This window comes from Dryobates pubescens, chromosome 23 (assembly GCF_014839835.1).
Source record: "Dryobates pubescens isolate bDryPub1 chromosome 23, bDryPub1.pri, whole genome shotgun sequence".
NCBI lineage: Eukaryota > Metazoa > Chordata > Aves > Piciformes > Picidae > Dryobates > Dryobates pubescens.
In genome coordinates, this window is record NC_071634.1 from 11,584,505 (window position 1) to 11,728,683 (window position 144,179).

At 41.3% G+C, this 144,179-nt stretch overlaps 2 protein-coding genes across 3 annotated transcripts; both read right to left on the bottom strand.

Annotated features, from left to right (window-relative positions):
• Positions 1-18,451: 18,451 nt before the first annotated feature.
• On the bottom strand, positions 18,452-74,513 carry SLC2A9 (solute carrier family 2 member 9). The gene is made up of 12 exons (XM_009904186.2): positions 74,451-74,513; positions 68,891-68,989; positions 64,809-64,969; positions 62,122-62,246; positions 61,209-61,354; positions 55,874-56,006; positions 47,455-47,642; positions 44,242-44,352; positions 38,545-38,646; positions 38,156-38,231; positions 29,080-29,207; positions 18,452-19,122 (listed from the first exon to the last, which is right to left on the bottom strand). The coding sequence occupies exons 1-12, from the start codon at positions 74,511-74,513 to the stop codon at positions 18,865-18,867; spliced, it is 1,590 nt and encodes a 529-aa protein (XP_009902488.1). The 3' UTR covers positions 18,452-18,864.
• Positions 74,514-114,377: 39,864 nt separating this feature from the next.
• Positions 114,378-134,270, bottom strand: WDR1 (WD repeat domain 1). Of its 2 annotated transcripts, none has more exons than XM_054172224.1 (15): positions 134,141-134,270; positions 133,745-133,866; positions 129,837-129,927; positions 126,751-126,898; positions 124,804-124,984; positions 122,919-122,996; positions 122,178-122,258; positions 121,826-122,059; positions 120,872-120,961; positions 119,097-119,251; positions 118,371-118,455; positions 117,302-117,412; positions 116,796-116,969; positions 115,549-115,693; positions 114,378-115,277 (listed from the first exon to the last, which is right to left on the bottom strand). In XM_054172224.1, the coding sequence occupies exons 1-15, from the start codon at positions 134,154-134,156 to the stop codon at positions 115,168-115,170; spliced, it is 1,821 nt and encodes a 606-aa protein (XP_054028199.1). In that variant the 5' UTR covers positions 134,157-134,270; the 3' UTR covers positions 114,378-115,167. The 2 variants fall into 2 exon arrangements, with proteins under 2 accessions (XP_054028199.1, XP_054028198.1); XM_054172223.1 differs by having other exon boundaries at positions 118,371-118,458.
• Between the last annotated feature and the right edge of the window lie 9,909 nt (positions 134,271-144,179).

The window sequence follows — 144,179 nt, forward strand, 5'->3', positions numbered from 1 at the left end:
TGGTCGCTCCCTTGGTCCCACCAGCTGTGATGCCGTGGAACTGTATGAAGGAGCTGCCAGTTCGTTGTGATGTACGGCAGGAGGTTTCCTCTAGAGATAGACAGCTGGTACAAATACCACCTATTAGGATTTCAACTGCAACACAAGTTCTGGCTCTTCAGTAAGGCTGCAAATTAGACAGTTATTCAGGAGAGATCCACAGGCATGTAGACCTTCATGAATGTCAGGCTTTGGAAGAGAGCCTAATAAATACTGACTTGCTTCAGAATAAATGTAGTGGCTAAAATCTTTACCAATGACAGGGGCAATGTGATGGTGTCCTCTAGGGTTTAAATATAACCTTCTACTTTGCTGGAGTGAGCAGAGGGATATACAATAAGGGAGATATTTATCTCTTCTGCTGGCACAACAGACTTGTATCCCCTCTGGAGTGATCTGAAAGCTAGTTTCCAACACACAATAATTTTTGCTTTTAGTTTTTTTGTTTTAGTAGTGGTCTTGGGCTAAACTGCAACATTAGCCATCATTTATACAGTTTCTTTTGAAGCATGTGGGGAATGAGCTAACATTGAATTTAATCCTAAAGGACAGGAAAGTGATTCCAGAAATTACTTGTGCCACATTATGTAGTACGAGGATGTGCTTTGGGATTTGAATTCAAGCCTTTGTAGGTAATAAATGGTGGAGCTTTATGCACATTGGTTACAAGCTATAAAGTGTGTTATGATCTGGTAGAAAAATATGTGGGGTTTTGTTGTTGTTGTTTTGGTGTTTGGTTTTTTTTCCCTGACAGCTGTAACATTAGGATTAAATCAGTTCTAGATGTATGTCTGTTACATTTGAAGTTGCTTGGAAGTGGAGGGATGTCAGTTTAGTGCAGGTGGTTCAGATCCTGGGTGTACATTAAGCCAATGCACACCTTAATGCTGAAAAAGGCCTTAGCTCTGACACAGAATCATAGAATGGTATGGATTGGCAGCAATGTCCAAAGGTCCAACCCCTCTGCAGTAAGCAGAGAATCCTCAACTAGATCAAGTTGCCCAGAGCCCTGTCGAGCCTCACTTTGAATATCTCCAGGAATGGGGACATGAATGTTGGCTTTCCAGGAACATGGGACCAGCATCCAGAATCAGGGCCCCAGAGTTTGTGCTGGTGCTATATGGATGTGAGGATTTAGGTTGATTTACTCCCAGAAATACCAGTAGAACACAGAGTTTCTGCTGCTCCTGTCCTCCCAGCCTGCAGCCTGAAAGTCCTCTGCAGCTGGAGCCTGAGACATGATCAATGGCTGAAAGCAATTCAGATAAGAAACTTTTGTAATAACTGTATTAATAGTCTGCAAAAAAAAAAATGCTGTGTTTTGTTCTGGATTTAAAACCTTTAAAGAATCAAAGATATTTATTTATTTGAGATATTTATTTAATCTTTGAATAGATTATTAGGAAAAAAAAAAACAACAACAAAAACTTATGAGTCATTTTGTGTGGAGATAGAAGAAGGAATAAAAAGAGATAAAGCAAACCCAGGTTTATAGGGCCTGATCCCACATATATTTCCTCTCTGTTAGCTAGAAATGCCCATGTTTTCTAACCTACTACTCTCAAATATTTTGCTTATTCATTCTTGCTTATTTATTAATGCTCACTGAAAAATCACAGTGCTAACAGAAAACAGATTTTTCTGGCTGTGGAAACAATACCAATTATGCCAGTGCCAAGCTGTTTTAAAAGCACATTTAGACAAATGTCATCAGTAGAATGAGTGATTTGTCTTTTCTCAAAAGCACAAAACCTGTGCACTGAGGAGTCTGATGATTTGTGCTCATAAATGGCAATAATTAGCATTACACTTTAGTGTCTGCCTTTGGCAGAATGAACAGAGATTGATTAATATTGAGACTCAACAGAAAGATCCAGGAAGAAAAAAACTGGAGTCTAGAGAAAGTCTAAACTTATTTGAAGAAACCAGCAGAACAATTTCTATTTTTACCATCTTTTCTGACTGGAAGGATCTACAAACATGGTACAAATTAAGTCAAGTGATTTTTTCAGGGCATAAGATATGCTATTTGTACATTACCATCAGAAGAAACCATATGTGTAGATTGATTGTGTGCTGTGAATAGCAGTAATAACATTTACACAGCATCTCTAGCCTTGAAACAAGTACTAATTAAAGTAGATTGCAAAGGGGGGAAAAATGGAATAATGGCCTTGTTTTCTTCATCATAGCCTTTCACACTATGAGCTGTGCTTGAAAATAAACCTTTGGTTAGCAGCTCCTAAGAGTAGCTTTAGGCAGAGCACTGAAAGTACAGTACCTCAACTCTGCTTGTATGTGATATGAAATAATACAGTAACAACACAGGCATTGCTGATAGTCTACATTGCTGACACTTTGTGACAGCTAAAATCTTGTGCTGTGCTCTGTGCAGTTCTTGTGCCTCCATCTCCACCCCTGGCTTCAGCCTGCCTGGGAACTACCTAGCACTGCCCAGGGGCTGCAGAGCATGGGAGAAGAGGCTGGAGTTCATTGCTTCTCCCAACTCATCTCACCATGGCTGGGCTGGAGCTGTCAGGCCACTAGGAAAGCTCCTGCTTAGACTGAGATACAGGAGCTCCTATAGGGTCTATTCAAGCATGGCAGTGGCTGTAGCTCATGCAGATCTACTGAGCAATCATCAGTTGCTCTGTGCAGGTTTGATCCTTCGACACCAATATGCATTTCAATGCAAATCCCTGAAAGGGGGGTGTAGACCTTCAGTTGCTTGGATGCCTACACTTACTACAAAACGAGTATCCCACTGAGGCATTTTAGACATAAAAGGCTCACTTTCCCCTACTGGGGCTCGTCTTCCTGCCTGCCCTATAGTCAGGTGAGGGGAGGAGTCTTCAGGACACTGTTAAGGTATCAGGCAGTAAGCGGGCAGCCCTAGGACTGCCCCTGTACCTTTGTGGATGACTCTGAGCACCCTGGCAAGCTTGCAAGCATTTTCCTCCTATAAGCATCCTTTATCATCAGGAGAGTTTCAATATTTTGTAACTCATCTCAGCATTAAATTTACATTTCTTCTTGGGAGCATGAAGGACCAGAGTTTTATCACCATGAAATGATGTAAACCTAGGGCTAATGTCTGCACTACAGAGCCACAATAGCAGTCAGAGTCTTGCCAGAGTGTAGGGTATTAGTTTTACTTTAGGGAAATACAATTTTTTTTTTCAATTTGTTGATCTAAAATTTAATTATGTGACTGTGGAAACAAAGCCCTGGTTACAGCTGGGGCAGTACTTGTGGTGGGAAGCAATGTAATGCTATCATTCACTTATCACCATGGTATCCAGGTGCTACTTATTTATCTCAGTCTTCCTGCAAACCGCATACATTTCTCAGCTATGCAACCTGATACTCCTGGCATAAAGTCATTAAAAGTGTGACTCCAGCAGCCCTGGAGTCTCTGACAAAACAGGCAATATCAGGATAGACAGGAAAGTAATAATGTAGATAGTTCACAGGTTCATTTCTCCCCCTGTCATAGCTTTCCATTTAAAATTCATTTCTGTAACCCATAAAACAGAAAGGTGATCATCAGATTACTGAGTAGTTGGACAGATGATCTTCAGAGGTCCTTTCCAACCCCTGCCATCCTGTGATTCTGTGACAGGCGTTTGACGGAAGCAGATTTGATCTCTGCACCTATTTTGTTGCAAAAAGCTGGCACTGGAGTTTAGTTCCTTAAAGGCCAGCTCAAACCATAGCATTAAAAAAGCATTTAAAAAGCGTTTTTGATAATTTGAAAAGGACAGATTCTGAAATCTCTCTCAAATGCTGACAGAGGAGCCCTTTTTTCAATGATGCTCATGGCCCAACTCTCCATACTCATTTCATGTCAAAATCCAGCCACTTCTCTTGCTGCTCAAATGCATTTCAAGATCTCCTGAAATAGCTCAAGGATGGGAACTATGTTTTAACTGTCCAGGAGTGTGACACAGGCCATGAAGTGTGGATTTGCTACAGCTGCACTGCACAATGCCTTTTTTATAGCAGTAATAATGGAAATTGGTGGCAGTATGGAAAGAGAAGATACCTTCCATCCTCAGGGTCACTGTGACTGATGTGGTTCTGGCTCTGAGAGAGTTCATGGGCCATAGCCCACCCTTGATATAGACATTGTAGCTAAGCTGATGTAAGCATGCTGTTGAAAGGTGATCTTAAAACATACTTTAGGGGATGCCTCTCTTCCAAAAGATAGCTATTTAAGGTAAAGCAATATGCACCTACTGGAAGTAGATAGCCAGCTATTCAAAGGGACTAATCATTTCATGACAGCTGGCTGTTAGAATAATCTGTCCAGGGAGGTGGTAGATTCCCCAACTTCCAATGCTTCAAGTTTCAGCTGGACAGAGTGCTGGGCCACCTTGTCTAGACCATGCTTTTGCCAAGAAAGGTTAGATCAGATGGTCTTTGTGGTCCCTTCCAACCTGGCATTCTATGATTCTAGTATTCTGTAACTGTATAGGTTTATTGTGGAGCAGATGTTGGGATTTGGAATATGGATTGAAGAAATACTCCATTTTCAGTTTATTTTCAGCCTGGTATTTGTTTCTTCAGTGTGTATCATCATGACTCATTTTGAAAGATTAAACTTGTGCCTACCAAGTTCCTAGTGCACAGCAAGGTGCCTTGAACATTCTCGATGGTTGATGGTAGACTTTGCTCCTTCATTTAACCACACTACCTTAATGAGGAGCACATTTACAGCACCCACTGGTCCCATCCAGATGACACAGACTGGAGTCTGCCACTCCCGAATATTAAGACAAATTGCTGCTGTCACTGAAGTTGAGCCAAGAGAATAAAATTATTCAGTGGCAGTTGTCTTTTCTTTGCCACATGGCTTTAAAACACAGTGAAGTGTTTTATTTCTATGTTGTAAGGCTCAGATGTAATTACTAGAGATTTCCAGATCAATATGCTCAGCATTATAAATTTTAGATGCTGATTAAAAGGTTTTTTCTATTCCCATTGATTTCCTTTTATTTTATTCTATTTTGGACTTTTTCCATCCCAGTCCAGAGGAACACTGTTAAGTGCTGTCTCTGTGGACGATGAGAGCAGCTAGCCATGGTTGAAGCAATGTTAGCTAGAAGTGATACAACCAGTATGGCCCTGGTTAGCTTCTCCTTTGATGCTCAGAACTTACTTTATACCAAAATTGTTTCACAGTGCAAGTAAGAAAATTGTCATCACTGCAGCCTGTTCCTGCTGGAGACAGGAATACATGGAATAACAGGAGAAAGGCTTTTCTGGGTGAAGCCATTCAAAAGTTCAACAATTATCTCTTGTATCCTGTCAGTTAAGAAAAGTGTGCTGAAAGGCTTTGATTGTAGGAGAAAAGGAGGAAAAGAAGGAAAGATTAAAGGAGCTGAAACACAGGTGATTCCATGTGGTGGCTCGAGGTGCATGGTTGCAGCTCTCTTTCAGTCAAGGCCTGGGGATGCAGGGTCACTTCAGAGAGAGAGAAACTGACATGACATTTCTGCTCATTCAGTGGTTTCTGGCTGTTCATAGTCTCGTGATACTGTTGGCTTTATCCTGCTTTGTACCATGTTGCCAACAATTTACCTCAGAAGTTTGAACCCGCAAACCCCAGAAGAGTGTTGGACAAGGCTGGGGGAAATCTATGGCAGCCTCTTAGTGCCTCATCATAGAGTGATTAATTGCCTCCAAATACCATTGTACCACTTATTCCTGAGAGAGAAACCTTCCCCACCTCCCACAGCCATATACTGTACTATCATTCTATCTTTACTGCTATAAACAAATCCAATTGCAATTGCACTCCATTAGATCGTGTTACATACAGCAAGAGCATAGCTAATGCCCTCCCTTTCTGCAGCAGCCTCTTGCATATAGAGTTTTTCCTCAGCGTGGTGGCTTTCTTACTGCTGAGACCTGGTTTTTTCAATCTTTCTTCAGAGGCTGATGTCCACCAGCACCACAAAACCTTGTTTCTCAAAAACTACTTATTGATTTTGCTTTGCATCAGTGTGGCTTTGTTTTGTGACATGCCAGACTGAACCGTACCTTGCTGAGCCCTGAGTGGTGGTCCAAACATACATGGTGGGCTTGAAGTCTGTGTAAATCACAATTCTCATCAAAACCCTGCAGGGCCACAGTTCTGGAAAACACTGCCTGTGCCAACTATGCATAAGCTGACAGCAGAAAACAATAGAAGTGGTGGTAGGAGGTGAGGGCTGGCACCGTGTGAGGAGTGAAGGTGCTGTGGAAACCATGCTCAAGGGAAGAAGTTGAGACTGTGGAAAAGGCTGTTCTTAATGGTTTGGTGTCATTTTGAAATGGAGCCAACAGGTAGGCAGAATAGTGTGATTTCCCCCTCCTTATCCATAGCTGTTACCCTGAAAACTTCCGTCAGGAGCAGGGATTTTCACTGCAAAGCTATTTGGCCGTTTCAAACATGGAGATCTGTTCCAATTTGTGTAAAATGAGGGAAAAAGAGAGAAAATAAGGGGGGGAAAAAAGGCTATTGCTCTGCAGGACTAAATTACAAATTGTATTACTGTACCCAAGCCACCTAGTCACGTGTAAACCCAGGCTGTAGCTGTCAAACCCCAAAGACTCTGAACTGATGTTATCACTTCCCTCCCCCCCCCATACTTTGTGCTAGAGTATATAAAAAGATGCAGGCATCAATAGATTAATATAACTCCCCATCCTACTGCCAATATAAACTAAGCAATACAGAAAGAACTTCACTATTTCAGTATTAACAAGATCATAAAAATTCATGAGGCATTCAAAGCTGCTAGTTAAGTTGTGTGAGAATTTCTGAATATGCTTTACAGAGGACTAGAGTGGAAATAACTCACAAAAAACTTACTTTCAGTGTCTTGCAAAGCTGCTCCAGGTTCTGCAAGAGCTATGATCTGCAGCCTGTTATTCTTTGGCCCTAGATTTTCATGGACTGCTCACATGGATAGTTATTCCAGACTTTGCTGAAATAACTGGGAATGAATGCAGAAAAATCCCAGCCAACAGGGAGCTGCAATCCCACTTCACTAATTGTACACAGTTACATTTGTATTTCAAGGGCTAGAACTATTCCAGTGACGATTTACAGAACTTCTCCTTTCTACCTAAAGAGAGCAAGTCACTGAGCTCTTGCTAGAGACATAAATAATTATATTTAAAACCTGTGAACTGGTCTGGAGAAGTGCTTCACTTTGTGCAATTTAATGAAGTCATACTTGATCCAATGTGTACACCAAGATACAACTGATTAGGTTTTGTGGATTATTGTTTATTAGAATATCAATTATTTTTTTTAAACATTGTAGGACACAAAGTTGTTGGTCTTTTTTTATAGATGTAAAGATATATATATTATATATAAGAACTACACATGAAACTACATATAACATTATTCCCCCAGTGTCCTTACAGTTTCCATCATACTGGGAACGGGTCTGGTAAGTGTATGCAGTTGTTGCACTGACAGGCCATTTTTATACACATTCTCTGTGGGGGTTGGTCTCTTCTCCCAGGCAACCAGCACCAGAACAAGAGGACACAGTCTCAAGCTGCACCAGGGGAAGTTTAGGCTGGAGGCAAGGAGAAAGTTCTTCCCAGTCATTAGCCATTGGAATGTGCTGCCCAGAGAGGTGGTGGAAGTGTTCAAGAGGGGATTGAACGTAGCTCTTGGTGCCATGGTTTAGTCATGAGGTCTTGGGTGACAGGTTGAACTTGATGATCTTTGAGGTCTCTTCCAACCTTGGTGATTCTGTGAATTGGAATTGTGGAGATGAGTCCCATGGCCACACTCTGAACTCAAGGGCAAGTCTTTCCCTGAGTCTAAGGTGCACATTTCTCTGCGCTTAACCATTATTTGAATATATTGTGGAAGAAACATCTGGAAACTCTAATTATCTGAAAATAACCATTAAAAAAAAATAAAAAAATCAGCTGTCATCATAACAACAGAAGGCATTTCAAATTCATGAGCACACTTCATACTCTGCTGAAAGTGTACAAGGAATAACTGACTAATATCTACCTTCTGTTTTCTGTTGGGATACATCTGACGCTGAGCCATTAGTCACTGGAGTGACAGAGTGGTATTTACTCCAGCAAATGAAAGCGAGGTCTAACCAAACTGGTATGTGACTCCAGTGTCATTGTCAGTGGGCTACCACACCTGAAGGAAAACAAACTTTTGACCATTACACTTTTTGGCCTTTTTTCTCTTTTTTTTCCCCCCCTCCAAGCAGTGATTTTTTTCCCTTGAGCTAGAAATGTAGATGCTTATCCCATGTGTTAAATTTAATGTGCTAAGAATGCACCTTAGGTCAGAGGGTCCAGTTGACAGAGCCTGGTTGGTCAGAGCTTGGCATTTAGCTGCTCTTTCTGCTTCTCACATCCCATTCACAGTTTGTTTTTGTGGGGTTTGGGTTTTTTTCCCTTTTTTTTTTTTGTTTTTGTTTTTGTTTTTATCTGAGAAGCTGTTGGAAAGAGAAGCAAAAATACAGTGAGGTGGAGTGGTGCTACTCCTTCTCCTGATGTGTGGCAGGAGTTTTGCAGCCCTCAAAGCAGTGCTGCAGGAGAGGTCATCTAGATCCTTCCAGTGTAGAGGCAGAAAGGAGGAAAAGAGACCCTTCCAGCCTCAACACTTTTGTGGACCTTTATGGCATTCGTTCTTTTGGTGCTTTTACCTTGTTCTCTTACAGCCCCCAGGTAAATCAGGCTGACAAAAGTACAGCCTTTGAAAGGGATTGTGAAGATAGTGCTTGAGGAGGTACTAAGTAAATACACTGCAAGGTTATTTTTTGGGTTTATAATGCAAGAGAATCTGATGTCCCTGGTGTCTGCAGTTTAGAAAGAGACAAGGGCTGGAGTTCTTTTGCTGTGAAAGATAAACATACACAGGAAAAGACTACCACAAACTACAGAATAAAGCAACTCTTGAGTTTCGTGAATGTGAAGCACTAAAGGTCACAGAGCAGACACATTTATCATGTGTTGTCTCAGTAAGTTGTAAGGTTTTGCCCTTTAAGTAACTGTTGAAGGACTAAACCAAGCACCTTTGCTGGGCTGAGGGAGAGGGACTGAATCTTGGCTCTGCTGCCAGCTGTGACAGCATGTAGGAACTCAGTCCAACCCAATCAGTTGTAAGGAGGGCAGATTGTGTGCTGGTCAAGTTGTGTATGTAGGTCAGATGAAATATTACAGATAAATGCCCAGGGCAAATCTCTTTTGGACTTGTTCCTGTAGAGCAGTTTCTCAAAGCAGAAAGCAAATTGCAGAGGTAGTTTTAGTCTCACTCTTCTTAGGTGGTAGCATTAATGTTCTGGTTAGCTCCATAACAGGTCCTTAGGACTACAGGATGGGGAGACTGTTAATGTCTGTTGTATTTGTTGTTTACCTAACATCCTGCTGGTTTTTAACCTTCTGACTAGCCCTCATTTATGCTGCTAATCAATTACTTTCACACTGCCACAAGCATTTATGTGAATAATCAATGCTGTGTAATAAGTTTTGAGTGAAAACCTGACCTGCAATGGAACAGAAGGGTACAATGCCACTTAGTTGCCTTCAGGATAATGCCCACTGTTACCTACCTCAGATCCCATCTACAAAATTTCATGGTAAAACCTCTCCAGGAACTTTGATCTGGAAGCCCAGAGCTGTGTGGGTTTTACATATGACTGTTTTGTCATTTTTTTATAGTAGCCTAAATAACATCTTATGAGCATGTGGGTCAGGAAAGAATAGAATAGAATAAACCAGGTTGGAAGAGACCTTCAAGATCATTGCGTCCAACCTATCATCCAACACCACCTAGTCAACTAAACCATGCAACCAAGCACCCTACCAAGTCTCCTCCTGAACACCTCCAATGATGGTGACTCCACCACCTCTCCAGGCAGCCCATTCCAATGGGTAATCACTCTCTCTATGAAGAATTTCCTCCTAACATCCAGTCTAAACCTCCCCTGGTGTGTCCTCTTGTTCTGGTGCTGGTTGCCTGGGAGAAGAGACCAGCCCCTGCCTGTCTATAACCTCCCTTGAGGTAGTTGTAGAGAGCAATACGGTCTCCCCCTGAGCCTCCTCTTCTCTAGGCTAAGCAACCCCAGCTCCCTCAGCCTCTTCTCATAGGGCTTGTGCTCCAAACCCCTCACCAACTTTGTTGCCCTTCTCTGGACACGTTCCAGCAAGTCAACAGAACTTTCTGCTGCTGGTCTGGTGGAGCTGTTCATGGTATATCTGATAAGAAGCATCCATCAAATAGACATCCACGATCTGATATTGCATACAGAAGAAAGCATTGTCAACATCTTTCATTTGAAAGAAAAAAGAAATGCCTTTGCCTTCCAGATCTGATTTTTTAAAGAGTCTTGAGCAGCTTAATGACAGTGAAAGCAGGTACGATGTGTTACAATTTTCTGTCACTTCTAAATTTAAGGGGGGAAAAAAATGAAATCAAGAAAGTCTTAGAGCTGTGAACAATTTTGCATTCCAAAGCGATCATCTCTTCAGCACCACCTACATCCCACATCCCACTTCACTTGGACTCCATTTCATCAAGTTGTTAGTTTGGACTGCAAAGATCACCCCGTTCAGCAATTAGCTAGAGACTATCTAAGACACTTATTAGGCTTTTTAAAGTGACTGAAGGCAGCTGTCCTAGTTCATAGCAAATACACAAGCTTGCCAGATATGCTGATTCTCCTCCTACTGCTGCTGAATTGTTACCATTTTTTCTCTCTCACTAACACTCATTTCTAATGCTTATTAGCTGAGGATGTGAGCAATCAGAAGAGGCTGAAACTTGTCGCATCTAACAGCTTCACAGAATTGAATTAGCAACACATAGCAAGGCTCATAAAAGACCAAAGAAAGTTCAGTACCTAACTTCCCAATGATTATCACTAGGCATAGTTTTCCAGTTATCATCTGAAAAGCTCCCTTGTAAGGAAAAACAAAAAAAATAAGTTTGGGGCTGGGTTTATTTTTTGTGTGTGTTTTTGTTTTGTTTTTAAACAACCATGAGAGTTGGAGTGTGGCTGTGCTGGGATTTTCCTAGTGCTGCTGTGCCTGCTTATAGTGCTTGCTGCAACTTGTGTGACAGCCTGGCTAAGCAATCATCTATCTAGAACATCATCTTGTCTCCATAAATTACCTGTACACCTCAAAGATGATCCAATGGTCAATTAAAGGTTACTCAGTTCCTCAGAGAAATGTCTTGGCTATTAGCTGTGGCTCTTCCCTTTTCATTTCAGTTGCATAACGTAAATGTTGAAGTTATCACAGATTTAAATAACTAATCCTATTCATTAATGCTAATTTGTGCCAATGAATTCTACAGCTTTAGTTATGCAATTTTTGAGGTTTTTTCCCCATTACTTTTGGATTTATTTTTAATTGCTCATTGAATAGGTCCTGTGTCACGCACTGTAAAAACAAGCCATTCAGCTGTCTTTTATCCTGTTTTCCTCAGGCATGTTTCTTAACTTTTTTTAACTCTCATTTTCTGTTAGAAAGCTTCAAGTAATAAGCTTCCTTCTATGCCCTTTTTTAGAGAGGAGAATTGGCCTTGTAATACTCTGTTTTTCTTGTGCTATCCCTTTAGCCCTTTGTTTTCTTTGACTGCTGTTGGACAGTGAGCAGTGCTTAGATTTTGCTTTTTATCTTTTGGGAATTATCTCATGATTGGTGGTCTGCTGGGGTGTGTGAACCAGGCTACTAGTGCTCCCACACAAAATCAGAATTGTTTTGGTTGGAAAAGACCTTTAAGATCAAGTCCAACCGTTCTCTAACTCTACCAAGTCTGGTAGTAAACTATGTCCCTCAGTACCATATCTCTCTGTCTTTTAAACACCTCCTGGGATGGGATTTCAACTGCATCCCTGGGGTACCTGTTCCTTAAATAAGAAAACCCCAAAATCACCAACTCAGCCCCAAACTCAGAGAGAAAACACCAAATCAGTGCTTTTGCAGCATCTGAATAATTATACCATTTTCCCAGACTGAGGAAGCAAGTCATCACTTTACTATCTAAAGATTAAAATGCAGGATTCCCCAAGCTTGGACTCCTTTATGTATATTATGTTTCCTGGGTATATTTGTGTGGTTGAAACCACTAGAGGAGTTTTTTTGATTGCTTCTTTTATCACAGGAAAGAAAGTCTCCTAAAAGCTTTTCTTCTGTGCTTTTTAAAAACCAAAGTCCTATGTTTGAAAGAATTTGACTGTAGTGCAGCCTTAGTGGGAACATCTCAACAAAGACATTGGCCATGCAATGCCTGCCCATCAGGTCATGGAAAAAGCAAAGTTAATGCAGCTTAGCTTGCAAGGAAGAGGGTTGCTATGAGTCAAGTTCTGCATGATTGCTTATTGAGCTGTGATGACTTGATTAGGAGTCCAAGTACCAAGCTTTTGCCATGAAATTCACTTTTTTTCACATGGCTCACTCCCAAATGAAGTCACTTGCAGGGAGAATTTTTAACACCTTGAATATTTGCATTAACAAACCTGCTTCACAGTTTGGATCTATGCAGTTCAGGTTTTCAGACAGTATCTGAAATTCATTTTCTGGAGTGAGGCTGGAAGGAAAAGCTGGCAGGTGTTCCCCAAGAATGCTTTACTCAGCTTTGTTCTTCCTGCTGTGTGAGGTGATGAGAGCGCTAACAGTTTATATGGTGATTTCTGTATGGGAAGTCACATAAAGATTGTTATAGGGAAGAAAGCAAGTTTCAAAGAGAAGAGTTTGGTTTGGTAAACATGTAATTTTTTTAATAAAAAAAAAAAAAAAGAAAAAAGAGAACAAGAACTCCTAAGTTTTACTGTGAAGATGAAAATTGTCCCATATGGCTGAACTACTGCTCACATCTTCCCTCACTAGAAAGCAGATCCTTGTGGTGTGAAAATTGACTCCAGAACCTGAAGTATGCAATTCAATTTTTTAGACATATTTCAGTTTTCAGGTTTTGCATTTTTTCCCTCCCAGCAGAAAGAGTTATTTGACTGAATTTCTCAGCAGAAGGCAGAGCTTTAGCAACTCAAAGTCATCCATTGCAAATGACAACTTGCTGCAAAAAAGCCTCACCAACCTCAATGATTCTTACAAACAGTTATTACTACTACCAGCCAGTTTTAAAAGTACATTGGAGAGGTAAATGCTTATTTTTAAAACCCAGCATAAACAAATGAATGAATGAAGTGCAAGACTGGGAAGAAAAATGTAAATAAGGTTGAAAAAAATTAGACAATATCAGGGATGATTTTCTTCCTCAGAACTCCCAACCACAGTGACTCAGGTTGGTCATCCATACGTAAGACTGCACAGTCTTGTAATGGACCATAAAAAGACCCAGGAAAACTGTACAAAGAAACTTTTACAGCTTGCAGATAATCAGATTTACCCAGAACAAAATCTACATCATTTCAGTTTCGTTCCAAAGGTTTATTTTTCAGTCACTGTGTAGAGACAGAGTTGATCGCACACACATAGCCCATGTCCGGTACTTGCACAAACATCATCTTGCACTACCTCACCTCATGTGGCACCACACAACACTCACTGACAAACACGGGGGCTGGACACAGTTTGTTACATTCAACAAGAAAAAAAGGCAAATGCTAAATTGCTGACATTTTCCATTTTGTTCTCTCATTGCTGGAGAAGCTACAGCAACATAACAACAGGGGGAAAAAAAACACCATCATGGAACACAAATTCAAACCCAAGAAAGTTAATGCAGTACTGGCACATCTGAAGTTTCCTCAGAAGCTTTCCCATCCCAAAGCAGCCACGTTCCCTGACCAGTGAGCAAAACACCTACACACATGCACATTTGCATATTATGGGAGGCTCAACATGAGCCAGCAGTGTGCACTTGCAGCCCAGAAAGCCAATCACATCCTGGGCTGCATCAAGAGAGGCATAGCCAGCAGGTCAAGGGAGGTGATTCTCCCCCTCTACTCTGGTAAGACCCCACCTGGAATACTGTGTCCAGTTCTGGAGCCTCCATTACAGGAAGGATCTGGAGGTGCTGGAACATGTCCAGAGAAGGGCCACGAGGATGATTAGAGGGCTGGAGCACCTCTCCTATGAGGACAGACTGAGGGAGTTGGGGCTCTTCAGTCTGGAGAAGAGAAGACTCTGAGACCACCTTCTTGTGGCCTTCCAGTATCTGAAAGAGGCTACAAGAAAGCTGGGGAGGGACTTTTTAGGGTGTCAGGCAGTAATAGGACTAAGGGGAATGGAAAAAAAATTAGAAATGGGTAGATTCAGATTGGATATTAAGAAGTAGTTCTTCACCATGAGGTTGGAGAGACACTGGAACAGGTTGCCCAGGGAGGTGGTGGATCTAGTGTGAGGAGTCCCTGCCCATGGCAGAGGTTTTGGAACTAGGTAATCCTTGAGGTCCCTTCCAACCCTAACAATTCTATCATTCTATGATTAAAACCAGGAGTATGAGATCTGTAAAAAAAATAATTAAGCTGCAGGAAAAGATACACTTGGAGCTACACATGGTCCAGGAGCATGCTAGGAGCCAGCTTGTGTCTTCTTGGCCCCAAGAGCCCCAGCCAGGAGCCTGGAGAAGTACTGTGCTGCCCTCAACCAAGGGGAAGAGGACTTCCAGGGTCACAAATCAGCCAAAGCCACCCTAACATGCTGGTGATATGTCCATATTACCTGTACTCTGTAAGGGATGTTATACCACCCACCTCATTCCTTGCCTAGACCCACAACAACACATTAGCTTCTCCTGCACCTTCAACCCCGACACCACATCAACCTGAACTGTGTGTAGGATGGATTTTTGCTGAGCTACCAGCAGGACAGTTTGAACTAGATGATCCTTGAGGTCCCTTCCAACCATAACAATTCTGTGATTCTATATTGGAGAAGGCATCAACACTCTTCCTACCTAACCGGGGGGCCACCAGGCCCCCCGGCCTTTGTTGTCACCACCACCATCACCCAGTGTGCACCAGGGGCACTCACCAGAGATGAGAGGAGGATCCTCCAGCCCAGATGGGCTCAGCTTGGGGCTTCTGCCCTGCCTGGTGGGGATTAAAAAGGGGAGTGGGTGGGGAGGACCAAGTGGCCACACCTGGGGTGGGAGGAGACTTCCCCCTCTACTCCACTCTGGTGAGATCCCACCTGGAGTACTGCATCCAGTTCTGGGGGCCCTACTAAAAGAAAGATCTGGATGTGGTGGAGCGTGTCCAGAGAAGTGCCACAGCTATGATCGGAGGGCTGGAACACCTCTCCTATGTGGACAGACTGAGGGATTTAGGGCTATGCAGTCCAGTGAATCATAGAATCATAGAATCAACAAGGTTGGAAGAGACCTCAGAGATCAAGTCCAACCTATTACCTAACACCTCATGACTACTAAACCATGGTTTCAAGTGCTACGTCTAATCCCCTCTTGAACACCTCCAGAGATGGTGACTCCACCACCTCCCTGGGCAGCACATTCCTATGGCACATCACTCTTTCTGTGAAGAACTTTCTCCTTGCCTCCAGCCTAAACTTCCCCTGGCACAGCTTGAGACTGTGTCCTCTTGTTCTGGTGCTGGTTGCCTGGGAGAAGAGACCATCCCCTACCTGTCTACAACCTCCCTTGAGGTTCTCCCCTGAGCTTCCTCTTCTCCAGGCTAAACAACCCCAGCTCCCTCAGCTGCTCCTCATAGGGCTTGTGCTCGAGACCTCTCACCAGCCTCATTAGAGAAGGCTCCGAGGAGACTTTGTTGTGGCTTTTCAGTATCTGAATGGGGCCCACAAGAAAGCTGGTGAGGGACTTTTTAGGGTATCAGGTAATAGGACCAGGGAGGATGGCAAAACAAAATAAATGGGTAGATTCAGATTGGATGTTAGGAAGAAATTCTTCACCATGAGGGTGGTGAGACTCTGGAACAGGTTGCCCAGGGAAGTGGTAGAAGCCACATTCCTGGAGGTTTTTAAGGCCACGCTGGATGTGGCTCTGAGCAACCTGATCTAGTGTGAGGGTCCCTGCCCATGGCAGGAGGGTTGGAACTGGATGATCCTTGAGGTGCCTTCCAACCCTAACAATTCTATGGTTTGGAATTACTTTTAACCTGTACCACAGGATGCACTAAACCCCTGGTAAGTTGTGCATCTGTCCCCTGGTGTCCCTGGTCAGTAGCAGCTCCTTTTGGAGCCACCCAGAAAGTGTTTATCTGGAGCATGCCTACCTCATTCAGGGCAAGAGATGGGAAAATGAGGTGGTAGAAGTGGAAAACACAACCCCTTGCCATTAATGCTGTACAAACCCATGAGCTGTGCTAGGAAATTCTGTGGAGCCATCTCTTTACCTACACATTCAGAGCTGGGCTCCAAATGCAAGTGTAAGCAGAAGTCCAACACAACTACTGTGCCAGGTCAACACCATGTGTTATTGAAGTCATCCAATGGCAATGTTATCAACAAGTACGGCCTCTAATGTACATTAATGGCCAGCACTAAGTGCTGAGTTCCCCTGATTCTAATAATACTAACCATGATGGTTTCCAGTCTTGCCACCTTGACTTAAATCAGCTGACATCCTACCACGTTAATAGCCTCAAAAGCATAGATGACTCTAAGTCTGAATGAAAAGGTTTGAATTTGCCAGGCTCAACCTGCAGGTAGAAGAGGAAGAACTTCCTCCTGAAATATTCTGGAGAGGTGGCATTTTTTTTTAACATAGTCATTCCCTTAGCAAGCCTCTGAAACACATGGAATAGGCAACTGAATCTCCTGAAAGATGACATTTTTATTTGTTAGACATATAACTTTACAAGTGCTTATCAGAAAACATTTTTGTTCACTTTTCTTTCAGCTTTTTGATTAGTTTCAATGATTATCCCTTGGTATAATCCTGATTCACTCTGTTCCTTAACAGTAGCACCAATATCACAAATACTGTTGTTCCTTCTGAAGTCTCTGGCTCATATGTATTTTAATGTTCTTACTTGCTGCTGCACCTCTGTCCCAGTAAAAGAACATAAATTGTGGTATAAAGGCTCAGATCAATTTTTTTTGCTCCTCTTAACTACTATTAGTAGTGAAATTGCCCTATTAGGTCAGCTTACAATGTCTGCAGTAAGTATGGCACATACAAACAAATCACAGTAGTAACAGCTGAACATTAGGATCTCTGATTTTAATTTACACTGTCACTTATAGTGTAGGAAAAAAATCAAACAGGTTACCACTTGGGGAAATCTGAGAAGCACCCAACTACTGGAAAACAATTCTCCATTGTGCATACATAGGAATATATAAATATTAATGTATTCCTATATTTGGAATATATATTAATATATGTGTGTATATATACATTTATATATATACAACTCCCCCCCCCCAAATGCTCCAAATGTAGGAACTTCAGGATTAGTAAATATAACCTGTGGAAGCAGCTGGCTCTACCTACATGCTGCACTTGCTGCTTGTGCCTTGCTCCTAACTGAGAGCAGCTCTAAGACTTTCTGACTTTTCATATAAAAGAGCTAACTACTCCTTGTAAAAGTGCTTATTACCCCCCTCAGCATCCAGGTACCTAGAAGGATCAAGAAAAACACATTATCAAAATTACAGAGTAGAAAGATGCTCATAAAACCCACCCCACGTGGAAGGGAGTGGATCACCTAAGCTCTGCCAGCCTGCTGAATCTGTTGTGAAATTAAGCAGACTCTGCAGACAGCCTTACAAAGCATTAAATAGCTTAGAAACTTACAGTGTGATCTAGGCCTGGAGCTTCAGAATCTAATGCCCAAACTAGAAGTAGTGCTTGAATAGAAAAAACAAACAACCAGGCACCCAAATCCCTTTGGGGAGAGCTGAGTGTTAAGGAATTGTGGTTACTGGATCTCAGGGAAATTTGGGCTCCCAGGATTTGTTTGAAAAGAAAAGCTAAAAAAAAAGGCAATCAAACCCCCTAACCCTTTGAACACTTGGTGTTTGATTAATTTATAGACTTTTTTTTTTTAGTGCTACACCCTACACACACCATCAGAGTTTTTTTTCTCACTTCACCATGAAGTTTAGTTTTCATTCCATACAGAAGCTTCTACAGCTGATATTAAAAAACAAAATTACACCCCCACCCCCCCACCCCCAAATATATATATGCACACACATACACAGAAATGCAGTGCTGGCAAACCCAGAAATGACAGGCACCTCTGTAATAGTCAATCAGGATTTGCAAGAGGGACAGAGCAAGCCATCAGGACCCAGAGCTTCCCATTGCTGGGAAGGTGGGAGCTGTTCAGACAAGGCAACTGAAAGTCAAAATAGCTGCAAAAGCAATGGGAGGTCAGGAGAGTGGCAGCAGTCTTCTTTCAAGTCCTCAATTCTCACGTGTAACTCGAGTGGTGGATTGGAAACATGGAGAGATGTGAGCTGGTACCATTTCTTGGCAGACCTCTATTGAATCTCTTCCATTTTCCTTCTTTCTCCTCCTCTCTGGTGACTGCACACCCACCTCCTCCTGAGCACACAGGGCTACTCAGCCAGCTGCTGCTATCAAGCCTGGCTCCCCACCACCACTTTACTTCCCTGAATCTATATTCCTAACCCACTCATCACAGCACCTATTTCCCAGGTGCCAAGAAAACTGGCTCTTATTTATTTAATCAGCTGCTCCCTCTTCTGCCTCTCATTTCCTCAACCATCACTCTAGCTTCTAACAAGTTCAACAGTTCTCACTTAAAACATTCAAGGGGGAAGCATTTCATGCTATCACATAAAAAACACAAGTCATGCTCTGCTACAAACATACTGAATGGAAAGAGCAGGTTTCCCCCCATCCCCTGAAAGAGCATCCTGGGCTTACACAATCCCTTTCTTGGTTTCCCCATTGTCCACTGAAGATGTGAAGTTTGATTCTTGTTCTTCACTGGATTTCCTCTCCCCTGGGTAGTGGTTCATTTCTTGCATTTCTAAAGACACTTTATTCCTCTTGGCAAATGCCTGGCTGATCTCATGGAATGTCTTATTTTTTGTTTCAGGCAGGACAAAAAACAGGTAGGTAGCTCCAGCAAAGCAAATGGCGGCGAACACGAGGAAGCAATAGGTCTGTAAACCACTCTGTGAACAGAAAACAAGGCAGATATCTCAGAAAAGGGACAAAATTCTGAAGAAAAGCAACATCAAGAACAGTTTGAAAGGAAAAAAAAGGGTGTTGTGGAGCAATTTTTAACCAAGTACAGCAAGTGCTGGCATTCATTGCAAGTCAGTGTTTAGAGGTTCATAAAAATGCATGAATCTTTAGTTTCTCCAACACTGCTTGTGACCCATGGATGGAGAAGCAGGATCCTGGCAGGGGTGTGCAGGCCTGCCATCTGAGTGCTGCTGGGAGGCACCAGCCTGGGCTCAGGCACCACGGGTGAGAGGAGAGCAGGTGGCAGCGGCACCCCTGCTGTGTGCACACAGCTCTGCTGAGCCCTGTGCTGCGCAGTGCTGCTGGAGAGCAGGCAGATGTGGCACTGGGTTGCTCTGCAGCACTGCCTCCCAGTTCCTATGTAAGGCAGCACGCAAGGCACGCTTTTGCAGCACACAGCACGTGGGACACCTATGAGAGCCAGGGGCATCTGCATCACAGTGCTTAGAAGCTTTGAGATTTGCAACATAAACAAGGGAAAAAAGCCCAATTGGCAGACATCTACATAACTTCTATGGGAACTTATGGCAGGAAAAAAACAATCTATAAAATGCACCCTTTTTTTCATGATAGAAACTAGGGTAAAAATTAACTGGAAATGAAGTTTTTACTTCACTATATAAAAAAAGAGTACAGTCACACAGAAGTGAATCTAACATTATAAAACCTTCAACCAGCTAGTAGGAGCTGCACGATGTTTTCCATGGACAGTTCATTACCCAGTTCAGCCCTTCAGCTCCTGTCTGTAATAGGAAAAGCAGGAAAGTGCATCTTCTGATGTTGATTATGGACTCTTGGGATCATCAATGATTTTTTTAGTTATACCCTAGAAGCATGAATTCCTGAGCAACCTGACCATCACAAGCCAATGAGCACGGGGTGATAAGGCAGGGGAAATATTCCAGCATGGAGCAGATATGACTTTCAAGCTTATACAGAGGCAGAAGCAAATGGATTTAGTAGATAGGGGGGGGGGGGGAAACCACTTCATAAATCATCCTGTCATGCTACAAATTCAAATTGTGCATCTGGATCTTCTGCATTTGAAATTGTTGTTCTGTCTGGAATTGTGGTTTGTGGTTTGGTTTCTTCCTTTAAAAAATGTTCATTGAACTAAATCTTCTCTGTGCTGAAAACAAACCATTAATGCCTAGCACCAATAAGCCTGGAAATCAGCTGCCACGAGTTACTTGCATCTCCTGGTTGGCCAGCCACAACTTTGTCCCCCCTTTCTTATCTCTGTTTATTTCTTTGCTGTCTGTGATCTGAATTAGTGTTTATCATCTTCTTTGATTCCTGTCTCCTTGGACCTTTTCCAGTTGAACTGAACACTCTTGTGAGTGCATATTTTACCTGTAATTATTTTACATAATATTTATGTCTCTTGGTAATAAGCACACTCTCCTTAATTTCTGCAGATCCCTTTAGAAGTAGTTCCCAAGATCTCCAACTGAAGTTATACAGGGAATAAGCTAAAACTTTTGCTATAAATCCTACAAATAGGATTGAGGGAAGAGGCCAAGACATTGTACTCAGCAGGAATAGCACAATGGAGTCCTAATTCCTGGAGAGAAACACAGCACAGTGATCACAAAATGCCCTTTTCTCACCAGCTAATCTTCAGTCATAATATTTCTTTAAAGCTGGGTATTATTTCACACACAGAGGAAAGACAAACACTCATAAGCCTTTTGCAACTCAGAGTTCAGCTTGTATGCACAAACCTGCATTTGGCAAAGAAAAACATCACATGTGAATCAAATTGCTCATTATAAACACAAACCCTTCCATCTGCACCACACATTGACAGAGGATCTAGGACAGAAGTACAGGATAAAGCAGAAGGAAAATCCCTAATCCTTAGTGAGACATAGGTGGGATGCAGCTCAGACTAGATGGTTCATTTTTATTTGTTCTGATGTACTCTGAACTGCCTGGTGCTAGAGAAAAGATCTGAGGAGTGGAAAAATGGAGGAATTTGCCACAGCATGTCTGATGTGCCCAGCAGGGGATCCAGAAGATAGGATGATGTCCTGGGAAAAGGATAAATGCTGAGTTATTGAATGATCCCTCCTAGAGAAAAAGTACTGATAGACAGATCTGACAGGAAAGTGGATGCATCTTTGTTCCATGAAATTACTATGCTTTTTCTTGTTTATACTATATAATATTTGTATTATGCCTGTGAAGCCTTTTTCACTCATTTACTCTGACATCTGTAATCTCCATAATGCCAGCACCATCCACACACCCTACCACCTCCACCCTGGCACGTCTTCAGATTCAGAACCTTCAGGTTAGGAACAAGCTGCCAATTCACCAAGGTTCTTCTCCTCCTTCAACACCAAGCAGGCTTTCCAGAGCTAGGAACACATCATTTTAGCAATACTTGAAGCCAGGATTTTATGCACAAGGTTAGAAACCAAAAAGGTTAGAAGGAAGATGGAAAAAGGCACTACAGTTTTCTGTGCTTAATAGTTTGCCCCTATAATTTCTTTAGCACTCCTTCCTGCTTAAACATCCAAGGTTCAAAGGTGCCTGAAGTTCCAGGTGGTTTCCTAAATTATAATAACTCTGTCTCTTGATAGGCTTAGAGATATTTGCTCAGAGTCAAGATCAGATACACTGGTGAAGGTCCTTTCTGTGGATTACTGAAGACGCCCTGCCCTCCTTGGTGCACAAGGGAGGGCAAGAAAACACCAGACATACTTATGCAATCTCCCAAGGAAAGCACCTTGGATACCTGCAGCCTGTTCCTAGTTAATCAGCAGGCTAAAGCAGGATGTACATTGGGTTTTTCAAGGCTACTGAAGGCTATTGCTCTACAGGATATTTAAAAGTCAAGCATAAACTTTTAAACCTCTTATTTTCATACCAGCTTTCTAAGGAGCCTATTTAAAACACAGCATTTCTGGAAAAGTCTTGACAGTTGAATTTTGAATTACTCATCTCTCTCTTTTCTGCAGCTACCAAGGCTCTGCATGTGTAAAAATAAAAAAGAAAAGAAAAGGCAAAAAAGACAACCAGGAAATTATTCACCTAGGTCATGCATGAAATTACCACCAAAAAGAATCAAAGTTGAAGGGCTCCAGCAATTCCCCCAAATCAGGTCCCAGGCATGGCAGGCAATCTAGATGTGAGGAGGAAGTTCTTCACCGTGAGAGTGGTGAAGCCCTGGAATGGGTTGTCCAGGGAGGTGGTTGAGGCCCCATCCCTGGAGGTGTTTAAGACCAGGCTGGATGAGGCTCTGGCCAGCCTGATCTAGTGTGGGGTGCCCATGGCAGGGGGGTTGGAACTAGATGATCCTTGTAGTCCCTTCCAACCCTGAGTGATGCTATGATGTTATGAATTAAACCTGCCTTTGAGGATGAGATGCAGCTGTGTGAGTGAATGAGTGAGGTGTGTGAATAACTAGGTGCAGTCCCAGCCACCTTTTCTTACACAAAGGGATTAATAAACATATTCCCATCTTGTGCCACACAGGCTAGGCAGAATGTACAGGCATTTCCTCCACCTCTCTTTAAACAACATTGTGAAGAATACTGAATTTTTACCATTATGAACAGACTGGAAATGCCCAGAGTGAATGAACCAAAGGGCTCAGGTTTTTTTAAGGCCAAAAAGCAAATGGAAACAAATAAAAACCTTGACATTGAAATGCTTTGATTAAAAAAGAAAACCAAAACCCCAAATCCAAAACAAAACAATTTGCCACTTCTATAGTCTGCCAGCTGAGAACACTCTTCCCACTCATGGCTTCCATGCTGTGAAGGCTGGAGTGTGGGAAAAATACAAATGTAATTGAGTAGAACATCATCAGTGCTATTTAACAATGGCTGCTTACTGACTTAACCCATTGAGTAGCAGACAAGGTGAAGTTCCAAGCAGGACTGTGATACTGAAAACAGGAGAGTAGATATTCTAGGGCAGATGTAGCAAAACAAACGAGGAAATGAACAAATTCTGAATCAGATTTAGCAAGCTTCACAAATTATTATTTAAACAGAACTTTTGGCTCTTCCCAGCAGATGCCAACAAGTGATTCTAAATTCAGAACTTGCAGTGTCACAGCCCAGTGGCACTGGCAATGGGTTCTTCCATTTGGAAATTGCCACAAAGATTAGAGCCATGAGATGGGGTCAAACTGGATTTTGAAGTGCTGAGGTCAAATGATAATGCTTAGATGTCTCGCTAAAACGTTCATCAGTGTAACAGCTATTCATGTAGACATTTGATCTTACTTTGCTTCAAATTAATATTACCCACAGAAACAAATGGATGGGAGACTTTGTGTCCTTTACCCTTTCTCCTCTGCTTTCAAACATAATTTAAGGTTCTGTTGAAGGTGCAGGACAATGAAGGACAGAGCATTAAAATATAATGTAAGAAACACATTTCCTGAGTAAAAAAATAGAGAAAAATAGAGACATTTTGAGACATGAACTATGATTTCACCCCAAGTCTCACACATTCTCTATTTCCTCATTAAAAAGTTAGCAGATCCTTGTATTTTGTACTTTAAGCTGGTGGCTTTTATTTAAGAGCATTTTTCCTCATATCTAATCTTCTGGTAGCCTGCATTTCATTTTCTCACCTTGAGGGAACTGTAACCCTTTCCCTTCATACAAGTGCACTGTAGTTGCTTTAAACCTCAGATGTATTTTCAAAAGCTTGAAATAGTTAGGATGAGAGAATCTGTGTATAGGTTTCTGTGCACACCTTTGGTGTTGAACTGCATAACAGAAAAAGTCAAAGTGTATTACTGTATAGTAAGGAAATAAGGAAAACCAAAACCCATCTTGCTGGGTAAGTGAATATTGATGCATGAGAAGGAAAATCTCAAGTGTGAAAATAAGGAAGAAACAAGAGCAGAAGTGCAGGAGAGCCTCCAGCAACAAGTATTACAATTCAGGAGTATTACTTCACAGGCAGAAATCATCAGTTTCTGAAATGGGGAAGCTAACACATGCATAGGCCTTTGCATCAGATTAGTAAGCAAACTGAGCTGAGGCTACAAGTCTTGTAACACCTACATCCCACATGATACTGAGCTCTATCTGGATCACAGATCCAAGCAGATTATTTTTCCAGACACTCCAACTAGTCTCAAAACAAAAGAAAATCAGAATTTACCTAATTCCTAGCTAGTGACAATTTGTACTTCACCTCTACCCCAGTATAAGGAAAGAACTTACATGGAAAAGATACATGGAAAAGATACATGAAAATTCACAGTATTATCTTTAGAGTACTTCTCTTCCTCACTTGAAATTCCAGCTGCTAGAAGCACTTGCTACTCAGGGGGACATGATGTCCACCTATTTGTTCTCCTTTCCTGTCAACTCAGCATCTGCATCTGCCTCTGCCTCTCAGCATGGAGTAATCAAAGACCCCCTATGCCAGGGCGTAAAGAACTCCACCTCCACTCATGATTCTTCTGTTCAAGAAGCTCTTCATTAAATCAAGGACTGGAATAAATACCCTGTGGGACGCTGAACTCCTTATGCAGGTTTGAGCAGCTAAGAGAAACTCCACTGCCTGAAATGAACTCTTCAGCCAACAGTTAAAAATGTGTCAGTCTGCTCTGTTCAACAGAAGATAAACAAACACAAATAAACTGAAAAATTGCAAGAAATAAAGCATCTGATGGCTGCTGGGTAAAGTCAGTTAACTTTTACACAGAGCAGATGTGATTTGAGTCCACCACTGAATTTGTACCCTGAGAAGTAGAAAATTCACAGGAAACCTTCAGTGGTAACTGAGTCCTGTACATCTGAGACACACTGCAGTGCAACTAGAAAATACTGACATAGAAGTAACACAGGATACTTGACAGTCTGTGACTTAAACCAGAGAAGAACAGATAGGTTCCTCCTGTCACATTTGGGGTGGTGTTTTGTAATGAGTCACTACTTGCCAAAGGGAAAATGATCTGTTTCCTCTCATTATCCATGAAAGAAGGAATAGATGAAATAATAATAAGCTTACAGAAGGATGACTAATACAACCTTCAGGTTAGAGATTCCTCAAAATTCTGTGGATGCTTGATTCCTGCCCAAGTTGTTCTGAAATTCACAAGGCTTTCTCTGACGTGTCAGAGAAGTTTAACACTCTCTGATCTTTTTGAACTGAGGAACATGAGTGACCTTTTCTCCCTCCTCAGTGCAGTTAGCCTTTTCTTTCTCAGATGGAGTACTTTTAGGTTTGCTTTCTTTCACTTCAATCTCACTGCAATTTTTGTCATTTCTTACTCTTAATTTTCCTGCATTTCTCAAGCCCAAAGTATCACAGCTTTCCTATGCCATCACCCTTTCCAAGGAGAAGAGTAATTGCAGTTGTCTTCTACTTTCTTTCAGCATTTTGATTCTCCTGCCACCGCAACCTGCATCAGCCCTTCTTGCAGTGACACTGATGTCTCATGGTAACAAAAAAAAAAAACAACACCAAAAACCAAACCAAAAAGCTTCAATGAGCCTTAGGGGAGCCTCACACTGTGTGTGCACTTAGTGAGAGACACTTTCTGCTCTGAAGGCTTGAAAATACCTACAAATCTGTAGAAATCCAGAAGCACAGGTGCTGGACAGTCCATTCATTGATAAGGCAGTCTCAGTTCTTGACAAACATCTGTCTGCCTGTCTTTTATAGACCTCCAGTAAGGGACAAACTGCAATTTTCCCACACATCATTAAACAGTTCCACTATTCTCATGATTAAAGGGTTTCCCAATACCCTTCTTGATGCAGTTATCAGAAAATACAACAGGCATTCTCTCTGCTGCACCACCTTTCTTGCTGGTGAAATCAGTGAACAGAGACAGGCCTGGACCTGGAGAAAGAACTACAAGTGGGTCTGGCATACCTGGAAACTTTCTAAACTAAGCTGGGTATCAAAGCATATCCCTGCTAGAGCTCTTCTCTGACCTAACTCTTTTCAATGCTCAGTTACTGCCTAGGACCTGGTGATGGACCTCATTAAATGTAAATTTCCTATTCACTGTGGCAATCAATGAAAGAATCTATTAATTCCAACAGAATCTGATAAAAAGGTTTCATTATACATCATGAGGGTGGCAGGAACCTGAAAAGCAATGCTCTGTCCATATTTGACAGGCAGCAAAAGCCAGGGCCTGGGGCACCTCCAGATGGAGCCTCTGCCTGCTATCACTATTGAGCTCTGACCAAACAGGCAGGCTGCTGCACACAGTGAAGGCAGCAATAAAACAGCATCCTGTTTTAACAAGTAAATACCACAGTATTTAAAGTGCTTTGTTCTCTCTGTGTAACCACAACTAAAAGGAGTATCCCACCACCACTGACATCACCTGACTCTTTGAATATGTGGTCTCAGGTACCAGTGAGCATTTTGTGCTCACTAGTGCAGATTAAGGCACAATATCAGCATCTGGCAGCTCTGCCCTCGATCACATTAATAAGGCTCCTAAGGACATTCTGCTGGACCAGTAAACACTCCTGCCTGTGAAGCTGTGTGAGTGCAAGTGCTCCAGTGAAAGTGAAACATGCTGTTTCCAGATGAGCAGGGTTGCAAATCTAAGTTTCTCACTTTTCAAGACCCTCTTCTGAGAAGAGGTGCACATGAAACTCTAGACTGGTTTAGGATGTGGATAAGCAGGACAGATAAAGCATTGTGCTGGAGATTGTGTAGTGTCAAAATTAAAAGGGAACTACAGGCACAAATATTATTCCCAGTGCAGCCATACTTAATAATCAAGTAGCTCTCTACAGGAAAAAAACCCCTTTGCATATTTTCCAGACTAACACCCTTCCCTCTGACAGTGATGAAGATGCTCTCAACTGGCTCTGACCTTAAAGATTAGTTATTCTCATGTCTACTATGCAAACATTCACACTTCCATAGCATCGAGTCACTTTCCAGGAAAGAAAGTTAAGATCTGCTATTTGACAGGCTCATATAGCAGGTTGGAATAACAATCAGCAAAATTAAGCCACATGCTCTATTATCTTGGGCAAAACAGAAGCCACAGAACCACTGCTAGAATTTGTCTCATTTTAAAAGCCCTGCAAGTGACAGCCTAGATTAAAAATGCTCATTGCTAGGAAAGAAGAATCATAGAATCAATAAGGTTGGAAAAGACTTCAAAGATCATCAAGGCCAACCTGAAGCACACAGAGCACAAAGGAGAGACCTCCAAAATTCTCCTGCCACACTCAGGTTTGTTACGGTGAGCTTCTTTACTATTACAGAGTTAATTCAGCAAACACTGTGACACCCTCTGGCTCTGTTCTGAAGACAAGCTCCTTGACACTTCTCACAGGGTGTAAAGTGGGAGGTTGCTTATGGACTTCTGTGATCTTCTGACACGCAAGTGCCATGCAAAACATGCAAGGTAGAGGAAAGGGCAGAGGGCTGAAGGGCTTACTCAGTTATTCCAAATGGATATTTTGCTGGAATGAAAATTTAGAGATCTGGCCCCCAAATAACAGAGCATAACAACCCAGTTCTAGCAGCTGTAGGGGCACAGAAATGCTTTGAAAGGAGGGGTCACCATGTCTTTATGAACTGTTTCATGCATCTCTGGTCTACTGGCTTGTCAGAACTGTCTTTTAACATCTCCTTGTTCAGGAAAACCACAAAACTTCGTTCTCAAGTGATGGCAGTGGGAAAGAGACAGGGTTGAGGTCACTTCACTTAACATCTTTGACATTTCACAGGGCCAAGCTCGCTTTTAAACACAAGTTTGAAATGCCTTCAGAAATGCCTGCATCCAGGTCTTGTATAATTTCTCTGTATGTACCAAGATCCCATGCAATAACACTTCTGCAATTACTCTATTTTGCACTAAAAAAGGATTCCCAAAAAGGCACTTTTTTTTTTGACACCTACTATCAGACACCCCCTGGTAATTACATAAAATCACATGTACTTGGGAATTCAGTGCAGTATTGGTTGTCATTTTAACTTCCATTCTGACCCTTCACACAAATGGATTTCTCAAATAGGCAGTGAAGAAGGCTGGAAGAGTAGCCACATTTAAATAGATCAGCTTTTATTTTCTTTGTCAAAAGTTGATCTGCATGTTAGCTTTGCAATCTCATCCATACATTTGAATGCATGACTCAAGCCAACGTTTTATTCTGTTGTATGTGTCTGCAGATGGTTGAGGGGAGAAAAATCTAGGCATTCAAAGTAGTTAGTTGGTGGCATTTGGAAAATTAACTACCTGCTGATTTTTATTTCTATTTTTTTTTTAGTAAGTCTAAAGTTAATGTATTTGTCTCCCAAATGTTTGGGATAATTTTGTAGGAGCACACCAATGATCAAAAAAAGGATCTGATGTTTCTCAAGCTAGCAGGCTAGTACTTAAATACATATGCATTCATTCTGTGAAGGCATTTTAAAGGTGTTTTTTTTTTCCCTGTTTTAGACTTAAAATGAGCTAAGAAGAGGCTGTGTCCTTTCTGTAAAGGAACAGGTGACTCACAAGCTGAATTTTGAGAATAAGGTTGACTGCACTAGAAAATAAGTGAAAGTTAGGGGATGAGGAGACGTTACAGTTTGATGGGTAGCTTAAAGTCTGAATAAAAAGGCAATGGCAACAACCATCAGTCACCACGAGCTCCAGACACAGCCATCAGACTACATTACTAAAGTACTCCTGTGGAGAGTTTGCCACATAGGGTTGCTCACAGTTGCAGCATTTTTTCCATTGCAGGAAGATTTTCTCAGAGACATTCAAACATGCAGACATGCAGACAGCACAACTGAAGTGGATCACAAACATGGTAGCAATTTAATCCACTTCAATAGAATGACATTTATTGTTTCCTGACAATTCATTCAAACATCCTCTGTCACACTCTACCAACTGTATCATATCATATCAAGTCACCAGGGATATTGAGTACCTGAATGAAGGGGAAGAGCAGTCCGACAGCGAAGTTGGAGAGCCAGTTGACTGTCCCAGCTATCATGAATGCAGCTGGCCTCTGTGACTGCTGGAAAAACTCCCCAGTGAGGACAAATGGAATCCCACCTGAAACAGGGGCCAACAAATCAGTTATTTTAGGAAGCTTCCTCTGCCAAGAGCTGTTTCTCTTACAGAGAAGAACATGCCCTACGTTGCACACCTCTGTGACTAGCACTGCTCTGCAGACCTCTGCTCAGGTGCACACAGGGGCTTCTGAGCCAGTGAGATCTGATTTGGCAAAGTGACACTTCTCTCTTTCACACCACCACATCTCCTGGTTTACATCCTTGCAGCATCCTTACATCCACACAGCAGCTTCCAGAGCACCATGTGATGAGCCACTTATTAAAAAGAAGAGTGATTGTTTCTACTAAAATGCTTGACATTCCGAAAATTCAGAAATACTCCAAGACAATTGTAGACCTTGCCAATTAGAAAGATGGCTCCAAGGAGATGAAACTTTATTTTAAAATAATTATTACCTACTTTATTTCAGCAATAAAAAAACCTGCAAGTGATCTGCTTCTCTATGAGCATATCTCCTTTGAAAAACCTCTGTAACAACCCTGAGGTCCAAAATATATATATATATATAAATTAAGATAAAGACACCACTAAAGACTGAGCTATCCACCAGATGTTCTCCTGGCATGTCTTTTTGTGATTTATGTGCTTCTCTTCTTCACTACCCTTACACCTGAGCTGTGAACACATCTCTAAGTGCTTTACAGCCATGCGTTGTCATGTAGGCCCTTGTGCTTGGTGGCACTACGCTTATACATCAGAAGCTGTTCTATGAGCAGTAGGAAACTCACAAACATGTAACAGGACATGCAGATGACACATGGAATCAGATATTCCTCATTCCAGATCTTTCAGAGGCAGAGGCCATGAATATGTGAATAAAAGAAAGACAATGTGATGCAGCAAATAGCTATGTATGTTAGTAGGCATCACTCTCCATCATCAGCTAACGTGAGAACGTGTCTAGAATAGCAGCAGCAGTTTCAACTGAGCTCTCTGTCCCAAAGACTGCCACTGCACATTTCATCAAAAAAGTACAGAGTAAATAAATCTATTTATTTCTTCTTTATACATAGGAAACTGAGATATGGAGAGTTTAGACCACCCAAAATGCATCTTACTGCTTTTCTACAAGCCAAATATTGTATCTGAATTCTGTGACCATGATAAGTGACCTCTCCTGATAGCACTTGGAAAAGGTAGAATAAGCAGCTGAACATGCATAAGTTAACCAAATTCAAGCAATATTTGGTCTGTCAATCCTTGGTGGCTTCCAGAGCCTGTTCTATCATACACCTGGGGTTTAGATTTATATCCTAAGACATGACAGGCAAAACAATAATTATATCTGCTTAGGTCTCCAATACTATGCAAGGCAGTGGTTTGCCAGGGCACTTGCCTCTTGGAGAGAGGAGCTGAAGGACTGGAAACAGAAAATATGTGAGGTGATTTACTTATGATCATTTATTCTGTCATGCCTTTGCTGTAGGACAATCTAAGAGGTGGTGTTGTTCTTGTCAGTATAATGAAAAATGCTGTTTGAGAACCGTTGGAGAAAATATACATAGTACAAGAGAGGGAAAAAAGCCAGGGGCAAAAAAACCCAAACCAAGCAAAACCACCCCAAAAAAAAGTACAAAAGGACAGAAACATATCAGAATGCACAAATGTTATGGAAATAAAAATGCATGGGCACTATCTTGGGAAAAGGTTCCTTGAAATTCAAATGTAATTTCTAGATACATATTAATCATTGCCATAATTTATTATTAGCCACACTTACCACAAAAGCTCTTCAACCTAATTTGAAAAAATCATCAATTAATTTAGTGGTGGTAAAAATAGGTATTTTGCAAAGTCTGTTTTAAAAAAATAATAAATAAATCAGCAGCTCCTCTGAGCTCTCTGAAATGCTTTGCAAAGGGATGGAAGAGGTGCCACAGACAGACCTCCAGAATTTCTCCTGGCATATTCAAACATCTCCACATAGAGAAAATCCATTTCTGTACAGGGATGACTTAAGAAAAAATTGCATTGTGGAATCAAGAAGCCTGAAAAGCACTAAGTGAATTATGTGAAGTACAGGCCAGGTCTAGAAGCATGCAAAACAAAATGAGGATGGTTGGATTCATGGTTTTAGAAGTCTTTTCCAACCTTAATGATTCTATAAGGCAGGTCATTGCTGTATATTGCTATATGCCTGCAAGGGCGGAGACTAGAGCTTACTTGGATGCAGAGCAAGGGATGCAAATAGCTGCTAAGAGCCATATCACTCTGAGGAACACACTCCACGGCTGAGTGCAGTGAAAGAGAAATTTGGGCAAACCGAAGGGAAAATGTGGTCTTAAGATGCAAACAGCAAGGGCACCTGAGATCAGCTGAACTTACAGCCCCAGGAGGCCATCCTCAGTCATTTCAAGATGTCAGAGGTTGTAACATCATCAATTAAAATGTTAATTCTTGGTTCTCAGGTAATTTACACTCAGATTGACATACAGCAACAAGCCTATTAGTTAATGAGGAAACCACACAATACCCTCTCTAGTCCTAGGTACTCCATCTACTCACTAGATGACTATTTCTAAAGCAGATGCTCCATGCAATTATGTAACATGAAAGACATAAGTACATCCTTCTCTGAACACCTGATAATTTCTTCTTCAGTGAAATTCTCCCCCTCTTGAATAATAATTAGTGCATTGTTCTATAATTTTTAGTTGCATAAGGCAGTGCTCTGAAGCCAAATTTTGTGAGCTTTTACTGACTGAATCATTTTCCCCAGAAAATGTTGTTGATGAAGGGAAAAATACTCACTACATAACCAATGAACCCTGATAATTTCAGGGCTTTTAAGACAGCATTCTTTACACGAGTTACAAGGTTTCCTTTTAAATACAGCAGCTTCCTGAAAGACTGAGTTCTTTATTTTCTTTTTCATAGCTTCACCTTTTATACTTTTTTTAAATTGTAATAGAAACCATCAGTTGAGCCATAGCCAGACACAGCTGGACAAATCCAATACATCTCACTTTGGTGCTTTGCAAACACTTGGAATCTGGTGGGGTACGTTGTGATTTGTTTGCTTCTTTGTTGTTGTCATTGTCTGGGGAGTTAGAAGCTGAATATCAATGCTAAATTTCTACTGTGGTACTTAGCAAAATTTCTGTTTTGCCTCACCATTATAGCTCAGCACAGCTAGTGAAGAATAAAATGCAGTTCAACAATTACATTCAACTACATGTCAATATTTATGTCGATCTTTTTAGCATCATATACTTTTTTCCAGTGGAAAAAAAAAAAAGGTGTGGGGTTTTTTTTCCCCACTCAGGCACACTCCAAAATCTTTCTCAAAGTGGACTGAAAGAAAGTAGACTAAAAGAATGCTTCTGTGGGAGGCCTGGAGCGTTAGAAATTCTTACATCCCACTCTTTAAGTGGAAAGGCTAAAACAACATCGCACAAAGCTTCTGTAAATGCCTGTTTCAGGCACTAATACTGTTGCTGCCTTTCCTTCCATATCTGTGCTATCACACCTTTGTTTCTCTTTCACATCTGAGAGAAGATTTATTGTTTCTCTTTCACATCCGAGAGAAGATTTATTTTTTCTCTTCCCTGATGGCATTTCAGATTGAACAAACCTCATGACTTTCAAAGTGACCCTTTTATCACAGCCACTCTGCTGCCATTACAGCTGCATGTTGGCATTCAGAGTAAGAGCACAGACCTATTTAAACTTTAAATGGCAAAATATCTTTGGTGCACCTCGGGGCACAGCAGTGATTTCTTCTGAGTTTGCTTTTGTTTACTTCATAATGTCAATTTCTACTTCCTAATGCCAATTTCTACTTCCTAATGCCAATTTAACACATGCTGAATATGCCATTATCATGTTTCTATTGTGTCTGTATTCATCTGTGATAGGAAAGACTTCACTTCATAGATCAGGACCACTATTTTAAAACTTCACTGTAAGACAAAACCCTCAAAAAAAGAGATAAGAAGTAAGTGAAACATTTTTCTGAAGTAGTTTGTTAATGTTTCTTAGCTGTGTCTGAAAGTGCAATTGCTGCAAAAAGCAGCAGCCAAAAATGAAGATCTCACTACCATAAAATTATTTCTTTTCACATTCCCATCAGAGTGTGGAATTTATTGATTTCCCTTTTCTGTGCTGAGTGTGACTGGAAACATACCAATGATCTGATTTTGTGATCCTTATGCATATTGAATAGGAGCTTTTAAAACAGAAACTGAAGTGAAATCACACAGATTCCTGTTTGATCATATTCACACTAAATTCAGCCTTGCACAAACTCCACTGAAGTAACAGGACTTCTTCTGAAGGGAAGTGCTGCTGACCCACAGAAATGCCTACAGGATTTAGGACCAGAATAACTACTTCTAAGTAGTTACACATCATTGAGGTCTTTTCCAGCCTGAATGATTCTATGATTCTGTAAGACAGTAAAGTCAGATGCCCTGAAACCACTGTGTAAGGATTCACCCGGGGCCTTGTGCTTTCATCTCATCACAGTGCCACTGATTTAAAATTTGAAGCTACCAGTGTAAATTAAGTTAGAAACCAGCTAGAAAATCCTGAGAACATGCTCATCTTCACAGACAGTGGGGTTTTTTTGGACAAATGGGGACAAAGATCTTATGCAGAGGATCAGACATCTCAGAGAAAAAGGAAGAACACAGGACTTGGAGACAAAGGTACCTGGGATCACACCATATAATTTGGTTCCAATCCAAGCCTCACCTCCTTCAGGAAGTAATTAATACATGAAGTTTGTTTGGTTTCTCCTTTTACTGTTCCCACTGAGATGCTGATACAGAACTCAGCTCCTCTAGTGCCTAGAATTTTCTTCCAATTTCTATTCTGAATTTATTCATGGCTAGCTAGCACCTAACTTTGGATCTTTATTGTTGATTTCTGCAGCAATTTTTGCTTTCAGCTTGTTGTTCCTTTTTCCTTAAATGGTATCTAAGACAAAGTCAAGAAAGGAAGACATTTTGCATATATCTAAGCCCATCTATCAATATCCAGATTTCCAAGGAGCTGCAAGTGTTTCACCTGCTCAGAAAAGGCTCTCTGAATCAATGCATTTGCTCACAACTCCTAAACTGAGCAGCACAAATGCTTTGTGCAGAAAATGAAAATGTTCTCTTACTATTTTTATTGGATTGATTTTTCTCTATTGATATCTGTTTTGCTGCTTTTTCTCTCTTGAGGAGCCAGAATCAATCCCCTCAGTCCTTTATATTTACTCCTTGCTAGATGACGGTTCTTCAGTTGAAATGTGTCCTGTATTTCAGGTCAAACATGTGAGCAAAACACCCACCCCATTTCTGTGAAGCTTCTGCCTTTTTCTTGAAGTGAAAACTGTGGTGATATTGGAAAGCAGCAGGTTTCTCTGTAACCAAACACCTTCACTCATGGGTGACTAACTAATAGGCACAATGATTTGCCATTGTGATCATAAGGGTCCCTTTAGCTTTTAGTAAATGAAAGCTTTCTGCAGCTTACCTTTTGGTTAAAATGATGAGTATCAAATCACACACATGCCTGAACGTACCTGTTTTTTAGCATTGCTGTTTCAGTCCCTAGCAATATGCCTAAAAAACATCTGCAAGCTGAAAAGCCAAGTTCAGAAAATGAAACAATTAAAAATCCCCCACAGTTTCTAGTAACAGCTGATCCTAGCTGTAAAGGAGCAGATGGAATTCATCCATATGCTATCACAAAGTGGGAGACCACACAGCATATAAGCTACCAAGTACCAGATCTTCTAACAAGAGAGAAAGTATTTTATCTTTAAAGGCAATTTTATGCTCTCAAAAGTCTTAGCAGTATTTTTATAAGCTCAATTCCTCATGTTGTTTAATATTTTCAGATGGGATGAGTATTCCAGGTAACAATAGCTCAGTGAACATAAACTGAATTCAGCCTAGATTAAGATCTGGACCTATAGAATCATTGCAAACCATGTGGGATTTACTCTAAAGAGTGCTGAAATGATGTATATAACTATGGTGGGAGTTAAGATACTGAGCATTAGTAATGCCATGTTTAATCACTACAGAAAAATGACACTCACATCTTCTGCAAAAGGCTACAAACACTAAAAATCTGCAATTTAGTGACAATGAGTGTGCATTGATTTTCTTGGGCAAAAACCCTTTGACCAACCAGAAAGGTGAAAAAGTTAAACTTCAGTCTTCTCTCACTAAACCACCAGAGTGCTACCGAAGAATGACTAGATATTGAAGTGTAAGATTTGCCGATAAAGGGGTGCCAAAATATCACTGAGAAGGCTTCCATTCCATCTGGAAAAATCTGGGGTGGTAAAGGAAAAGTCTACAAGATCACAAGGAACTTGATGAGGGATGAAAGGGATTAATCTCTCCTTTTCTTCCAATGCAAGACCTAAAGGGCATCACACAAAGCACAACAAAGGGTGTGTTCATGAGAGGCGGTGTGCATAGTATTCTTTGCCAAAGGATACTAATATTTTGCACAGAGAAGGAACAAAGACAAGAAAGGCTATGAAAGTCTTAGAAACTACATCTTAGGAAGACCTTAAACTGAAAAAATTGTGTACTGGTTCTAGAAAAGTGTCTCACCAGCTTGCCCTGTTTGGGTTTTCTCCAGGCACTTCCTTACAGCTACTGCATCTACTGCACCCTAGTCAAGTCTGTCTCCTCTCTCTTCCAGGCAATACCACATGCAAAGGGGTAAGAGCAGAGATTAGTAATAAACTATTTTACCACAAGTAAAAGGAAAAGGAATATTTTTCTCTTCTCCCCATTTTTCCACTGAAGGAGCATAATTTTTCCTCAGCTTCTCCAAAAGAGGATCCACAGAATTAGAGCAACGTGTAATCAGAGTCACATGAAACATCAGCAAATCTCTCTCTCCCCAAATAAACCACAATCAGTTAATTAGATCACTTCAGTGGTAAAGATGTACAAACAGTTGATTAATGTTTAATGTCAAACTCTTTATAAAGAAAAAGAGGCAATAAATGGTGGATGAAAAAGCCTGAGAGCTCAGGGGAACAGAAGTTCTTACTTGCAGATTTACAGCTGAACAACTGTACAGCTGATTTCTTTTTCCCCCCATTTTGTGGAGAACACTTTGTAAAAGGATCTTTGAAAATTTAAGCACTGTTTTGACATCTTCCTCTGTACATGAATTTGGTGTGGATTAAATTCCTTTTCATCTATCTGCAAATAATTTTTATTAACACTTCACTATTTGATAATGGCAGGATCCTATTCTGAACAAGTTTCTGAAGGCTAGAGCAATTCTGCTTAGAGAAAGCCTGCACTTACTTGCATATTATGCATGTCTATTAAAATGTATTTTCCAAAGATATGGCAAAATTAGAATCAAAGGCTAAATTGGAAGGGACTTAGAGTTCAGCCTCTGGTCAAAGCAGGGCCAGTTGCTTGTGAACTTGCCCAGCTGAGTTCTGAATAGCTCTAAGGATCGATATTTCATGGCTTCTTTGAGCAATATCTTCCAGTGCTTAACCACTTTCAGTGGTAAAATGTTTTGCCATAGTCCAGTCAGAATTGCCCTTGTTGAGGCTTGGCTGTTGCTCTTGCCTTTTCATTCTGAAAAATGTCTGACTTAATTGAATTCTTAGACCTTAAAAAAGTTCTTTGCTAAAGAAAAAAAAAACGTTCTTAAAAAGTTCTTTGCTAAAAAACCCCCAAACAAACAGGCACAAAACCAACCTGTGAATATTGGATTATCTCTAAGTTGTATCCACCTCTAAGTAATCAAAATTAGGCTGGGAAAAAATCTCCCTGATAAATACCTTACTTCCTACAAAACAGTTACCTGAAGGCATCAGATCTGAAAGGCATACATTCAGAGAACTGTCAGAAAAGAAGTGCACAATCAGGACACCTAACTTTTCCACCATCTTCCTTAAAAGAGTAGGTGTAATTCCTCTTATCACAATGCTTCTCCATCTTTGGAAAGGGAGAGAAGAAAGGAACCACTCTCAACTGCTTCCTTCCATCCCCTTCCACCAGTGTTCCATTTGTAATCTATCGTCACTGAACCACTAACACAAGCACTCATAAATAAAACAGTCAATTTCCACTGTGTGGTGGGTTGAAATTCCCCCACCGCCCCAACACTAACTTTACCAGACTGACTCAGTTAGAAGCAAATGATGCTGTATTTACAAGCAAAATATACACTCTACAATGGAATGCAATGAATGTGTACAAAATATACAGGATTTACAGTATTATACAGATATATACAATTAATAAACAGAACAAGGGTGCCCCTGGCCAGGAACCAGGGGAAACTACTAGCTTCTCCCCCCCTGCCTTCCCCTTACCCCCCTGTACAAAAGGGACAAGAGAAAGGAGAAGAGAAGTTAGACTTAGCCAAGGCCAGCCAAAGCACAGAGATTCTCTCTCCCAAGTGGAGCAAAACCAGCCAGAGATCAGAAGAGAAGAGAAAAAGGAAGAATTGACATGGCACAGCTCCTCTTATTCCAGATACTTACCCAATGAATTTGTTTTTTGTTTTCCTTTTTACACCCAAGAGTGATTTATTCATATTTTTCTGCCTTTCTGCTGGAAATCTGTAGCTAAATTTTAAAGGCATAGCCTAAAACCACCATGCACTGCTGAGTGTTTTTATAGATTCACAAAACCATAGTAACACCACAACATTTTAATTTGGTACTGATTGCAATTTGGGCATTAATTCTTTAATGATCCTGGCAGCTAAGCAGGAATGCATGTGTACATGAGTTTTTATCATGAATACAGCTATCACTTTTTGTTGCTGTCACCTCTTATTATCTTAAACCCTTTGTGGCCTTCAGATAACAGTAAAGTAAAATTTCTTGCAAGTGATTTGTGTGGAAATACCTGTGTAAAAAAAACCAAACCCCAACCAAACTCCTCACAAAACCTGTGCTTTGATGTGTGCAGAAACATGAGAAAATACTGACATACCTGGTCCAATACAGAATGATGCAATGATTGCAAGGATGCAAAATATACTGAGGTAAGGAAGCCAATACACGGTGTTCTGAGGAGATAAAAGACATTCCTATTTAGTATATGGGGGTGAAAAAAAGCCTCTTTCAGAATTTAGTATGTGATTACTTTAGAAAATCACAGTATTTCTGTAGAACTTTATTAGATGATTTGTATTAAAGGCCCTCTGTGAAATCCCTGTAAAGAATCTATACAAGCTCCTGAAACACTGAAGTCACAACTCTGGAAGTTTGTAACTTCAAGCCAACCCAGAGAAGGTTTTTTTCCTTTCCATTGTACAGATTTAACACCTCCATCTTTGGAAAGGGAGAGAAGAAAGTAAAAATATAGTGATCATATTTTACCTGCAAAGTCAGAGAGACAGTAAGGACTGCGAAGAAGACAATCATCAACCCAAAACCTCCGATGAGAAGAGGCCTGCGTCCCAGCCGCTCAATAACTAAGCCCTGGAAAACAAGAAGTGGCACTGAGCAGCAGAAAAGCACTGGAGAACCCAGACCATGTAATATGTTCTCCTAGTAAATATGAAGAGCAAACCAAATCCATGAGAGCTGATTTTATGCCGTTTAGCAAGCCATGACATTTTCCTAACTGTGTTCACCATTATCTCCACACTCTGCAGAGTATCTTTCTTTGAGAGCACTCCAAAATCTAGGAAAGCATCAACATAGTACTTTGGATTAGTTTTATGCCTGGATTTCCTACTACAGAACAAATGTGGCCACGTAGAGAAGGAAAATGTGCAACTGGTAAAATCAGGTTTCGTATCATTACTGTGGTAGATTTCAAAGTTATTGCTGCATTTAACTTCTTGTGCAACAGCTAAATAATTACACAAATGCTGTAGAGTAGCTGTATAAAAGTTATTAGTATGATGATGGAAGGCTGATTTTCCTTTTCCAAGGCATCAATAATTGCACATTGATTAAATGGCTTAAAAATGTACACCAAGTTTCTAGAATAATGGTCTAGAATATATAAGTTTTAAGTGCAAAAACGCAGAGATCTGCACTGTGATGCTGCAGAGCACAGAAAGCACCTCTGGGGTGAGCTTTAGCATTCTTTATTTCCTTAAATGAGGAAATGTACCAATTTTGACAGTTGCCATAATAGAATTTATTCCAGAGCTGTGTTTAAAATAGACCTGCATTGATGCTATTAACATTCCACATTGTGCTCACAGGATCCAAATGTTCCAAACCTGCAACTGCCACTCTACAAGATGCCAAGTATTCTCCACTAAGATTAATGAATCCATCTAGCAAACCTATGTGGCCAGACATACACTTAACCAAGAGACGTTTTTTATGGTTCTGAGGGATTAAAAGTTATCTGATGGGCCTGTAAGAAGACAAAAGAATTCTGCAGTAGATGCTTTGCATGCAATTTGATATGAATTAGACAATACATGCTGCGTGTGTAATTTGACATACCAGGGAATTGCCCTTATTTTTGTCAACTCTGGATGAGAGGTCATGTGTAATCTACCTTTTGTGTCACCAGTCTCAACCCAAAAAAATACATCTGCATATGGCACAGATTTAAACAAGACACACCTGTCTCTGCTGAAATGGGACGCTACACAGCATCAAGCTTGCAGAAAACCTCATGAGGTTCAATAAGACCAAGTGCAAGGTCCTGCATCTGGGCTGGGGCAATCCCAGGCACTGATATAGGCTGGGCAGCGACTGGCTTCAGAGCAGCCCTGAAGAAAAGGACCTGGGGGTGCTGGTGGATGAGAAGCTCAGCATGAGCCAGCAGTGTGCACTTGCAGCCCAGAAAGCCAATCACATCCTGGGCTGCATCAAGAGAAGCATAGCCAGCAGGTCAAGGGAAGTGATTCTCCCCCTCTACTCTGCTCTGGTGAGACCCTACCTGGAGCACTGTGTCCAGTTCTGGAGCCCTTATTACAGGAAGGATCTGGAAGTGCTGGAACATGTCCAGAGAAGGGCCATGAGGATGATTAGAGGGCTGGAGCACCTCTCCTGTGAGAACAGACTGAGGGAGTTGGGGCTACACTGTCTGGAGAAGAGAAGGCTCCAACAAGATCTTCTTGAGGTCTTCCAGTACCTTAAGGGGGCTACAAGAAAGCTGGGGAGGGACTTTTTAGGGTGTCAAGGAGTGATAGAACTGGGAGGAATGGAAAAAAATAGAAATGAGTAGATTCAGATTGGATATTAGGAAGAAGTTCTTCCCCATGAGGGTGGTAAGACACTGGAACAGGTTGCCCAGGGAGGTGGTGGAAGCCTCATCCCTGGAGGTTTTTAAGGTCAGGCTGGATGTGGCTCTGGGCAACCTGATCCAGTGTGAGGGTCCCTGCCCATATCAGGGAGGTTGGAACTAGATGATCCTTGAGGTGCCTTACAACCCTAGTAATTCTGTGATTCTATGATAAAACCAGGTGCAACCAAACCCATGCTGGCTATAAACTATAAAGTTTTCTCATGAAAGGCATGTGTTTAGAAAGACATGAGTCTGTGACTTTGCTGCTCAGGAGCATTGCAGGGCCCACCAGCAGATGTTCAACAGGGAGCCAGTCCACAATAGAAAAGCCTCTCAGGAAATCCCATCTTTCACCAAGGCTTTTTGAATTGTTTAAGCACACAGACCCTTCAACAGCCAGTCCACCATCTGTTTACATCTGCAGTATTTCTAAGTAGGACAATTTATTTTTGAGGATTTCTTTAGGAAACCTATGACAATACATCAGTTTTGTGTTTTTTTTTCCCCTGCTGAATTGATTTCCCCCCTTTTCTTGATGGGAAAAAGAAAAGAAAAGAAAGGAAAAACAAAAAGGTTCAGATAAACCCTGAAGTTCCAGCAAATATTTGAGAGGAAAGGTCTAATGATTATTCTATAGGAGCAAGGGTCCTTGACTAAAACAATCCTGGGTTTGAGGTTATAAACAGACAATAACTTCATTTGCACTTATGAAAATGAAAAAGCCAAAACTTGTTAACTTGCAAAATCCACTAAGATGCTGATGACTCATGAGAGTGGAAGATGATTCACCAGCTCTCAAGTATTCATAGCTCTGAATGCTCCACTGCCGTGCACTGGCAACTCTTACCTACTGAAGACCCGTAACAGGCCAAAATGTAGTATATGGTAGAGTAAATGAAACAACAAGCAACTCAGTATTTGCAGTCAAAAAGGAAGAGATGCTTACATCCGTTTTCTGTTCCACCACGCTGAGTTGTCTGCCAACTTGTGTGGGCTGCTGCTTGTTTATGTGTGATCATAAATATGCATTTGCAGAAGCCTATAGCCAGCCATACACAGCTGAAATTCCTGAGAATGTATACAAAAAAGAAAAACTTGCCACCAAAATTCTGCCACCACGTACGGCGGGTGGTAATGCGGCAACCGCTATGCAAACTGAGTTAACAGTTCACATAACTTTTGTGTGGCAGGAAACACTTGCAAATAAAGTTTAAAAAAGCAAATGTCAGCCTTTTCACGAGTCAGCTGCACTTATCAGGGCTGACATGATGAAAACAGAGCACGTTAAAAAAGATCAGACAAGCTTCTCGGGCTAAAATGAATGTGCAAATGAGTTCTACAACTCAAAAGCAAGGTCACTTATTTCCTGGTCCTAAATTATGCTAATAAAACACTTAATTTTTTCTGGATGTCTCAGCTCTGTGAAGAAGTTTGATCCATATGCAAACACCAAGAGTAGCCACACTTTTTTTTCCCCCTCATGTATTTTGGATAGAGGTCTGAGTAAGACTGGATGTCTAGATTTAGACTTAATGTGACAAGCTAACTCTGTTATTTCCATTTTAAATAGCAAGATTAAAATGGATAATCACATTTACATCACTGTCAGGTCTATTTATGACACAATGTGCCATATCTTGCATCCAGGGAATGGAGAGAAACAGAAGACTGAGTGTTATGAATTGGGGTTTTGATTCATAATTTTATGTATATCCAGTTGTCTACAGCATGATTTATACAGTTGTAAAACAAAGAAATGAGCTATTTTAAGTACCTAAACTGGAATTTAGTGGCCTAGCACCAAGTCTGAGATATCCATGTTTGGAAATAGCAATACATCAGCATTTCCAGAGGCACAGCAAGTAGCTTAAACAGAAAAAGCAGTAAAAGCACTCCTCTTGGGTGTTAAAAAAAAGTTACCACAGGTAACAGCCTGATCTAGTGTGAGGTGTCCCTGCCCATGGCAGGGGGGTTGGAGCTAGATGATCCTTGTGATCCCTTCCAACCCTGACTGATGCTATGATTCTATGATCATGAACCAAGACAGACACATCCAGCTCATTGTGGATGAAACACGTGCCCCGTATAAACCCCACAATCTGGCAGCACAGAAGGAAGTGAAAAGGTGACAAATTCCATTTATAGAATAGCTTTAAAATAATGGAATAAGCTCCATGTATTTGTCACCTGTTTCCACATAAAAAGAGGTGTATTCTTCACTTGAATCACTGCCAGAATTATCACTATTATTTTTACACTTATCTTCAACAAAGAAGCATTTCTGCAGTATCACAAACTGTAAGAGCTAGGGGTTTCCATGCTTCACTATTTCCATCTGTTAAAAAGAATGCCCCTCTAGTTAAAAACCAAACAAACTCCCCTCCAAAACCCAAACCCATTATTTATTTAAATCCCAAAATAGATTTGTGGAAAGTCACAAAGATGAGAAGAAGATCTTGGTGACCTTTGAGAGTTGTTCTGTCCTAGACTATAAGAAAATACACTTGATAGCTGGATTTAGTGTAACATTTTATAGGTCATAAGCAGTTGCTCTGCCATTGGAAAGGAATTTTTTTCTCTTTGTCAAAATCATTCTTCTGACATTTAAAAATGCTTGTCTGATGTGTCCAGTATTGTGGTAGCTAGTATACAATATATGTAGGCAAGGAAAAATTCTAACAAAGTAAAGTTATTTGTTCTTTTGCAACTTTCCACTCCAAAGGCTTCTCCCACTGCTATTTATTGCAGTGCAAACAGAAAGGTATTGCCTCTAGCAATGGGATGCATGGGGGGTTGTGGAGTCTCCTTCTCTGGAGGCTTTCAATACCCATCTGGATGTGTTCCTGTGTGACCTGTGCTAGATTCTACGGTCCTGCTGTGGCAGGAGGGTTGGACTTGATGATCTTCAAAGGTCCCTTCCAACCACTAACATCCTGTGATCCTGTGAATTAATCACATATTCACTTACTAAAACTTTCAGGTTTAGTTTGCTCATTCAGTGTATTTTTTTTCCCTAGTCAACTTTCCCAGTTTGAAATAGGAAAGGGGAGAAAAACCAAGGTGTGTGGCTATTCCTAGTAACATCTTCCTCTATGTTCAGTGCACAGCAAAGGCTCACAACCTGCTCGGGAGCTCCTGTGTCATAAAAGATTGCCTGCTTGCCCTTAGTGAATGAAAGAGCAGAATTTAGCACAACAAGGGACACCCTTGTTCTAGCATGCTGGCTGGCTTTTCACCAGGCTGGGTTACAAACATTGACTTCCACATTTTCAAATGGCTGAAGACTTTTCCTCCCTGTTAGTAAGCTGCTACGGAAAACATGTCATTAAAATGTGCCCAGCAAGACAGATGGCTGTTTCTGTGATCCACATGGATCACATCTAGCAGTACAATCAACCTGCTCCAACAATGCTGCCCTGCTTCCCAGCAGGCACACCAGAAGATGCTGAGATGTGAATGAACTGCTACCAGGCAAAGTTGTTCTACAAGGTGAAAACATTTATGAGTTATTACTCAATATATTTCGGGCCTTGGTGTTCTGCCTTCTTTCTCTTCACTCATACAAAGCATGTCAGGATATACCAACTTTTCATGATCCTTTCAGGCAGCTACAAACTAGGGAGTAGCTTCTTCAAACAACATACCCAGCCACCAACTGGGCTGAGAGTTAAACCTAGAAATACTATTTTCAATTGCTTTAATAACCATTAGACTTAATCCTCAGTATATTATTCTGTTTATATTTTTATCTGCATAAGGAAATGAAATTAGTAATTTGAAAACCTAGTGTTTTAATGGGGTTTTGTATCCATACTTACAGAAAAAACAGCAGCTACAGTCTCAACAGCACCAGTACTTAGAGTAACATAGGGGATTGTTTCACGATTGATCCCAGCTTCACTAAAGATGTTGTTTGTGTAGTACCAGATCTGTATCAGAGAGATGAAAATGAGATATTAGTCATTGTGGCTTGAACTACAACATATACCCAACACTCCCAAATGACCACAGGCCGGGCAAGACAACAAATGAAGGGAAGGTGAACATTTCAGGTGGATTAGTCACAACACAGCTGTACTTTGGCTTGCAGACCCAGGCAGAATTACAAACAGCTTCAACTTGATTCGGCTTAATTCAATTGAGGAGTAAATCAAAGAAACTTACTTTAAGCTTGAACAAAAGAAAATAAATAGATTTCATGTGGCTGAGCCACACTGCTTCAAAAGCAGGTTGGGGTGACTTTATGGAATACTTCAATGCAATGGAACAACAGAAGAGAGAACAAGGGAAGAGGTGCTGAGAGGCACTGCAGTAACTGCTCCTTTTCAGACAGAATGCATTGTGGCATAGACCCCACCAAACCCAGCATGAAAGACAGCCTTCTCTGCCTTAAGGACAGACCCCAGAGAGAGTAAGGATTCCACTTTGGGAATGACTTTTTTAAAGCAATATGAAGTACAGGTGTATGTCTTTATGTGAAAAAGGATGAAGTTCACCAGTGAGAACTTCACTGCAGTTTTGTGTCTGTTTTGGAACTGAGATTACATGGTGGAAGATAATTAAATTGATCATGGATTATATGTATAATGGATACATTTTATCAGCCAAAAAGAGACTAATACAGATTTATTATGTCAGATTTATTATTATCCTGTCTGGTATTTTGCTGTAAGTGAATACATTACAATGACTGGGGCTTCACTATGATTTCTTTTCCTTGCAGAAACCAGCAAATATACTGTTTTTAACCAAAACAAATTTTCATTGTAAAGTAAAAGCTTTAAAAGGAGACAAGTGATCTCTGATACCAGCAGGATGATTACAGAAGTCTGCCAGCTGGTGATTTCCCCCGGGAGTGACCTGAGACTCTCGCCTGAAAGAAGTCCAACTTTCCCATATGCCCTGCCCAGATGGTAGCTGTGGGAAAGGCCAGACTGACTAACAGGGCACTACAGACAAAGCAGATGATGGAAGCTTGGAGTTAGAAGGAAGCGTTTGCTGACACTGGCTCATGCCCAGCAGGTCAGTTCAGATGCAGTCAGGCAAACCAAGACCCAGGTTCAGCAGTATCTGTCACACCTGTACCTGTGTGCTTCAGATGACTTGAGCAACATTAGCTAGGGAAGCCAAGCAAAAGAGACAAGGAATTGAAATCTAGTCTCTCACTCAAGTGATCCAGCTATTTTTCTTGGCCTCTGTTATTATTTGCTTGGTTTTACTATTAACTATTACTACCAATAATCAATTTCACAACAAAAATTTGGTATGAATCTTTTCCTTTTTTTTTTTTTTGTGATTAGTGGCATTGTATGAGAAGAGGAACAAAGTCTTTTCAGGTTTTGTGGCATTGAATGAGAAGGGAAACAAAGGCATAACAAAAAACCCCAAAACACCCAGCCAACTTGACACACAGGTTTCCTGACAAAGTCTTTCTAAGGGGTTCAGAAACTGGTCACCCAATGGCACTTTGAAAACAACTCTAGCATCCCTTTTGGACTGAGTGTGCCTCACTATCACCCCAGGCACCCAGTCAAGCTATGACAATGTGGTCATGGAATACTAGATGATTTCTGTCATCTATTAAATATCCTCAAAGCCATAAAACTCTTCTATTTCCCCTGAAAACTTAGCTGTGGCCTCTATTTTTTTTTCCAGGCAATGTGCTTCATTATTTGAACAGTCTGTTTCTTACTATAAGTGTCTTTTTATTTCACTTATGCGTTTATAAATCAGAAAGACTGAATGACAAGATAATTCCATTTCTTTTCTTATAAAAGTATCCACAATAAGGAACAAAATAGCCTGTCATTAGCACTCAAATCCTACCATTAGAAGAAAACACCACCTATACAATTGTTTTTTTATAGTTCACACCATAGTATGAAAAAAATCTCCCAGTTCCCTCCTGGCATTCTGCTGAAAACTTTTAGATACTAGAGTTCTAACAGCATTGATCTTTCAAATAGTCTTTGACAAATGACTTGGGTATTAGAAGTGTTAAAGCTAAAGAGATACCTAAGATAAGGCTGAGCATTTACACTTGCTGATTAGCCCTGAAGAAAAAACAACCAACCAACCTAGTTTTAGTATGTTGTGGTGCAGAAAATGACCATGAGAGCTCCTCCCAGCAGTAATAATATTACCCTTCATGCAAATAACTTCTTCAACTATAACAAACCCCTCTTTTGCTTTGAAGTGCTTCAGGAGAACATTCCTGTTGTGCAACCTAAAGCATCTAAGCCAGATGTCACAAGCTGTACCAAGGAAACTTCTGGCTGGATATAGAGAAAATGCTTTTCACACTGTAAGTGGTGAGAACAGCTGGCACAGGTTGCCCTGGGAGGTTGTGGACTCTTCACCCCTGGACATATTTAAAACTCAACTGCACAAAGCCCTTAGTAGCCTGAACCAACACTGAGGTCAATCCTGCTCTAGAGAGGGGCCTGCTCTGGATGATATCCAAGGATCTCTTCCAACCTAAATTGACCTGTGACCATCTTGGCTGATGAAGGAGGCTCAGCAGATGGAAAAGGGAAATGACATCCTTTAGCCTCAGATGCATTTCCTCTTCTGCTCTGCTTTCCAAGAAAGGTACATTGAAGCACAGCTTATTCTTCAAATTGTATGAAACAAGAACAAAAATCAAACATCCAGTGCAGCCCCCTGAAATCACGTACGGGAACTTGTGTTGACTTCTGAATGTATAGGCCTGAATTAACCCAAGCAGACATCTTCACTGAAACCACCAAGTGTGCCTGACATCAATGAACATGTGTATAGCAGACCAGATCTTAAGTGAACCGAAATAGAGAATCTCTTTTTTTTAACTAACTTTAAAAAAAGAACCCAAATGATGCAGGTCTCCATGGACGTTCCCTCATGCTGGACTAACAAAGTCATTACTAACTGGAAACCACAAAAATTGAAAGCCATAGAAGTTGGTGAATGATGCAGCACAAACCTTGCATTAAAATAAGCAAGCAAGCACGCAGCACCCTGGGAGATGCCATGGCCTGAAGCAAGACACTTACAGCATTTAGCCCACAGAGCTGGTAGCAGCCCATGGTGATGACCACCGTAAGGACCTGCCATCGCACAGCGCGGGTTCGCAGCAGCTGAAGTACCGACACTAACTTGGTATTTCTTTGGATTCGAGACTCTGCCAAAACCTCTTCTACTTCATGGGACACATCATCTTTCCCAAGGAAGGTCTGAAATGCTACAAAGAGAAGACACGCACTTTAGGCCAGACACTTGGCACTAAGTGCATTTATAACAGACTTGAATCGTAGAACTGGAAATGTGTGACACAAATGGGAGCCATACATGGGCTGCAACTCAATTATTCCTCTGCCAACAATATTGATCTGTTCTGAGCATGAGCTGGCTTATGCCTGCAATTTGCCTTAGAAACTGCAACTAGAATGTAATTTATCTAGCACCTTACCAGTTGTGTCCTTATTTAATATATAGTATAGCCTAAGGTCCGGTGCAGAGCCAGAATCCTGTGTAATCTGAAAAAGCATTTTGATAGCAAAGCAGTTCTGAACGTTATTTGACTTGGCTACTTTTGCAGCCTAAAAATACAGCAGATTTCATTGCTGGAGATAGATTGGATAGAGAATTAACATGGTGCAAAAACTTATCAAAGTCTGGTAAACCAGGAAAAGGCAGACATTTGAAGGGAATAGCTACTAGTCTTCATATAATCTCATTTTAACTGCACGTAGACGAGACTTCACCTTGTCAAGATGATTAATATTAGAAAGAATTACCCAAAGCAGTTCAGGACTTTATACTTGTAAATGATGCAGACATGGGAGTGAATTTGCCTGGCAAATGTAGACAAACAAACAACTTCATCCCCCCCCAGAATAAGACATCATTCAGTATTATACAGGGGCACATTGATGACTTATTGAGATAGCTTTCCACGGTGAGTAATAAAAGCTTTCCATCTCACACATCTTCCAAGAGGCACTACAAACAGGTACCTCCTGGTGCATCTTCACCAACCCCATTTTACAGACACTAAATGCTGATGATATTTTCACCACAATCTTATAAACATACCCCAGGGGTTGGCTTTTAAAGAGATGTTTAAAATGCTCATTGTCTTGGCATGACTGCAGAGAAACAATCACGTTACACATACCCCTGTAAGAAGGTTTTTGCAACCTCAGTAGGCTGTTAACTCTAAAAACAATCCTTTACACAGCAGGTCACATTCAATTGTTATTTTTGTTAAATGAATAAGCTGATTTAGTTCTCCTAAGAGCCAAATCAATTTTCCTCCTATCCACAGCTTTGCACAGTACTTACCTGTAAATAAATGATATTCACTTTTTTTTCAGTAAGTATATGTTTGTTTGGATCACAGACTGAAGTTGGATGGTCAAGGAAGCCAGAGACACTGACTAGACATGGTTAAAATGCCTGGATCATTTAGGTTTTGAAGTTACAAAACTTTAGCTTTACCCATTAGGTGGAAAGGCCAAGTAGCGGCATTTCCATGTGAGGGATAAGTAACATGAATAAACCTCCCTGGAGCATCCTTCTCCATCCCTTTGGTGAATGTGCTATGCAACACCCTCGGGCTGACTCCCAGTCTGGCAGCTCAGGGAACTAACTTGAGCTCTGGGACAAGATTTTCAGAGGCATTCAGCACTTCTGTTGCATTTTAATGGGTCCTATGTGACTCTGTTTAACAAGAAGGATGATTTTGTTAAGGGATGAACACTGACCACCTCTGGGTGTTGAGTCAATTAATTACATTCATTCATTCTGATATATCCAGTTTCTCTCTTGGGACAGGAGAAGCCAAAACTTTCAAATCTCCCAGAAACAGCATTAGATTTGTCTTTTCACATGGGTCTTCCAATCAGAAATGAGTTAACAAATTTGGACGTCAGATCCCAGAAAGTGAGCTTATGAGTTTTGTCCTTGTGCCACTGCCCTTTTATTATCCAATGACATGCTAAACACTCGTCAAAAAGGGTGTGATGTATTTAAAGACATGGATTGAAAAATGAAAAACTAGAAAAATGTGTGCCTATGGCCTGTTAAAATCAAGGTCTCATGCTTAAATGATGCTTTCCTCAGTATTATTAGAGAACTGACAAAGGAAAGTTCAAATAAAGATGTGAACAACCAGACATGCATCACCATACCCTTCTTGCAAAAGACTCAGATTTTTAAGCATCTGGTTTCTCAGTGTAAGTTAGGTCAGTGCACAATTTTCTTTATTTTTCCTGTCCTTAGAATCCTCTGCATTACTGTAGGGCACACAAGTCAAAAATATAGGTGCAGTCAAGTAAAAGGAAAGCAATCTGTCTTTTCTGCATAAGGGAGCTTGCTATGTTTCTAGAGGGACTAGCAAGTGAAAAAACTGCAATTGCCAAAATATCCAAGCACAAGGCAAGAAACATACAGACACCTGCTCTCTTTTTCTCCCCTCCCTGAGAAGGAGGGAAGAACCAGAGATTCTGATAGCATTTCCTAGTAAATGCTACTAGGAAACTTTGATGGATACTTAAAATAACTAACAAGCCAAAGAATGCTAAGAAAATGCTGTGCTGTACATGCATAGTTTTGAGTAGACAACACTCAGACTTCTTGGAAAAACATATTTTCTTAACACAGCTTCAATTTTCTTCCATTAAGAGTTTTTCAGGACAGTACAGATCACAATTTTATACATAATTAATGCAGAAATCTGCATTAGCCGGGAGACAGAAAAACTCAAAGGTCTTTTCAATGTGTGATGTTAAATTCTACTCATTTTACATTTCTAACCCCTGCATTATTTGCACCAAGAAGCACAGCAGCCATTCCTTGCCCTGCTGCAGTGACTCATTTCTCTCCCTAATGGCTGCTTCCCTCTACAAAGAACTCTGATTTTCATGTCATGCTTAAAATCATCGAAGGAGTTCAGTTCTAGCAACTTTCAGACCTTTCCAGATTTCTTTCTAATCTCCTTGGATCAGAAGTTTTACACTCTCAGTTTTCAAATGTCTGGACACTGCCTTTACAAATAGCAAAATAAGTGGATGGTTCCAGCTAAGGGGAAAGTAGTTGGGAACCCCCTCCATTTGCACCACTAGTTTTTATTCATTTCAACTAAGTGAAGGTGGAACGTTTGAAAGTGGTTCAAAGGTCTGAACAAAATCAGTCAGGACTGTCTTTAAAACAAAGGAAACCTTTCAATTAACTGAAGATGGACACTCAAGAATTACTCATTCTTTTGTCACAGTAGTACTTCCCGGACTGTGCAAAGAAAGCACTTGTTACCAAAACCACTGAATTAGCCTGTAAACATTGAGAAGACATTTTAAAGGATCAAATTGCTATTGTGTGGTTTGCAGAGCAGAGCCAGCCCCAAGTAAGAGGAAGCAAAAAAAGAGAGAAGTGGTCACAGGTAGTAGTTTGAGCTTATGCCCAAACTGTTTCCCAGGGATATGTTCCCTTTCACTTCACTGATGATTAAGTATGCTAAACAGTGTCTTTTAAAAAAATACTTTGTCTAAGCTCTGCTTAAGCAGCATCTTCTTTGGCCACTGTGGGAGACAGAACTCTGGGCTGAGCGGACCCAGTCAGGCATCTCTTATAGATGCTGGCTGCTGTTCGGAGTGGTGGGAGACATATGGGAGGCCTTGCTGTTTGCCTCAGCACTTGCAAAAAGTTTGCCTGACTGCACTGCTTTTGAATTGAATATATAGTAACTTCATGTCAACACCAAAATATTTGTAGAAATGAAAATATTTTCATATGCCACTCACTTTATTAGAGTGCTGAAGAGCCAGAAGAATAATTTAGATGTACTCTGCTGATAGATTTAAAGAGCTATTTAAATCTCTTCGAAGTATGAACTACTAGCTTATAGCAGAATAAAGTTTAGGAATAAATCTCAAATTTGTTGTTCCAATTCAGTTAATAACTGCAAGCAAAAGGTCCATATTACTAAGGATTTAAATGTAGACTTCTCCTCATATCTATTGTAATGCTTCTTTCATAACCATGGGAATTTTAATGTATGACTAAACATACTAGATGAAAAGATGATGAAAAGATTCTGTACATCACTCACAGATGTTACTGTGACATTTCATCTTAAGTTATTTGACCCTTAAGACATAAGAATATTCTTGTTCTCTGGCAAGCAGTGATGCTAGATGAATTCCATTATTGATTTACATGGTTTGCTGCTGTACCTGCCCTGAAAAATGCAGGTTTCCTCCTTGTAAGGGTGTTCTTCTAAAGAGACACATCAACTCTCAAACTAGAAGTGGTTATAACTAATGTTGTTAGTCATAAAAATGTATTGTTTTATCAGACCACTGCTACTGGTTCTATGTATACTGCATCATTGCCACCATCACAGATCGAGGCTCCACTTAGCATGCAATAATAATATAAAGCCAATCTGAAATTCTTGTTTTACCATCCTAGAACTTGGATGGTAAACTGCCTGATGCAATCATAGCGGCAGGTTTTTCTTTTTCTTCCTGTTTCTATCCCTGTTACTCCTCATTCCCACTGCTCTCTAGCAACTGAATAATGATTTCCTTCCAAGGACCTTCTCCCCAACCACTTAAATATCCATTTCTCCTCCAGTCTGGTGAGCATCATGAAGGACCACACCAGTTTCATGCTAGCCATTTTTTGCTCTTCAGTTCTTACCAAGAGTGGAGAATGTTAGTTATAGGACCTTGGAGAGGTCACCACTTACACAACACATTTTGGTCCTTCTCCCTATTTCAGTCTCTTATTTGCCACTTAAAGACATCCTGCTCTTTTACATCTCTGCCACTAAAGAGAATGAGGCAGCTTGCACTTCAGTAGTTACAGTCTGGTTATCTCCTGAGGAAAATGAGGGGATAAAAGCAGGAGCAGAACTTTGTGGAAATTCAATGACCTGTATTATCCCAATGGATTTTTATTACTCTAAAGCAATTAGGGAAATGAATGTTGTCATCTCCATTTTAGAAGTTTTGACATACATGTACATTTGAGAGTATTTTAGGAAGACTAATGTAGTCATCTGCCTTAAATACAGCAAACCTTTTACTAATAACAGGTTTATATTTCTCCAACAAAATATAATCCCCAGTGAGATGTGTATTTACATGAATAGCCTTGATCCATTAGAGGAAAGAAAAAGGATTTAGTTAGAAGAAAGACTTGCACATTTCTGATATTAATATGCAGATTTAACTTAAGAGGCAAATAATTCAAAAGCATTAACTGTAGCCATCATTGAAATGGAGACTACTGCATGGGCATTACATTAAAGCAGTAGGGTTTTTAATAACCCACAAACTTCATGGGTTTCCCAAAAATGCTTTCCCTCCCCCATTTCTGCAGATGATGTTAACATCCAGACAATTTTTTATGATTGTTGATTCACAGTTATTCACTCCTATTTTGTGAATTATCCTCCCCACCTGCTTTCATTATTCCACTGCATTACTCCAGATACCCAAAACTCAGCTCATGCCTTCTCCCGGGAGTGGGGAGGAGGTCTCCAAACTCCCACGCTGGTCTGACAACACTGGTCATTCCATCAATCAAACAAAGTCCTTCCCCACAGGCCAAACAGGACCAAGGATACTGTCACTTGCAAGCCTACTTTAGGAGAGAAATAACTACAAAGGAGTAAGAAAATTTGTTTTCCTCCTAGCAGCCATGTAGGCATGTTATAACATAGAAGTATGAGATGATATGACTTATGCTGCCTTACAAGTGGATTTTATTGACTCCAAAATGAAATCTAAGAATCATCCTTGCCTATATTGCATCTGATACCCTACAGGCTGCCTTCTCTGTGCAGCAGGGTGGTTGGTGCTGGAGACATGGCTGCTTGACATGCAAAGAATGGGAGGGAACTTCACGGGCACACTTCACTGTCCTTTACATACCTGTCTCTGGAATCATTGGTAACCAGCTGTTTCAAAAGCTCTGCAGACTGTACTTAAAACGAGTTTCACTCACTACAACATACCTCAGTATTATTACTTTTTTTTGTTTTGTTTTGCTTTTTAGAATTAATCAAGCCCCAAGACTTCTATTGATGTGCAGTTACTTTGAAAAGTTTTCTGTTGCAGTCTCTTCTTACTTGTTTCCTCAAAGCATAGTATTTAAGGTGGCTCACAAAAGCTACTTTCTCATAACCAATAAGCCAATTCCTAAAGCTCACTTCCCTTCGGCTACCAAGTAAGGTGTAGGTAACTTGTCTCTCCTGATATCTTCTACTCCAAACTCTACCTTCTATGCTTCTGGATTAGCTTTCAAAACATTTTCAGAACACATAAACTGAAAACATCCCAGACTGCAATTGGCCATCAACAGTAAATAGTGTTTTGAGGCAGGTGGTGTTGTTTTACTGCCAGTATTTTACAGCCTTTAAACTCTACCTATGAGAGGCCCAGCTTCACCATCGTGCTGAGGTTTCCAGGTACTGTGGCAGGATTTCCAATAGATTCCTGTGACAAGTGTGACATTATGCAACATCATTGCAGATGTGCATCCTTTGCTGGCCATAGCTCTGGAAATATATCTACATTTTTCTCAGATAGAAATGAGTCACTTTAAACTTGGAACACAAAGGAGGCTGAGGGAGCTGGGGTTGCTTAGCCTGGAGAAGAGGAGGATCAGAGGAGACCTTATTGTTCCCTAGAACTACGTGAAGGGAGGTTGTAGCCAGGTGGGGGTTGGTCTCTTCTCCCAGGCAGCCAGCACCAGAACAAGAAGAGACAGTCTCAAGCTGCACCGGGGAGGTTTAAGCTGGATGTTAGGAAGAAGTTCTTCATAGAAAGAGTGATTGGCCATTGGAATGTGCTGCCCAGGGAGGTGGTGGAGTCACCATAACTGGAGGTGTTTAGGAAGAGACTGGATGGGGTGCTTGGTGCCATGGTTTAGTTCATTAGATGGTGTTGGGTGATAGGTTGGACTCAATGATCGCAAAGGTCTTTTCCAACCTGGTTAATTCTATTCTATGCTATGCTATGCTATGCTATGCTATGCTATGCTATGCTATGCTATGCTATGCTATGCTATGCTATGCTATGCTATGCTATTCTGTTCTATTCGATGCTATTCTGTTCTATTCTATTCTAATTTCTCCCCAGCCCAGCTGGGGTGCTGCAGAAGTTCCCATCCAACAGCCAGCCCCAAGCTTGCTTATCACTGTGTCCCTGCTGGGGGCTCTGACCACAGCTGGCAGGCAGGACCTTTCCTTCGCAGTCCCTGGGAAAACTGCTCTCTTTCTCACCAAACCTCTGCTGACTGTAAAGCTAAAGAACTCCCCGCAAAGCCTTGTTGCTTTTGTGCCTTTTGTTGTGAGTCTAAATGGTTGAGGCTCCAACATTTACAGAATTCTTCTTTCCATACCTAATTCAGACAACGTGGGAGTCTCTTCATCAGTGAGCCATTTCTATTTCAGAGTGCTCATCACAACAACAAAAAAAAAAGAGGCCAATTTTTCATTTAATAGTAGAAGAAACAGGATAGAGCAAGTTGCATTAATTTCATCCTAAAAGATTATTGAACTTATGTTTCAGGGGGTGACTCACACTTCGCAAGTAATTTTGCAAGCAGCCACTTAGTTACTGGAAAAATGTTAAGAATGATATTCAAATAAAGATTTGGGAATGATTTTTTAAAGCTTATTTATAACCTGCAAGCATTTTGGTATTATAAACAGACAAGTTCCTACACTCCAATTTTTAAAGTGTCCTTATAATAAGCAAAAGCAAAATGTGACCGTTTTCTCAGTCATAACATGAGGATATACTGGAACCTACAACTGATTGTAGCAATTTTAGTGGGGTGGCTGTGATCACACAAGCAAATTCTCCTATATATAGAAGCTAGAGTAGGAACAAAATATTCTGACCTGTGTCTGTGAAACTGCAGCAAGCTATATGGAAGCACTGGAAATTTTCAGCTAAGTAGGTGTATGAGGTCTTTATTAGATCAGCAAAGGTTATTGAGTTACAGAAGCACAGGATCAAGCACAGTGACTACTGAAAAAAAATCCCAACAAACAAACCAACAAAAAGCCTCCCAAAACGAGCAACAGAATTGCTGTTTCTGTTAGCCAAGCTGCAAAGACTGTAGAAAAGGGAGAGTCATGAAGATTAAGCCCACCTTTCAGTCTCAAATGAGCCCTGCATATTGTGGCTGCTGCAGAACACCAGGATGATTTGGCTGGGTTTGTATCATTCTGCATAATGCCACACAGGTTAGTTTGCTGCAGAATTTCTTTTATAGAAGCAGTTATATTTACACACATGCAGACAAACAAACAAAGCAAAAAAAAAGAAGGAAAAATAACTGCCAAGAGAATCTCTCCTATTGGAGTAAAATTCTGCTTTACTGTGATAGCTGAATTACTTTCCAGCCTCAATCCCTACATTTAACACTCTGCTACAAGAAAGTAACACATCATACCTTTCTCTGCTCTGCTTGTGTCATGTTTTTCAAGTAGGAGGTAACGAGGACTTTCAGGAAGAAAAGGCAGAATCACAACTTGTATCAGTGAAGGCACAATGATGGCTCCAAATAAGTAAGGCCACCGAGATTCCTGCAAACAGATGCAAACATAAGTCAGTAATGCTACACCATAGTGACACTAGAGATGGAAAAGGCTGAAACTTATCATATTGTGTCAGTGAGCAGAGTGATGTCTTCTTAGATAGCAGTTTGAACACTTCGCTCTCAGATCACCTTACTCAAGGGCCAGGGAAGATAGAATTCAAGCCATCAGTCAACTGAGAATGAAAAGAGACACAGGGAAGCTACAAAACAGCCACACATAATGTGTTTTTCCTTTCCTGCAGCATCACCAATCATATATGTAAAAACATGATATCTATTCAAGTATCCATTCTACAAGTCATCCTCACAGAAGTGTCACTCATTAGCTTTAAGAAACAGTACAATGCTGTTTTCACACAGTTACATATACTTGCATATTGCCTCTTAGTCTAATCTAATTGACCTAAAAACATCCAAAAATATGTGTATTTTGACTCAGTCCTCTAATTGTCAAAGCATGGATAAAATCCTGATAACACTTCAGCTAAGCTGCTGTTTAGCAGTTTGACAGTTCTTGATTTGAAGCAGGCAGTGAACTTACAGCTTTTCACAGGCTGCTGGTTATGAACCAAGTTGAGGTTTCACCACAAGCCTCTCTACTCATAGAATCGTTTGGATGTGGTAATTGTGGATGTGGTTTAGTGGTGAACTTTGTAGAGCAGGGCCATCAGTTGGACTTGGTGATCTTGAGGATCTTTTCCAACCTGAATGTTTCTGTGATTCTGTGAATCATGGAATTGTTGCAGTTTGAAAAGACTTCTAAGATCATTGAGTCCAGCCATCAAGGTAGAATCACTATGGCCATTAAACTATGTTCCAAAGTGCTCTGGTAAATTGACACTGGCTGCAGAAATGGGGAAGAAAAGCCTTATAAAGGGAATCAAAAGAATCAGGGAAAAGGAAGGTTCCTTAACCTCTTTAAGAAAGAATAGGAGAGGATACAAAGTGGGCAATGCCCAGAAGTAATAAAAAGGTAAAGACAAAGACAGCATAGCTGTGATTTAGACATTAACACCTTGCCTCACTTATCTGTAAGGAAAAGCACACAGACACTGCTGAGAGAAATGGAAACAACCACATCTCATTTTATCTCAGGAAAAACATAAAAGTGCATTAAATATTTTAATTACAGGGGACCTGCCTCATCACCTACTCTGAATCACTACAAATAACATGTCAAGATGGTAAAACTTTAATTTAAAACTGTCACATTATGGATATTTGCTTAGGCTGGAGCATGAAAACCCCAGCTTTGATCTATTTACAAAAGACAATTAAATAGTAAAGCAAGTTTAACAACCACAGACACACTCAAAGGCTGATGTAATGAAGTGCAAGGCTGCAGAAATACAAGATGGGGAGTAGGAAATGAGCAAAGCACGACGTGGATTTTTCAACTGCAAATGAAACAAGATCAAACTATACTGGAATACAGCACAGAAAATGTTACCATGCCAGACACTCATCAGGGAGGGAAATGGAACTCACTGTAAAAAGTTGGAAAAGAAAGTGGCATGGGAAAATGTCAACAGGCACTGCTGACAGCTGAACTATCATTCCATATGAACTTCAATGAACTATTTAAGCACAGGTTACATTTAATATTTTCACTAATCAGGAAGATTTTGACAATATTTGAAAACACTTTCAACACAGAAAAGACTAAGAATAGACACATAGATACAAAAATCTTATGAGGGACACCTGGACTGTTGACAGTGTCATACAACGCAGATGAGAAGAAATGCTGTACTGCTCTGTACGTGGGCACCCAAATTTGGGAAGATCTAGTGAGGTCAATGAAGTATCCCATCAGTGGTGATGATTATGAGGCAGCTGAGGAATGTGCACTGCTGTATCTCAGGCTTCAGAGCAGCTACTTGCATAGGGTGCAGAACAACTACCTCTTATCTTCCTTGTGCCGCTACAAATGCTGCTCTACAGCCTCCTCAGGCTGCAGTGGGCACTAGCCTCCCTGTCTAACTGTTGTGTGTGTGTATACAACTTTCTCTTTTCATGACCATTCCTGTAACCCACTTCTGTCAGCATATGTTTTAATAACAGAGTTATGAATCCCCTGCCTTCTGGTTTAAAATTAAGGCAACTGAGCACCTGCATTTCACCTCTGTTCTGCACCTGCATGGGTATTTATTTTTCTATGTCACTGCTACAGCTATAGCTCTGACAACAAGATTACTCAGGTCTCAGTGTCTCCCCAGGTATTACACAGTGCAGTGTCACCAGGCTTCAGGCTGTACAATCCTAATCTACAATTCACAGATGTCAGCAGAAAGCTTTTGTTGCTTAAAACAGCTTTAAAAGTGGTTGCTGTCCCAATCTCATGAGCTTCTTTCTAGTAATTAAATTGCATGTTAGATCATGTTGTACATATTGAGAGTGATAATAATTGACTTTTATCCAATACTCAGTGCTCTGGCATTAAATCTGTAGTTTAGCAATAAGCCTAAAAATACATAAATAAATATATATCTCCATATTTCTCTTTCTTCTGTAACCACACTTCCACTTCCCCATTCAGACAAATCCTCTCCTGCAAGATGCTCTCCTTCTCAAACACAAAGCCGCCGTATTTGAATACTACATATGGCCAATGAGCCGTGTGTTGTTCCTAAAACTTCAGGAATTGAAATCTCACAGCACAACTTTAATGGACTGAAACTCATTTGGAGATACCAAGACTCACAGCTGTTTTCCTATGCATTACTTAATGAGTTCTGTACAGAAAAGGGATGAATAAATACCTTTGTGTCTGTCTAGGGGAGCCAATAAAAGGTTGATTTATAATCTCCAGTAAATACAGTCTCAGCTGGTCCACAATAGATACAAGCAAAATACCTCATTTAATGTCTCTGTTACAAATACATCAACACCCACCACATCCCACCAACAGGGCTGATATAACAGAGCAGACTTTCTCTTCCTGTGGATACTGCTGAACTGTGCATATGCAACAACCCAGAGGGTTCTGGCAGCATTTCTGTACTCTTGTCAGCACCACCAAGGCCATGCATCTCTAGCCTGGTGGCTAGAATGGGGCAACATATTTAGGCATATTGCTTAGTTAAAGTCTTTGAGCTCAGATTTAAATGTCTTAGGAAATCACTTTTCAAAAGCTTAACATGAATACACTGAGTTCTTTGCATTGTAAATGGTTATCTACAATTCTGTGTGCACTTAGTGTTTCACAGATTCACTGAATGGCTGAGGTAGGAAAGGCTCTCTGGAAGTCATTTGGGCCACCCCTTCTGCTCAAGCAAAAGTTTGGAGATTATAGGTATATAATATCTGTTACATAGATAAATATTTATAAGCTATGGCCAGCTGCCCAGGGGCTTGTCCTTCTGAATATCTCCAAGATGGAAGACACCATGATCTCTCTGGGCAACTTGTGCCAGTGCCTGGTCACCCTCACAGTGAAAAAAACAAAACAAAGGGTCATGAATAGGATTAGGATTAAGCCCAGTGTTGACCCCTGAGCCACATCATTAGCTGTTGGCTTCCAAGTAGAGTTCTCTGCACTTTATTATATTTCTACAATATAGAGAGTCAGAATAGAGACATTACTTTTTCTGTTCTACACAGTCAGATGTCTGAAATCATTGCAAACAGAACATATTGGGAATTTGAGTGGTTCTGGTAAAGGTTAAACTAGTGGATGCTCTTGGCCTACTCTAAAGGTAGTTACAAATGCCCTGTCACAGTCCACAAATGCCATGCATCCATGAAGCATAAGCTGCTTTTGTTTCCAGTACACTTTATGCACGTGTCTCATTGCCACAAGAACTCTTGGTTCTATATAATAAAATACATTTTCACTCATATCTTGAAAGAGAAATGTCTTTAACTCAAAAGTACTCAAAAGACCTCACAGAAAAATGTGAAGATTTATACTTTGGGAGGAAGGGAAGGGAAAAAGATAATTGAGAAGAGCAAGAGTGATCTGGATTTCCTATTAAAAATATTTCAAGCACATAACAGGGAAATAAGAATTTCCATGGCACATCACCTTTAAAAGTGTATGCATGCTTAAAAACCCATCAGACCAAAGAACCCCTTCTACATAAGAGCTGACATGTATTCTAAGCAGTTAGATCAGTCTCTTGACATTTAAGACACTTGTAAAAGAGTAGCCTTCAAAGGAAGGGAAGGAACATCTGTAGAAGCCACCAAGTAATGTTCAGCAAAAGCCATTTTAAGCTTTTCTTAAAATGGGTTGATTTGGAGGGTTGGGGCAGGGGAGTAATATGTTCTTCAATAATGGGTAAATTGAATCAAAGCATTTGCCTTCAGGACAAGTAAACCCAAGAATGAAGAGACAGAAAATCAGCACTGGTCAAATAAAAATAAAAGTGTCAGGGAGGACGGTAGCATGTATTCACAAAGGAGTTGAATTTGGATGGACAAAGGAGGACAAGCTCTCTCCTCACCTTTCATCAATTTACTGCTTTTGCTGGCTGTCAGAAGAGATTCTTAGTTCAGGTTTCATTGTGAGCAGATTGCCACAGACATTTCCTCTGCACTGCCTTGAAGATTCATCTCCAGATGAAAAGTAATTCCAAGTGCCAGCCTGAATAAACCTTGACTTCATTTATTCAGAGTAATGATGACATCCAGTGGCCACCAAGATAATCTCAGTCTACAACAGTAGGATAAGCTCTCGTATCAGAACAGATAATCCCCCTCCACAAAGGTATATATTAACTCTGCTCTTCCACCTCCTAGTCTAAAAGTAGGAGCTACGAGGAGCGCTCTAATCACCGTGGAAGAGTCTTTCTATTCAGGTCCTTATATGTCCTCTAACCAAGCCTTTTTTCAGTCATGTCTCACATTGAGAAATTGCAAATGAGAAATGCAAAAAACTCTTAAGCATTTCTGTGGCACTCACAGAAACTGGAAACCAGCAAAAATACATGCACAGCAAGAAAGGAGCAGTGGAAAAGGGGAGCCTGCACGTGCACCACACAACCAACTCAAGCTGTTAAAACCACTTCCACACCTACCAATCTCAGTCACATGTACACAGAAGCAGCCACTTTTCAAAGTGCTTCAGAACAGAGAACCAATGTTTCTGTTTTCCACTTTTGAAAGGAACTGAGTTACAACATGAAAATGTAACACTTCAAGCACGTTTGGGTTCTCTCACAGAAAACACCTGTTAAATACTTACTTGCCCAAATATTTCTGGCAGCCCCAAAACTTGACCAGTGAAAACACCAACACAGATGAAAATGGCTGTGACCTGACCCAATGAACCACGGATTTCCTTAGGAGATATTTCACTCAAATACATGGGAAGGGCACTCAGAGAAATGCCTAAGAAAAAAGGGAAAAAATATACATTAAGTAGAATTGCCTTTTCATTGTGCCAGGTACTAAACAAATGCCTATTGAAAGGAGTCTTGAGTGTTAATCTGCCTACAAGAGTGGCATAAAACCATGCAAAGAACAGAATGACATCTATCCACAGATACGAATTATCTTCTCTACATGTCTAATTACTCTTGCACCATTTAATAACCATGTGATTGATTATCTGTTACAGATCTACAGTGGTGTGCGTAGGCTGCTGTTTGATGAGTAGCACCAAAGGTTACTCAGAGAGGAGAATCACCAAGAGAGCAGGTTTTAAATTGGCTCATCCCAGAGCGAGAAAAATCATGTTGCTATTGGTGCAGGTAAGGAAAGAAAACCCCAATATGTCAAGATGACAGAGCTGACACTCAGATGAAATATTTTTACTGTAAATGGCATTAGCAGATGTTCATCTCAATACAGGCTCACAGCTGCAATGAACTCTTACTAGCAGGATTTTTGTGACACATAGACAGATACACTCTGATGGGGCTGGAGGAATAAAGGGAGAGACATAACTAAGGTGGACAGCAGCAGCTAACATCCATTCCATGGTCTTCCCTAAACATCAGATACTCCAATTTTTAGTCTGCTCTTTTGGGCCAGTGCAATCAGGGTGGCTAGTCCCTGAAATGCCTCTGGTGTAAAGAAAGATCTAACTGGGGGAAAGGAGAAAGATTATGCAAGGTGCAAGCATTTCAGATATGTCCAGCATGATACAAGCTTACCTGCATCAACACCCATTATAACACGGCCCAGTATGAGCATTTCAAATGACCCTGCCAGCAAGGAGAGGGACATCAACAATGCAGCTGTCACTGCAAATACATTATTGAGCAGCAGAGTACATTTCCTAAAAGAGAAAGATATTTTATGTAGATGCCAGCCTTAGAATAGTTAAATCTAATAATTTTCAAGCACACTAGGCTAGCAAATATCCATGAATAAACACCAAAAATGCTTAATAAACACTGCCTCTTAGGCATTTTGTACAGTTCCAAAATACAGTACTAGACACAGATGGATACAGGTCCAAATCTATACCACAGCTTTAAAATAAAACATCATAGTTAACTGAAGAGCTTCACTTCAAAGGCACAGCAATTAGCCATCCTACACATCTTAAGAACCTAAGTGCCATGCCTGAGGCTCTCTATATGAACATCAACAGGAGTACTGCTAGCTGAGCACACAGCATTTGTCACAAGCTGCTACATCCTGAGCCAAACAGCAGCTTTGCAACTTAATGCCAAAACTGGTTCCTTCTAAGAGCGACTATCTGTGCTGCTGCAGGAATGTAACATAATCCTGTAACCAGTCTGAAGCAGTCCTAAGAGAAGAGCCATTTGTAAGCATTCCAGCCAAGACAGTTTACCCCTCAGCTACACATGAACAGAACTACGTTTAAGGGTTTTTTTCTGCGTTACTCTTTTTTTAGGCATTTTCAATATTAAAACTACTTGAGAATCTCTTCATCAGAATTGTCCTTGGCTTTTTACAGAATCACATATAATTAACCTTCTGTGATGTCAAGGTTGTTTGCTGTCATGATATTGGACAGTTCCAGAGTTCAGAATAGAACTCTAACAGCTACGTGCCCTCCATAATTTTAATTATGGAGTTGATTGAAGAATCTTTTTGTCTAAACCTCACCACTAGGAAAACAATAGAATTAAATATCTCACCCAAAATGCATTGTTTTCTCAAAACTCAGACACTAGTAGCTCCACTCAGGAGCAAATACGATACAAAATACTATACAAAAAGTATAGTAAGAAAGGTAGATATTTAAATAAGAAGCTGTGTGTTCTTTAAATTAGGTGTTTACATGAAAGTCTGTGATGGATTCAGTACTGGATCAGCATTTCAGCTACAGCTGATGACTTCAGAATAACAAAGTGGCAGCGTTATTAAGCAAATCCAGACAAATTGCTTTAATTGCTTCATACTCCAAATGGTTCACTGTGCTTGAAGAAAGTCTCTGTCCCTCTCTTGCAAATACCCACTCAGCAGTGTGCTAAGCAATCCACTGAGCATATTGCTCTGGGTGCTGGGGACACACAACAGCAGCTGCTCCTCAGTAGAAGAGAATTTCAATTATGAAGCATCAAAGCCACATCTGAACATGGGACTTATGCTTATACGGATGAAAGCTCTCTTTCTAAAGAAAAAAATTGCTCTACATCTCTCTTGAAGTAAGTAGGGCCTAGGAATCCAGTAATTTGGAAATTATGTTATTAACTTTACAGCAATATGATTCAAGAGTGCTCTTTTTAAAATCATACATTATTTCTGACTAATGCTTTTGATCCCCCTTAGTTCATTACTCTGTGTCAGTGTAAATGGAGCTCAGCTTCATCACACACACAGCCCTCCAGCCCACACTTGAACAACTCAGCGGCGAAGTATTTTATTGTTCTGTCAACATCTCATAATGTGCTCCTCAATTACCACACCAATATGCCAGTCTGGTTTCCTAGACCAGACAAACACACTGAAGTGTGCACAGCAAACTCAAGCACCACACTCTGATGAGCAGCCTTTATCCAGCATCCTTGAGAGATGCAGTCCCTTCCCATCTGTAATCACATACTCATACACCATACCTGCGAGAGAGCTGTTTTCATGGTTTAACAGGGATATATATAAGCAGGGGCAGAGTCTGCAAGATTTAAAGCTCTGCCCTAGAAACATGATCTGTTTCCACCAAAGTGGTGTGACTGAGATCAGCCATCACTTTAACAAAACTGTGCTTCACCAAAAATTCAAGCCCTCTATGAACCCCTTTTTAAATACACCTTATAATACAGCAAGGAAGAATCAGTGACAGTTCTGGGAATTAATCAATCTGAGCCAAGCATGTTTTCACATATTTAATAAGTGTGTAACAGCTGATTGATGATTTAGCAGAAGCTGCAAACTTAAAAATAAAATGGAACTATGAAGAATATATAAGAATTTAAAATCAAATGATGAAGTGAAGGGACAGAATAAATTAACATAGAATGTATAATATATTTACACAGCAGAGAATACTGACTTGCTGTAAAGCGTGAAATGAAGAAGGTGAAATATACTGAGGTGAAAAATGGGATGTGGAAGAGTTAGGAGAATGACAGAGTCCTGGGAGAGTACAATCTAAAGTGATGGAAACAGTCAAAACAACGTTCTTGACATCTCAACCCTTTGTCCATTCAGAGCAAATGACTTCTGCGACTCATGATTCACAGTCAGGCCAGAGGAAAAGGTGCTAATTTAAATCCTGGAAATGTGGAACTCTTAGGAGTGATTTCATAATTTGAAGAAGGTCAAAGTTTCACTCTGGTCAGGAGTTTAAAACAATAATAAATAAAGTCTTCAAGAAAGCCTGTGTGAGAAGATGCTTTAGAAAATACAAGCTTTCCAATACACTTACCGCCCAAAGAACTTCACAATTGGAGTAACAATAATGGCACCCACAAGGCCACCAATGGCAAAAATAGAAACAGTTATGGACCAGAGGAGAGTTAATGTGCTTTCATCCACTGAGAAGCCGTATCTTCTTTCCCAAGTTTCATTGTAAAACTTCTTGATATACTGCAAGAAAATGCATAACAATAACAACATGTAAAAACAAAAATCCAAATCACACTGAAAGAACACAACTGAGAGAAGCAGAATGAAAAATGCAGTAGCTTGCTTGCAGAAATCACCCTTGCTCTTCTATCTCCCCCCCCCAAAAAATGGGGCCTCACTTCCAGATGCAGTTGCAATAGAGAATAACTGAACCAGACAAAGCATACATACATTTTACTCCATAGACAAGGTCATAGACAAGGAGGGGAAGAAAACCACAGGTTGAGATGAAGGTAGAAGAGGCTTGTAAAAGAGAAACTCCTATAAAGCAGGAGTGTTTCCACTGAGGTTGTTGGTACAACATTAACAACAGTTTGTGTTAGCTGTGTAGTGTACACATATATAACCACATCAGCCAACATGCCCTTGAGCAATCTCGTTTAGTAAAAGGTGTCCCTGCAAAGTACCTAACAAAGGTGGAGGTAGAATGTACCCCTTACTACCTTAATTTATCATAGTTTTAGTAGGCCTCTTTTGCCCCAAATTAAAATGAGGACAGAGATATTTGTCCAATCCTGTCAGTTTCTACACGAACAGACAGAAGAAAGAAAGAAAGGAAAGAAAGGAAGAAAGGAAGGAAGAAAGGAAGGAAGGAAGGAAGGAAGGAAAGAAGGAAGGAAGGAAGGAAGGAAGGCAGGCAGGCAGGAAGGAAGGAAGGAAGAAAAAGAAAAAGAGAGAAAGAAAGAGAGAAAGATCACTTTGGTGCTTGGGCCTTTTAGACAAATCTCACAGTAAGCTTCCAAATGAATCTCTTTAACACAAATACTCAGATTATATTTAGATTCAGATATCTTCTTGTTTATTGTTCATTTCTGATAGCTCTGAATATTAAGAGAAAACGTTTTTGGAACACCATTAACATTTCTTGCTAATGGTAATGGTTAAAAATAACACACAAATTATTCTCCCCTTGTGTTATGACTAATTTTCTCGGCACAGCTTTGCTGTTTACAAGGAGACGTCAAATAGCTGCAAATACTCAGCAAAGGAAAGCACAAACCACAGCACTCAACAGTAACAGACAAATGGGCTGGTTTGTACATCACCTGTCCCTGGATTCCCATTGCCAATAAATGGGAAGCTAATAACACGTACAGGTTTTGAGGACTTGCACATGAAACAAACTAGATCCGATTACACAAATCCACTGGATTTGAATCCATTTAATTCTGTGGAAAGACTCCTTTGGCATTTTAATTAGCCACCTGAACAATGCTAATGGCTTAAGCCTGTATAAAAAAAAATTATCCACTAACCAAGGTCTACAAGGAATGGGAGCTGACTGATACCAGTATCTTGTATACAAGGCAGGAAATAATGCTAGGGTAGGAAATATGAGTGGAATGTAAGGGATATACATTTTATCCATTTTTTAACTTTATCACTATAATTGATGTGTTTTAAATATAAGGGAAATATTTTTCTGTATCTTTATCTGCAAATAACTCACATCAAGGGAAGAGCTGAACTGGTCTTAAGAAAAATGGTCTCACCCATAGTTACACAGATCACACACAGGATGACAACTGAACTGGCTGACACAGCTGGCTGTACATTTTTCAACAGTCTGACTCTCCCAGATCAGCTCTAAAAGGAATGCAGAGCTGCAGCTGCCTGCAGGGAAGGGGCAAGCACTGTGCTGCAGTAAGTAGCGGACACTTTGCTTCCCACACAGAGCACAAAGCACATCATTGTTCTACAGACCTTGCCCACCACCAGTCTATGAAATGAATTGTTGAAATTCAATAAAAAGAAAAAAAGAAAGGGGGGGAGGGGGGGAATCCAACAACAACAAACTCCCATCCAAACCAAAAAACCCCAAACAAAACATCTTCAGCTTGTATTCAATTAAAGCATTTGTCTCCCTACTGCTAAATGCTCCCATAAGTTTTTAATGAGTTCTGGTAATTCTTTAAACAAGTCCAGGAAGAATTCTAATTCTGGGTTTCTGGTGTGGCCAAGCACTGTAAGTAGGGGGAAGCACACCTCTGATGGGCCACTGCTCTTTCCCATGGAAAAGTAGGGGACTGAGTGAGGCATGATCTCTGCTGTTGGCAGAGCTGGTGCAGTTTATTCCCCCCTTGTGAAAAAATGAAAGTTGGACTGACTCTATCTTACAAGATAGCCTGCAGTAAAAAGAACTCCAGGGGTATTCCCTTGGTGAGCTGGCACAGATTAGCCCTGCAGCTAGAAAAAAGGACCAGAGGCCACATTACTGTTTTACTCTTGAACTACACAGCTGTGTATTCCTTGTCAGCAGGACTACACCTTAGCTATAGCTAATGTATGGCTTAACATGAATAAAAAGACATGTTCCTAATCAAATACTGAAGCACCACTCACTGAAAAGGGACACTTCATACATGTTGACGGTATGACCAAGGCCATCAGCATGGTGCCCAGTTTCAGTCCAAAATCAACAGCAAAGGTTTCAAGCAAAAAAAGGACAGTCCTGGAAGCATTACTACCCACAACACTTGGAATTTAGCATTTGTAACAGTATGGTTGCACCGTCAATCAGACTCTGATCACCACTATCATCTATCACATGGTTCAAGCCCAATTGTCTTAGTGTTGTGAAAGAGCACATCCTATAATCCTTTCTTCCCTTTATTCCTACGGAAAGGGACAGGAGAACTGATTACCAGGACAGCTCATTTTTAAAACAGCACTTAAAAGCTTAGAAATTGGATCATTCTCACTGCTCTCTTGACAGTACCAAGGCACTGCAGAAAGGATAGCTCACACCAGGACAATCAATAACACTGCTCACCGAATTTCAGCTGCCTTCTGATTTCTTCTAAGTTGTGTTTATCTTCTGATGACTGCAAGGTGAACTGATGCCTAGATGTATCATGCCAGACTAAATATCCAATTTGTCCAACTCTGTGTTACTGGTACAAAAATTACCAGGAACTTACAAAAACTCCCAGAATGTATGAGGGAGGCATTTAAAACTTCCTAGCCCTAGTTTCTTCCTAGTCCTTTGTGTTGTCAGTTTACCAAATAAAACACATATATGAAACATAAACTAAAAATTCTTCCTTTATTACTTGCCTATATATCACATCCAACTTTAATGTGACCTATCTGTTTCACTGGGAACCTAGCCACACATTTTATTAAGGAATAATTTTGAAAGGGAATTTCCACAGTTAGCTCCCAAAATTTACTTGCTACTTTTTCCAGTGTTGCTTTCAGCTGCTCTGAGTTGCTTACTGCTGTGCTTGACTGCATTAAGAGGATCTCTAGGCAGCTAGTGTAAAAACAATATGTTCAGACTTCCATTTGTGATAACTGATATTTGAATGAAATCCTCCCAAATAATGTACACTGGTGTAACTGTACTCTAGTCATCAAATCTGTTCCATATGTTGCAGCCAACTGATGGTCAACCCAGCAGTTTTGAATTCAGAACCAAACATCATCACAAACACAGAAAGAGAGGTGTGTTAGGGAAGCCAAAGGAATTATTTGTATCAGTACTGTGGGAATGAAATGTTGTGCAACCCTCTAGAATGGGGTGATGTGAAGAGAATCTGCTGAACACGTACATACAGCTACAAAATACTCATTAGTCAGAAACAAAGAACTAAAACCACCTTATCACACAAAAGTGTGCAAGAAGATTTAGTATTAGTCTGGGCTTGGAGGGAATGATAAGCAAACCACATGCACCCACTCATCTCAACAGCCTTGTTTCCTGACAGGTACTGTGTTTATGTGAAAACCTCGTAGACAGCAGAAAGATGCTTTCGGGCAAAGAAAAGTTTGCGTGTGAGATTTAAACTCTATTACATCAGGAGGATTATGAAAGCAAGATGCTGAGGCGCACCCAATAGCTGGACAAGGCTGCCCTCTACTGTTTTGTCAGTCACTTACCACCGCGGGAGCGTTCACCACCGAGAGATTGTATCCATAAAGGAAAGACGAGCCAAATGCACCAGTTAAAGAGGCTACAATAAGACTCCCAGACCAGTTCTGCAAAACAAAGGAAAGATGCAGTCATTGTTAGTATACTTTAAATTAACACACCTCAAGCTTTAAATACCCCTTACCCTGTCTTGTGTAGCTTCTGCAGGCAGATGTCCTTTCTGCAGATACCAAAACCCTAATTTAAACATCTCGGGACTGGCATTATCTGAAATCCAGCAAAACTAAGTGGCAGAAAGTAATACTGGGGAAGGTAGAAAAGACCCCAATTACAAAATGTCTCAAATCAAAGCAGCCCTCTCTTTTATCCAAAAGTTAATGTGCAAGAATTGTTAGCAGAAGTGGGCTAAAAAGAGGATGACGGGGGTGAACAGAGGAGACCCAAGAAGGGAGAGTTACAGGTATACTGCTGGGGAAAGAGGGCCAATGGTGTCTCTACTGCACCGGGTGTGCATGTGGCAGCAAATTACTGTTGGAGAATGCACTCAGGTTACAAAACCTGGTTTGTAGGCATAATTTTACTTTTGTTTGGGTTTTTTGTGTGTGTCCCAATTTCACTGATCCTTATATTCATGACAGTGGGGGAACACAGCATCTCACATGTTTTCACCTAAGTCAGCTCCCCCCACAGACCTGTTGCTCTGAGTACGCGCTGCTCCATGTTTCTTTGTGTCGGTGAAATGTTGCTGACAGCTTCCTTTGCTGAGAAGATACTTCTCCAGCACAGTGTGGAGGCTGATGGGATGCTTGCAGCAGACTTTGTGAGGTTGGAAGAAGTTCAAATGTTCACTTACGTCTTGGTAAATGTTATGTGAGATGCTGTCACTTCACATTTTCTGTTCCTTGCAAGGGGATGTATTTCAGACTGTTGCTGTAGACTTGCTACGAGCCATGAGGAAGGGAGGACATACTTGGTGCTAGGGCAGGGACTGCAGCTTACGACACATGGGGTTTGTCAGTCTGTCACCCTCTGTACCTGCCACTCCTGAAGGCTCAAAACACATCCTGTGGGACAGCTGAGTGTTTTAAACTTCTTCCACACAATGTGGGAACTTTCTAAGAGATTACATGGTTCATTAACCAGCCTGTTTTCAGGCAGGTCAGGAGAAAGTGTACATGGGGAAGAAAAGACTTGTGCAATAAATGTATCTCATTGAGTTCATTACATAAGCCAAATAGAATTTATTCTTATTAGCCAGCTTCTTAAAATGAACATGCCACACAGAGAGAGAGCTCTGCACCAGTGCTCTGGTAGTAAAAAGTAGAAATTTTGACCTAAGACTTTGTTTGGCTTCTAGTGGTAACACCTCATATTAGGTGCTGACTATTTCTCTACTATACACAAGCATTCCTATGCTTTAGAAGAAACTAATACTACTCTGAACTAATGATGTAGAGGAGAATATTATTGGAGGTCTGCCAGGTTGCTCCCAGAGGGTTCACAAATGATAAGCTTGAATTCAGAACTGCTACGTGGTAATCTTGATGCAGTATTGCTAAAGGGCTCTGCTCCAACAACATTAGGGCCATCAGAAAAATCCTGCAAATGATACTATTCAGATCATATAGCCTAGAGTGTACTAAAAACTCCAAGGGATGCTTAAACCTTTCCACACAGACAAATTAGATGCACACAAGGCTAAACAAAAGCTACTGCAGGACAAATCACAGTACTGCCAAATTAAAAAACAAACAAACAAACCCTACATCCACTTTATTTTCCAGTGTTACAAACAGCTGGGTTTAGAGCCTACTTCAATACCAAGAGTTTTTCAAGCACACAGCCTGCTGCAGAAAACCTCAGGCTTACTGGATTCAGAGTTTTACAGCTCTTGGAACATGAACTTCGACTTCTCCATGACCTGTCTCCTCATGTGCTGTTTTAAATATTTGCTCAAGCTTCAGCAACGCCAGATAAAAGACGAAAGCACAATGAAGCAAGAACGTGGAAAAAAATAAATCAAACTGTTGCTCAGAAAAGTATTAACCGTGTAACAACGTTAACAAAAGGAAAAACAAAACAAACCCAACCCGAATGTGTTTTAACAGTGACTGGGAAACAAGAAGGTGACCACGCCTCCCTCACAGGTGTTCCTTGACTTCAGCGGCCATGCGTTGCTGTCACCAGCACAAGGGCAGGCAGGTGTGACTGTCACCACAGCAATAAGTGCTCAGTCCACAAAGTTGCATGTCAGTTCACAGCAAAGACCTCCAGATACCTGAAAACTGCCTACTTGTGAGAGTCCATGGTTTCAGTCTTATCACAGATAAAGGCAACGTGCTCTGAAAGATGCTTTTCCCAACTCCTGCCTGGTTCAGCAGGCAGAGTAACTTTTCTGTCGGCTACTATGTGTCTTAAATGGTCTTTTTGCTTATTTTAACGCATGACAGTTTACATTTCAGTTTTCAAAACACAGTTCAGAGCATTGCAGTTTGGTTCACTCTAACCCCCTTCTCAGATTTAAATTCTACACAGCAGTGAGAAACATTGCACACACACACACGAGGACGTTTTAATATTCTTCAACAGGTATTGCCTTTCCATTGACATTGGACAGCTGGATTTGGGGGCGCCTTACCCGATACCTCAACGAGATCCAGAGCTAGGAAAGCACTACATACCCCGGGCGTCTCAAGCCCGGAGCCAGTCACTGCCGACAGGTGCGGTCTCCTCGCCTGCTTCGTCCCCAGGGCTCCGGGAGGAGCTCGGAAACTCAGGTACCCTGGCCCCAGGTGTGCTCTTGCCCTCGGGACTCGCTAGTAAAAGTGGCGTGGGGAAGGAGCAGCGTGTGCCCTGCCTTCTCATTCTTCCACCGCCGGTCGCTGCTGCTTTGCCCGTGCCCCACACCGGTTCCAGCGCTGCCCTCCGCCCGTCCTTTGAGTCGCAGCTCGGCAGCCACGGTATTTTTAGGTCTACCCCCGCGCCTGCCCGCCTCTGCACCAGCACAAACAACTTTCCAAGTGAGGACCGGCTCTGCCCTGCTCTCGGGGGATCCGCGGAGGGTTACTACGGCTCCCACACCCACCGCGCACCAGCCTCTCTGTTCCTCCCTGCGCGCCACTGCGGGAAATGACCGAAATCACCCCGTGCTCCGGCCGGCCGTGTCCGACGCACGGGTAGCGCATGCCGAGCTCCCTGTCTGCCTGCTCCTCTGGGCTCATTCCAGCCCCGCCGACCACCCGCAACCGCGGCGGTCACCGCGAAACAAATCACCCCGCGGCAGAAGCCGCGCTGCACCGCTCTACTTACGCTCCCTCCCGAAGGGCGGTGGCGGTCGCCCCCCTCTCCCCGTGCCACCAGCGTGTCCCCCTCCACCGGACCCGGCGCTTGGTCCATGCCGCTGCCGCACGTGCACAGCGGCCGAGCATCGCCACCGGGCAGCGAGCGGGGCACCGCGGGGGCGCGGCCCCGGGAGGCGGTGGCCGCCGCGGCGGGGCCGTGCCTGGCGCTAGGAGGGGGTGGGGGGGATGCCCGGGCGGCCCTGGGCCGCTTTGGCAGCGCCGGCTACAGGAGGACATGGCTCCTGGGAGGGAGCATACAAGCGGCAGCGGACCAGGGGCTGGGAAGCGTTCACGACTGGGTGTGGATCGCGGCCTCCCCTTCGAGCAGCACAGCGGCTGGGGGACCGTGGCTGGGGGACCACGGCTGGGGAGGCTGGCCCCACGCCACGGATGCTCCATGGAAACTATGGCTGCCGGAGCTGCCGGTCCACACGGAAGAACTTCCCGTGGTGCCGAGGCTGCAAAGCGAAGATGCCGCAAGACTTGCAGCCAATTAAGATGTTAACCTCAGGGCTCAGGGATGCTCCATAGCCCTGAGAGGTTTACATGGGACATGTCACACTACTGACAGGGTGATTCGACCTTCTACCCGAATAAGACAAAACCCCTCAGCTCTTACTTTTGAAGATGCCTATTTGTAAATGGGGATTCTAAGAGTTAAACTGCACCTTCTAGTTGGCAATGGTTGAGCCGGGCTGCATTATCATCCTTCATTTAATGACACTTGTCCTCTACAATTCCCTGAAAGGAGGCTAGAGTCATGTAGGGATTGAACTCTTCCCCCTAGTAACAAGTGACAGGACAAAAGGAAATGGCTTCACGTTGCACCAGGGCAGATTTACGCTGGACATTAGAAGAAACTTCTTAACTGAAAGGATTCTCAAAACTGGAACAAGCTCCCCAGGGGATGGTTGAATCCTCATCCCTGGAGGTGTTCGAAAGAGGGACAGATGTGGTGCTGAGGGACATGTTTTAGCACAAGCCTTGGAAGAGTTAGAGAATGGTTGGACTGGATGACCTTCAGGGTACTTTCTAACCAAAACAGTTCTATGGCTACAGTTAATAATTGGTGTGGATCTGCGCCATTTCCACTCCCCACATTCTACATACCTTACAACTAGCTCAGAGCCTTCAAAGACCTCATAAGTCATATCATAAAACACCTCTGCTTTGGAAGCAGTTTGTGATGCAGCAACTTTGGGGTGTCATTGTCTCAGATCAAGCTGAGCAGTGTTTGAAGAGAAAGTCAGATGCTGCTTGTTAACATGGGAAATTGTTGTGCATAATGATAAACAACAGTATAGAGAAATGACCCAGACATAATTTATAATCTCTTTGAGTGGTCATAAGCAGTAAAAGAGTCAGGTTAGAAGAATCAAACCTTTAAAACAAATGGAGTTTATTTGAGATAAATCAGACCTCTGTTTTATTTAGTCTCCTTTTAAACATCAGAGTGCAAGAAGATAGGTTCTTTGCTCAAATCTCCATGATCCCATAGAAAAAAAAAAAAGCACATTGTTTTGCTTTTTTTCTGTGTCAAAGCAGAAGGCAAAATAAAGGGAAGTATACACACCTTTGAGGGTTCTTGCATAAGAAAGGTGTCAGAGAGAAAAATCAAAGATTTCCCCAGAGTACATCATCCTAAAATTTCCTTTTGAAGACACAGAAACTCATCTCTAGAATATTACCACTGGCCTCAATGACAGAGTTCCTCCCATAAAAGGGAGGCACTCAACTATCCCAAAGTCAAGCAATCCCAGAATGGTTTGCCTAAACCATTCATACAGACATACATCAAAAGGGAAACACAGGTGAAATTGGGAGACCTGTGGTACAGTCTCACAGTAATCCCATCAGCAACCCAGGTGCCAAAGGCAGATTAGAATGGAAACAGTAACATTCTTGTGTTTAGGACACTGAGCCTTTGCCTGCAGGTATTCATATGGGTCTGAATAGCATTTTTCTGCCTCCAGTCCCCAAGCAGCAAACACAGAATCATGGAATTGTTTTGGTTGGAAAATACCTTTAACATCACCTAGTCCAACCATTATCTAACTCTACCAAGTCTGGTGCTAAACCATGTCTGTTAGCATCACATCTCTATGTCTTTTAAACACCTCCAGCGATGGGAATTCAACCACCTCCTTCCAGTCTGAGAACCATTTCAATGAAGAAGTTTCTTCTAACACAAACATGTGTTGACTGAAGATTTGGAGAATTCACTCACCATTTTTTTCTTCACCACCTTGTTTTCCTTCATCTCACCATTGCTTTGCTGTTTGTTCTCCATTCTGTTACCCTGATAGGTAGAAAGAAGAAAAGAGGGACAGTTGTGGTACTGTTCAGGTGAGACAGATTGGGCTGAGGTGTTTTTTGGCTTGTTTTAAATAAAAATCATAAATCTGACCCAGGAAGAACTTGAAAAAGCAATCAAAACATACGTGTCATGTTTAAGTAGTCTACTCCTAAGGTGGCATGCTCTGTGGAGCAGACACAGAAGTTCCTAATCCAAATGAAAAGCAAAGGGAAAAAACTACAGTGTCAGACCTGTCAGTGGACACTCTGTCTCTATTAGAATAGGAGCATCAGACCCACTGCAGCTGTAAAAGCTCAGGTGGAGCTACATGCTATGGCTAGGCTGCAACCAGGACATTTGGATTAATTGGTAGTGTGATTCTAATGATTTTTAGACCTTATATTGTCTGGGGCACTGCCTGAATGTGTTTGCAAAGGAGGGGTCCATCTGCTCACTGTTCTGTCAAGAATATATAATGTCAAAAAATATTTTAACCATCATTTATTATGTTAGTAAACTGATTTCTGGGGGTTCAGAGAGGATGGAATATCTGTTATTTGCACTACGCTTCGTTGTATGACATTGGCAATCTGGCAGTCTGTTCAGTTCTTACTTACCTGGCAACTTACTTAGCAGTGTATAGGCTGAGTTCATTACTAGGGCATGAAATCCAACTGACTCCTATAAACTGTTAGCCTTGGCAAGGATGGTTCAGCAGTTCACGGAGCAGGACTATTATGACTGGCACAGCAATGTGACTTGAGAGAAGTATGAATAAACCTCCTGCAGTCTAGGTTTGGTTCTGAACTTCTATTGAATGTTCAACATTCATTAACTGACTGTGAGTCAGGAAAAAACTAAAGCTATTGGAAAGCTGTCATGTCCACAAAAAGCAAATATGCAAAGGGAGCAGTTCCAGATTAGCTCAGATTTTAAATAGCCATATTTGTTGTGCTAGATGACAAAATCACCGAGGAGCTGACCCCCTCGGAGAAGCCATGTTACAAGTCATCAAGTAAAAACCAACCAACCAACCAACCAGAGTATAAGACCTGGAATAGATCCACTGTTGTTGATTTTCAGTCTGAGCATAAAACACTTTTTTGGTTTTTCTTTTGCTTCAACACTAACTCTAGTAAAAGAGGATAGAGTAAAAAAAAATTGAATCTTACTCCTATCATATATCTTATGTGCTGCTACCTTTTAAGGGCAACAAAGCTGGGGAGGGGTTTAGAGCACAAGCCCTGTGGGAAGAGACTGAGGGAGCTGGGGTTGCTGGAGCCTGGAGAACAGGAGGCTCAGGGGAGACCTTCTTGCTCTCTACAACTACCCAAAGGGAGGTTGTAGCCAGGCGGGAGTTGCTCTCTTCTCCCAGGCAATCAGCACCAGAATAAGAGGACACAGTCTCAAGCTGTGCCAGGGGAGGTTTAGGCTAGATGTTAGGAAGTTCTTCATAGAAAGAGTGATTGGCCATTGGAATGTGCTGCCCAGGGAGGTGGTGGAGTCACCATCGCTGGAGGTGTTTAGGAAGAGACTGGATGGGGTGCTTGGTGCCATGGTTTAGTTGATTAGATGGTGCTGGATGATAGGTTGGACTCGATGATCTCAAAGGTCTTTTCCAACCTGGTTAATTCTATTCTATTCTTTTCTTTTCCCCACCCAACTACAGTTGATATTCTCAGTGGCTGAGCACTTGTGCTTTTTGAAAAAAGAGCTGTCCTTGCACTGTAATAGACTCCAGCTGAAGGCTATTCCATGCTTCAAGTGAAATGCTTCTCTCACTGGTCGATGGCAGGCACTTCAATGCATGTGCAACTCTCCTTGGTACTGTAAGTCACACACACATTCACACTAAAGGAATTCACCATTGATTAATGAAAAGATTAATTAGAGCATCCAATGTACAGAACACATTTCAAATGTGTTGTGTCCCCCAGATCAGGGAAAGTTAATGTATTGTATCCTGATAAGTCATGTATCTATCTGGTTGAAAAAGGTGTTCTGGAACTTCATCAAGAAGTGAAGGAATTATATTCTGCTCATGTAGTTTGGTTAAAACAGATCTGATCTGGTGCAGATGAGACTGTGCAAGTCAATGTTTCTTGTACTGTTTATGGAAAATGTCAAATAGTCCCAACAATTAAAATACAATTGCTGGACTCAGGTGTAGCACAGAACATTCCTGTGATACTGAACTATTTAGCAAGAGTTAATCTGAAGCACTGCAGACATTCCAGCTTCCAGACATGCCTGTAATACTCTTGAGTAATCCTTTGACATAGTATCAAAATATGTGTATGTCTTTCCCCCACCCCCCCTGTATCTGTAGTATCAGTCTTGAAGTGTCTTTATGAGATGATGAATTGTTGTGTCTGAACTTCAGTATGTCATACAACTCACAATCTGATCTCTGACACTGAGAAATTTTAATTTCAAAATTAAGTGTGGTATTTGGTTTTGGTTTTGATATATATTGTGAGACAATTGTAGCTGTTGTCCAATGAACTCTACTAATCAGGACAGGAATATAGATATGTCAGGGTTAATGACTGCTTATACAGAGGCTGAGAACTTGACTAGCACAGGAAATTATTTGCTTACAAATTTCACAAGTTTAGTTTATATCAAGATAAATCTATTCCTCCCTCCCCAGCTCAAACCCTTGAAAGCTTTGCAATAACTCAAATTTTGAAAAGGATCAAGTTCAACTTCTAGACACTCACCACTTATCCAAAGTATTCCTCACTTCCAGTGATTTCTGAAGTTCAGTGCAGTTCAGGAGCAGCCTTCTTCAGTATTACTGCAGCAGCCCTCTTTGCTGGATTTGGGACAATTAAATCACTGAATTAAGTTCAAAGCCAGCTTTGACATTTTATACCTTTATAGAATTAATGAATAATTAACAGTAAAACCAAAGAATAGCATGACGTTTCAGCTGGAATTTGTGCAATAACTCTTTCCTACCCAGCGGAAAACAAACTGCCTTGTATGGCTGCAATGCCATACAAGAGGCCTTTGTTTCGGTCACCACACAACATGAAAAAGCTTTGCTTCCCACATTGGAACCAATAGACATTTGACATGCAAGTGCGTAAGGCTAGGGCTCACATTCATATACTCTTACCCGATAACAAGTGATCAGGTAAAGGAACACCCACAGCATTCCATGTGCTGTAAATGGGTTTAAACAGTGATGTGTTGGGCCAGTATTCGTGTGTGTGTGAGACAGTGTGGGGTACGTGTCAGGAGTCAACCCTCTGCAAGGTTTTGAAAGACTGGGACATGACATACTGTAAAGTAATAAAACCACAGTATAATACATCCTTCTGGCTTTGTGCTGGAGGGAGAAACTCCATAGCAGTGTGTGACCGTTTGAGGCTGTGCCTTTAAGGAAGGGGCACTCTGGCTAAATGTTTGTAAATTGTAAATTCTGTATATTTGTGTACATAAATTCCCTGCTGAGCATTGCTTTGTAAATACAGCATCCCCTTCGCTTTTTATCGGATGGGCTAGTTGTGGTTTTTTTCCCTTTATTTCTTCTTAGTGGGGGAGGGAAAGACAGGCCTTCCCTTTCAACCCACCACACAGTGTTAAATACTAAACACCAGTCAGGACAAGGGTGTAGCAGTGCTGACTTTACTTTTCCATCCCAAAGGTATGAAAAGAACACTCTTTGATATGAAAAGGTGCTCTCTGCTTTGGCTTTTCCCTGTTGGTGTATGTATTGCTTTCTTTGAAAGTTCAATATATATTAAATTAGGCCCATCAGTATTTCCTCAAGGACCTTAGCAGCTAATTTAGTTGGATTATTTGTAAGATTGCAGATGCTAAGATATCCAGGATGCATTATGCTGAAAGGCAGCAGTACAGATGTGAGTTGGCTGAGACTAAATTCTGGCTGGGATTTGAAGTAACCTTGTTCTGTTAGGGAAGGTGGCATTACTGAGCATGTGATGCTTGGTTTGTATTTCAGGTTATGATTGTTTTGGCAGCTGCTACGGATCACTTTTGATCCCGTTACATAAATCTCAGTGAAGTTCTCTAAAGATATTACCATCAATTTTACTTGAGCTAAACATAGGCATCCTTCTCTGGTTACAAGATGTTAAACAATGAAAACACCACTTTTGAGGGACAGGAAGGGTGGTCTCCATAAGATCCTTTAGCATATTTTATCTAGAAGTGTCTTTAGACTTTGCACCAAATATCTCATAATTACAGGGAAAAAAATAAGCCTTGTACTTTAGCTCTCTGCAATGCAGTGGTTGTAAGGAAACAGATGATTATGTCTTTACTCTCTGGAATAAGAGTGAGGGGCCAGACAGATGAGTTTCAAGCAAATCTTCCACCTCAGATACAGGAGACAAATTATACCTTCCAGATCCAAATACATTTAATTCACATGTTAAATAATCTACTTTTTAACTGAACTCTTCAGAACTTTCACATTAATTCAAAGTGATCAGATTGTGACATCTAAAATGAAGATGTGCTACTTCTTAGTTTGTGGAAAGGACTTGTTGATCAGCATGTCCTATGATTAGCGTAAGGACAGGAAAAGAAACAAAACAAGGCTGCAAAGATGGCACTCCTGGATTATAAAACACATTGTACTTGGTTATGTAAGCTTTGGGAAGAAGTGCCTGCTCAAAAAGCATGAATTTAACAACTGTTGAAGAGCAGCTCACTCCATGCTAGAACAAACCCTTCCAAGACTAAACAAAACTACCTCTTTGATCCAAGGTTTCCCAGGTTTTGTATTCCAGTTTATAAATTTGATTTCTATCAACCTCAGCAAGAATGCAAAAAAAACATCTCAAGGGCAACTGAAAGTCAAGGCCAAGAAACAGGACCAGAAAAACCCAAGAAATGCTATGTTAGATGCCATACAAAACAGAAGTGAAGGGGGTTTTGCCATCTGGAAATTATAAACAGAACAGAAAAAGTTTAAGTTAAAATCTCACCAACAGAATACTCAGACAGAAATTTTAATTTCAAGTTTGAGATGAATTTTTCCATTGGTAGGAAGCTAGAAACAGAAGTGCTTAAGTAAACTGGAGAGCATCCAGTGTCTGCAACTATACATGTGAATGCTCATGCACATGTGAAGATGCAGCTGTTTCTAGGCACACAGGCCTCATTGGAAATACAATCTCAAATTGGAAAGCCAAACTGATGCTTAGATTGTAGTTTATAAACCAGCCCTGATCTGGCAAAGCAGTAGTGCAGTGTACAGTTCAGTTTTAAACCCAACTCCATTGGGCAATTAAGTATGTGCATAAATACTTCGGTAGTGAAAGTGAGACCAGAATTTGGTGTCTTTTGTGGCTGCACGTCCCTGATGGCAATGTGTTGCATTCCTGCCCTGCTAAAACTGTAATTTGGAGAGAAAAGCCAGGGCATTGACCATTTTTATCTAGTCTTTTAATCTTAAAAATCTCAAGGTTCCCAATATGTAGGTGTCAGTAGGTGTCAGATCTAACAGACTGGGGGATGATGACATATGGGATGGAGGACACAGGAAGAATATTGAATATTTAAAAATACTTTTTACTGATTATTTTGCAACAGTGCCTTGGGTCAGCTGCTGCAGTGTATTTCCCAGTTCTTTGCAAGAGAAAGTGGTTAATAATTACCCTTTGCTGTGTTGGCCATTAGTGTGGTTTTAACCATTTTCCTTCGTTTACACATGCAGGTCTGGTATGTCATCATTTAGGAAAAATCTTATGAGCCATGAATTTAATGTTATCATTATGTTAGGGTTATTCCCAACATTACTTTCCATGTAGATTGAAGTTAGTTAAATCTTTGCCAAGTTATTTCCAGTGAAGTCAGCCTAGCACCCATCTGCCATTTAGTAAATGTTGAATTAAATATTGACAAGTAAAAGCTTTTTATATTGTAAGGTCATGCCCTGAATTAAGACCAGAGTTGCTCCTGGGTATGGGTTCATTCCAGGTAGACAGGAAACACCCTCAACATAATTCTTGTTATATGGAAGGATTGTGCCCCTAAATGAAACCTTTCTAGGGTGGGAGTTTTGTCCTCATTTGTGAGGAAGGCAGAGGTTTTAGTTGAACATTGGAGAGCACTTTCACATTTCCCAAGACTGTGGTGAGTTGAAGATCCCCCCCCAACATTTGAATTTGCCAGACTAGCCCTGTTGGAAGCAAATGAAACTGGTCTGGCAAATTTTTATGTTGTGGTGGGAAATATATCTGGGCAGCTTCTAGTGTCTTGCTGTAAGCAAGGAAACTTCTCACCAGGGTACTAAGTGCTTGAAACTTCCTTCTCATTTCAAGCAGTAGCAAAATTTCCTTCCAGCAGGCAGACATATCCTGACATATGGATTTTTTTACACATCTTTTCATGAAGTCTTATAAAGATAGAGAACAGGCAGACAATTTCTACCAAAGCAGTTTTTGCAGTCAGTGGTCCTATTACACTTAGGAATTGTTTACTAATCCTCTAGAAATCTTCAGAGGAGAACCAGGAACCTTTTTGAAAGATCTCTTAAACTGCTAACCATCCAGGTGAAGCTCCATGTTCAGACTCACACAGGATTATCCTCATTGAAATAAGGAATCCTTCCAGCCTCAGACATCACTCTTGACCTCTGTGGAGAGGCAAATGAAACAAAATGCCTTTGCATGCATTTGCACTCCCAGCCAGTTTCTAGCTTGCTCAAAACTTGGGTTGCACAGCTAGAGCTCCAGCCCCCTGGGAGCAGCAAACACAGCTCCAGCCCAGAGTCCACACATTCCTCACAATGCTGAATGTGCCTAAAAAGGATGCAGAGCAAGCCTAGAGTAGAAATGCATACTCATGATGCTTTCTTGTGAAAGCTGGTCCTGGAACTCAAGCTAGGAAAATAAACTTTGCCAAAATTTGCCCTATCCAACCTGCCCAGTTATTTTAAACAGTCTCAACCCCAGCTTTGTTTCAAGCTGCCAGGCACTTTAAGCTTGTTTAGCTGTACTTTTAAGTCTGATATCTCATTTTTTTTCTTCATCCAGGTACAAAAAATGCTGCAGAAATTTTTGTGTAACGAGTTATTCTCTCCACAGATGCATGAAACCTGGCAGGCAGCAGCTCAGTGTTTATTCTCTTGAAGAGTATGTGATAATTACCAAAGTACTGTCCTCTAAAGGTAGGGAAAGATAAAATAATGTAAGAATTGGCTTTGAAGTGTTGTTGCCTTAATTTGTATAATTAAAGCTTCATATATAAATGGGGTAAAATTTTGTGTGTTGTGAACATGGATGGTTCCTTCCACTTGGAGGAACTGGAGAATGAAAGAAAAACCTAGTGAGATAAATCCTCCCACCTCTCTGGAGTTTTAGCTGTGATTTCCAGGGGCATTTATATGTCCTTTGTTGTAGCCTTACAAAAAAGTTTTGTCACACTCGGTGGGTTTCACCTGCATAAACTTAAAGATGAGAAACTGCCTTGCATTACATGGGGTTATGAAACACTGGAAAGGCTGACGGCTGAAGTGCCTGCTTTGCATTTCAAAAGCTATTAGGGTCAAAGTCTGTTAGTTATTACCATTTTCAGCAGTTCTTGGTGTCAGGGCCCCCACCACACAGCCTGTCCTGGGCTCAGGGCCAGCTTAGAGAATGGGTGCAGCCATGAAGAGAACCTCTCTGAACAAGTAGGAACTCTCCTCCACTGTCACTCAAGAGAACATGGTAAGGGGATGCTCTCAGCTGCTGTCTTCAGTGCAGGTTAGGCTGATCCAAACCTTTACCCTGACCAGTGGGCCTGTCTTGTTCAAGCTCAAGCTTGGACCTGCCTCATCATCAAGGACTTGTCTGTTGATCACAGGGCTGTGCCCAGCCTTGGGTGCTGGTGTCATGGGCCTGACTCTGACTTTCTGGCTTTAATTCCTATCTGACCCTTAGACCTGACTCATCACCAGGGCGTTGTATGCAAATCCTCTTGGCTGAACCTGGCAACTGCTACCAGATGACTGGCAGTTAAACAAAGAAACAGTACATAAGAGGCATAAAGGGCACAGTTATATATTAAATTTAGATGTCATGTGGAGCTACAGGCCAATTAAAAGGACAAAAGACTTGAGATGACTTCTCAGATCCCACTCTCCAGCAGCATGAAACCATCAACATTAGAGCCCATAAGAGAAGGAGATGGGTGAGCATAATGTCAGGGAGAGGAGCAGAATCTGAGGAGTGCGAGTTTAACACTTGTGACTGCATTGTTATTCACTGTCTGTAATAAATAGAGCTGGACTCATAACAAGATTTCTAACATTCTAAATACAGGAACAAACTCCCAAATAACAGTGAAGTCTCCATTAAGAACAGGCTGACTGCCACTGAAGCAAAGGTAAATTGTAAAACTGTTTTTCTGCAATAAACTTGTCAGTCTTTGCTCAGGATGGCCAGTAATGCTTCTTAGCCACCTAATTATTTAGGTAGTCTAATAATTTCTGTAAGTGATTATGTAAGCAAACCAGCATCTTCCAGGAAGGCATTGGAACTAAATTTTGCTGTGATTTCAAGTGAATAAGGTGTCTTTGTACTCAGTTTATACAATAAAAGAGCACCAATAGAAATCCACTATTTTGGATCCAGATTTTTCCTATGGAGAGGAAGGATAACTTCTGTAACAGGCAAACAGGGGTTGCTTCCCATCAGACAAGGTTTACTGCAGCTAAAGCCCATTTCTACATGGGGCTCAGTATATCTTCTGCAGTGCAACTGAAGGTTGAGGATGCCTCTTCTCACCAGTTCAAATCCTGTATGTCATATTATGAAATAGCTCCAGAAAACTTGCATCTTGTGCCCTCCCTGTGGTGTTGATTGTAATGCAATGAACAGAATACAGGGTGGGAGGAGTGGAAGAGTGGCCCGCCTAAGGACCGTTGCAGTGTTTCATACTGCATTGGTGTAGATATTGACTACTGGTTCTGAAAAATGCACCCTGAGCCTTCAGAGAAGACACCTAAACCCTGAAGGAAGGCATCATGAATTTAGTGAGTGGCTCTTAGCAAGGAAGCTCTTCCAGTGAGAAGGTAGCCTACCCTGTAACTGCACATGCCTCCAGACAGACGTATATGCATCTCAGCTAACACAAAACCACTACATTCATAAATGTGTGTGATACCCAATGGTAGCCTTTGTTCCATTGCTACTGGCAGCTACCATATAAGGTTTCTTTCCACCTTGTCTGCTTCTCTCATATTCAAACATTTCCCATTGTAGTAAACATTTTGGTCTATTGAGTCTTAAGCACTGGCTTAAAGTTTGGTTGAAGTTGACCTCTGCCCACTCTTGCTGCTGAAGGTTTCCAAGTTGAATGAGTGTGCTGATTTGGACTGGGATAGAGTGAGCCAGCTGGGCACAAACCACAACAGCACGCTACTGTAGAGTCATAGAACTAGGATGGTTTGCATTGGAAGGGACCTCAAAAGATCATGAAATTTCATGGTATAAGCTAGCATATGAAAGGAAAAACACTGATATTAAGGCAAGTCATTAGCAGTAAAATTGTCACTAGATTATCAGAAGAACTTGGGACCTTTCACGAGACTCAAGATTTATTGCCAACTATACCAGAAGCTGACAGTGACTGAATTATATCCAGTGACTGAATCACATCCAATGACTGAATCACATCCAATGACTGAATCATGCCATGTATTTCGAAAACCCTGGAACACTTCATTACTGCATTCCACCTGGCTGTTGGTTCAAGGGGCATTACTTTCTTGTTAGGACTTACGTTGTTAATTAATAAAACATTAACCTGGGAACAGAAACAGGAATCTATAGGTAGTACACACCAAGACATCAGGAAGAATGTACAAAGTTGGGAACTTACTGCCACTGTGTACAGGAATAACTGGCAATTGCATAGCAGAGTTTTGGGTAAAGATTTCCTCCTTTCCCATTTATAGTCGTAATGAAAATCAGGGGTTTAAGTACTTTGCATGACTCAGTCTATGAAAGGTAGTTCATTTCGCCAGACCAGTATAAGATGCAAGAACAAGCTCTCTAAGCAAATGAGCAAGGTATGCATGTGGTAGAACACCATGCTAAACTGGGTATTGGTTGTACTGCTGAATTTAGTTGCTTCTGCATAAATATAATCCAAATGTTGGAGTAATACACAATGCCACCATCTGGGGTTTGTGCTGTTCAACCTATCACGGAGTTATTTTGAAGAGGGTAGATATGAGGAGAATGTTTGTTTAAGAGTGTACTGAGGACAGTCAAATCTAAAGCTGATGGCATAGAGCTGTAGAAAGTCACTTTCTGTCTTAAGTGGCAGATAAAATTAATTGCTTACACGTGGCTATTAATCAGTGTAGAAAAAGAAGACTTAATGCATATGCAGTAATGGACTCAAAGGCAGCTATTTAAATTTGGAAAGATCTTGAAACCAGAGTGGATAGTCCTAGGAAGCTGACAGTTTGGTTTGGAGGCAGACAAAACAAGCAAGCATTAAAATAAATCGTAATGAAAATGTCCTTCTCTTGGTACTGATCCAAACTGCAGCCAGCAGTACATTCTGTTATGGACCTTTTCTATCACAACAGATCCAGAGAAGGACAGAAATGAGGAATGCTACTGTGTGAGACTAAGCATATTAAGGACTGCTTTTCTTAGGAAGGAGATGTGCCTTTTCCCTCAAGTTGTCCTTTCCTTGCAGTACAGATAATGACACAAACAGTCTCACTTTAGTAAAACTAAGCAGCACTGTGTTTGGTCCAGTCCCATAGTCACATCTTGTAATGGCTAATAGTGGCTATCCAAGGATGCAAAGAGAAACAAAGCATGTCCCATAGTCACATCTTATAATGGCTAATAGTGGCTATCCAAGGATGCAATGAGAAACAAAGCATGTCCCATAGTCACATCTTATAATGGCTAATAGTGGCTATCCAAGGATGCAATGAGAAACAAAGCATGTATTGGAAAAGCCTTTCCCAGTTCACCTGTCCAGCTTCTAGTTGTTAGTTTCTTAGGAACTTCCTGGCTTACAGTGTGTGTTTGGATCCACTTTCCATGCTCCTGTTTCATGTCTCAAATTTAATTTGTTGTTGTGGTTTGTTTCAGTGTCCTATGGCAATGAGTCCCACAAGATCAATACATGAGGTTGTCAATTTCAGCTTCTTCTCTCTGGAAGTTCCTTAATTCTTCTGCTGTGAGCCACACCCTTCCTAAAATAAGTTGTGCTGGTTTACATGCACGTTTTTGCCTCAACTCTTTGGTTCCCTGGGCACACTCCCGTTGTACTACATTAAGCAATTATACCTCACAGGCTGCATCTAAATTATTCAAAGCACTTCTAATTTTCTTAAACTTTACAAGACATCCAGTTCACATGCCCCAAGGTCTCTCTGCTTCCCAAGCCAGAACACATCTTGGTTTACCACAACTCAAAACAAAAACACCACTGTGGCTGCACCATAATCTTCTCAATGTAGCCAAGGAATCTCACCTCACCTAAAGCTGTGAGAGGCCCTAGGTTTACTCTCCCACCAGTAGTGGTTTGGTGTGTTTATTTTAAAGAGGAATTGCTGCACAGGAAATGTCTGTTTTGGTACCATTCTCCACTTTTCCTCAAAGTGCTGCAGTACTGCCAGAAACTGGGGCAAGAGATCACTCAGCAGAGGAAAAACCAAGGGCATCACAGCCAGCAAAGGAAAATTATCAACAAAATGGAACACTACAGCCTACAGAAAGCAGCCTGTTGCTAGTAGTCCTACAATATAAGGACCCTCTGTTACAGCAAGAGGAAAGAGCAGAGGAAATCAAAACCAAGAAGACTGGACTACTGTCAGAGTGCTCTAAGTTATTATTTTACCTTTGGGATGGTATTTAATTAATTTTTCTTCCTATTTTTCTCCATCCTCTCAAGCTTTCTGAAAGAAAGTTCCTTGTTCAGTTGTTTACTTGCATTTCAGAATGGGTTTAATGAAGGTTCTTTCCCCTTCACTCCCATCTTATTTGAGAATTGCTTATGCAATTTCCACTCCAGTTATGATACACCAGATCTTTATAGTCTCTAGCTCCTGGCTGTCTATTCCTAAAGAACTAGAACAGGAAATATTGTAATTATGTAAAAAGGTAGAGATTCTTGTGTTTGCCTGGGTTTTGTGGCTGAGGAATACAACTCAGAGTATTAAATATCACAGTTGTCTGTTCCCTTTTCCTCCCCATTCCAACCCCTCTTTGAGAGGGCTGCATGTGCACATTAGGTATTCAGAGTGCACTGACATTGTGCAACAAAGGTTTATGCACATCAGAAGCGCGGGGTGTGCTTCTGAGCTCAAATCTCACTGTGGAGGGGAACAGGGAGAATAGGCTTATTGACAAATTCATTAGCCTTTCTCCTTGCATCTATTTTATAAAATGGAGTAGCTTCTCAATTAAGGACTCTAGATCTGATCTAAAAATAGGGATTCAGTCAGGCAAGTGTAGCAGCAGAAACAGACATCTTATAAGGACTTCTGATAGCCTTTAGCAGCATATGTAGCAAAATAGTTCTCTGGTCTTATGCACATTTTATCATTTTCTCCTCTCCACCCCCCTGACAGTCAGATTTCATACATGAAACCCACAGGTTAAGCTCAGTAGATGATTAAATGTAAAACTGCTCCTTGGTCTTCCATAACACATCATGTATCAGTTAGTGAGATGAAGATAACATATTAATCTCATTCCTGAAAGAATCTTCTGCACAGCATTTAAACTTCAGGCTGAAGACTGCAAAAAGCATGACATGGTGTTTTGAACAAACACTGAGGGCAAATATCTACCCTGTGGTTTAATATCCAATTATCAACATACGTTATGACATTTAAATACACCAATGCTGGTTTATCAGCTGCGCCTAAACAAGCTGATAATCAGCAAGCAAACATTACAATAATGCTACTGCAATCAGTTTTTCCAACTTTTTACTCAAGATCTTGACAGATGTAGAGAGAAGAGCTACAATGGAAGAGAGAAACACCATGAATTTTATGTAGACTGAAACTCATGGTGGTGTCTCCCCAGTTAGTACACTCTGTCTGCCATTTCCCCTTCTTCCATAACAGGTCAGTTCCCAAACAGTTACTAACGGCTGGGAACTTGCCCAATTGTATCATTAAGCTGCAAAAGCATAACCCAGGGAAGCAGGAACAGTAAAAGAAGCTACTTGCAATTACCACTGCAAAAGATGCATGCAGCTTCTAGCCAGCCTACAAGAAACAGCTATCATCCAGTGTGCCAGAATAAGACAGACAAGCTTTTAGTGGAGCCTGTATGAATTCTTACTGTCTCAATGGAAGCAAAATGATGACAAGACTGTACAGACAACATCTCTCACTGCAGTTCCTGCCATCACAGATGCATTGGGTGGCCATAAGGGATAGACTACAGACACACATGCAGATTTCATGGAATATTCTGGATATATGTAACTCCTTGAAACAGCTCAGTGCTAATGTCAGCTCTAGTATGACAAGCTCTGACTCTTCAAAGCAACAAGGTAGTGTAAGTGCTATATGTAAGTGCTATATTCTGCAGATCTAAGGGACTGTGAAAACTCTGGTGATCTCCATTCAATCTTCTGTGGCTGTTTTGTTACTATGGTTTCCCATTCCACCTTTCACAGAATTTGGTCAAGGCACAAATTTAATTCCTGAGGCTCCTTAAGCTGCTGTCCCCATCTTGCCTTTCCTTGTGTTTCTGCAAGAACATGATGTTATCTGAGGCTCGGTTCTGCCCTATGGCCCCCACATCCTCATGGCTTGGCTTGTCACTTAATCATTTTGATTATTTCTTTCCCTCCAGGTGCCAAGCACTGCTGCAGCATCCTGCTGTCTGCAATTATCCTAGGCTCAGTTTTGCTTGGAGCCCTAGCTTTAACTCTTCAACTCCTTTGCCTGTATATAAGTAATTTAAGCCTAATAACAGCTGGAATGAATACATAATGTGCTGTTCCTCTTTCTGGGGAAAATACTTTATGCTCACACTTCACCCCAAAATCCACAGCAGATATTAATGTCAAAGATTGTTTACCACACTGGACCCTAAGGCATTCAGGCCTCTTTAAATGACCTCTTTCCTGACCTACATTGGTTGATTAAAGCCTAGAATCCTTTGTGGGATGGGATACACCAAGGACAAGATAATCTCTCAAATCAGGGGTTAGATTGCAGTGCACTTACATGCACATCTTTGTCCTGACTCACACCTTTACACATAGTTCTTCAGAAGCCACAGCCCTCTCTGTCCAGATCAAGACTTGTTTGTCTTATACAAGCCTCTGACTGGACACAGCCAGATACAACAGATTAAACATGATGTTATTCCTCAGACCTACACTTGTGTTGTGGTAGGCTGTGTGAAAGTGAATATGAGGAAGACTGACTGCATTTGAACACTGATCCTCCACACTAAGCAGTCTAACTAAGCTATCACCTATCCTGACTATGCATCACCCCTAAACTGAAGCAATGTTAACTACTGATACAAATTGTTGTTCTATCCAGATTGCCAAGGAAATGCTTGGAAATTAAAGCAAATAAGCCTGCAGATATGAGCAGTGAAAGGGATAATGTGAAAGCTTCAAATGTCTACAGAGATTGAAAACAAGACCTCACAACTTTTGGTCACATGCTGCTTAAATTCTTTTCCAAAACCCAAGGAAGGAGAAACCTGACTGTGACTCTAAGCTGCCCTCTTCTCTACATGTTCTTTCATGTTTGCAGGGATTGCCTTGAAACACTGACAGCTTGGCAGACAAAATTATTTATTGCTTTGTTTTGTTTTTTAACTATAGCTTCACCTTTCCAAGGTTACTGTTAGGTGGTTTTGCATGCAATGGAATAATTTGGTTTCTTTAGCAGTGCAGCTTACCTCCAAACCCCTTGTGTGAACACAGGAGTTGATACTACTCTCTTCAAAGTGTTCTGGCAATCCATGCTCTGTGTTATGATCTCATTCTATCTGCTTCACTTGCTCAAGAGCTCTGAGAAACTATTTTTAATCCTTCTGCAAATCAGTTTGCAATCCAAAAAACTTGTACAGGGGCAGTTTGCTATTATAGATCCTGAGGGGTTTGGGGTTTTTTTTCATTCCACATATTTTCCAATATTACCTCTTTGTTCTTCTTTTCACAATTGAGTTGAAAAAGAAAATTAAAAGTGTAGCTGTATTTACCACAGAAGCCCTTACCAATTTGTAAATTAAGAAGCAGGAAAGTAAGTAATGAAACAATAATAAATTTGTCTTCTCCAAACTGTGGCACAACTCAAGAGCCTTCTGCAATTATAGGAAACTAATTTGACAACTCCCTAGTTAAACAAATCTACTACTTTTCCTTCTACACATTGTCTGTTATGTTTGTCATGATGAGTCAAGAGTTTCAATGTCCCCTCCACTATAATCCAGGGTTAAGAATGAGGAACCACCTCTGCTGCTAAGATAAAACAATGATAGAGCCATGTCCCTTGGTAGGACTCTTCTGTTTCAGTGCACTGATGAAGAAAACCACTTACTCCATTGTTTGTCCATTTCTTCCTCTTCTCATTTATGGAGTAGTTTTGTCTGACTTCAAAAGTAGAGATAAACTCTTTACCAACAGTTGGGATTACAGCCTAGCAACCAAAATAATGAGTTCCTTTCTATTTCTTATCTACCATTGGGTTTACTATGAAGGACAATTGAAGATTAACCATCAGTGATTTGCTGTACAATTTTGGAACCTATAATTTGATGTTTTGTTACTGTGGCATTAGTCTTCTTGGGAAACATACACCCCTGAGGTACCGAGAGATAACTAGGTGATTATAATCTGGTATTATACAGGGAGGATCACCCCATGCTTCAACTCAGTGTTATGTGAAAGGTTTTGGAAAAAAATCTTAACCACATATTATCAGAACTGAGAAGCAGATTTTTTTCCATCCTTTGGTTTTCGGTTTTCTCCACACAGCCACCTTCCTCCTCCTCTTCTTCCCTTGCTCTCTCACCAGTGTGGCTGAGCAGCACAGAGCAAATCTTACCATTGGGCTGAGGACCAAAACTCTTCCTTAGTGTGGGGAGGAAAGGAAGAGGTGAAAGGGGAATATGAGATTGGCAAGACTTGCACAGGAGTTTATAGGGAGATTGGGACTAGGAGCCTGGGAGGTATCAGGTCTTGCTGCTGAAGGAGCGAACAGAGCTCCATAGAGACACTAGCATCAGCTGTCTCTCCCGTTTCCTGCCAGGGGTACTGGGTGAGTCAGGCCAACAATTGCATATATCTGAGACTAATGGAAATGTTTGGATTTTGTACACATTTTGACTCATCCTCTTATACTACACTTAAATCCATTCACTGGATAGTCTCCAATACGAGAGGGGACTGCTTACTGACAAACCGTGGTTCTCAGTTTAACTTCCAGCTCTGCAGGCTTAGAACTCTTATTCTATGGCTTACTGTAAGTGGACCTTTTAGCTTTTTCCAAATATAGTATTTTTGAGCTGTTATGTGGCACTCCAAAACACTGGGGACAACCCATGAGATAATTTCTGCACAAATACATAGACATAAAGTTCCAGCTAAACTGCTACACAAGTCTACGGACTCCACCTCTGGCTTTGTCAAAGCTATTACCTTCTGCCTCAAAGGACAAATGCTCTAAAAAGCATTTGCAGGAAAAAGGTGTTTTATAGACCTTGAGTATTGTTCCTTTTCAAAATCTTGAAGTGAAAATTTATTCCAAATCAATTAACAGTAAATGTTATTAAAGAGAGATGTTTGTTTTTCTCATCTGCTTGAGTGTCTTCAGACAGTCTGTGATCTTTGCTTGCCTTTGACACTGTGTGCCTAAGCAAAGGGCCTTTTCCATGATTTGCTCTCTTCTATCCTAGGACTGAAAGACAATGGATAAAAAGAGGTACAAGACACAGAACCTCAACTTAAGCCTACAGGATTCCTCAGTGGTTTTCAGATGAGCTGAACTTTTCCCCACATGACTTGCCTCTCCAGAAGGAACATTGTGTTAACACTGAATTAGGCCCACTGACCCAGTAAGGAGCAGCTTATTTTTTTTCAAGAAGGATATGGTGCAAAGGTTTCCCAATTCTGCCTTCCTGCCTTCCAGTTTTTAAAAACTGTAAAGGATATTAGATCTAAACTAGATCCCACAGGATTGAGTGGAGAAATTCCCAGCAACTTCCACAAATACTTAATCAGCTGTCTTAAATACAAACAATCAGGGACCCAAGAGTGCCCACTTATCTATGGCAAGTTTCCACATTCATTACCACACACTTTAAGAGACCACCATACTTCCCCTCTTCTTTCTTTAGATCCCTCTATTGTGAGATTATTTCCTTGTATATCAATTAGAATGCTTATGCCAGACCCCAAGTTTACAACTCAGAATTTGTTCCAAGGAGCTGAAACTCTCCATGATTTTCATATTCTTTCTTTTTCTTTCTTTCTTTTATTTTCCTTTTTTTCCTCCTCCATATAATGAGTTTTTTGCTGTGCAATTTGCAATACAGCTGCTTGCCAATTTAGCATATGATTAATCTATACTTACATCAATTAAAGAAAGCATTAGAGAATTTGTTGCTCCAAGGAATGCTGTGGTTACAGAACAGTGTCTTCAGAAGATAAAAGCTGTGGCATTACACAAACAGACACCTCTTAATCAGAAGATTTCCTTCAAAAACAAACCTTTTGTGAATCAGTAAACAGATGAGTGACTGCTGAGCATCCTCTGCTGTGCTGGCGCTCAAGAAAAGAGATGAGAAGAGCTCTTCCTTCCCTCCAAGTCAGCAGAAAGGGCTCCAGACAGTATTAGGAAAGAAAGCCAACCTCCGTGTTTGCGAGTCGAATTTCAATCAGTGCATGGTTGGTGGAGGTGGGAGGGAGGTGTGCCTGCATCCCCATGGGCTAAAAGCTGCTAAGGTCTCACTCTGTCCCTCCTGAGTACAGGAACCAAGTAAAGCATAAAACATAGCTCTGTGCTCACCAAGAGAGTTTGTCCCATGCCTTGCACATTTGCTCCCTGCATTGTGGTGATAAGTACTCAGTCTTAAATTCTCAGGAAAGAAAAAGCTGAGTGGTAAGGAACAAAGTCAGCTAGCAGGTGAAGAGATGTATAGCAACTAAGCTCATCTATTGACTTAAATATTAAACAACTAAGCGTACTAGAATAGAGATGAAAGAAGAAAGATCAGCTTAGTAAGTTTTTAGACAAAGCATGCATTTATTTTTGCCTCTTCTCATTAGTTTTCCTGTCAGCCAACCTGTTTTACTGCAGCTAAAGCCTTAAGTAGACAATAACACCTATCTTAGAAGGTCTTCAGGCTAAGACAACAAGGAACAATTTCCTGCATTAGACATGAAACCACTAATACATGTTCATTTAAAACTCCAGTTCTGTACTTGCCATTCTTTGTTAGCTCTTACCTTATAGAGAGTTCTGAAGCAGACACAAGTTGAGTATTTAAAGATTAGGCACAACTAAGGAATTCTGCATTTTATAGCTTCAGTCACATGGATGTTAAGGAGTTAATTACATTTGAAGTTGACTTCAGAATCTAGTTGATTCTTTCAGAATTCTCTGCAAACCAGGATCTTTCACTGCCTGAACTTTACTGGAGCTCAGAACTAACACAGAGGTTAGTAACTTCCACAGACTCAGCACTATCCAGCCACTGCTTGAATAGGCACTGACAGAGAACACACTGTTGCATTCACATTAGTGCTTTACTTAAAAGTCTAAGTGTGCTTCCTCTAACATCTGCCAGATCTTCTGGCTTGGATCCAAGAGACTATAAGAGCAGTGCCAGTAACACTTATGGGTGATACACCCTTTCTCCCAAAGAGCCATTAGCACTGATATTAAATATTTACACAGTAGTGACTACAACCTCCAGGGTTAGCATTCTGCTTCACAATCTGGTAGATAAATAGTGTCTTGGTGGGGAGTTCACATCGTTTTGGATGAAAGAAGATGGGAACAACAAACAAAAGCAGAAAGGTCAAGACAGTTACTAGTGCAACAGACTTACAGCTCATGCTGCTGGAACCTCTTGACCACCACAGCGCAGGATTATTCCAAAACATCAGTGAAGCTTTGCAGGCAGTACTGAACAGTTACACTAGTTTTCAGGACTATGACTGTGCCCTGAGGAGTTTCTATCTCAGGACTATGAAAATTCCTTAAAAGTAAAGCATGTACAATGGTCAAGAGACTAACACTATGGAGTTGAACAAGGGCAAGTGCAGGGTACTGCACCTAGGGAGGAATAACCCCATGTATCAGTACCAGTTGGGGGCTTACCTGCTGGAAAGCAACTCTATGGAAAAAGACCTGGGAGTACTGGTAGGCAATAGGATGACCACAAGTCAGCAATGTGCCCTTGTGGCCAAGAAGGGAAATGGTATCCTGGGGTGCATTGAGAAGAGTGTGGCCAGCAGGTAGAGGGAGATTCTCCTCTCCCTCTGCTCTAGTGAGCTGCATCTGGAGTACTGTGTCCAGTTGTGGGCTCCCCAGTTCAAGAAGGACAGGGAACTGCTTGGAAAGATACAGCGGAGGGCTAGAAAGATGATTAGGGGTTTAGAACATCTGTTTCATGATGAAAAGTTGAGCAACCTCTTTGGGTTTTTTAGCCTAGAGAAGGCTGAGGGAGCAAGCCTTTGAAAAAAATCACTGAAGAGGGCATTGAAGCTTCAGAAGAAGCTACACATCCATGGCAGCCTCTTTCTATCAGGTCTGGACATAGCTGTTGCATTAGGTATGCAATAAGTACACCTACTCAGAGAGCTTCTTAGCATGTTTGGAGCAGATTCCTGGTTGAGACTAGAGAAATTATTTCCTGAGTTTAGTCTAAACTGAGCACCAGGACTACTGCAGAAGCAGAGATGCCTGGAGAGAATTATATACTGTGCTTAGGACTATCAGCCTCACACAATTGAGTTTAAAATTAAAGCTGTCTGGGCTTTTATAAGGTCAGTTTTGAATGTTTCAATTCCATCTAAATCATGCATTGAACTAAACCTAATGTGCCAAATAAACCCCTCTGTAATCCTGTTAATCTGCAGTTACTAAGTGAACATCGTTCCAGCCTGGAGCCGGATTTAGAGGAGATTAGGGTGGAGAGGCTCCAAACTGGCTCAGAGACAAGAAACAGTAATAGGTACATCAGACCACAGCAGTCCAGTGGCCACACAGCTGCACATGGGGAAGGGCACAGCACACACCCAGACCCCAAGACCTCACCTTTCACTGTGGGGTTGTACCAGCTCACTGTGCTGGTGAGGGAGCACTGTGCTCCTACAGTCATTGTAGAGGTATCTTCAGATAGGGAAAAAACAGGCAGTGCACAGACTGCACTGAAATAAGTCTTAAGGAGTTTTCCTATTAACAAGACAAAATGGTGAAGATGTTGAGCTGTAGTGGTATCAATAGCTATTCAACTCCCATTAGTCAAGTTAAACTGAGCTTAGATACATCCCAGAAGGACACAAGCTATAGCTGAGAACAAGATACAAGTATTGAACCCATTGATTAATCTTCACTCTCAAGAGACAGTGTGCCAGCATTCATGACATCTCTTGTATAAGAATGGTTTCTCTGTGGAATTAAATTAGAGCTTAAGACAGAGACTGAAACTTTGATGAAATAATAGAAGCATATTTGCAGTCATACATCCTTATTTTCCACACAGAGTAATTTTCTGTATGTATCTGAACCTTATTCTGAACCAGAACAAGCCATACTTTATCTTGGAGAATGGAACAAGGAGTAGAAGATAAGCAAAAACACTGGAAGATAAGTAAAAACCCAAACCTGGTTTCAGTTTATAGTGGTTTTGGTTTTAACAATTGAAGACTGGCCTTCAAAGTGAACTTGTCTTCTTCAAAAACTGCACACTTACTTGGAATTGTAAAAAGCACAAGTTACATTGATTATTTCATAATTCAACATTTAAGTAACAGATGTTCTACTCCTTTCTATTATTAGCCTTTGCCTTTTTCTTGTTCACAGAATCAAAGAATGCTTTAGGTTAGAAGAGGCTTTTAAAGGCCATCTAGTCCAACTCCTCTGCAATCAGCAGTGACATCTTCAGCTAAATCAGGTTGCACAGAATCCATCCAACTGGAACTTCAGTGGTTCCAGTGATGGGGCATCCACCACTTCTCCAGGCAACCCTGGCCAGGTTCTCATCATGCTCATTGTAAAATAAACTCTTCCTTCTCTCTAGTCTAAATCTCCCCTTTTTAAGTTTAAAACCATCACCCCTTGTCCTGTCACAAGAGACCCTGATAAAAAGACTGTTCCTATCTGTCTTATGGGCCCATTTTAAGTACTGAGAGGCTGCAATAAAGTGTCCCCAGAGCCTTCTCTTCTCCAGGCTGAGCAACCCCAACTGTTTCAGCCTTTCTTCATAGGAGAGGAGTTCCAGCCTTTGAATCATTTCTGTGGCCCTCCTCTGGACCTGCTTCAACAGGTCCCTGTCTTTCCTGTTGCTTTATTCTACTTCTTATGGGGGTTATCTGCACCTAAACCAGAGTTCAGTCTTGCACAAGAAGTATCTGTTCTAGCAGCCCTCTCCAAACCTACCAAAAACATGCTAGTGTGAGCCCTAGCACTACTAGACTAGATTATGTTAATAAATATACAGCATTACACAGAATGCAATGAACTAATATTTTGTGGAACAAAAATACGCCTCTGGGATTTTATGGTAAATGCTAAGTTTTATTGAAGAATAAATTGTGGTTAATTATCTGTCTCAAAGGATGGGACTTCAGGGGTTCTTGTTGCTAATGCAAATAACCACAGTGTCTGTTATACAGCAGTAGGAACAACTAGAAAGTTGTTCCAAGGGCAGATCCTTCCTGGAGGTTGTGCAGGGGCTGTAGGCAGGTCAAGTACTACCATTGCATAGCTTTAAGGTCTGTTATAAATGAGGTTTTTAAAACAGTTTACCATTGCTTGACAATAAGCAGTATCGTGGTGCTAAGGGACATGGTTTAGCACCAGGCTTGGTAGTTAGATAATGGTTGGACTCGGTGTTCTTAAAGATATTTCCCAATCAAAGTGAGCCTATGATAATATTTCTCTCTTTCCTTTTTTATTACCCTTTTTCTGAAATACAAGACAAACTCTAAATATGGTGACATCTAAATGAATATTAGCATGTAAAACTCTGGCCACACAAGCTTTAAACAGATCACAACCTATGCCAGCAGGCAATGTGTACATACAGCTGAAAAGAGTGCAAAATAACCACCCAACTCCCTCCTGCACACGTATCTCTGTTAACATCCTGGTTTAGAATACCTCAATTCAACACCCCAGCTGGTAAACTAAATAAATATGTGAATAAAAAAAGCACTTACTTTACTAGATAGAGTCATCTACTTACTAAAGCCTTAGTTTGGGCTGGAATTGATTCTCTTACTCATTCTTCCAACAAGTCTTCAATTTCTCCTCTTCAGCACTGCCAACCCTCTTTTATAGTGCTTGTCCTAGGAGTGTGAGTCCATCCTTAATTCACATAAACTGACTAATTAAACAAAGCAGTACAACTGCATTCCCTCTGCTCAGGTGTTCCTGGAAGGGGAGGAACTCTTAATCTTCCTCTGAGAGGAAGTTTCACACCTAGTGACTGTGGGGGAAAACAGCTCAATTTCCTTGATAATTTGTCTATGGGTATTGCTCAGGGGGGCAAACAAACAAACAATCCAACAAATATGAATTATATTGAATTTAAAGCATATCCAACAGGGAAAAAAAAATGGGTTTTATTCAGTATTTTCAAAAGTTCTCTGATTTCAAACCAAACAACATTAGGAAAAAGAAGAAAGAAAAGGTTGCTGATTCCTGTAGCAACATGCTAAGGTGATCCTGAAGTCTTTCCTAATACATCTTACATTTAAGCATTTGTCTATGGTAGGGTTTTGACTACTCTGACATATGAATACAGACCTTCAAACCAGAGAAACTGCCAAAGTAGGTTCTCAAAGAAAAATTATAGCTCTGAGATATTTTAATTCTTTAGTATTCCAAGAGATGTTTATATGAGTAAGCATTGGCCTTAAAATGTGATTATAGGAGAAAGACTAATGGCACCCTAGGCTGTAAGTCAAGAGAAATGGTAATGGATGATGACCTGGCATTTTGTGATGCTGCCTCTGCAATACTCTGTCAAGCTTTGGGTCCCCTGGGACAGGAAAAAGAGATGTGCAGATGAGTGAGAGCTCAGCTTAGAGCTACACAGCTGCCCATGGGTTTGAGTATTCAACACAGAAGCAGAGGCTGAGGGAACTCCAGAATTGTTCAGTCTGGAGAACAGAAGACTTAGGGATGAGTATAATTTCTGTCTTCCACTTCCTGAGCTAAGGCGAGAAGGATGTAAGCAAATTCTTCTCCTGTCTCCAGCTTCCACTTGAGAGACAGAATCCTTGATCCAATTGTTTATCCCTGGATCTAGTAGTAACCCCTCAGACTGACCTTTAAAGGTTGAATCTTCTGATTTACTGATGCTCTCAGGTGTATAGCTGATTGATATAAACAAGCAGAGGCAAAGAGTCTTTGGATGGAGGTTTTTTTACATTCTGTTGTTTTTGTTGTTGTCGTTTTCAGGACAGAAACAAGAAAGAAAAGATCATTTAGAAATGGCCCCATTTCCAAAAAGCAATGACCTTCTTTCTATTCACCCTTCACATCTGATTCCATTCTTGCAGCTCAGAAAACCCAAGTCCTTCATCAGGCTGCTGTAAGCACAACATAGCTCCTCCATTGAACTTTTGTTGGGCTGAGGACCAAACCCTCTTTGCTATTTTTTTTCCCTCTTTCTTGCCAAAGTCTTTCCATGCAAAATGTACTCCTTTTTCTTCTAACAACTGGATTCTTTGTTCAGGTTCTGATAATGTTCTATTGTTTCCAGACCTTTTCTGAAAGGAAAAATGACTTTTCTGATTTATACCAGCTCCTGACATTCAGGTACTTTGCTGGTCACAGGGCAATTGTTAGTAAATCTCTTTTTTCCTGCAGTAAGAGACAACTAGGACTATGCTGCCCACTATGACTGAGGCAGCATCCCTGCATGAGGCTCTTGTGGAGTGCATAACTGAAGGAGAATTTGGGGAGTGAGGGAAAAATAGAAATGTAAACAGATATTGCTGTAAATCCAGCGGCAACAGCAGATTGCTTGAAGGACCAGCACAGCAGCAGTGTGGGGGATTCTTTGCCTGCCTCTATATTCCAGCTTCAGGATAGACATTTCCTTCCTGAGAGCTCCTATGCTTTTTTCCCCAACTCCAGCTTCAGGGTGAAGGAACAGAAAAATGCTTTGCCTGTGCAGTCGGTTCTCAGCTGGTGGAACAGGCCGTGGGAGTTACCAAGAGCCAGCACAAACTGGAGTAGCCATTTCTGTCACTTTTTACTGGACTCAGACCCAGGCATTCTTGAATAAGAGCTTTCATCAACTCAGATCACAGCCTTTAAAAAGCAGATTCAGAAATGTGATAGTTCAACATTGTGCAATGAGTATAATTTGGTGTAGACTCTCCCACTCCACCTCAAAATAAAATATATGAAATCGAATGTTTCTTAGTTGTAGAATAACTCCTTGTAAATGACAGGGGTTGGCCACAGTTTCTAGGGCAGGAGTTACACTGTATAAAAGTGAGGAAAGCACTCACATTGCTACTTGTTGAGCTTCTAATAGGTGTCAATGTTCAAATGAGAATCATAGAATGGCTCAGGTTGGAAGGGACCTTAGAGATCATCTACTCCAACCTCCCCATCATGGGCAAGAGACACCTCACAACTAGACTCGGCTGCTCAAGGCCTCATCCAGCCTGGCTTTGAACACCTCCAGGGAGGAGGCATTCACAACCTCTCTGGGCAGCCTATTCCAGAGTCTCACCACCCTCATACTGAAGAACTTCTTCCTAAGATCCAGTCTAAGTCTACTCTCTCTCAGCTTAAAACCATTCCCTCTTGTCCTGTCTGTAGACTCCCTAATGGAAAGTCCCTCTGCAGCCTTCCGGTAGGATGCCTTCAGCTATTGGAAGGCAGCTCTAAGGTCCCACCCAAGCTGCCTCTTTTCCCAAGCTCCCTCAGACTATCCTCATTCCAACCCTTGGGTCATCTTTGTGGCCTTCCTCTCCAACAGCTCTGTGCCCTTCTTATGATGGGAACACCAGAACGGGAAGCAGTATTTGAGGTGGAGTCTCATGAGAGCAGACTAAAGGGGAAGAAGTGTATTCCTGAGTACAGGTAGCAACAAACTAACAAATAAATTATTTAGAAAGAAAAGTCACTGCCTTTTGTTCTCTATCAGCATTTAAGTGTGCTTTCAGAAATGCTGCAGTCAGCAAAGGGCCCACAGGTGCACAGCTGATGCAGAAGAGGATGAAGGTGTGGAGGTCTGTCTGCAGAAATAACAAAATTCTTTTCCTTCTAGTTCAGCAGCTAAGTCTGTTACTCAGAATGATAATGTAAAGAATGCTTTGTTGCACCATTGCTGGAATAAAGCCCAGGTTAGAGATTAGAGTATTCTACAAGCCTTAGCTACAGAAATTCTCCCCCAAATTAATTGTCTCCATTAATAAAAATGTTTATCTTCTGCTTGTCTTACACTAACAAGAAACCATTTTGGTTGCTTCCTGTATCCTCGAGTCACTGTATCCTCAGTCACAGTGCTACAGTCTGTCTTCTGGAGACATGAGAAAGTTGCCATCATAATTTTCTCCTGGGCCTCTGAAAGTTTAGTTCAACTGAACACATTTTCAGAAATTCACAGTTTAAAGACAAAATAACACAAAATAACACTGTCCCTGATGAGTTCTATCAAGCAGATGAAGTAATCCAGAAAGTTAAAACAAACTGTGTTCTAAGATAAATGCAAGAGTGGGGTTTTTCAGCTAATAGAAGAGGACCAGACCTGTGGTGAACAGGTAGAGCATAACTCTACATCTATCTCCACTACTTTCCTAAGGGCATTTCCACCAGAGTACCTGTTTTGAATTTCCTTTCTCTTAGAGTAAATGACACAAAGAGCAAATACAAACAACAAAGAGACAAAAAGTAACCACTCCTTGTTCCCAGGATTAATATAAAGGCTACATGCTACTTTCAGGAAACAACTGCCTGGGGGAAAAAAATCTTTTTTCTGCCTTTATACATCCTTATACAACCTCCTGCAGCCATAGATCATAATGACGTCAAGACCCTCTGACTGGCTTTGACCTATGAATCTTAATCTTACCAGCAGCCAAGTCTTGCTTCATTTCTCTTCCTTTTCTTCCAGTCAATACTTCCTGGATGGTTAACAATAAGTAGTTTTCCCTCTTTCTGTAAGTTTACTTCAAAAGATGAGCCAGGAAATGCAAATTCCCTCTTGGAAAGGAAGTGGGGAGAGGAGTTATCAAGGATAAGAAGAACAAACAGGAGTTTAGAGAAAGCACATTAATAAGTAGAAGTGGTTTGGAACAGCTTCTCTCCTGGTCCAACTGTCTCTTTTTTCTTTTAAACACCAAAATAGTCACTGCCTTAGTGAAAGTCAATGTGAAAAAAAGATGGGGTGGATTTCCCCATTTTTAAGAATGGAAATACTTTTTGCTTGCTTGGTTTGGGTTTTGTTTGGTTGCTTATTTGGTTTTGTGCGTGTGTTTTAACCTTTTCAAACTCTCACATGTATTGAAAATTCAGAACTCTCACAAGAAGCCACATGCCAATAAAACTAAACAAAAACACACCAAAAAGCAGAAAAACATGCTAGGATTGCTGGTAAGGGCTTCATCATTTTTGTGCTAAGATATTTATTAAAGTTCCCAAAAGGCACACCTGGCTGGGCTCATTTTTCCTGTTTACAAGTGGATCTCGTTAAAGTGGGATGCCCATTTCAAAGTAATTTTAAAGGTCTGTGGTAATTCCCACAGAACTGGCAGGTCAGATTTAATCACAAGGCTTCAAAACTGAGTGCTGCTGGCCATAAAGTGTGGTTAGAGAAGATGGAAATATATAATTCAATGTAGAGTCTTCTAGTGAAGCCCCTGTTGACTCATTAGTGAAGTTTAAGTCTACCTTGTATCAAATACTGCATGTTAGGGCTTCCTTACTGTCCTCTATGTGTCCAACAGCTCAGCTCTGCAAGGAAATGCCTTCATCAGTGTTCAGCAGTTCAAAGGCTGAGTTCAGCCTTTTGTCTTTTATTAATTAATCTGAGCAATTTTCTAGAAAATGAGAACTCTTGACCTGTTTTAAATTGCAAATTTACCTTTTACAGCAGTTCTTTGGAGTATCATGGTGCAACTTTCCTTCTACAAGAGAGAACGTGGATGGATGTTGTACCATGTCTAAAGCAGCAGGACTTCAGGGTGGTGACGCGATGCTTTGCAGGGGGTAGTGAAATTCAAATTAATGAAAATCAGATTGCTTCATATGAATACTGGGCCCACTGAAATCAAGGGACATTTTCTTATTGGCATCAATTGCTGTTATGAATCCCATGCAGCTGGAGGTCACAGTACTGGAGTTGGGATAGGTTAAGGTTAGCATATACTTTCCTGACCTACTTGCAAAGGAAACCTCTGTTGCAAAATTAATGATGCTTTTTAACCTGTAATCTAGCTTGGCATTGCCATCACATATTTCACCTCAATACTTGTATTAACCTTGCTGTGCCATGGTTGCTCAAATATGCCACAGCTCTTCCTCATTTTGGATTTCTATTGTTGCTTATTTGGAAGTAAGACCTCAAGGCTGTACTCCACATTTATGTCTCTGAGAACATAAACCCATGTCCCAAAGTCTGTATGTTTTTTTAACACCTCCAGGGAAAATGACTCTCTGGGCAGCCTGTTCCAATGCCTGACCACCCTTTCAGTAAGAAATTTTTCTTAATATCCAAACTAAAAGTCTCCTGGCACAATGTGAGGCCATTTCTTCTTGTTCTATCACTTGATACTAGGGAGAAAAGACCAACCTCCACCGCACTCTGACCTCCTTTGAGGGAGTTGTAGAGAGCAGTAAGATCTCCCTTCAGCCTCCTCTTCAAACTAAACAACCCCAGTTCCTTCAGTCACTCTTCATAAGACTTGTTCTCCACGCCCTTCACAAGCTTCATTGTCCTTCTCTGAACCTGCTCCAGTGACTCTGTGTCCTCCTTGCAGTTTAACTCCATTCTTATGTTCAATATCCAAGGCTCACAATGAGAAACTTTGCACAATCTAAGGCATGGCAAACTGGGCTGAAATCTGCAGCAGAACCATTGAGCACATGAGAAGGCCAGGAAGGCTGTTGTGTGCTTTCATAAGGAAAAATCTTTCCCTTTTTAATGAATAACTATGGTCATGGACAACACCAGGGTTAGTTACTGAAATATTAAGTTCTGTTGGCTTCCTGCAAGTTCACAGGTTAGATTTGGTCACAGATGTGACAGCTGAGTGGGAGTCATGAGTCAAACTGGAGATGAGTATCAACTGGGGAATTTAGGACACATTGGGGAATTTAGGACACATTGGCAAAGTAGGTCTTCAAAAATTGTTGGAAAAGGAAGACTAAACTACAGCAGACTGCATTGCCAAGGACCCCAAAAGGCAGTTCTCAGTCTGGAAACAGGTTTTTCAAGGAACTGGCAGATTCAGGAAGACCAATCTAGACCATGATAGACTCCATATTTCCCCAAAACTGATTTTCCAAACAAAAGAATTGAAAATATTTGTAGGAAGGTAAGTTTTAGGAGCAAACAATACCCCACAAATGGGTAAATATTCTGCCTGAGGTCTCTAACATGGAATCAAGGAGGACATAGGCTCTTGAGATTATGGCTGCTGGAGTTATTAATCTTACTCAAAGACTCACAGAGAGCTTGGTTGGAGATGACAAAAAAGACAGCTTTGGTTTAAGAAAGAGGTGGTGTTGAAATTATAAAGGCAAAGTCATACGTGAATGTCAGGAGGAAATATTTATGCTGCTGTTATGATGTTCTAGACACGATCTAGGCACAGTGTTGAGCAACTGGCTGGAAGTAGCCTTGCTTGAGCAGGGAGGTTGGACAAGATGACCTCCAGGGCTTCCTTCTAATCTCACCCACTCTATGACTCTCTGTAGATGTTACACATATTAAAAGATAATAACTATTTTAAAAAGTTAGGTAGTTTTAATAGTTGTGACAAAGCCATTGTGAAATGGAAACAAACAAACAAACAGAAATGTTCCCTCTGTGTTTTTGCTTCATCAATGATTGTATTCCTTCTTTTTTTTCTGTCAGTATAGCTTGACTGAAATTAGCTTCTTCTGGCATCCCAGAGTGCAGCCAGTTCCTTGGCTAGCAGTTTTTCACAGTCTTAGGGAATCTCCTGTGATAAACATAGGTTGGTCTTTCGGTGTTGGTGCTTCTAAGGGGAAAAGACACAATCACTCTATCACAATCCATTTTTTCAGTTATTAAATTTCACTCAAATCAAAACCATCCTTAGTCAATAAAATGCTTGCATAATGTCTGCCAGGAGGGTATGTAACTCCTTCATAGGTTGATGAATTCAGGGTGAAGAGATGTGCCACATCTTCCTGCATTTGGAATTGGTTCTTATATGAGCTGGAATCACCTTCTCCCCACTTCAGAGCTGCTGCCTGACACAGTTACAGCTATAGGTATGCTGTTCAATAGCCAGGAGAAGCAGCAGCCCAAAGCTCTGTACTGACTGTCAGTATGTGGCATGGGTTTGGTCTGTCCCAGTTAGCCCATTATGGGCCCAATTTGGAAGACAGCAGAGTACAAGGACCCTTCCCAATAGTCATTAGAACCAAACAGTGCCAGGGTTGCCTTCTCCACCCTACACTGTCCTCTATCATTATCCCAGCAGACTTTGCACCCTCAAGTGACTTCTGAAAGCATGCAGCACACCCAGGTCATGCTATCAAATTATGTCCCTGTTGGGTTGCAACACAGCACTTACATTATTTTTGACATACTGAATGTAAAATTGTGTCTTAGGATCCCAGAAACTCCACTGCTTAGGAGAGCCACAAATCCAAGCACTATATGGAGTGGACAGGAAAAAACTGTTCCATTTTGATCCTGTTTTATCTTGCAGTATGTAGCTGGCTCTGCTTGGTGTGTATACAGCCAGGGGGTCTTTGAACTCCAGACTTCTTGTGCTTGGTGAGAGCAAGAAATAGTATTTCTGTTGGGGGTAAAGAGAGAGGTCGTTCTTGTTAAGCACCAGACAAAGGTGTAGTTTTATCACCTGAAAACCTAATATGTAATAAGTAAGACATTCCTGAGTAAAACTTAAATGCCTTTTGCATGCATCAAGAAAACTTTGATGACCTTCTGACCTTAACTTTGGTGAGATATGCCACCCAGGGACATGCCTCAGCAGGAGTCACTGGGAAACAGAGAACAGCCCACAGAAGAGTGGTCTGAATTGTTTCCTTCAGCAATTTTTTTAGCATGACACATTGCCATCTTCTCAGGTAATAAATGACAGGAAAAACCTTTCCTTGTCTAAGAAAGGAAATGATAACTTTTATGAGGAAAAAAAAAAGAAGTCCTAAGATAGCACTGTGCTAAATAAGGTAACAGCTTCATAAAATCAAGCAAAATTCTCCCATAAAATCTGCTGGCATGTAGCAACGATTGTAAGGTAGGTGTTATCTGAGGTGTAACGTGGTGGTACAGATTGCAAAAGAGTTGTAGAAACTGTGATCATGTTGTACAGCAAACAGGAAATTGTTCCACTTTGCAGCACACAAAGGAAAAAACCTGTCTCCTGTGATCAAATAAACCTGACTAAACCATCAGGATATCATCAATTGCACTTGATGAATGGACAGTTCTAGTGTGTGCGGCACACGATTTTGGCAAAGCATCAGACTGGCATAGTATCAACCCTGCCGGGCTCAAGAGGCAGGCATGTGTGACTCAGCACTGGCTCTGGGCTGCTCTTCTAACAAACCTTTGAAATCAGACCTTTTAGGCTGGGGGTGGCAGGTGGGCACACTGTCAGCACATCTCTAAAGGGCAATCCACCCCAAATACTCATAGCGTGGCTGCTGGTGGACATTTGAGCCCTGGTTCTGTTGAAAGGGCAAGTATTAATAACAAAGGAGACGGACAATGGAGCAAAAGAAGAAGTTAAATGGATAAATAACCAGTGCAAAACAGTTCTGCATGCTTTCAGTAGCACATACTGCACTAGCACCTCTTGGTCAGGAAAACACACCACTTAGAGATTTGATGCATCATGCGACAATGGACAAACCCATATAAAAATATAGGAAGAAGATGTTTAGGTGTAGAATTCCAACTTTAAAGTGTTCTTCTACAGTACACATCCCAGTAAGTGCATTGTTGTTACTACAGCACGTTAGATCAAGGTGAAGCAGAATTTTAGAGATGAAGAATGTTGAACTGTTGTCTTCCACCTAAAAGAGAAGCCAAAATACAGCACAGTTCATCTCTTTAAGAGGCTATTTGTTTCAGATCCTGGTTTCTGTGGAGAAATCAAAGCACTGTGAGTTAAGATAATTATGATTTATATAGCAAACCCTTTTAGAAGTATAACATTTTGATGGTGCCATCATAATCTAATAACCTAAAGTGTAATGATTTAATGTGAATTTCACAACCCAGTGCCAAAACAGACAGACATCCTGATGTTCAAAAGCAATGAAAGCTGGGAAGGCAAACTCACCATTCTGCAAATAATCACTGTAAGCCAGACTTATATTTCTGCATTTCCTTCCTCTCACTACAGAAAGCACACTGAGGTGCTGGAGAGTGTCCAGAGAAGGGTAACAAGGCTGGTGAGTGGTCTTGAAGACAAGTCCTTTGAGGACCTGCTGAGGGAGCTGGGATTGTTCAGCCTGGAGAAAAGCAGGCCAAGGGGAGACCTTGTCATTCTCTGCAACTACCTGAAAGGAGGTTGGAGTGAGGTGGGGATTGGTCTCTTCTCCCTAATAACAAGTAAGAGGAAATGGACTCAGGCTGCACCAAGGGGAAGTCCAGATATTAGTTAAAGTTTCTTCACCAAAAGGGCACTGGAGCAGGCTGCCCGGGATAGTGGTGGAGTCACCATCCCTGGAGGTGCATAAAAACGTGTGGATGAGGAGCCTAAGGACATGGTGTAACAGCTGTGTACAGGGAGATGCTGGGTTATGTTTGAACTCAATGATCTTAAGGTCTTTTCCAGTCAGAGATGAGCAAACAGCAGGTTTCCCAGAGTCACAGGCTTTTATGAGATCCTTGAAAAGAGACTGGAATTGGAGGGCAGACCTGGAGGATACAGCTAAAAGAGATGAGCTCCAGCTCAAGATGTATGTAGGGTGGCAGATTTTGAGAGCAGGATGAACTGTTCTGGGAGGACACTGAGATGATGGCTAAAATCACTGATCTTGGTCAGCCTCTCAACTGCCCTGCCAGAAATCTATGTGTGAGAGGATGAACCAACAACATTATTAAGAGAGACTACTGTGCCTGGAAGCCCTTCCTCTTCTTTGGTGGCTCTGACCATCTGTGAGAAAGAGAACAAGAATGGTTGGATAGTGCATGCACTAGGCAAGCCTCAGTTTACAGAGTCATCTCCTGTGCAGAAGGACTTAAGTCAGATGGGGCATTGTCTTCTGGGTTAGGTGCTGTCCCTGCACCCCTCAAGCAATCTGCTGATGGCACATCGCCCATTGCCCCTGTGGGGCCTTGCCCACGTTGCCACTACAGGACTGGTTCTGCAGCACAACCAAACCAGTCAGCTGTGACAGAAGACTGCAAAACCCAAAAGCACTCCTCTGCTAAGGGGTGTAATCAAACCACCTTGAAAGACCTTTCCTTCCTATCAGTCCTTTGTTGGCTCAGCTGGTCATTGACTCCTGCACAGTCCAGCTGTGACGTTCTCTGTGCTGTCATGATGATCAGGGTAGGGTCAGGAACTCTCCTGGTTCCAGCTCTTCATACAATTGATTTTGCTGCCTTGTGATACACAGCAGATTGTACTTCTGCTGTCACTGATCCTGTTAACCTAGACTTTAATAAATCAGCTTTTGCTCACCATGACAGAAGAGCTGATTTAACTTGTTTTGTTGGTAAGTGATTTGTGAGCTGGTCCTCTGATAAATGTTCATTTACTGATATTTTGTTTCAGTATTAAAGCCACTGTACAAACCTCCACTCTTTTCAGCTTGGAGTTTTTCTCAGTTGATCGAACCCCTCACTGATTCTCTGAGCACTGTTCAACCCCCACAGTGGCCACAGGAGCCAAAGCTCCAGAGCATGCATCTTCTTCTGCCTGCAAACTGAAGATGCATCACTTTGTCACATTTCATCAGGCATCACTTTCTCTGCTTTTGTAAGGCAAGATTGTAACAGACTTGCCCTTAAACACAGGAATAGAGATACAGGAAAAAATTGAGGCTGCATATTCCTGACACTGCCTGCCTTTTCAGCTCTGCGTGGATATTTGCCTGCTTCATTGGTGGCCCACTTCGTGACCCTTTTCTGTACAGTAGGTAATAGAAAGAACTGTCTGTGCTGGCATGGTGATATGCTCATCTGACATGATGTAGTCACCTCCTTGGCGAATGGTCTTCTCAGGTGGACACACTTGCTGCCCTGGTCTGCTGGACCACATTCACTGACAGTGCTGGGGAGATGAAGAGCAGCCGAAGAGTTGGGTGGCAGGTACAGACCTATCAGAGATGTCAGCTGTGTTTGGCCAGGGCTACGAACTGCCCTTGGTACAGTCTGTGCTGCAGGCTGCCGTCACACACGACGGCAAACAAATTTCGAAACAGAAACAATTCCCGGTCTGGATAGGGACAATCAGCTGCAAACAGTGGGAAGCCGGAGCGAGAGCTGCTGCACTTGGCAGTGCTGCTCTGCCACCTGCTGCTGGAGCTCTGTCCTGGCAGGTCACGGCGCCTGCCTTCCAGCCCAGCATCTTATAGCATCAGAGAATACACCGGGCTAGAAGGGACCTCTAGAGGTCGTCTCGTCCAACCCCCTGCAGTAAGCAGGGACATCCCCAACTAGACCAGGCTGCTCAGAGCCCCATCAAGGCTGATCATGAATATGTCCAGGGATGGGGTCTCCGCCACCTTCCTAAGCAATCTGTTCTGGCATTCCACCACCCTCACAGTAGAGAACTTCCTCCTAATGGCATTCATGCTAGGGTCAAGCCTGGCACCCTCTCTTACACCCCCTGCTGGCACTACATCTAGCAATTTAAGAAACACATGCTGCAGACTGCTATACTAAACTCTAGAAGTGTTCTTTGAGCTTTTATTACTGCTAATACTGATAAATATCCTGGGCAGTGCTGGTGACTAAGCCATGTCCTAGACTGCGGTAACTGCTGATTGCAAAGATGTACCTAGTTAGCCTTTTGGGGGGGCATTGTTTTCATTTTTAATGCTTAAGTAAGTATCAAATACACACACATATGACCTGCTAGACGTGTTCTTAACCCCTTCCTTACCTTGATGTTTCCACTTTATGTTTATATATGATACAGCTCTTTCTGTAGTTGCAAACTGAGGCATGGCACAGTCTGCTGCTGAATGCAATAAAGATTTGGGGTTTGACTGCTTGGAAGTGGATTCTTCATGAAGATTATAAAAAAAATACTCAGGTAAAGAGACAGTTTTCCACTTCTAAACATACTGTTAAGAAATCTGTAGAAAGACTTGAAGCACCTTACACTTCAATTTATTTGGCTGCAGCTACTTTGCCACAGAAATTCCCGATCCTGAAACCACTTCCCCTGCCTTGTGAGCTTGTCCCTGGGTGCAACTGTTACCTCTAGAGCCTGTGCACAAACAGTATTAACTGAGACCCCAGCAGAGCAGCAGCAAACCAGTGCTACATCCCATGAAGATCAAATAGATCTTCAGAGGCTGCACATGCAGCAGGCCCCTGACTTCTGTGCAAGCCCTGCACAGGCTGCAGAGAGGCAAAAGGGTTAAAGATGCCGGTCTAGAAACCTGTGTCATTTCTGGCCTGTCTTCAGAGCTCGCAGATCACAGCATAGACATCCGGAAATATTTATTTGGCCTAAATATTTACCCCGTGGCTACCTGAGATGTCTCTCCTTCCTATTTTAGTGCTCTGCAGAGTAAAGCAAATCCACAGGCAAACACTGAGATCTGGCTGACAGGTTAAGCAACTCTCAGGTAGTCAGGTCCTCTGACAGCCCTGCCTGAATGAGGTTGATAAGTAGTTTTGAGGGGTTGCTAAATAGGGATGACTCACTCATTCATGTGGAACAGACTTGCTGGCAATCACAGTGCCCGAGCAATCTGGAATGACAAGCATTTCTGGGTAGCCAGAGAAAGCCCTTTTAGTGTCTGGGATAAACTGCACTTCAAACTTCTGTCTTTCTCTAAGAGTAATCAGAACTGACTGGTCTAACTCATAGACACCCAAGGACTGAGTGCTCACAGTCTGAACCAAGAGAATATTACCCCATGGCATATGCCATTGGTGTTTCTACAGGCTCCATAATCAGCTGCCAGGAGTGGGAAAACAAAGCAGCTAGGTGTGGCTTGTGTGCATCTCTCTCAGCTTGGCTCACGGAGACATGGTGTGTATCATGAACTGTAGAACTTCAGGAACATGCAGCCAAACCTCCTCTCATCAGGAGAGAATTGTTATTACAGTTACATGGTTGAACACCTCTGGAACAAAGACAGTGCAGGAGACTGAAAGTGAAGCACGTTCCTCAAATGTAATATACATCCTGCAAGTCCCAGGCAACTTTGGCACAAAAAATAAACCAAATTTCTTCTACTGCCTCTACTCTAACACAGAAACAGCACTGCTTCAGGTACTTCTAACAGTGCACAATGGGGGGTTTTCTCTTCAATTTCTCCAGGAAATGTTGGGGTCTGCTAGTAAATGGGGGAAACAAACTAGCACTAAGTGATAGAAAAAACTGAAGTACTCATCACATTTTGGCCTGGTATTCACAGGCAGGACTGCTCCCAGACCTCGCAGTGTGCTCTGAAAAGGACAAAGGTGGCCACCAGGAGGAAACAACCTCAGGGTCCACCTCAGAACTGGACGCATTCAAGTCCATAGGGATATGATGGGACCCACCCAGAGCTGTTGAAATAGTTGGCCAGTGTGATTACAAGATAAAGTTATCTGTCACCCATGCAAAAGACACCATGTTTATCATGGGAGGGCACCAATGGCTGGAAAAAGTCTGATGTACCCAACACAGCGAGGCAACTTTGAATAAAGACCCAGGGAAGCAGGGGCTAGTTTCCCTCTAGTTTAGTCCCCAGAGAGATGAAGGAGCACTCTCCATTAGAATTCAATTCTGAACACTTGCAGGACAAAGGAATAGCCACACAGATTTGCCACAGGAAAATCACACTTGACCACTTAATAGCTATGCATTTCACCATTGATAGCAATGCAGATGAGGCGAAGGACTGGACTTCAGATACCTGCTCCCACATACCCTTAGAAACTGAGGTATGTGAGCTGGAGGAATGGATCTCCAGCAATCAACACTTTTAGACAGTCCTACCAGGAGCAGGGAGTGAGACATGATGGTCCCTTCCAACTTGAGCTGTTTTACAGATCAGTGATTAGCATAATTTTCAGGCCTCTCTGAGGAGCTTTGCACTCTTAGTACAAGCATCTGCTATATGTATGAGAACTGGCTTCTTTTCAGCCCAGCCAGTTAATTGCACCCTTCCACTTCTGGGCACAAGGCAGGCACCTTTTTCTCCTCAGTATGCTTTCATTGTAGAGATAGCCATGGCTAAATTTATCATAGGGAAAAGGTTTGATCAGCAGATCCTTCCTTTTGCCACAACCATGAAACAGTATCTGCAGTGACATGGGTGGTAAGAGAAATTCTTAGATTCTCTGCCTTGCAAGGTAGCTTCAAAAAATTCAATTCCAGCTTGAAGGATCTCACACCTTTGGCACCTTATTTATTTCAGTACATTTCTTAAGCAAGATTTTGAGGCAATTACCCTCACTCTGAGAAGCTCTAATGATTAAGAACAAAAACATTTAGAGAGGAACAGAGATGCCCAAACACCTGTGGTGGATTTATCTATAATTCTATCATGTGCCCAGCTTTCTACAAAACAAACAACTTCCATCTCCAAATGGATTTGTGATGCCCTTTACCTTTCCATTTACTCATTGCCAGTTAAAGCTCTCATTTAGGATTTGCTGATGCTATTCCACAGAACAGCTGCTATTAGTTTCTGGCTGACAGTAGAGACCAGCTTTTTAGAAGGCCAATGTTCTGTATAAGCATGGCAGAAATGGAACAGGCAACCAGGATTAAATCACACTGCTAAAGTGGGAGAGCAAAAAGCAGCCTGCAAGACAACCTTGTGAGGAACTACTGGTCTCCTTAGTTCTCCAGTGCTCTATATCAAGCCTCACGAAGCTACATTTCCACTGTACAGCAGGGGAGGTGCCAGTCATGGTGAAGAGAAACCTGCTTTCCAGGAACTGCCAGCTAGAGCTCAAAAGCATGTTCATGCTTTAACTAGAAACCTTTACAAGTAATGAGGCTTGAGGAGCCTGAACTAGCACTGTAATACTCTTGAGCCTGAGACATAGCAGGACGTGGACTTTAGGGTTAGTTTTGTTTGCCTTGTTTTTAACAGCCTAATTTCATATTCATGTCACGTAGCTCATGTGTTTCCTTCTGAGGTTACCACACTCTGTAAGAGTAGTGCCGAAGAACAGAAGTCAGGAGTTTGTGACAATCCATCCAGGCTATTCCTGCTCCGTTCCAAAGCAAGGGCTTGATAGCTGCCACCAGCTGCCATCTCCACATGCCTCTCGCCACAGGCAGAACAGGGCTTACAGAAAATGGGAAAGAAAAACCCTAAACAACAAAAAAACCCCAAACAGTAGCTGGAACAATCAGAATTTGTCTAACAGAGTGGCTTCCATTTCTACACATTCATTTTAAAGCCACCCTGACAGTGAATGGCTGTCCTCATTTTTGCAGAGGCTGACAGTCTACATGTTCCAGAACAAACAGGGTTGTTGAGAAAAACTCAGCAATGCCCTGCTGCCACACAGCTGGCTGCAGAAAGATCCACATTCTCTTTGGAAAAGGTTTTTTGTTTCACACAGCCAAGCAAGAGTTCAGGATTTGTTTCCCCTTTAGGAAAAAAAAAGATGTATAACATGATACAACTGGCATTTTAGGGCATTAGTGGAAGGCTCAGAAACTTTGGTGCCTTTTGTACAACTGAAATAAAGTAAGACTCTAGCTAAGGTGTTCATGCCCCATTGCTATTTCTTGACTTTTGAGTTCAGCACAAGACTCTGGGGCAGAGGGACCCGATTCAGAACAGCGCAAGTGGACTAAGTTTGTGATCTGCCTGTGCTGGATCCACAATCTCCTCCTGCTGTGACATTTGGTCCAGCAGAAGAACCTCTCTTCAGTTTTGTAGTCAGGATTTGCTGTCCAACTACAAAGACCATATTAGTTCTTAAGGATTAAAAGCTCAGGCCCTATGCCAATAAACAAATCCAATGGAAGCTGAAGCACGAGCAACCACCCCCCCCACACAGGCAGGCATCCAAACACAGGGGTTTCTATCGAAAAGAAACTCTGCATGAACAGCTAGTACAAGGACTCAGAGGAAACAAAAGTGACCTGGGTCCTAGACCTCACCTTTCAGAGATGATGCACAAATTCTGATGCACAGGAAATAATCCACTGGCACTGGTAGGAGGCTTCAGAAAATTAGGCCATTTGGCCTAAACACATTTCCTCATTTCCCTCAGAAAACCACTTCACTAGCAGGCTCATCTTGTACAAAAGGCAGGATTTGCCAGTGAATTCTGTTCTTTGCCCATAGACATCTGCATAACCTCCCCCCCACCCAGTTTTTAAACATTATTTAAATGACAAGGATTCAGCTACAACAGGAACCCACTGAGCAGATTCAATAGCAGCTCTTCCACATCAGACTCGGGGAACAATGGATGAACTGCACAAGGACTGGCACAACAACAGCAGAAGTTTTAGGGGACAGAAATGGAGAAATCTCCTCCTTTTGGATCTTAAGCCTAATTTCAAACATACCTTTTTGCAAACTTCTCCTGCCCTTGCATCATTAACAGACAGACATATAAAACTCCCAAGGAAGAGATGCAGTAAGCACAAAGGAAACATGATGCAAAACATTCTGCTTTTCAGATAAAACCAGTGTCAGCTGTATAAGTTGTTTTGCACACCAGAAGATATTCGCTTACCACACCTAAAAAGAACCACTTCTACTTCAAGAGATGTCATTAAACAAGTCATTTTTGACAGGCAGCGTTTTTCAGCAATTGAGCAATGGTCCACAGTATGAGAAGCAGCAAGAGCCTTTTATTTGCTGTATAATTAGTGTCATTAGAAATATGATTGGTAAAAAAAAACAAACCAACATACAAGTCCACACAGAAAGGAACGCTTCATAAAAACCAAAGAGCGCTGAAGTGATCACAGTGGTGAAGACTTAAAGAAAAGGTTGGGTTTTTTTTTTAAAGTATTCCAAAAGTTCTGGACAGTAACAACTTTTTTGGCCACTGAGATGGTAAAACAAGTCTTCCTACTACTTTGCATCAGTATCCTCCGCCACCCTTGCCGGCCTGCTAGCTCCAAGTGACTTCAGTGTGCTGTAGAGTGTGAGAAGGGAACTAAACACAAGATCTGTTTGCATTAGTTAACGGCTTCCATGCAACTGTTCTGCACATGCAAAGGCATAAAACTTACTCAGCAAACACTTATCATCTCAAAAATCACTTCAAGTCATAACAATGCTTCACTTGGTTTAATTCCTGTGTTTTCAAAAGGTGGTACTGCATAATTATTTTTTTAAACAACAACATGATCCTCCTCCTCTTCCTCCCCCTTCCAACAGAAAATATCTTTAATCTTTGAAACAGAATGACTTTTCTGCGACATTGCAATGACCAGACATCGGTGACTCGTGACAGCAACAAACGTGTTTCTGAAGCAAGAAGTTGCCACAACAATTATTTGTAAACATTATACCCACAACAGTAAGTACATCAAAATCCCACACTTTCCACCTCAAAATAAACCACAAAACTTTGACATGAAATACATAAAAAGTTTATTATGTAGGTACCCCATTTTGTTATCTGGAGGAGAGGGGGAAAAAAAAAAATATCTGAGGCAACAGTTTGGTGCAGTACAGAGAAGCAAAGCAATATACAGTAGCTGCACACAGCTTGATTGGTTTCAGATCACAACTAAATACTCTTACTATGACCGTTAGTACAGAAATGTTCTGTAATTAGAAAAATGAGAAGTATTACTCTCATGCTGTACAGTCTTATGTCTCTTGGTTAGAAAAGAGCAACTGATTGAGTTTGAATCTTTCACGCCCAAATCTTTCACACCAACTTGCTCGGCTGTTGCCTCTGGAATGTTCAGCACAAAGGTTAAGCTCCAGACATAATTTAAGTGCTTTTCATGTGCAAACTGTTACTGGCTAAAGCTTTCAAAGTACATTTAATTACAGATATGAACACCCTGTAAAGATATGAGGATATGATAGCAGACCCAGAGGCCAATACAGATTTTTTTTTTAAGAGAAATGCTATGTTCCACTGCAGTAGTTCTAGTCCCTGATTAGGTCCTTCCAAAGAGAGGGCTTATTTCAATTGTAGGAGATAGACCACTCTTTGACAGAAGCATCATGGGATGTTGTTACCAGAGTATGTTCATCCAACCACGCCAAGCCGCTTACATGATGTAGTCTGTGAGCATCTGTATGGCAGCACAAAACAACAGAGTTAGGAAAGCCAGGCTGACTTCAGCACTTACTCCAAATGTGATTTTCAGCATTAAATACTAGTGGTGTATTTTAAAAGTGACTACAACTAAGTTCTGGCTGTTGTAGCTAGGAAGTAATTAACATAAAGGCTAAGTTAGTTTGGGGACATTTAAAGCCCCTCACTATTAGTTCAGGAAGAGTTACTGTGCTGGATTTCAAGAACTACCAGCAACTTTCAAAAGTAAGATTTGGAGGAAAACATACCTGGTATCTTGACTCTGGTCTCTGGATCACTTACAGTCCAAACATACACCATCATGTCCATGCCCCCAGAAGCAAAGTGTTCATTGTCTGGTGACCAGGCAATGCAAACAACTTTTGCATGATGTCCATAAAAGACATTATGTTCCTATTTGAAAGGTAGACATACAGTGTTATTTCATGAGTTTAAGCTACTTCAGGAAATCCCTGTTAGCATATAGCATCACAATAAGCTACTGCAAGACTCCAGACAATGTACATCCCAAGTAGAGATGGATGTTATAAATAGAAGGCAGAAAATGGTGCTGCCACTTGGTTTAAGCACCCACCAGGCCAATAAAACCCAAAGCTTTTGTAAAAACTACCAAGACTTTTCTATGAAAGCTGGATCTGTAAACTGCATGTGCAACAAATCACTTCTTGCTTGGAGGCTTTAAGAATAACTCCACAGATTTCAAAAAGCAAAATTCTTTCAGTTTTATCTAGAAAATTAAATGCTTTTGTTGAATTCCATCCTGCATTTATTTTAGTGTGGTTCCAGCCAAAGCTTAATGACTTTACAGGCTGATACACATTATTGACTGCTCAGCTGAACAGTGGAAATTGCCCAGTGTTTGGTTCTTGGTTGAGACACACCGGATTGAAAGGCGAAGCTAAATTCCCTGCCCTGATCATAGAATGTATCCCTTTCATTGCTTAGATTTTACCATTGAGCTGTGTGCCACAGCCAGGACAATTTTATTGCCCAGTCTGTTTTATTTACTTCATTAAATGTTATTGCACTGTACTGTTCTCAAACTGTGCCTGCACTCCTATCCATTTTACAGAGACAAATTCTCCAGCAGGCATGCATGGATGTTGTTGTTTTTTTCCAACACACTGGGGATTCAGCTGACCCAAATAAGGAACCTGCATACTTCACAATCTTTTCTATTTAACTACTGCTAGCCTGTGGAAATGCAAACCCTGCTCCAATGTGTTTATTAGATGGGTTTGAGTGTTTTCCCAGTATCCAGCCTACAGTGTACATTTATTTCCTCACCTATTCCTATCATCTGGAGGCTTCACACAGGCTGCTGTGGAAAGCAACACCAAATGAAAATAGCAGGTCAACAGTCACAGAAACACCAAATATACATCAACAATTAGGTCTCACTAGCTACACTACATTTCACCTCAACAGATTTGGAGGCGAGATACCGGTCAGTCGGTTTCTGAACAAACAAAAGTCCCAGTACAACAATTCTTACCGCATAGCCATCAGCGACACTGAAGACGGTGACAACTTTGTTTGCATCACAGACTGCAAGAAAGGCACCATCGTGAGAATATGCCAGGTCAGTGACAGGACCTTTAGCTTCCAAAGTCTTCTCATCATTTTTCAAAGTGGTTCCTTGGATTGAATACAAACGGACATTGCCATCCTGCAAATAAATAATACAAAGAGGAAGGTTTACTGAGTTCCTGGAATTTTTTTTGCATCAATTCTACCTGGTAGTGCTGATCTCAAAAAAATAGTTAAAGAACCTGACTTGGGTAAAAATAATTTGACAACTTAAAAAATTTAAATCAATATTAGGTCACACTGGTGGGAGAACTTGGGGTATGAAAGCTCAGGAATGCCAACTACAGAGCTTACTTGCTACAGCAGTTCTTGCCACCTACTACTTCAAGACTACACACCTCCTACTGTCAAATACTTCTTTTACCAGTTCCAGTGTTAAAAGTAGTATACTTTTAGGAAGGGTAACCTTACCGCTCCTCCCACTGCTGCTGTACCCCCTCCAGGGTGAATGGCTACAGCTTCTGGCTCATAGCCAAGGTCATCAATTGCAAAACATTTTTTCTTATCCTTCATCAAGACAATCTGTAAATGAAAACCAGAAACTAAGACAAAGTGCCTTACACATACTCATGACCAGGCCACACTGCTTAGTCACAAGTAGAAATCCACTCTGACTGCTGAGAATTTTACAGTTTTCTGATCTTAAGGTTAATTCTTGTTTAGGAAAAAAAAAACACCCAAAAAAACAATAAAAATGAAAGGAATTCCTAGATTTGGTGAGTAACGAATCTGCTGTACTGGAGTACTTGTGTGTTCTAAATTAGGCAGTGCAGGGCATGCCCTACTGCCTTCAGCTTCGCCTCATTTGGTCTGAACATGAAAGAAACGTGGATCAAACAGTATTTTTAGCAATGCCTATTCCCTTCCTGCTTCACTGTTGAAGGAAGGCAGGCTGAGCCAAATTAGTAACAAGTTAATACTCCAGTGTTAAATTTTAAGGGCTACTTCCTATACAGTTCTGTACTCTGGAAAACTGAAATAACAACTCACATGGACAACACTACCAAAACTCTCAACAAAACAGCATTCATAAAGAAGTCATAAATCTTTAGAAATATGCTTTGATCCAAGCTAGTCTTGGTGCAGTTTCTGGCTTTGCATGATCTCAGTACTACTGACAAGAAATTAGAGCTACCTATGTTGTACAACAGCATTAGTTAATTGGTTAGTTGGATTAGAAGTAAAAAAAAAAACAAACAAAAACCAACACACAGGCTGTAGCCTTCTGGCACAAAGCTGAACTGATGAAAACCCAGATGCATCTGCAGTAGGGACCATCTATAGATCTATACATAAAACAGGATGCAAAAAGGCAAGTCTTAAGTATCCTGCTGATTTATACTCCCCATAGCTCTTATTAGGAAATTCTGCAGTGTGCAAGTGGATCCCACACTAATAGGTTTGTCAGAAACCATCACATTACCGTGCACATCATTATTACCAAAGCAGCTGTGTTGATAATCCACAAGTTAATACTTACCTGTCCAATGCACAGGACTACAGTATAGCCACCAGGACCCACAGCTAAACATTTTGGTTGAACATCCATTTTCACAGCATCCTGGCTACTGAAGAAGGTATACCAAGGTGGAGGAGCAGGAAGAACAAAGAAGAAAATTATCCCATGCCTACCATTATTTACAAGTGCCTATTCAAGTCGTCATCCACTAATGACCAAGGACATGCAAAATTTAACTTTTTGTTTTATATCTGTAATAACCTGCAAAGTTTCCTTCTGTTTAGTGTTTAAAGCATTAGCATCTTGATCAGGTAGTACACCTTCAAAGCAAAAGTCAGTATGACTATATTAGAGTCTAACTTTTCTAACGAGGTGACCTTAATAGGATTCCTTTTTACTTCAGTTGTGGTTTTCATGAAGAAACAGCTGTGTCCCACCCCTTCCAACCACATTTATTACCAATATTCATGGGTATTTATTAACTATCCCACATGAACCCTTCCCTTAAGCAAGCCATCTGATACAAGGCAGATCTCTATCTAACGTGTGGAAGGGACGAGACAAACTGAAAAGTCTGCAACGCGTTTCTTGCAAGGCTGGTACAGCAATCATTACTACAGTTTCCATGGTAACTTAAAACCCCAGTAAATTGTAGCACAAAATTCCATATCATATAAGTCAACAAAACTCTTGCTGTAAAATAATCAGAGCAGCACTACTAGAATAAAAGGCAAGATTTTCACCAACCTGTAGTCCCTCTTGCTAAGGCTGGTGTAGCGCACAGTGTCATCCATACTGCAGGTGACTAGCTGATCCATTTCATCCACTGCCATTCTAGAAACCTGGTTTGTATGGCCTTTCCCAGAAAAGCCATCATTCTCTCCAGTTTCAGAATCCCAATAATGTGCATCATAGAATTAAGGAACATTTGAAGATACTGTTGAGATTCTTTAGTTTAACTCACAGCTCAAAACCAGTGTCAGCTACAGCACGCTGCCCATTCTAGGACCACAAAAATGATCAGAGGACTGGAATACCTCCTCCTCTGAGGAGAAAAAAGGCTAAGAGCTGGGATTGTTCAGCCTGAAGAAGAGAAGGCTCTGGAGATACCTTATTGCAGCCTTTCAATACTTAAAGGCCTGTAAGAAAGATGGCTCAGACTTTTTTTTGCAGAGCCTATTGCAATAGGACAAGGGGTGATGGTTTTAAACTAAAAGAGGGGAGGTTTCAACTAGATAGAAGAAAGAATATTTTTTACAGTGAGGGTGATAAAATGCTGGAACAAGTTGCCCGGAGAGGTGGTAGATGGCCTATTGACATAAACATTCAAGGTGAAGTTGGATGGGCCTCTGATCACCCTGATCTAGTTAAAGATGTCCAGGCTCACTGCAGGGTGGGGCTGGACTACATGACCTTTAAGGTCCCTTCCAACCCAAAACATTCTATCCTTCTGTTGTTTTGAGTATCTCCAGAGATGGTATGAGCTCCCTGGGCAACCTATACTATGGCTCAACCAATGTCACACCTTCAAAATATTCACGAAGCTCTGATGTTCTATAATGAGCTAAATAGCCTACTACAAATAGTAGCAGAGACTATTAGCATTATGTGTGAAAACAGGAAATACTTTTTAATGAATTACAGCTATGAGCTATGGCTTTCCCTAATATTACCATCAGTTTAAATTATTCACATGGTGCTACAGCTTTGCAAGGAAAGAAGACTTCTATTTAATGGTTTATGCCACTGGGACACCATTTTAGAGCATCACAGCAAGCAGGATGCAGGATTGCAATTATTTATAAGCTTCAGAAGACTACAGAAAAAAAAAGCCAGAAGCCTTCTAGCTGAACACATCCCAGCCTCACCCTTCAACATGCCCTTTCGGAACCAGGCTGCATTCCCAGTGTTTTCCTCCAGAAACCAACAGGGTTGAAATAGTCTCAAAAGAAAAACAAGTTCTTTTCAGTGGTGAGAAAGTCTAATGACAATTGGGATGCAAAATAAAGGACACAATCAAAGATCCACAGAAATACAAAGCCCACACCTTAATGCAACTGAGGGAAAAACTCAACAGCAAAGAGAAATGCATGTTAATGGGTGAGAGACAGATCAACAAGAGCTTTTCTTTCTTGTTCTGAACATCTAGAAAACAAGACACCTAACTTTTAGCACAGAATACAGTCTGCCTATTGTATAGAACAGCAAGAGACATTATTCTTTCTCTACAGGTAAAGCACAATTTGCAGCAAGTTACAAGTTGCTAATTCACTTGCCCTTCCATACTACCTACCACAGTGAAACTGGAAGTTAAGACCTGGCTTGTATTTATCAGCCAAGTTTAAATGCAACCAGTAAAATAGGAAAATCAGGGGAAAGAGAAATAAACTTAAGATGTAATTCACTTGTGTCCAATAAACATAAGGTTTTGTTTTTGGCAAAGCTTTTTTCTTTTCCTTCTCCTAATGAGTTCTCTCAGACAGTTCTCTCCCTACAACAAATCTCACCATCATTCAAAGGATATTAATATGACCGTCGTTACTTCCAGAGTAAATGTAGGACTTGCCACCATTTTTATGCACTGTAAGACACTGAATTGATTTACTATGACCCTGTGAATAGGAGGCAAATAATCATTATTGACAGGCAACTTTTCATCTTCACATATACATAAATCAAACCTATTTTAGAAGGGTTACAGGCTATTCAGAAAACAGCATTTTATTCACAATTTATTAAAAAAACAACACATCCAAAACACACAAAAACAATCACTGAGCATAAAAATCACTAATTAGCACCACAGATATTTAGCTGTTGCAGTGTAGCTATTTCCAGGTACTGCTCCTTGAAAAGAAGCAATAAGCACAGTGAATATCCTCATTAGCCTACTGGGCCAGAATACCTTTGGGGCCTTTTCATGGACAAAGTCTGCTTTTCAGGCACTTTGATTCAAGGAAAAGGACTAAATATGGTCATGTACCCACATAAGTGCTGTGATTATAGCAGCAATAGTAGGAATCTGGGACGTCTGTTTCTAGTTCATGTAAAAATGTAAGTTCCCGTGAGAGTGCTCCGACAGTGAACTCCTTAAAGCCTAAAATAAAGCTCAGTTGCACAGTAACCCTGGTCACCTTGTCCATAATACAGTATCTCCAGTAGAAGGAGGCATTACTGGTAATTTTCTATGTTTCATTTCTTTTCTCATCTCAAGAAAGCTTAAAAGCTGTGAAAGCTAAGCTGATAATCTTAACTGAAACCAAAATCAGTCTGTGCATTTGCACAAAGCACAGTACCATGCAGGTGACATTTTAATTCCTTGACTCATGTGACTTGGAAGGGTCTGGCACACACACCTTATCTGGCAATGATAATTTAACAAAGCCATTTTCCAAGAGTTACAATCTCATTGAGAAAACTTCAACCACAGAGTCATTTATTGCAGCAACTGGTGCAACAACTGAAGTTTAACCTACCTTTATGACACGTAAAGGCTTGTTTGGATTGTTCTTGTCCAAATAATTGATATAGCCAGAGAGGGAGATAGACAGTAAATGGTCTTTCTGCCACAAGCAACCCAGCTGCTGATCCAGCACATTTGATCCCATGTTAAAAGTACTGACAACAGAATTAGCACCAACATCCCAGATTTTAGCAGTTTTATCTCCAGAAGCAGAAAGCAACTGACTGCTGTCAGGGCTCCAACTAATCTGTGAAAACAAATGTCAGCACAAGATAGTAAATGCATTTATTACTGCAAGGTTTCCCAGCCCATTAACTTGGTAATGAAATACCACAGACCATTTGCACAAATGAAGGGATACTCACAGCATAAATACCTCCATCATGAGCTTTGCCTCCACCAAGAGCACACACTTTCTCTCCAGTCTTCCCATCATAGACAAAAATCTTAAGAGAACACATAGACATGACTTAAAGGGAAAAGCAGGAACAGAAAAAACAGCCAAGAACTGCAACACTTACTTCCACTGCTCAGATCATTCTTGAATTCTATGGCATGCTTGCAGGTTTATCAAACACAGTAAACCACTCTGCACATTAGATGCTGACATGAGAAATTCTGGAAGATGTTGTATTTTTGACTCTTGCTGTGACAGCAGTTGCTCAGCACTGCAGCCATGGGAATCTGCCTTTTAAGGAGGAGGAGCTACCTATGGTGTCACTGTCAAACCTGCCCTTATCAGTAGGGAGTACACATGGAGCCAGCCAGCTCCTACCTATGAGTTCAGAATTTCAGCCAGACTTCTCAGAATCCTAACAAGGATATATATAGAAACAAAAAAATTCTACTCAATCCTGCCAAAACAATCTGGAAGAGCAGCAATATGCCAGGGTGATGGGACGGGGAAAAAAGGCTGAGTGGGAATAGTGCGGTTGGTGAGTTGTTACAGCTTCATAGGATACTTCAAAATGTAAGATAGTAATTTCTTAGCACAAAAAAGAAGCAGCACCGCAGATTTTACAATCATTTTCAAAATGGATAAGAAAATCTTATGCTAAAATCACTACCAAGAGAGTGTCCTTTTTTAAATTTTATGTTTTTTTTACCTGGCCATCTGCACTGGCTGTAGCAAATCTGTTCCCATCAGGAGAAAACCTCACACAGTTCACAAACCGTGTATGGTCCTGTAGGAAAAAACATAAGTATCAGCACACCAAATTCAGAACAGATCTTTTTACATAGAAGATAATCCAGTAACAAAAGAAGGACTCATCAGTCATAAATTAGTCATAAATTAACCGTGTAGGAAACGCCTCCTGTAGAGAATTGCTATGCAGCAAGTCTAGGCTCTATAGGAAGAGGATCCTGGGGATCAAGGCCAGTCCAGGGAAAAATCTGTCAACAGTACTGCTGTAGTTCAAACTAATTAGCACAGAAACTGGAAGAGTATAGAGTTTCAGGGACAAGTAGGAAAAAACCCTCAGCTGCAGCCTAGATGCAAACATGGATTTCTTCCCATCTGGTCACTGAATTCCTCTGCAATGTTTTTGAGATTTTGACTCTTGCTTCCCTATACAACTACATTTTATACACAGAAGAGTACCTCACCATTCTTACTGTAAAAGACACAGGCTGGAATTCCATTTCTGGGTGCCTGCTTTAGTGGTAGCTTTGTGAAGTAACCAGGCAAGACTGATGTATGCTCCCCAAATAGACTACTTACCAGTAGGAGAATATTCAAACCATGCTAACTAGAAGACACGTGTTAAATAGGGAAGCACCACAATGAGGCCAAGGCTCCCATGCAAAGAGATTTGGAAGACTATTTTTAGTATTATGAAAGGCAGGTTCTAACCTACTTTCCTTAACTACAGATACATTTATTTTTTCCTGATGATACCTCAACCTCTAAACTAAACCATGTAATAGCCTGCAACAGAACTGTATGTATCAACTCAAATATTACTTTAAAAAGAAAGACTGCATCACATACTGGTCTAAACAGCAGTTGTAAGCAATTCAGTTCTGAAAGAACCAGCTTAGCAAAATGCAAGTATCAACTTAAGTTCAGAAATATATTAAGCAACTACATCATTTCATTGGATTGCAGAGCTCAAAACAATTCCTTTTCTAGAACTGGAATGAAATCCTTACTAACGTGAGTGTATGAAGACTACTCAAGGCACATAATTGTGAAAATGAAAAGCCTACTACTGTGTTCTTAAAAATAAGAACTCAGCATTTTCAGTGCTCTATTGCAACAACATTGAGCATCTCTGCCGTAGTATTTTTGAGGCAAGAGACACATCTTCCACCATCAGAAACAGCTGCAGAAGCTTTAGGCGTTTTGTTTTCTTTGCCTTCAAGTAACAATGAATGTCTTAAATCAGAGAATGGCTTAGATTAGAAGGGCCTTGTTTAATTTACATAAGAGATTTTAACTAGTGTAGTAAGAAACAATGTTAAATGGAATGTGGAAACAGAAGTTACATACCCACGCCTTGCTGTAGAAATCATTTATGCTTTCAAGTATCTGCACTCACCCTTTCTGAACTGCCCTGGGATTTCAGATTTGAGCACTAGTAAGCAGATTGGAAAATTCTGTTCACACCACCACATTTCTTGACTCAGGCACCTTGGAGAGTATTAAGAAATTCTGCACTGGGAAGCAGAGCTCAGAAAACACCAGTAGGGCCAAGGAAATATTCTGCTTTTTAAGTTACAGAAGAGGATTAAGAGCCAAACAAACATTTATTTTTTTTAAAAACATGCTTCAGGTTTTGTTCTTAATTATGTTTCCTTGTCCTGAGACAGGCCTTCAGCTATACTCAGGTTTGAGAAAGCCATTCAATAACCAACTTTGCCTCAAAAGGGGGAGCTAAGAGCTTTTCTTATAACGCCTATTTGTGACATGAGCCGCAGGCTCCTTGAGAAGCTTTCAGTCAACTTGCTGCACAGTTTAAACAGAGCTGCATCTGAACTTAAACTCACACTTAATGTAAACTTGAACTTGAATGGCGGTCCCTCAAAGAAAGCAGCACAGTTGTCATCACTGCCAGTTGCCAGACGATATGGTCTCGTTTGTTTGATGTCCACGCTATTGATCACTTTGTTGTGCCCAGTAATCTCGCCAACAGAAGAACCACTATCCCACAGGAACACTGCTCCAAATCTAGTTAGGAAAGCACACAATAACTACAGTTCATAGAAGTTACATGTAGATTAACTCCTTCAGCATCTGCAAACGGCAGATTTGACTGCACTCAAAAGAAATTAGGTCATCTCGTTAATCTCATGCAAGCGCCATCATAGTTCCCTCAAGGCTATTTGAGATCCTGTTCTTCAATAGGAGACATTTGCTGAAGAGAACAGACAAACACATTTCATGTGTAAAGGTTTTAAAATTCAGAAATGAGGATATTCTTCATTAAGTCTGTTGCTTTATAAAAGAAAGCAGTTAAGTTATTCCATCTCCCCAGTCACTGCACAGAATGCCGAAAGCCAGGATAACAATGACATCAAATCACTGATCTGATTATTTAGCCTAGACTGGGTACCATCACTTCTACAGCTATTATTACTTCAAGGTTTAAGGAACAAGATTTCTAACAGCATTTTTGTCAGTTCTTACATCAAATTGCCTTTAAAAAAGAATTTTTAAAGGTGTAATCAATACAGTGGCATTAGCCTCTGAGAGCACTGCTACCAAAAAGGCTTCTAGAGAATCACTTCAGCAAAATTCTAGACTAAAAGTGCCTCCACCTAAGAGGAAACTGGCAGCGTTTGAAGTAGGACAGCAAATATACATAGTATCTACCCAGGGACTGGTGAGGGTTGAAGGAGGGATAGAGGACGAAAGTCTCTCTCAAATACCAGTACATGATGGTGATGGAAGGAAAAAAAAATTCACAGAATTATTGAGGCTGGAATAGATCTCTGAGATCATCAAGTCCAGCCTATGACCTAACACCACATCGACTGGACCATGTCACTAAGTGCCACATCTAGTCTTTCCTTAAGCACCTCCAGGGATGGCAACTCCAACACTTCCATGGGCAGTCCATTCCAGTGTCTGATGACCCTTTTTGTGAGGAATTGCTTCCTAACATCCAACCTAAACCTCCTCTGGCACAGCTTCAGGCCATGCCCTCTCATTTTGTCACAAGTTGCCTAGGAAAAGAGCTTGACCCCAACTTCCCTTCAGGTAGTTGCAGAGTATGATGCGGTCCCCTCTCAGTCTCCTCCAGGCTAAACAGCCCCAGCTCTCCCAGACTCTCCCCATAAGATTTTCCCTCCAGTCTGGTGCAGGGAGTCAAACAACAGGACCACACCATGGTTTTCAGACATAAGACTGCCTGGTCTAGACTCCACCTTAAAGACTTGTCAGTCTTTAAACATTAAAGGACACAAACCTGACTGTAATGGGCACCTTGTTTAGTCAGATAAGGACAACTGGCTGTGATTTTCATTACCATAAGGTCTAAGAATATGGCATGCTGCTGAGACAAAATTCTGACACTATTTTTTTTTACTTACTCAATCAAGTCCTCTCAATTTGAGAGGAGTGAAAGAAGAGGGAGAATTGTCTTGTGATTCTCTCTTCCTACTCTATCAGAATTAGACAAAAAAAAATTCCACTAAAAGGCATACTAAACAGCTATCATTGAACATAATACCTGCCTCTTAAAACCAAACAAGTCCCACACCATTTTTAAACTGAGCAACTCTAACAGCTCTGTATTTTCCAAGTAGTTTCACAGCTGTCATATATTGCATAAAGAATTATGCTGCAGAACAGCACAACCTGAAGCCTAAACAGGCAACAAGCCATGATTTTCTAAAGAGCCAGCCTTGTGAAAATACAGAGGTTTACAGTATGTGTGTTGTATGCATGTGTATGTAAATACACACACACAGAAACACGTAAGAATTACTCACTTTTCCCTTCCTTCTCCAACCACAGCAATTCTCTTGCTGTCTTCAGTCCAGGCAAGGTCCTTTATTTTTCCTGCAAATGGCTGATATTCATACTTCAGTAGATGCTCCTTCTGTGTTGTATCCCAGATTCTCAGCTTTCCAGAGACATCTGCCATAACAAAACAGAATTACTGTTGTTTCAGCACAAGTTGGTCACGTCTCAGTAATCTGCTAGGATACAGACTTTCAGCTACACTGAACACTTGCATTAGAGACCTATTAGCTTACCCTATTATAAACCCTACAAATCACCTCATTTAGGAATAATGAAGACTACACCTGTTTCACTGAATTATGCTTTTAGCCAGACATGCAGCAATAAATGTGACAGAGAAAACTTTTACAGATACGTGAAGAAACTGCACAGCAAGAGAGTAAGAACTCTACTGCTATCAGCTGGTATGTGGCAAGAATCTGTCACACCAAAAGGCCCAGCCAACTCAAACCAGTGTCCCCTCCCCAGAAGCTACAAGACAGCTTACCCACCTGCACTGGGAAGCAAGCTACTCTACATCTACAGAGAGAGCAATCTGGTGGACAGTGGCTGACACTAAAATTTGTATCTCAGCTTTTCTGTACCTGCAAAGCAAACCTGTTTTGCATACAAATACCAGGTGTATGCAGACATAGACTTCTCATAGCACTTGATTCATGCACACTCACTGGCATACTTTTTCTATACAGAAGCATGTATGCACTTAGTCCAAGTATCCACATGCAACATTATCTGGATTATCATAAAGGAATCTAACAGACTATTAAAAATTGGTAATGTCACTAGCAGCAAGCACAGCACAGGTCATAGCAATTTAAGACTTAATACAATGACATTCTCCTTGCTCACTCTTTTCTCTCAGCAGCCTTAAAGCTTGCTTGTATTTAGAGCAATTACTGTGGGGCAGTATTTTAACCAGAGGAATTGTTCCATACAAAGACAGACTTGCAAATCTCTAATGAAACTCATGCAAATTCTGTGTGTATTGGACCCTCAGAGAAGTCCCTGTGCTAAAATATAAACCTCTCACCTCTGCAGAACATTTGAGTTATGTTCCCTGTTTACTGGTGCATCTTTGCAGTTCAATTTAAACATATAGCAACCCTGTATCTTTGGGACCTCATGGACTCCTCTCTACTGCTAAGAGGACAGATGCAGAATCCTTCATTTTACTTAGAGAATTTACTATTGAACCAGAATTTTAATGTGGACTTCAAAACCTAATTGTTTGCTCCATCTATTAATAGATAGGCTACATACAGGTTTAACTTTGTGGTATCTCCCATTACTACATCTGCTATGGCTGCAAGAAACCACCATAAAAGCCACAAAGCTTATTGCCAAGGGTCTGTCTCACCAAGCACATGAAATATTAATGCAGGTTGCACAGCTAATGCAGATTTATAGACAGAGAAATGAATCTTATATGTTATACTTAGAAACAGCTTAAACAGCCTGGTGCTATCTTCAGACCCCATGCTCAGCAGTATCATAAAACTATTTATAAATGACATGCAGAAGACACTTTTTAAGGGAAATATTGCAGCCTAGACTCATTGACTTGGGTATGACAAGACAACTTCTGAAATAAGCCAGCTAAACACTCTGCCAGGAATAAGGAGCTTCCTTAAGATGACCATTAATGAACACCTTCACAGATCAGGTTGTGTTTATATTATTATACAAAGCTGCAAGGACAAAGGAGATGGTTATTCTGAGGGTTAAGTACAGCACAAACCAAGAACATCAAGTCTGTAGAATAAAGACTACAAACTGGATCTGAAGAAGGTATTCAATTTGACATATGGTTCACACACAAAACTGAGCCAAGAAAATCCTGGCTCTGGTTGGTTCCTTTCAGACAGGGAGAAAAAAACATTTACAAAAAATGCTATGCTATCACTGCTCTTAAAGGTTCCTCATTACTCAGAGGACACATAGTCTAATATTGCTTTCTGAGACTCAGCAAGCCAAAAAGGATAGAGCATTTTTAAAAGCATTGTTCCCTTTAAATTGCCAAGAGAAAAATTCCCATTCTGCCAAGAGCTGTACCCAAGCCTGGACTCAGCTTCTAAGGGGGACATATTCAGAATGCTTTATTTTCAGGTATATTACTTACAAATTATTTCTAATATTTAGACATATTACTTTCTTTTGAAGCATTTCTAACTGACAATGGGAAGCTGATATAAAATCCATAGATTAACTGCAATTACTTTTTTAAAATGAAACTTTAGTATGGTATTAATCAACTGTATACTAGTACTCCTGAAGAACAGATCAATTGTTTGAAGCAAGCTTCTGTTAAAAAGGGTTTGGTTAGTTCTTTGAGTCAGAAACTGAAACCATTTCTCCCAATAATCCATGAAAATCAAGATCAAGCTGTAGAAATTCACATCACCCATTCTCAGACTATTAATTCATGTGCGTTACATGAAAACTAAGAATCAGCCTCATTCCCTGCTAACTTACCAAAGAAAGCTGTTTTACTTCAGTTTACAAGTGTAAGAAAATCATGGTAAGCCTTGCCAAGTTCAGTCAGGAAGAAAGGAGGAGGGGGGAAAACCCAACCAATACCAACAAAAGAGTAAGTATACCCTCTTCTAGAATCCCCTCTCCTGCTCCCAGAGTATCACAGTTTGTTAATAAACAGAAACAACAGTCCTCTGTTTCAGCAGTAACTTTTCATTCTGCTGCATGTACACCAGCAATTCGTTACACTAATATTTGTTCTCTTAATTTAATGAATATTAAATTCTTAGCTTCAGACAAAGTATTGAAGTTCATTTTCAGAAGTTTTTTTGTTTGTTTTAAATAATTTTTTTAAATACCAAGAATGTCACTAAACTCACTGCTTTAGAAAGAGGGCAGAGAAACAACCACAGAAAAGATTCCTCCCTCAGGCATCTACATGTAATTTCACTGAAGCACATCACACTGTGTATGTTCTGCAGATAAATGTGAAGCATTAGTAGTTTTGCCAGTAAGTTTTGCACTGAGCACTTCAACAGCTCTGTCCACAGATCTCATGCAGCACACAGAGATACTTTACCTCCAGATGCTATGTAGAATCCACTGGGAGCATACTTGGCAACTACAACCTGATGGGCATGCTCAGTGTAGATGTCAGCAATTGCAGGATTCTAGTTTAAAAGGTTAAAAAAAAGAGTTACTAAGCTGTATTTTTTCGTTTTCTAAGGAAAAAAAAAATCAGACATTCCAAGATAATATTCAGAACTTGTCCTCATGCTCCTTCCCTCTGTCCTTCCCTTCTGGCTTAAGTTCATCTAAAACTGAGAAGCACAGTGTAGATTGCACAACACTGCTGACCAGTATTAGAAAAACACCAGGCTGATTTCTAGCAACTGAGAAAGTATTTCCTTTAACAGCTGTGACCCTTTCCTCTCCAATGCCACATGAAAGGCAGAAAACCACTCTCCAAAATAACAGGCCAAGGACTGGGCTTCCTTTTTTATGGGGGAGGCCCAGGTAAGGCACTTCCCCAAGCAGAATACTGAACATAAGCTGTGCTTTGCAAAACAGATCCAGAAGTTCCACTATAGCTGAGTGCAAGAATTAAGCATGCAGTTAACCAGATTGCATGGCTGTTAATCACCACCATGTACTCAAGATTATTCAGTAACCAATGAGGGGTGCAAGGCTTGCTCTTTGTTGCCAGTTGCAATCCAGTTAAAAAGTTAATAGACTAGCACAGGAAAAGATGTTTTCCCTAGAATCAACAGTTGTAGTGGGATTCTGAAAGAAACCCACTGCCACTCCATCACAATTTTCTCTCTTCAGCCTTCAACATTTTTTCAGATGCTTAAGGCAGGACAATAGAAATGACTCAGTGGCTTAGCATATCAGCAGTGCTACACTACAGAGGTGCCATACAAATTTAAAAAAGGATGACACCAAGGCAAAATCTTCTCTCAATATTAATTGTATATAAAAAAAAGGCATTCTGAACCCTTTCCAAATAGAGTGCATATATGTTGCTACTGTAATACTTTGCTCTTTAGAATGTTTTTTTTTTTTTCCTGTCAGTTATCCTCCTGCTCCAGAAACTTGACTCACATGGTTCATTTTAACTGCTAGAATTAATACAGATTTATTCAACCAAACCAGAAAGAACACCTGATGTTATGGTATGACTCAGCCATCCAATCAGGAAAAACTAAAACACCCGCTCTGTGTTAGAAAGCAGACAGACTCCTGCTTTCAGGAGCAGTTCTGGCTGTTCCCTCTCAGGAGACACAGCTTACTCACACAAGAAGCAGCTCTTTTTCACTGCTTCCGTGCACTGCTTGAGTGCATTACAGCTCTACTTAAGTCACAATCATCTACATTTACAGCATACATGTCACTCTCTATTTTGTGTGCAACTGGATTTTATCTCAGCAAGATCATGTTTTCCCCATGCTACAGCTGCATGACCTGAAAGTTCAGGGAGCTCAAACACCTCCAGGTTTCATTAGTAGTGGCATACACTGGAAGCTGCTATTTTAAAGTAAGAATTTCCAAGAGTCCAGGAAGCTAAGATGAGAGGCTGGATTCAACACACTGACTTAAAAGGTTAAGTAAGAGTCCTAAATTTAAGACAGAGTAAATAAATTCAGGAAAGCAGGTGATAATTTAGAGCTGCCAATTTAAATGCTGTTTATTTGATAATATTATTTCTGCTTACAAGGTTAGTTTAACTTGTATGCCTTTCTTATCAAGGCCCAAAATACTGCACTTCTAAAGAGATTTTAGGGTAAGATTATGTGGCTTGCTAGGATAAATGCAGTACCTAATGCTAGATTCAACAAGAGTGAGCTTATGTGGCTTATTTCAAACACTGAAACCAGAGACACATATGAAAGTGAGCAGTTGAAGCTCCAAGCTTCAAAGTAGGTTTAAACCCAAGAAAACAATACAATATTAATGATGTATGAAACCTTACAAACATCACCAATCCTTTTGGCTTTCCCAGAACTGTTCCAGGACTTTTTCTTGTTAAAGGAAGCCTCTAGCTCATGCTAGCGACTGAGCATTAATCCTTGAACTCTATATTCATCACTACTGACTAGGTATAGTAGATAACTTCTGACTTGAGACAGGCAATTGCATTTTGATGACCTGTTTTTTTAATTAGAGCACAAGCACCCCATTGGAGGGCTGTTCACAGAGGGATTACCCACCAGCCTCCCAGTATTCCACTGGCTTGCTGCAAACTACTATACAGGCTTCTAGACTATTCAAAGAAGGCAGAGCTCTCAACTAGGAGCAGACATCTCCATGATGGGTTATGAACAATCTGCAATGTTCTCCAACACGTAAACCATAGCACAAGCTCTGGTGAGTCCATGTCAGTGCTACAATACATTCTGTAGCTGTCTGCAGAGCATCACCTGTCAATTATTAACAGCAGCAGACTCTAAGGTAAGTTTGTGTACTGACATCAATTACACCATAAACCTGCAGGGTTTATGACTTCTATTCTCAACGTCCTTTGAGCATTTAAGCAGTCTAAATTTGAACTCCCACAATCCCACCTTGCCTGTACCCAGATCATGCCATGCACTTTATGTTCTGGCTCACGCTGGGACTAATGCTTGCACTGGGCAAATCTTCAGCAAGCTAATTCAGGAAGATAAAAGCAAGTTGTTTTCTTTCAATTTGACCCCCAAAATAGGGCCAGAGGAGCACTAATGACATTGCAAGGGAGGAGGAGATTACAAGCCATAGCTTGAGCAAAAACTGTAACTTAAGCAGAGTGGCTTTTCTCTCTTCTCTCATCACACTGTGTGCCACTACAGTGGTTAATTGGAGCTTCTGGTTTCAGAAAACTGAACTTTTCTTGACACCAAGAATGAAACACTAGTATAACAACATTATACTGAGACACTGAAACCAGAGTGCAAGCTCATTTTGGCTTTCAGTGGATGAATTTAAACTGATACCAAGCAAGAAATTTGCAAAGAATTAAGTTATTAGTGGCATTTCTGTACTAAAGCATGACAATGAAGAAATGTCTGACTATAGGAGGGGGCATAAGATAAATCAGGAAAACAGCTCATAGAAGTTCAGCTTACAAAGGTGATTTACAGAAGCAGTCATAAACAAATCCATTGTTGTGGAGACCTAAAAATTCCAGAGGGGTATGACCTGCCTTCCCTGCAGCTCTCCCCACTGCATGCCAAATCTGCAGCAAGAGGAAAGTGAATTTATGAAATGACTTCCCAAAAACCAAGCAGTTACTTTGAAAGGAGGTATTTTTTTCTAATCCAGCCTTGACATGTAATGCTTCCTCCATACTTCATCCAAGGGATGCCATCTTTGATAAGAAATTATTTAAGTAACTCACTTTTCTGTTGTTACCACCAGAGAAGAAAAATCCCACACCTCCACATCACTGAAAACATTAACTGGGGCATTCTAATATTTAATTGGTGAGAAAAGGTCCCTGTGGCCAGGACTTAGAATTCAACCTGCAGACAGCTTGCTACAGAGTCAAGCAACTAGCAACTGGTTGGATTCCTGAAGTGTGCGGTGGGGAGAAAAAAGCTACAGACATAAGGGTTTACAAGTATTTCCACACTTCTCCTATCAGCTAAAGGCCAAATACAGAAAACGGGAGAGTTCATTTATCAGGCAAGTACTCAACTACATAATAGCTTAAGAAGACAAACAGGGCCAACCAGAATATACCTGTCTCTCGTCTATAAACCGGCTGCAAAGCCGGGGAGAGGGCCGCACGTTTTACTGAGATTTCCTACAGGTTTTTACAGTCGCTGCCCATGGTTTTATGCCTGAGTCATGCATCCTGCTCATTCCCCTGCTGCTGATCACAGATCTATGACCTCAATGGAAATCACTAAGTGTGAACCAAGCTCTCGCAGAAGAGGGGCTGCGAAAAAAACCCGAAACTTAGCGAAAGCTCTATACTGTGAAACATAATAAATTAGGATACATTACATCAATGTTTCTGATGACGACACATTTTCCATTGGTATAAAGAAAATTGTTGCCCTTAGGGTCACCTCCGATAATTTTGGAAACGCCTCGTTCAACCTGCGGGAGGCTGGCAAACACTTTTTCTGTGGGAAAAGCAGAAAGGAGGGGGAATAAAAACCAAAAGCCCGGTTAATTTCCGCCCGCTCCCGGGCACAGCCGAGTAGACAACCGCCCTGCCGGCAGGCGCGGTCACTTGTTGCTGTCAGCGGGCTGAGGATCCGCCGGCTCCGCGCCCACCTCTGGGCCAGCGGTCCCTCGCCGGCGGGGCTCCCCACCGCCGCCGCCACCCTGATTCCCTCCCTAGCCCGGCACCATGCCGCTCCGGCCCCCTCCCGCTCCGCCTCGCCGGGAGCTTACTGATCTCGTACGGCATCTTCGCCCACTTGTTACTGCGGCGGGCGGTGGCGCTGGGAAGGAAGGGCTGGGAAGGGCGGCGAGCGCAGCCCCGCGCAGCGCAGGCGGACCGGCCTCTCGCTCTCCCGCCGCCGCCGCCTCAGCCCCGCGGCACCCAGCGGCACGAACCAGGAAGCAGCCGCGCGGCCCGCCGCTCTCCCCTGCCTTTGACCATATATAGTCAACTCGGCTAGCGCCGCGCCGCTCCCCGCCAGCCCGCGCCCCACTCCCTCCCCCGGAAATGCCGTCGGCTCGGACGGGCCCGGCGGGGGCTGCACTGGGGCGGCTACAGGAGCCGGCCCCGCCCCAGCAGGCAGCTGTGCGCAGGCCGCGGCTGGCGGGCGGAATAGCCACGACGGGCGCCACACGGCGGCTCTGCCCGGCCTCCGGGTGGGCGCCGCCGGGCGGGCTGCGCATGCGTGGGCCCGTCCCATCCCCAGTGTGGGGCTCCGCGAGGCATGCGCGGGGGTGGCGCAGGCGCGGAAGCTGCCGTGAAGCCGTCAGGGAGCCGGGTTGGCGGTGCCATGTGTTTTCATCGTAGAGTCATTAAGGTTGGAAAAGACCGCTAAGATCAAGTGCAGCCGTCAAACCAGTACCACCGTGCCCACCAAACCATGTCCTGAAGTGCTGTGTCTGCACAGCTTTTGAAAACCTGCAGAGACGACAAGCCCACCACTTCCTTGGGCAGCCTATTGCCCCAATCTAAATCTCCACTGGCAAAACTTGAAGCCATTTCCTCTTGTCATATCACTAGTTACTTGAAAGAGGAGACTGACCCCCATGTCACTACAACCTCCTTGCAAATAGTTGCAGAGAGCAATGAGGTCACCCCTCAGCTTCCTTTTCTCCAGGCTGAACAACCCTGCTTCCCTCAGCTGCTCCTCAGGACTTGCCATCACCAGCTTTGTTTGGCTTCTCTGGATGTGCTCCAGCAACTCAAATGTCCTTGTAGCGAGGGGTCCTGAACTGAACATAGTACTACAAGATGTGGCCTCACCAGTGTCAAGTCCAGGGATGAATTCATGCAGTTAAGGGATAACTGGGTGAGTAAGGGAATCTGAAGCAGTCTGGTAAGACTCAGCACAGTCCTCCTCGAGTTTTAATTTCTGAGCACTTAGTGAGGGATGGAATAAATTAATTGTTACTTTTCCTTCTGCAATGACTTCACTTTTAACTTGGTTAGCACGTCCTAGCAATTCTTTCATGTGTCCACAAACATCCTTGTGATTTGGCAGAGTCTTGGGTTTGGTTGTGTTGAATGGAGATTTCAGGTCACCTCAAGTCACAAGTGCTCATCTTGGGGAATCATGGCCAAATCATATTTGGTGGCAGATTTACCATTAGGCCTGTGACATAAAAGGTGTTGTTCACATATTTAGAACTGAATAGTGAAGTTAGGCTTAAAGCTTGGGGAAAGCATTAAGATAACATAGACTAGACTAGACTAGACTAGAATTAACCAGGTTGGAAGAGACTTTTGAGATCATTGAGTCCAACCTATCACCCAACACTATCTAATCAACTAAACCATGGCACCAAGCACCTCATCCAGTCTCTTCCTAAACACCTCCAGTGACGGTGACTACACCACCTCCCTGGGCAGCACATTCCAATGGCCAATCACTCTTTCTATGAAGAACTTCCTAACATCCAGCCTAAACCTCCCTTGGTGCAGCTTGATACTGTGTCCACTTGTTCTGATGTTGGTTGCCTAGGAGAAGAGACCAACCCCCACCTGGCTACAACCTCCCTTCAGGTAGTTGTAGACAGCAATAAGGTCTTACACATAAATGACAACATTGTGTGAGGAGGGTGTGTGAACTTAAGGGTGGATTTCAGACCACTACCTAAGTAACGAAAAATCAAAGATTATGCTGTTGGCGTTTCTTAGCAGGAGGAATTTCTGAAATTCATAGCAACTTTTTACGTGTTTTTATCTTTATTTATAGTTCTCCTTTGCTCACTAACACATTTCACTTGAATACCGATGAAAACACGCCCCTTAAATTTGCAACTCAGCAGTATAGCCTCAGGCACATGTTAACAACTCCTTAGAAAGTATTTCACAGTCTTTTGGTATTTCCACATCAGTTGGCATCACATTTATACATCAGTTTTGCCTGATGCCTAGTAGCCATCAACTTTTCTAACAGGAATGTTAAATAAAGTACTTATTTGTGCTATGGGGTTTCTTTTGGTTTGTTCGTTTTGGGGGTTTTGTTTGTTTGTTTAGTGTGGGTTTTTTCGTTTGGGTTTGGGTTTTCGTTTGGGGATTTTCTATAGGCTGCAGCTGTTTTATCTTCCTGTCTCAAGGTCTGAATGGTGAAAAGTTCTCAGAACAAGAAGTTTGAAATGACAATTTTATACATCACATCTGCTGCTATTATGACAGGATTTTAGAATGCTACATGTTGATCTGTAGGTACTTTAGGTATTATATATTATTTATGCAATATTTGTTATGAATAACAACGACATAAATAGTCTGGTATGTGCCTTAAGAAATACTGAATTTTGATTCCAGACAGACTCATGTGGGGTCAAGTGTCAGAGTGTTGGTCATCAAATCAATGAAAAAAGATGTACTGTGATGAATAGTTTCTGACCCTGATACTCTGAAAAGCTCGAAAATACAATAGTTTGAGTTACTGTCTTCATACAAATACCATAGCAACGTGACCATTGAGGATAAAAAAATGCAAACATACTAATAATTAGGGTGAAATTCTGGTTTCACTGACCTGTGAAGGGTCAGGATTTTTTTCAGATGGATGACAATCACTTTCCCTGCAGTTTAAGAGAATCTCATTCTGAGTTGCTGCAATCTGCACTTGCAGCTTCCCCAGGCCACGCTTATTCCCCTACTCCTTGTTGAAATACTAGCACTGCTTTGTTCCCACTCCTAGATCAGAGACCTGAACTGGGCCAAACACGAAGTTTTTTGCCAGGCTGGTTTTCAATTAATGTGAACGTTGGCCTGTTTCACAAGGCTGTTAAATGAGCTCAGGGCTTCCTGAAAAGGGTTGTGAATGTATGAGAGGAAGGCTGCAAAATCAGCAATACAGTTTTAGATTAGCTTTAGATGTTACAGAGCTAAACCTTTGTTATTTCTCATGTTATACAGCTTCTTATCTTTGTCAGCCAGCCAAGGGAAAATCCGAGTGAGACCTTGAGTTTCGTGAGACAATTGGAATAGTAGCCGCCTGCACACCTCACATAGCCCAGCAATAAGAAACGGTTGCAGAATCCATGTTGCTTTCTGATCTGTCTGTGTTGAAAAGAACTGTGTGAGCCCTAAATAGTCAATTAAAAGTAAAGGTTGTTGACACCTTAGGCTGAGGATCATACATGGAAATTTCTGGAAAGGCCAAAATTCTGTGCTCTTCCCCAAGATAGACAACTTTAATCTCAGATGCTCTGAGACACAGGGTTATCTGTTAAAATACTGTTGTTGCTCTCACTTCTCCAAAAGCTGCATCCCTCTATGTCTGAACCAATACAGCTTTACCTGGGGCTATTAGCAATACAAGCATATCAGCTTGTGACCCCAAACTCTGCCTGAACAAAGGTAGTTTTTGTAAGCAGCATTGACAAAAATGTAAAGCTGTATCTCTAGTTCCCTCAGGTGTATAAAGAAAAGGAAAAGGTAGTGGAAATTTTTGAAAACCAAACCAGAATAAACCCCCTGTTGTTTCAGCCTAGTCTGTGTTTTCACGGTTAAGACAGCATTCTGGTTTGGATGTCTTGTCAGGAAATGTGTCAGAAATAATCTGAGGAGATGACAAAATAATTAACAGCTAGGGGAAACACCAGCCAGTTAAATTGCACAAAACTACAGTGCAGGAATATAAAAGTGAATTTCAGAGGGATGGGCACTGGGCAAGTGGTCCAAAGGGAGGCAATTAGATCCTTTCCACACTGGTAAGGGGCCAGCCATTGAAATTAAGAGGCAATTGATTTAGAAGTGATAGAAGGAGTATTGTATAATTAGCCCATGGAATTCTTTGCCACAGGCTAACTTCCAGTCGAATTCCTTCACTGAATTCAGTCACTTGCAAAACACTTGAGATGCTATGTACATTTAAAATACTGTCTGGAATTGCCTTAACTAAGAAGAAAGCCAATTGTTTTCCCGATTAAAGGTGTCAAGTCGACACCACCTGGAAGTAGCTGTAAATCCCCCCATAGTAAACATTACTTGAATCTGTTGTGGAAATTCTGTCTTCAAGCATACAGCTTGGACTGGTGTCTACAGCATGATGAGGGTTATGTGCTACTCTGTTTTACTCTCTTGGAAATTATCCTGACTGCAACAGAATGAGATCATGCTCTTTTACAGTGGAGGCTTGGGAAACCATATATATTTATACTTCCATATTTCACAGCTGCCTAAACCAGATCATCTGATGCAACTCAGAGTTGCCAAAATTGTTTAGCAGTTAAAGTTCCCCTCTTCCTAGTAAGCTTAAGTGGTGTGAAAAAGCATCTTTATTACATCTGGGGTTACAAGACAGGGTTGTAGTTTAAAAGAGCACATTACAGATTTGTTACAATGACTGCTCTGCTGTAGATAATCTGGTGCTAACTGTTTGCAGGAGAAACCGTATCTGTGTTACTCCTAACAACAAAAGGAATACATGGCCTCTAAACCAGACAAGATTTTGTTCTTCCCAGTGATGTATTAATGTATTATATGTGTCTGTGGTGAGACACAGCTACAAACAAAACATATTCCCTTCTAAACGCGTGCTACTGATTTGGCGTGACAACAAAGGCTGGATGTGGTTGCAGTGCTGTTATCAACATGAGGAGAAATGTGAAAGTACATTGGAGACAAATAAAAATCCTTGAAATGTCTCATCACACAAAGAGGTTTAGGTATTTCAAAGAAGAATTATGAGTATTATAGCCAAACACAGACTTTTTAAAAATGCCTTGGATTCCAGTTGTTGCTCGTGTACCAGAAGTACCTCCAAGGGTTAGGCAGTGTCCTGATGCTCCTGATGCCATATATGGAATTCAGATTTGACATCAGCATTTTATTTTGAGTCATGGTGCTCTTTCCCACATGTTGGCTTCACAGCTGATAATCAGCCACTCCATTTATAGTTGTCACGTTTTCTCTGATGACCTAGTCTGTGCCCCCTGCAGCATACCACTAATGCCACTGGGAAGAGCCAAACCCATTTTGACTGCCATATGACATTGCACACGGTAAGATGCATCTCTCCAGCATACAGTAGCATTCCTGTGCCATTCAGGGTACTTGCTTGGGTTCAGTGTACTCTGATTTTTAACAGCTTGAATGCAAAGTAAAGCTGTCAAAGCTGAGCATGTTAAGGATGGCTGTTTCATTTTCTGGCGTAGTGAATACATTCATGTTCCTTCACCTTCATTAGGAGGTGCATGTGTGAGTACCACCATAAAAATCAGATCTATAATAGAATCAGCTTAAAGTAATTACCTTGAGGCACTCAGATTTTGAAATGTTGATGTTCAGCCTTCTGTAGTTAGGGTTCCTATAGCAATGCTAGTAACATAAGGAATATTTCTTATATCTTGAGGCATAAGAAGGTTCTTCCTTTTAACATTAATATTAATCTTGTACTAGAGATAGATCACTTTCCAAGAATTAGAATCATAACACAATTTCTCCATTCTACATTAACAAGCTCTTTAGGAGTTGGGTTTCATTCTCATTAGTAGAGCAGAACCGTACTCTTAATTAAGCAAATGAGGCAGACAAAGACTGACATATGCAAATTAGAAAGAAGCCTGGTAGGCAAGAGGAACAAAAAGAGGCAAAAGACCTGAGAAAAGCAGTAGTGTCACAGGATAATTCATCTAACTACAGGGAACTACTGAGATGAATGTAGTGAAAAAGATTTGCATCAGAAGATGTGATGATGTATCCAGAGAAAAGAGGTAATCCGAGAGGCTTTAGTTAGAATCCTGGAAGAGTGACTGTCTCAGCTCCGACAAGTAAACCACTGAACCATGGTGTGGTCCCTGAGTCTAGCAAAGGGAACTCATAATTGTGCAACATTTATGAGGACGGGCTTGAAATGAGCAACATTCAGGTTGGTATCATTTTCCACATAGTGAAAATCCAGTTCTGAACTACTTAAGTAGCTTTCAGAAACCTTTGTTTTCCACACTTCTCTGAGCTTGAGTTTTAAGGAGAGTCTGCCAAGATGACCCCACTGAAAGGGGAATAGGAGCTTCTTAACTGAGAAGCTGCTTAAGTGAGATTAGATTAACTCCGTTTGTAACCAATTTCTTAAATGACTATACTTGGGAGATTCAATGTGTTAAATGTCAGGAAGTGACATGTGATATTAATCCAAAGTCCAGTATATTCAGTAAAAGTCTTTCCAATAAAGTCTATAAAGTTTAAACAGCTGATAGGACAAAAAGAAAACTTCTGCTTCAAAGGGCTTTAATGTACATGCAAAAAATGCAGTGCTAAGTGGCAGAGAAAAAAAATGAAAGACAGCTGTGAAGTTTCTCATGGGCTTCTTAGCTCTCTTTGTCTATGTGCAGAAATTATGATGGAGTAATTTTTTTTAATGATGGAGTTATTCATGCTGTAAAAGTGGATTGCCTAATATAGTTGATGATGATCCAAATTTCTCCTAGAATTTGTGTGTCACATATAATGACTAAATTTCACAGAGCCTAAAGGGCCCAAAGCTAAAATCATCAGTGTTGAGCTGTCCAGAAAGTGATGGTGATCTATTGCCTATAGAAAGACAAAAGCTTACATCTGTAAGGGAATTAAATGTCTAAATCCTGTTTAAATTGCCTTCTTTCCACTGAAACCACTGACAATTAGGTCTTTAAACAAAATTTAAGAGCTAAATCTCTCTGCAGTGTTACACCAAAAGCATCACCTGCAATATCTATGTATATAATAGAAACACCTTAAGGAGCTATTTCACTGGTTTATCAAGTCATCTATTGATTGTTGTGCAATCTGTAAGCATGGTTAGGCTGTGTAATAATTGAAAAAGGAGGAAAATAGCTTTTGGAACAATTAACATGTGAGATGATATGTCCACTAATTACTGTAGGCTTACACAGCTCTTGGATGACCTCTGCTTAGCCAGATGTTATCATGTAAGAATTTTGACATCTTAGAAAGAGGAACTCTGATGTTCCTGAGGATTTTGGCTTGATTGTTCATGATCGACCACCTCTCCAATGTTTGATCACCCTCTTGATAAAGAAGTGCTTCGCAATGCCCAGTACAAATCACCCTGAAGCAACCTTTACCATGTCATTCAGTAATCAATGATCAAATCAAGTCTCAGTGCTGCTTTGCTGGATTAAATAAACCAAGCCACTCTTAAGTGATAAGATTTCCGAATTCAGAGTCATCCCGACCATCTTTCAGTTTGTGTCCCTCTCGGGTATGAATGATGGAAACGACCTGCATTACCCCAGAGAAGACTGCAGAAACACTTCACACAATAACATTGACATTTTCCTGTCTCTGCTTCAAATACTGTAATTAATACACCTAAGGATTGCCTTCGCCTTTTTCAGAGTTGCCCTTCATGGGCAGTCTGAAGTATCTTATTTACTGCATCTAGATCCTTTTGCCTCCAAAACATGAGATTGCAGCAGTTCGTGTTCCAAAGGCCCCAGGATACAACTGCCCATTGTATTCTCTTATACTGACGAGAAATAGGAGAATGAAGAAAGCGAAGAGGCTGGACAGCAAATGCCCAAAGAGTGATGAGTTCAGGAAAATGGCACAGCACCCTAGGGAAGGCTATGCTGTAGTTTTGAACTGTGCATTGCAACAAAAATAAAATCAACATAGTTTAAAGAGAGTATTTTCTGATCTAAAGGGAAGACTGCAACTGTCTTGAGACCACCTGTGGGTCTTCAGTGCTGCAGGCTGTGGAAAGACATTCAGTTCTGTACAAGTGACATCTCAAATTAGTCAGTGCATGAATAAGCAGTGACTAATAAGCCCATCTTCCTGAGCTTTGCAAATCTCCTTGCTTTCTTTTTATTTTTTGTTAATATATAAATATTGTTTCATTTTTTCAAGGAACAGTTATAAAAACTATATTCTGATTGTGGAGGCATATTTGCTAGGAAGAATTATTGAAAAAGACCAAAACACAACACCTCTACATTCTGTGTAACAGCATTATTTGGTCTTTGATGTAGACAAACACCATCTGATATGCTTCCTACATTCCAGAAAGCCTGATTTCTCCAGGGGAGTGGGCAGAGGCAATGCTGACAGTTGAGCAAACACCAGGGAGAAACAACTCTTGCTTCTGACATGGGTTTCAGCTTACTCCCAGGGCCTTGCTAACAGAGAGATAAGATTTAAAATTTTTTTAGAACTGTTTTCTTTACAGATCTATGAGATTAATGGCAAGTGTCAGTCAATGCAGAAATGAGGCCAGGATCATCAGAAACTCTGCCATAATCTAAAAATGAAAGGAGCTGTGGGTTTTTTCCCCTCTTTTTTCTTCAGAAAGCAGCCATGTAATATTAACCTCAGCCCAGCAGGACTGCTTCTATGAGAGTGAGAGGTCTGAGAAATGCAGATGATGCAAGAACGTGAAAGATGTCTGATCCAGGCAGGTGCCGAGAAGCAGAACTCAGTGAGCATGCTGGGGAAGCAGCAGCCATGCCACGAGGTCAGTAGAAGTCTAAGGGAATTGGTTTCCCTTTTGCGTACTGCCTAAGGCTTTTCTGCAGGAACCATGGCTTCTGCAGGCATATAACTGGTGTACTTCTGGCAGCAAAGCATAGCAGGCTTAAAACACAGGATTCCTTGTGTTAAGGTCAGGTCAGTCACATTCTCTACAGACATACTGCAGCAGTGCAGGGGCTGACCTATCATAGTCTCAGGAACTTCACAAGAACATGCAGCCTTTTGGGTTATATTGAAGATGTGTTTGGTCACTCCGAATGAAGCAGAAGAAAGGTTTGCCATGACAGCCACTGGTTCTTGTTCAAGGATGAGGAAAGCGTGAGTGCTTGTTTAACTGTGTTACCATGACATTTTGTTCTGGCAAACCAGAATCTCTGCGGCAAATTAGAGTTTACCCAAAACAAGTCCTGTTGGTTAGGCTGATTCATTCCTGCAAAAAGAAAGAAGTCACCATGATGATTTCTCTTGTATGTTTTGAGAAGGAGTTAAGTTGCAGGGTGTATGTCTGGAGTGGAGGTGTTTCCTAAATCCCTTCCCTCAGCTGCAGAAATGAGTGAAGACGACTGTTGTTCAGATCTGGGAACATTAATGTACTGCATCCTTATATAGATCAACATCAACCCGAGCAGGATCATAGAACCAAAAGGAAATAAAGACCTTTTTAGGAACCATTTAATGTTACACAAAAACATAAGGATTATTTTTAAAAGAAAAAAATAAAGCTCATGAAACTAGAGGTATAGTTTGAAATGCTGGAGAATACTGCTCTGCTTGTGCTGCCAGTAGATCAAGGAGCATTAATAAATTAATGAAAGAAAGAGTCCTTCTGAAAAATTAACAAGAGCGTAATGGGATTGTCACAGTTTAAGGAAAAACTATCCAAAGGCAAAATTAAGAAATCCACTGCTGCAGCTTGAAGAATGCCTGCTTTATGTCTCAGTACACTTGCTTAGCAGAAGGAGGTGTCTGACAGATTATGCCTTCTACGCAGATAACTAACTTAGAATTTTCCATGGAAGTGGTGCAGCAGTGTTTGAGAGTGATACCTTCTGATTTATGAAAATCCTAATCCTCAAATACAAGGCTAAAAGGTGCAGATGGCAGCCCTCAACCTCTGAAAACACTCCTGGATATTTAGCTGAGCACTCCAATGATTTTCACTATCTATCTGTGTCATCGTTGTGACACGAAACCTTAACAGACATCAGCTGCTTTAGACACTACACACAATGATGGAGGCAAAGAATTTGCAGCTCAGATAGGCAGAGACAAAGGTGAAAAAAAAAAAAGGAGCTGTGTTATTCCTGTTTCACAGAGAAA

Coding starts and splice junctions, on each gene's coding strand:
- SLC2A9 (XM_009904186.2), bottom strand. CDS start 74,513: ATGGAGAACAAACAGCAAAGCAATGGTGAGATGAAGGAAAACAAGGTG. Junction 38,647..44,241: donor CTGTAGCTGCTGTTTTTTCT/GTAAGTATGGAT, acceptor CTTGTTTTCCAG/GGCTTAGTTATTGAGCGGCT. Junction 38,232..38,544: donor CTGTCTCTCTGACTTTGCAG/GTAAAATATGAT, acceptor TTATCTCCTCAG/AACACCGTGTATTGGCTTCC.
- WDR1 (XM_054172223.1), bottom strand. Junction 117,413..118,370: donor TAGTCCTGTGCATTGGACAG/GTAAGTATTAAC, acceptor TTTCATTTACAG/ATTGTCTTGATGAAGGATAA. Junction 115,694..116,795: donor GTGTCGCTGATGGCTATGCG/GTAAGAATTGTT, acceptor CCTTTCAAATAG/GAACATAATGTCTTTTATGG.